Here is a 144,179-nt window from a genome sequence, read left to right on the forward strand (position 1 = left end):
ACTCACTGTGTCACTTTCATCCTATCCACCTCACATTCACTGCATCACTCTCACACTGAAACCCCCACGCTCATGCTGTTGCTGTCACTATGACTGTCTCACCCTCTCTCATCCACGGTCACGGTGACCCTCTCACTCCCACATCCCACCGTCACCTCTGACCCCCTCACATTCTCTCTGTCATCACCCTGACTACCTCCCACTCACTGCGTCACTATTACCTTGACCCCTTCACATTCACTCCATCATTGTCAGTCTGACCACCTTAAACGCAGACGCCCGCTGCCTCACTGCTACCATACTCTGACTTCATCAGTCTGTGTCAATACTTCCCAGTTCTCCCCAAACCCTCAATGCTCAAACACAAACTCCACTGTCAAGCGCACTCACCAACCATCACTCTACACTCCCGTATGGCCACCTGTCAAACTCATTCCCCCCTACTGTCCCCAACTGACACGCTCGCCCCAGAAGCTCCCTATTCTGAGCACTTGTCTGCGAAGCCCTCCCCACTGGATATCCTAGAAATGGCCTTTGACCCGATCCCCATCCTGTTTCCTGAGTAACAGACAATATTTCCATACTATATTTTCCGTATGCAACAGCGTGTTTTTCCAAACCCCACTCTTTAAACCTAGCCACAGCCTAAGGTATCATTACATTTGCCCCCGTAACCGTCAGTGTTCAAACATCCACTGCATCCCCCTGCAAGGGCATTTGTCCCAGGCCCCATACTGTTACCCGAGCAGTAGCTTGTTGCACCACACCCCAATCTCTCCCTCTGGCAACGGAAGATGAGTAAGGATTCGAGGAAGAGTTGTTTGGAAATATGTAGATTATGGTGTAGAGACTGCAAGAAGGACAGAAAGTGAATGAGAACGGAGAAAGGAGGAGCAGTGAAATAGAGTGTGCTAGTAGAAAGAGGAATGAGAGAGGGGTGGACCATGTTAGACTGTGGTGGAGATAAGGAGTGAGAGGGAAGAAGTGAGAGATATGAATTATTCCGAGGTCTGCTCAGAGTGGAGAACCCAGAGATGTAATCAAAAATTAAGGGACTTATATCCAATTCCTCATCTCCAGCCCCGGTCATCACTTTGCCCTGTCGACTGGGGCTTGGGACAGAAACTGTCTCTCATCAGCTCCATTTTTTCAACACAAAGACAAACAATAAAATAGATCACTTGGCTACTTGGCATTTTTAAATGAACACTTCCACTAATCACAAATTTTTGTTTCAGCTGCAGGAAGTGCGGGAGTGTCAACTGGGCGGCTACCTGGAAGGTGAATCACTGATTTAAAACATTCCTGATTTAAAGCATTGAAACCCTCGATTTTGGATTCGCCAGCAGAAGGAGATGGAGTATCGACGGGAAGGTTGACGCGAATGTGAATGACCGATTTAAAAAGTTACCTCGTGAAAAAGCAGAGCGCAGGTGTGAGCAGGTGCAGACACGGAATTTCTGACTAACTGAATTAATATAGTTGGGTTGTTGCAATACCCGAAATACTACTGATGCAGTGTGTCTTTCCCATCCTCCTCCTCTAACAAGAACACAAGTGGCTATGTGCGCCAGAATCCTATGGTAATTCATTTCTATTGTTTTATTTATTTGCGTACAATCGCTTTGTGGATATAAAATAGTGGCAACGGCGGTAAGGACAGTTAAATGTCCCTCCTTCAGAATGTGGGTGGTAAGTGTCTCCACTAGTGTCACACAGGAAGTGCACACAACCACAGCTCCTCGAAAATCGTGTAAGGGAGCTAGAGCTGAAGCTGGAGCTGGATGAACTTCAGATAATTCCGGAGGCAGATGGGGTAATTGAGAGGAGTTAGAGGGAGTTAGTCAGGGGACGGAAAGGGAACCGGCAGGCTGTGCAGGGAACCTCTCTGGCCGTTTGCCTCAATAACACGTATATTGTTTTGTACACCGTTGCAGGGGACGACTTACCAGGGGTAAGCCATGGAGTAATGGTCTCTGGGACTGAGTCTGTCCATGTTTTCAGAAAGGAAGGGCGAAGGTGAGCACAGCATTAATCATTGGGTACTCCATAGTTGGGGGGACACGGAAGAGGTTCTGTGGGAACGAGAGACTCATCGTTGTTCTGTTGCCTCACAGGTGAAAAGGGTCGTGATATCTCGGATCGTGCTTCGGGATAGTTGAGGGGTATGTGGAGCAGCTCAAAGTCGTGGTACACATTGACAATAACGACCTAGGTGGGAAAAGGGATCGGCCTTTAAGACAAAAAATCAAGTAACTAGTGTGGAAGATCAGTGCTAGAACAAACAGTTGTTATCTTTAGTTTGTTGCCCGTGCCACGTGCTATCAAGGCAAGGATATGTGGAAGAGAGGAGTTGGACACATGGTACCATGGATGGTGCTGAGGGAGGGTTTCGGATACCTGTATAATTCGGACTTATTCTGGGGTAGGTGGGACCTCCACAACTAGGATGGACTGTACTTGAACCAGTGGGGTACCAATATCCGGGGCGGGGGTTTGGTCAGTGAGGGGGGATTTGCTAATGATTTTCAGGTGGGTTCAAAAAAAATTCAGCATGGCGATGTAAATCTAAGTTGTCATGCCAGTATCAAGTATTTGGGAGTATTGGCGTCAGAAATGAGGCTTCAAGATTGCTCGAGTTCACCAGCAAGCAGGAAGGTGGTTTGTAGTGTTTCTAATTCAGCGCCAGGCGCGTCCAGAATTATGTGGGCAAACCTGCCGCTTGGGTTAGTACCTGGAACTTCGATGTTGTCGACAGTTTGGAGACATGGTTAGAGCAGAGACTGAAATACTTGTTGCAGTTTCCGTTATATAGATGTTTCAGTAAGAACAGAAAATATAGTAAAAGAAAAGGGGGAGGTGTGGCGTTGTTAGTCAAGGACAGATTTACGGTTGCAAAACATACATTTGCGGACACGTCTACAGAGGCAGTATGGGCTGAGGATAGAAAGAGGAAAACAGAGACCACTGTTTTGTGAGTTTTCTGCAGGCCTCCGAATACTTAGAGAGATGCAGAGGAAAGGATAGGAAAGATAATTCTGGATTGAAGCCAGCTTAACAGGATAGTTGTTATGGGGTCTTTAACGCACCGCAGAGCAAGGGTTATTGCTGGAGGAAGTCAATTATGAAACAATTATATAAGATTTAGGATGCATAGGATGGGGAGGGAAACTGCAGTGAATGAACAGAATTGAAATGTGGCGCTTATTCAAGGAACCGCTAGTGCCTGTCATTGATAAGTATGTATCTGTCAGGCAGGGAAGAAGAGGACCTGCAGATTGCTGAAGAAGTTGAATATCTTGTCAATAGGAAGAAGAGTAATATTTGGGTGAGATATGAATGCTCACATGGGGCGCTTGTGGGTTGCAAGTTAATCAGGGAAGGTCGAAAGAGACAGTGAAGAAGAGCGAGGAAGTGACATGTAAAATCATTGGCAAATAGGATCAAAGAAAACGCTAATGGTTTCAAAAGGAAAATCAGAGAAAATGAAGACCGATGAGAGACACATGAGGGCCAAACGGAGTAGTGTGAAGGTAGGCATGTAGACTGAGGAGATAGGAGAAGCGCTAAATTAATCTTTTTCGTCAGTATTCACAACTGGAAAAATATACAATGTTGTACAGAAGAAAACTGGGATTCAGGCTACTGGACTAGATGGGATTGACATTCACAAGGAGATGGTAGCAAATCTGGGAAGTGTGAAAATTGATTGATAAGTCCCCTGCATCAGATGGAATTTATCCTCAGATGGATTTTCTGGGAAGCTAGTGACGAAATGGCAAAGCCATTGGCTTTGTTCTTTATGTAGTCATTGTCTACAATAATATTGTCCCCTTGTTTAACCAGGGCAGTAGAGACAACTCTGGTAAATTATAGACTGGTGAGCCTTACTTCAGTTTGAGTAAAGTGTTGGAAAACGTTATAAGCCATAGGTCTTAAAATCATCTCGAGAGGAATAAGTTGATTCGGCTAGCCAACATGATTTTGTAAAGCGTAGGTCGTGCCTGACAAATCTTATTGAGTTGTTTGACATGGCGGCCAAACACGATTGAATAGGTTCCCCACAGTAGGTTATTGAACAAAATATAGAGGCATCGGATTGAGGTTGATTTGCAGTTTGAATCAGAAGTTGGCCAGCTAAAAGAAGACAGGGTGTAGTGGTTGATAGAAAATGTTTATCCTGGAGTTCAATCAGTAGTGGTGTACTGCAAGGATATGTTTTGGGTCCACTGCCTTTTGTTACTTTTATACAGGACTGCGATGATTGGGTCCACGATGGGTTAATAAATTTGTTGATGCAGTAAGGTCGATGCACGTTGCATAGTGCTGAATGCTGTTGAAGGTGACAGAGGAACAAAGATAAGCTGCAGAGATTGGCTGAGAGTTGGCAAATGCAGTTTATTTTGGAAAGGTGTGAGGTGATTCTCTTTGGAATGAGCAACAGGAGTAAAGATTACTGGGTTAATGGTAAGTTGTTTATTAGTGTGGACGAGTAGAGAGATCGCGATGCCTATGTGCATGGATTACTGAAGGTGCCACCCAGGTTCTTCGGGTTGTTAAGAAAACTTACTGTGTGATACCTTTTATTGGTAGAGGGATTGATTTGCGGAGCCACGAGATGTTACTTCAGTTATACAATACTCTGGTGCAGCGGCACTTTGAGAATTTTGTACAGGTCTGGTCACCACATTATTGGAAGGAAGTGGAAGCTTTGTGAAGGATTAGAGCAGATTTAGAAAGATATTGTCTGTTATGAAGGAACGGTCTTATGAGGAAAGGCTGAGGTACTTGTGGCTGTTTTCGTTCAAGAGAAGTAGGATGGGATGTGAGTTAATTGAGAAATGTAAGTTTAGCAGAGCGTTAGATATGGTGAACAGCGAGTGTCTTTTTCCTCGAATGGTGATGACTAGCTTGTGGGTTCATAGCCCCAAATTCAGTAGTGATACATATAGGACAAATGTCAGAAGGAGATTCTTTACTTACAGCGTATTGGGTGCACGGAAGGTACTGCCTCCAACAGTAGTACACTCGCCAACTTTAAGGGCATTAAAATGGTCATTGGATAAACATTTGGAGGAAAATGTGTGAAACATACAGGCTTGAGATTGGAGTGGTGCATTTTTCTTCTCACTAGCTCCTGAATTGATCAAAACAATGAAATGTGTTCGTGTCATCCCCTGTGGAATAAGGTTGCACAAACCAGCACTACCCTCAATTTGTTACTAAAGTGACAGGCTACTTCATGGCTGAAAGTTTGAATTGAAAGGAGAAAATCCAGGATGGATGAATTAATGAGTGAATTTGATTGATTGATGAATTTGGATAAAGGGATATTTATGCACATTCTTCAACTGCTGTCTGAAATTAGTCTGGGTAGCAACATAAATCACGCAGTTTGTGCAGCAACTGAGGAGGTGCAACATAAGCCCAACTCCAGCGCAAAGTTATACAGAGACTCGGGTATAGACAATTCAGTCAATCTGGTACCACATTGAAGACACCATTAATGGTGACCATAACAGGAAGAAATTGGGCGGGATCACAAACAACAAAATGATGTTTTGTTTTCGTTTCTGCATTTCGAGTCATTGCATAATAGAGATGTATAGCACTGAAACAGACCTTATGGGCCAACTCGTCCATGCCAACCAGATATACCAACCCTGTCTAGTCTCACCTGCCAGTACCCGGCCCATATCTCTCCAAACCCTTCCTATTCATATACCCATCCAGAAGACGTTTAAATATTACAATTGTACTAGTCATAACCTGTTCCGCTGGCAGCCCATTCGAGACACGCACCAGACTTTTCGTGAAAATGTTGCCAGTTAAATCTCTCTAATATCTTTCTGCATCACACTAAACCTATGCCGTCCAATTCTGGACGCCCCACCCCAGGGAAAGTATCCATGTCCCTTATGATTTTATGCATCTCTAAATGGTCACCACTTAGCCTCCAATGCTCCAGGGAATACAATCCTAGCCAATTCAATCTCTCCCTATAGCTCAAATACTCCAACCCTGGCAAAATTCTTGTAAACCTTTTCTGAACCACTTCACTGTTTGCAAAATCCTTCGGAAAGGAAGCAGAACAGAACTGCATGCAATATTACAAAAGTGACCTAACCAATGTTCTGAACAGTCGGAACTTGTCCCCCTAACTAATGTACTAAATACTCTGACGAACAGAGGAAAGCGTACCAGGCGCCTGCTTCTCTATGTCATTTACCTGCGACTCTACTTTCAAGGAGCTATGAACCTACACTCCAAGGTCTGTTTGTTCAGCAATGCTCCCTCGGACGTTAACAGTAACGTGTATATGTCTTGCTAAGATTTGCTTTGCCGAAATGCAGCACCAAACATTTGTCTAAATTAAACTGGATCTGCCATTCCTCAGTCCATTGGCTCTTTTGATCAAGATCCAGTTGTAATCCGAAGTAGCCTACTTCGCTCTCCACTTTCCTCAAACTTTAGTATCATCTGCATAGGTTCTACCTTTAACTCTTAAGCTCACAGTCAAATCATTTATATAAATAACGAACAAAGGATGCAGAACTGACCCTTGGTGCGCTCCACTGGACACAGGCCTCCAAGGTCAAAGGCAACTCTACATCACTATCCTCTGTCCTCTCCACCTGACCAAGTTTTGTATCCAGATGGCTAGTTCTCTTTGTATTCTTTTGTAACCTTGCTAACCAGTCTCCTACGTGGAACCTTGTCGAACGCCTAAGTGATGTCCATATAGATCACATCTACCACTCTGCCTTCATGTATCATCTTTTTTTGTGACTTCAAACAAGAAATCTTGATCAAGTTTGTGAGACATGATTATCCCTAATCAGTCCTTGTCTTTCCAAATACATGCACATCCTGTCCCTCAGTATTCCCTCCACCACCGACGTCAGGATCACTGGCCTATAGTTCCCTGGATTGCCCTTACCAATTTTATTACGTAGTGGTACCACATTAGCCAACCTCCAGTTTTCCGGCATCTCACCTGCGACTATCGATTATACAAATAACTCAACAAGCGGCCGAGCAATCACGTCCCTAGCCTCACATCGAGTTCTAGGGTACAGCTGATTGGCTTCTGGAGATTTATCCACTTCTATGCCTTTCAAGACGTTCAGCACTTCCTCCACTGTAATATGGACATTTTTCAAGATGTCACCATCTATTTCCCTACACTCTATATCTTCCATATCCTTTTCCACAGTAAATAAAGGTGTAGAATGTTCGTTTAGTATCTCCACCATCTCCTGCGGCTCCACACGAAGGCTACTTTTTTGATACCTGTGAGACTCTATTCTGTCCCGAGTTACCATTTTGTCCTTAATGTGTTTATAAAAAAAGAAACATTTCGTTTCTCCATAACTTCATTTCCCAAAACTCTCTTATGTCCACTATTTGCACTTTTGACTTCCCCCTTAAGAGTAGTCCAACGGCCTTTAGACTCTTCTGAGGATTCACTCGATCTATGCTCTCTACACCTGACAAATGCTGCCTTCTTTTTCTTATCAAAACCACATTTTTGTTTAGTCATCGACATTCTGTATCCCTACCAGCCTTTCCTTTCACCCTATCAGAAATATAGTGTTTCTGAACTCTCATTATATTATTTCTGAAGGTTTCCCATTTTCCAACCGGCCCTTTACCTGCAAACATCGTCTCGAATCAGCTGTTCAAAGTTATTGCCTAAAATCGTCAAAATTGGCCTTTATCCAATGTAGAAATTTAACTGGTTGATATGGTGCATCCTTTTCCATCACTATTTTAAAACTAATAGAATTATGGTCTCTGTTCCCCCATTGATACTTCAGTCACCTACCATTGCCATGCCTTATTTCCGAAAAGACGATCACGTTTTACACATTCACTTGTCGGTATATTCACATACTGAATCAGAAAAAAGAATATTGTACAAACGTAAAACGTTCCTTCCCATCTAAACCCTTAACACTATGGCAGTCCCAGTCTATGTTTGGAAAGTTAAAAACGCCTACCATTTCTGCCCTATCATTCTGACAGATAACATAAAGCTCCTTCCAAATTTGTTTCTCAATTTCCCTCTGATTATGAGGGGGTCGACAATTCACTCCCAATAAGGTGATCATCCATTTCTTATTTGTCAGTTCCACCCAAATAACTTCCATGTATGTATTTCCAGGAATCTCCAAGTTCAGTACAGCAGTAATGCTGTCTCTTTTAAAAATTCGCCATACTCCCTCCTCTCTTCCCTCGCTTTCTGTCCTTCCTGTAGCATTTGACTCCTGATAAAATAAGTTGCCATAAGTTGTCCATCCCTGAGCCGTGTTTCTGTAATTGCTTTGATATCCCAGTTCCATGTTGCTAACTATGACCGCATTTCATCTGCATTCCCTGTTAGGCCACTTGCACTGGAGGAAATGCAGTTTAATTTATCAATCATCCCTTGTTCTCTGCTTTGTCCCTATTTGCCTGGACTGTTTGATTTTCTTTCTCAACTATCCGAGTCGCAGATTCATCTCTTTCCTCGTATCTCCCTGGATTCCATGCGCCTCTCCACCTTATTCGTTGTAATCCTCCCGAGCTCCTCCAGCAAATCTCCCTGTCAGTATATTATTCCCCTTCCAATTTAGATGCAATCCGTCCTTCTTGCACAGGTCACTTCTTCGCCCGAAGAGAGTACAATGATTCCAAACAGTGAATTCTTCTCCCATACACCAGCTCCTCACCCGTGCATTTATCTGCTCTATCCTTTTATTCCTGCCCTAATCAGCTCGTAGCACCTGGAGTAATCCCATCTTCCTACTCTTGAAGACCTCTTTTTTGAATTCCTGCCTAACTCTCCGTAATCTCCCTTCAGAATCTCAAATTTTTCCCTTCCTGCGTCGTGCGATTCCATGTGTATAATAACCTCCTGCTGACCCCACTCTCCTTTGAGAATATTCTGCACCGTCTCTGACACATTCTTGATCCTGACTTTTCGCTGCTAGCCGCAAAAACGTCGATCTGTAGCTCGGACTAGAAAGTCCTCTCCCACAATTGATCTCTTGGAATCCGGCGTATCCCTCATTGCATTAGAGCCAGTCTCAGTACCACAACCTTGGTTGCTCGTGCTATGTTCCCCTGAGAATCCATCACCCCATACATTTTCCAAAATTGCATACACTATTAAAATGTATGTAACCACAGAAGACTCCTGCACCAGCTGCCTGCTTCTCTTACTTTTCCTAGAGTTCACCAGTCTATGTGACTATACCTGAGATTGTTCTTCTTTCGTACTACTGCCATTCATCAATTCCCTTGCTCTTGTAGATTTCTCATTGCCTGTGATAGTCAGTAGAAGCGTTCCATTCGATCTGATAGAATTCGCAACCAACAGCACTTATTACAGATATATTCCTCAGTAACACGTAAACGCCCCCTAAATTTCCACATCCGACAGGAAGTGCATGTCACGATAAGAAAAACCATAGTTGCTTCTTCGAATGTGCAGACCCATAAAAAGCATCATCTTATTCGCCTGCAAAACGCTGTTCCAGGCTAACGTAATGCTTATGGCTTATATTTTTAAGTCAGCAGATGTATCACAATAAAACAGATCATCAAGAAACAAAAACCACTCTAATGACGATTGCAGACTTGGAGCAAGGCCACACCTCAACAGATAAAGTATTGTCTTCTCTGTCTCTGTGTTGTGACCTCTCCCAAACAGGTTCCTCCAAGATCAGTTGTGAATTTAACTGTTTGTTAATTTCCCAGGTGCACTCTGATGGCCAGCTATGCATGAATTCAACAGCAAAGTCTCTCTTTCTCTCTCTCTCTCTGTCTCTCTCTCTCTGTCTCTCTCTGTCTCTCTCTCTCTCTCTCTGTCTCTCAGTCTCTCTCTGTCTGTCTGTCTCTCTCTCTCTCTTCTGCACTGATCTCACCATGTGCTACCTTTATCCGTGCCTCTCCCTTTTTATAGTGCTGTTGTTTTGGCTGTTTCTATCTCCGACATTCCAAAGCAATGCAACAGCATATAAAACAGTAGTTTCTGCTCGTGGAATTCGATGAAATCATCTCCAACATCTAAATTACCTCAAAAAATGAGCAGCTTGTTAAAGTAAGAATTTTTCCCGTCCTCCATCTATGTCATACTGAGCTTCTCCATTGGTGTGAGCCCGGAGTCTCTGTGGGCTCTGCTCGTCACTAAATTGGACCCGACGGTGAAAATTTCGAGCAGCAGAATCGGGAGAAATTAGACAGCCGGGGTTAGAATGCATTGGAGGGACTTGATTGTTACTCAGACACCAATCTGGTGGAAATCGAAAAACGAATGTTACCTCACAAAACCCATGTGCGATACCCAGGAAGTATTCTTAAAACAGCTCAGCGCAGTCATTGTTCCATTATCTCACTGCAGTATTTACCATTCAGCTACTGCCAGCAAATGGCCACAATTCGATCAAAGTTGGAATTGACGGTGAAAAATTTGCATGGCTTTCACTGCACTAATTAGACTGCAAATGACAATGAAGTTAATTAAATTCAATTGTGAGTCTTTGATGTCTTTTCGAAATAATGCTGCTGAATGTGAAGTGGTGTGGAGTGGCCAGGAGAGGCTGGTATTAAATCACTTCAAACACAAAAGGAATAGACAGATGGAGAGGCACAGAACGAGAGAGTGAGTAGAAATATTATGATCCCCATATCAATGGATTCATTCTCAAAACAACAGAAACCCAAATGTGTAGAGGCACAGATGCAAAGGTACAAAAATTTTTGCACATAAAGCACGCATACAAAGAAAGAGGGAAACACATGTATTCATACAATACACACAATAGTAAACATACAGATATATGCAGACATTTGGCCACTCAAGCCTGCCTTGTCATTCAATAAGGCTAAAATGAGGATAGCAGATACTGGAGATTCTGATGAAGAAGTTTTGCCTGAAACGTCGATTTTTCTGCTCCGCAGATGTGCCTACCTGCACCACACTTTAGTCTTTTCATTCAGTCAGATTATGGCTGATCCGATCAAGACCTTAATTTTATTTCCCTTTGGGAATTCAGGCAATGCAATTGACTGAGCTGTTGGTTTGGGAATACTTTGGGACAAGTGACAGTATTTCTACCAGTATGAAACACTTTTGGTAAAGGGTAACGCTAGTCCACAATTTAACGTTATAAATAATGTTTTTGTTTACAGGATTTGACAGTCTCTTCCAAAAGATTATTGTGGGATGCTGGTCGCAGGTAAAGGGACATGTTGCAAGTGAGAGTCTTTCAATCGCTACATAAAATGTGGAAACCAGTATAAAAGTAAAATCACAGAGGAAAATGGAGACCTAGCTGATTTTAGATGCAAAATTGGTATGACAGCAGGACACAGAGGATGGTTGTAGAGAATTATTGTTCCAAATGTAGGCCTGTGACCAACGTTGTGCCACACGGTCCAGTACTAAGGACACCGTTCTCTCTTATATTTATAAATGATTTGAATGATAAATTAGAAAGTATGCTGGTTAAGTTTGTCAATGGCAGATAAATAGGTGGTATAGTATACACTGAAGAAAGGTATCGAAGAGGACAATGAGATCTTGATCAATCATGCCAGCGGGCAGAGGAATGGTATCTGGAACATCATGCAGATACATGTGAGGTGTTGCATGGTTTTTACACAAATCAGATACACCTAGGAGACACTCAGTTAACGGAAGGGCCTTGGAGAATATTGTCAAGGAGAGAGACCCAGAGGTGCAGGTAAAAGTCACAGGGTGGTCAAGAAGGCCAGAGTGTTGAATGCAGGAGTTGGGGAATCATATTGCGGCTGTACAAGATAACGTAAGGTCACATTTCGAGTATTGATTGCAATTCCTGTCTGTGGGCTTTGGAAAGTATGTAATAACTGGAAAGGCAATAAAAATTTTAAAATAATGTGACAGAGACTGGAGGTTTTCACGTTTATGGATACACACCTACTATTTTGCATTTTGCGTTGGATACTAAGGGGTAACATTGTATCGTTTTATAAAATCATGAGGGGCACAGATATGATGCATAGCCAAGGCCCTTTGCCGACATGGAGGATGATCAAAACTAGGGAGCATTAGTTTAAGGTTAGAGGGGAAAGCTTTAAAGGAGAATTGAGAGGCAGATGATTTTTACATAGTGTAGTGTGTATATGTAACGAGATGCATGAGGACTGGCACTGGCGAGACCAATTACAACATTTAAAAGATAATTGGATAATACATGAGTCGGAAATGTATCGAGGGGTATGTGCCAAACACAGGAGCATAGGACTAGTTCTGATCAGGAAATCTGGTAAGCAGGCAGGAATTGAGCAGAAAGGTCTGTTTACATGTTGTATGATCCTCACAGTCTATGACTCTAAAACCTCTCTTTCATTGCCAATTCCTTGTTGCACTGAAACTATTTCCAAGTGAAAAACCCTCTGCAAATACTTTAAATGATCTATCTCTCACAACTTTCTTAAAAAGACAATTTCTAACATTGACGTTGTGCTGTAGACCGCAGCAGCAGCAGAAACCGACGCAGAATTTTTTTCAGCCACTATTTGTAACTTTTTTGTCATCGATCTATGGTTCATTGACGAGTGTAGGTGAATATTCCAGGGACAGAAGCTAAACCTGATGACAACGCGTTAAAACTACTGCACTTGACTACTTACATCCCAAACAACAGCACTAACATCTGATTAAGAGGGTAAGATGATCCAATGACCAGCATATCAGATCTAACCTCTGGAAGCCTAACAATTTTTTATATTAGATTAGATTCCCTACAGTGCAGAAACAGACACTTCGACTCAACAAGTCCACACCGAACCTCCAAAGGGCAAGCTACTCCCCTACATTTACCACTGACTAATCCACCTAACACTTAGCGTCAGAGTTCTGGATGGTGTAGAATTTCTAAGAAGCGTCCAGGAGAGTCTTCCAGTGCAGTATGTCAATAGTCCATGGAGGGAAGGGGCTATATTGCCCTGGGGAATGAGCCCAGGGCAGTTGGTAAAAGTTGCGGTGGGGGATTTCTTTGGGAACAGTGACCACAATTCTGTAATTATTTGAATAATCGTGGAGAGTGATCCTAAGGGAAGAGTACAAAACTGGGCCAAGACCAATTATGTCAAAATTAGGCAGGAGCTGGTAAATGTGGATTTGACACAGCTACTTGAAGGGACGTCCACATTTGATATTTGGGAGGTTTTCAAAGATAAATTAAAGATAGTGCAGGATAGGCATGTCCCGTTGAAGGCAAACGATAGGAAAGGCAAGATTCGTGAACTGTGGATGACAGGAGAAATAGTACGTCTAGCCAAGAGGAAAAGTTAAATGTAAATAAGGTTCAGGAAGCGAAGAACATAATGGGCCCTGGAGGAATATTAGAAGAGTAGGACAAGTCTTAAACGAGGAATCAAGAAGCTAAAAGTGGTCATGAAGTAGCGTTAGTGAACAGAATTAATGAGAATCCCAAAGCGTTTTATTCTTAAATAAGAAGCAAGCGGGTAACTAGAAAAATGGTTTGTCCATGAAAGAATAATGAACGAAGGCTGCGTGTTGAACTTGAGAGAATGGTGGAGATTCTGAATGATGACTTTGCATCAGTGTTTATTGAGGGGAGGAATATGATGAATGTTGACATTAGAATTAGAAGTTTAATTAGTCTGATCACGTTGACATAATTAGGGAAGATGTGTTGGATAGTCTAGTGGTTATTAAGATGGACAAATCCCAAAGACCAAATGGGATCTATTACAGGTTGCTGAAGGAGGAGAGAGAGGAAATAGCTTGGACCCTCACAGTTATGTTTGTGGCATCATTAAATGCAGGTGAGGTGCCAGAGGACTGCAATGTTGCTCATGTTGTTCCCCTGTACAAGAAAAGTACTAGGGATATGCCGGTTAACTACTGACCAGTGAGCCTGATGTCAGTGTGGGTAAGTTGCTGGAGAAGGTACTGAGGGATAGGATCTATTTACATTTAGGAAAGAATTGGCTTATCAATGACAGGCAAGATGGTTTTGTGCGGGGTCAATCATGCCTTACCAATTTAATAAAGTTATTTGAGGAAGTGACCAAGTTGATAGATGAAGGAAGGGCTGCTGATGTCAAATACTTTAGTGAGGCGTTTGATATGTTTGTCCATAGTAAACTAACAGAGGAAGTGAAGTCACATGGTGTTCAGTGCCTTCCAGCTAGGTGTAAAAGTAACTCGTAGAGTGACAGGAGACAGACTAGTAATTGAATGGAGTTTCTCGAAATGGAGAAAGGTGATCAGTGATGCTCCGCACGGATCTGTTTAGAGATCACTGTTGTTTGTGATATATGTAAATGAATTGGAGGGGGGCAATATTGATATGACCAGCAAATTTGCAGATGAAACGAAGATTGGTGGAGTAGCAGAAAGCATAATGGACTTTCAAAGAATACAGGAGAATGTAGATAGACTGGAGGTGGACTTCTACCCAGGCTAATGTGAGGTGATATATTTAGGCAAGTCTAATTCGAGAGCGAATTATACAACGAACATTGGGAAGCTTGATGAGAAGAGATATCTGGGAGTGCAGGTCCATTATGCCCTGACGGTTTCTGCACAGGTGGATAGAGTAGTCCAGAAGCCGTATGGTATGCTTGCCTTCATTGGACGGGTTCTTGTTAAAATTGTACGCGAACATTAGTTCAGCCGCATTTAGAATAGTGTGCCTAGTTCTGGTCGCCACATTACCAAAATAATGTGAATACTTTGGAGAGGGCGCAGAGAAAGTCTATAATGATATTGCCTGATATGAAATGTGTGAGCTGTGAAGAGACGTTAAGTTAGTTTTCATTAGAAAAAATGAGATTGAGGGGGAAGCTGATTAAGGTGTATAAAATCATGAATGGGATGGACAGGGTAGATGGAAATAAGCTCTTTCCCGGGATGAAGGTTTCAATAATGAGAGGTTACGCTTTCAAGTTGAGATATGAAACGTTTAAGGGGGATACACGCAGCACAGAGGTTGGTGGGTGTCTGGAACACGTTGCCAGCAGAAGTGATAGAGGCAGGCATGATAGATTCATTTTTGGTGCATCAGAACAGATGCATGAGTAGGTGGGGAGCAGACAGATACAGTTGCTCAGGATTTGGACGACAGTTGTAGGCAATAGATTTGGATCGGCTCAGACGTGGCAGGCCAAGGTGACTGTTCCTGGGCTGCAAATTTTCTTTATTCTTTGTCTACAGGAAAACAAAACAATCGCACCGAATGTTGAATTACAGAAGGAATCATGCCACCATCCACAAAAGAAGCTGCATCTTAAACCCATTTCAATGAGCCACCACACGCTGCAGCACAGAGGAACTAAGCAGCGCCGAGGAAAAGCACCTACACAGTCTTTTCGAAAAGAATGAGTGCCCAATGAAGTCAGTCCGACGATTTCTCAGCGACACAAAGTTGAAAGCTGTGGTGCTAGAAAAACACAGCAGGACAGGCAGCATCCGAGGAGCAGGGGTATCGACGTTTCGGGCATACGCCTTTCTTCAACAATGAGGCTGGTGTGCCAAGCTGGCTGAGATAAAAGGTAGAGCGAAGGAATTTGGGGGAGGGGCGCTGGGAATACGACAGATGGAAGGAGGTGAGGGTGAGGGTGATAGGCCGGAGAGGGCGTGGGGGTGGAGATGTTTGGAAGAAGATTGCAGGTCAAGAGGGCGGTGCTGTATCCGGGAATTGGGACTGAGATAATGGAGGGGAGTTGAAATGAGGAAGCTAGAGAAATCCACATTCATCCTGTGTGGTCGGAGGTTTCCTAGGCGGAAGATGAGGCGCTCTTCCTCCAGGCGTCGAGTGGCCAGGGTCTGGCGTTGGAGGAGACCAAGGGCCTGCATGACCTTGCTGGAGTGGGAGGGGGAGTAAATGTGTTCTGCCACGGGGCGGTTGGGTTGGTAGGTGCGGGTGTCCCAGAGGTGTTCCCTGAAACCTTCTGCAATTAGGCAGCTTGCCTCCCCAATGTAGAGGAGACCACATTGGGTGCAACAAATATAGAACAATAATATGTGTGGAGGTGCAGGTGAATTTGTGACGGATGTGGAAGGATCCATTGGGGCCTTGGAGGGAGGTCAGGCGAGAGGTGTGGGCGCAAGATTTGCACTTATTGCGGTTGCAGGGGAAGGTGCCTGGAGTGGAGATTGGGTTGGTGGGTGGTGTGGACGTGACGAGGGAGTCGGGGAGGGAGTGGTCTCTCCAGGACGCTGATAGGGGTGTGGAGGGAAATATATACCAGGTGATGGGGTCGTTTAGGAGTTGGCGGAAATGATGGAGGATGATACGATATATCCGGCGGTTGATGGGGTGGAAGGTGAGGACCAATGGGGTTGTGTCCTGGTGGCGATTGGAGGGGCGAGTCTCAAGGGCGGAGGTCCAGGAAGAGGAGGAGATGTGGTGGAGGGCATCATCGACCACGTCGGAGGGGAAATTGCGGTCTTTGAAGAAGGAGGCCATTTGGGTTGTTCGGTAGTGGAATTGGTCCTCTTGAGAGCAGATACGGCGGAGGCAAAGGAATTAGGCATATGGGATGGCGTTTTTATAGGGCGCAGGGTATGAGGAGGTGTAATCTAGGTAGCTGTGGGAGTAGGTCGGTTTGTAGTATATGTCTGTGTTGAGTCAGTCGCCCGAAGTAGAAATGGAGAGGTCTAGGAACGGGAGGGAGAAGTCTGAGTCGGTCCAGGTATATTTGAGGTCGGAGTGCAAGTTGTTAGTAAAGCGGATGAACTGTCCAACCTCCTCATGGGAGCACGAGGTAGCGCGAATACAATCATCGATGTAGCGGAAGAAAAGTGTGGGGTGGCTCCAGTGTAGCTGCGGAAGATGGACTGTTCCACATATCCGACGAAGAGGCAGGCATAGCCAGGTCGCATGCGGGTGCCCATGGCTACTCCTTAGGTTTGGAGGAAGTGGGAGGATTGGAAGGTGATGTTGCAAAGAGTGACGACCAGTTCGAAGGAGGATGTCAGTGGAAGAGTACTGGGTCAATGGGAGAGGAACAAGCGGAGGGCTTGGAGGCCCTCGTAGTGGTGGAGGGAAGTGTATAGGGACTGAATGTCCATCGTGAAGATAAGGCATTGGGGGCCGGTGAAGCGAAAATCATGGAGGAGGTGGAGGGCATGGGTGGTGTCCCGAACGTCAGTGGGGAGTTCTTGAACTAAGGTGAACAGGGCAGTGTCGAGGTATGCAGCGATGAGTTCGATGGGGCAGGAGCAGGCCGAGACAATGGGTCGGCCGATGCAGTCGGGTTTGTGGATTTGGGCAGGACGTAGAAACGGGTGGTGCAGAGTTGTCCGACTATGAGGTTGGAGGCGGTGGATGGGAGAGGTTCTGAGGTGATGAGGTTATGGATCGTCTGGGAGATGATGGTTTGGTGGTAGGAGGTGGGGTCATGGTCAAGGAGGCAGTAGGAGGAGGTGTCTGCGAGTTGATGCCTCCCTTCAGTTGTGCAATGATTGGTGCGCCAAACTACCACTGCACCTCCCTTGTCTGCCGCTTTGATGGTGAGGTTGTGGTTGGAGCGAAGGGAGTGTAGCACTGCGCGTTGTGAGGGTGAGAATTTGGAGTCAGTGAGAGGGGTGGAAAGATTGAGGCTGTCAGTTGGATATGACGAGTTCGGGGGTGGGGATAGTGTCCACCACGGGGTTTCCAGGTGGATGTGGAATAACTTTCCCCGCTCTGCCAGGATAGGTGCCCCGTATTTTCTCTGTTCCCAAACGCTCTTTGTCTATCTGTTCTCGCAACTACTCAAAAACAAGACTCATGCTCCACCACTGTCACTGCTGCCTGAATTGTCTTCCTCTCTGCCTCTCTCTCTTAAATAGTCGTGGTTTGGATATAGAGAGCGAGGGAGAAACTGAGAAAAATGGAAGGAGGTGTTCACAGGTTTCAGAATACAGAAATTAAGACATTTTGATAGCTTGTTGCAATACTAACTAGCATTTCCTGGAAAGACAGGTGAATGGGATGTGAATTCATAATATGGAAAGCTTTATAGAAGCATTTATTCAGCAGCTTTGTAACTGAGATTGTGATCAGCACTGTCTTCGAGTCAATGTGCTGAATCTTGCAATAATTTGTCCCAGTGTCATCTTCATTGAGTGTGACAGGGTTATTATCCACATGAGGCCGAGCCAGTTTCCTGTTACTATCTTATCGAACTCACCTCATTAATTCGGTTACCTCACCCCATGGTGCCCCTTTCATTCAATGCAAGTCTGAATCTCCCACCCATCATGACTGGAAGTTATCACCAACGCCGGGAATCCATGGCACCGGTGCCACCTTGAAAAGGCAAAGGAGCACATGGTCAAGCTTTCTGAATTCGGAGCTACCCTGCATGGATTACATTGACCATAGCAAATTCGTAGCACTATCACCACGATTTTTCGACAGGAGCACAGAGGGCATGGTGGATGAACTAGTACAGAGGAGGATCATTTTCTCACCAGAGGAGGCCAAACCACCAAAACCAATAAGTCTGAGCACGCCACCTAGACTTGTGCAGTATTTCTTTCTGAACAAATGCCTAGCACTACAGGGCAAGAATGAATAACTTTCCCCGCCCTGCCAGGATAAGTGCCCCGTATTTTCTCTGTTCCCAAATGCTCTTTGTCTATCTGTTCTCGCAACTACTCTGAAACAACACTCATGCTCCACCACTCTCACTGCTTCCTGAATTGCCTTCCTCTCTGCCTCTGTCTCCATCCCTCCACTATAACCCCACACGGCATGAATGCAACACTGTGGGACTGAATTACTCCGGCAAAGTCACCATTTCCCCTTACATGAAAGAGCACCAATACCGGAGCCACCCCATTCCCACGGTCATACCCTCCCTCATTTCTTCTCATTCCCGCAGAAACAGACTGTTATAGGACATTATAGGCCAAGTTTGGTGATGCGGTGCACGATATCCACTCCCTCACCACTGCTCCCGCTGTCTGTGGATGACCCTAGCACAAGCCTGGTAGAAGTGACAGTACATGTTGGAGATTCCAAAACGCCCACAACATGTCGTCCCCATCGGTTTCCAGGAAGACAACGCTGAGTGAGCCTCATACGCGTCCTCTTTCAAGGAAAAACTGAAACTAACCTGCAATATTCACTGCTCTCCCGACTTCTTAAATCTTCAGTGATCTGTGCTCATATACAACGAAGGCCATCTGCCCGGGTGTCCCCTTTATAACAGTTGACCATGTTATATAGTATCTTTCAATTTCTGTCCCAACAATGTGCAGCACCTCAAACAACTCCACGTCTCCATATTCATCTTCATATACCTGAATACGGCACCAACTTGTCCATACCCTGTTGGAGTTCTACACTGTCTTCCACTTATTTAACAAGTCTTCCCGATTTCCTATTTGCAAGCATCGAGATCACACCGGCGTCAAATTCCACGTGGAACCATTCATATAAGCGAGGAAAATAATGACACAATCCCTACGGAGAACAGAAGTACTGACATACTCCCCACAGAGCGAGGCAATATTTTTTAAAAATCACACTGGACTGAAATAAATACGGGATTCCCTATGTCTGTGGAAATGTCATCGTATTTGTGCGTGTTTCTGTGTGTGTGTATGTTTTTGTCTCTGTGTGTATCCACGCACTTGGCGTATCTGACAGAATCTGCATGTTTAAAATTATCCATGTACACAGTTCTCTGAAAGTTGCCACCCTCATTGACAGGGTTCTTAAGAAGGCACACAATGTTATGGCCTTTATTAATCGAGGGATTGAGTTCCGGAACCAGGAGGTTATGCTGCAACTGTACAAATCTCTGGTACGGCCAGCCTTGGACTTTGTGTACAGCTCAGGTCACCGCATTCTAAGAAGGATGTGGAAGTTTTGGAAAGGGTGCAGAGGAGGTTTACTAGGATGTTGCCTGGTATGGAAGGAATGTCTTACGAGGAAAGGCTGAGTGCCTTGAGGCTGCTCTCGTTAGAGAGAAGAAGATTGAGAGTTGAATTAATTAAGACATACAAAATAATCAGAGGGTAAGACAGGGTGGACAGGGAGAGCGTTTTTCCAAGTATGGTGACGGCAAACACGAGGAGGCACAACTTTAAAGTGAGGGCAGATAGGTACACGACAGATGTCAGAGGTAGTTTCTTTACTCAGAGAGTAGTAAGGGTATGGAATTCTTTATCTGCAATGGTAGTAGATTCGCCAAGTTTAAGTGAATTTAAGTCGTCATTGGACAGGTATATGGACGTGCATGGAATAGTGTAGGTTGGATGGACTTCAGATTAGTATGACGGGGGGGTACAACATCGAGGGCCGAAGGGCCTGTCCTGCGCTGTAATGGTCGATGTTCTATGTTCTATATAATGTATCACCCAGTTGAACTACACACTGTATCGCATAAATGGTGAAAGAAGATGGGAAACATTAATGATTGAGTGTTGGAGGAAGGGTGGGAGGAAAGCAGCTCACTGCATAATCCAAACTGACAGCACCATCAACACAGCCAAACACACAGACAGAAAGTTGTTCTGGGAGGATTTAATTTCGACCGAGGCGCCTCAGAGTGCCGAGAAATCGCTGTGTTCTCTGGCCAATTGTACACAAGCAACTCCGACTGAACCATGTTGTAAGGAGATGTGACGAATATTTAATATTTAACTTGCAATATTTTGTAATACATTCTCACAAAGTATAAATGAGAAGGGATTGAAAATACCTGAATCAAACACCATAGTTGTGTCAATATCTCAGGCACAATCCAAAGACATTGTTTGAAGAACATCAAAGTGTAAGGCCCGTAAAACCATCAAGCATCTCACCACTTGTGGAAGATTCCAGTTGATAATTCATTGTAATATCTTCACTATCTAAAGCAATGGAAATTCAGCAAAATGCAACTGTTCCACGAAGAAACCATATTGTCACCCACTTGTGTGAGCAGCATAAATTCAGAGGCTGAATAACATTTGATGTAATTGCATTTTTCCTTTAGTCATGAGGTTAAGTAATGTTTGTATAAAACTCTTGTAAGCTGACATTCCGCAGAGGTCTGTTTTCTTCTCTATCTTCTGATATGTGTGTTTATCAGAATATCAGCGTGCTTGTAAGTGTCACAGTATTTGTAGGAAGATAGATATTGTATTCAAATTCGACCTTCTAAATAGAATCACTTCACACTCAATCTGCCACTTCTGACAATGTCCCGTTGCAAACTAAAACAGCACTCCACACTCTCCACAACTCCACCAATCTTCGTGCCATCGACAAATCTACTAATCCTCCCTTACATTTCCTCATACAAGTCATTTATTAAAAAAATAACGAAGAGTAGTGGTCCCAAAACAGATTCCTGTGTAACACCACGGGTCACTGTGATCCAGGCTAAATACTCACAAACCTATCTCTTCTATAGTCCAGCTAATTCAGTATCCAGACAACACACCTCCCTGTATCCCATGCCTCCTTACCTTCTGAATGATCCTACTATGGCTTATCTTGCTAAAATCCATCCGCTCTGCCTTCATCATTGTCTTTGTTCATATTCTCAAGACATTCAACATCTCTGTGAGGTTTGACTTCCAGAAAGATGTTGACTTTATACAATCATACCATTGTTTTCCAAATAATCATGAATCCTATAATTCAGAATCCTTTCCAAAAACTTCTTCATCAACGACATAATACAGACTATTCTCTAATTCCCAAGTATTTCGCTAATCCCATTCTTTAACAGCCGACTAACGTTTGACACCCATCTGATACAAACCCAGTGGACACTGCGAACGCAAAGCTTATCGCGAAAAATACTGAAAAACTGACATATTTCATTGACAAGGTCCAAACTCAATATTCTGGATTAGTGCGGCTGGAAGAGCAGTTCAGGCAGCATCCGAGGAGCAGTAAAATCGACGTTTCGGGCAAAAACCCTTCACCCGGAATACAGGCGGAGAACCTGAAGGATGGAGAGATAAGTGAGAGGAGGGTGGAGGTGGGAAGAAAGAAGCATAGAGTACAATAGGTGAGAGGGGGAGGATATGAAGGCGATAGGTCGGGGATGGTGGAGTGGATAGGTGGAAAAGAAGATAGGCAGGTAGGACAAGTCATGGGGACAGTGCTGAGCTGGAAGCTTGGAACTGGGGTGAGGTGGAGAAGGGGAAATGAGGAAACTGTTGAAGTCCACATTGATGCCCTGGGGTTCAAGTGTTCCGATGCAGATGAGGCGTTCTTCCTCCAGGCGTCTGGTGGTGAGGGTGCGGCGGTGAAGGAGCCCTGGACCACCATGTCCTCGGCAGAGTGAGAGGGAGAGTTGAAATGTTGGGCCACAGTGCGGTGTGGTTGATTGGTGCGGGTGTCCAGGAGATGTTCCAGAAAGAGCTCTACTATGAGGCGTCCAGACTCCCCAACGTAGAGGAGACCGCCTCGGGAGCAATGGATACAATAAATGATATTAGTGGATGTGCAGGTAAAACATTGATGGACGCGGAAGGCTCATTTAGAGGCTTGGATGGAGATGAGGGAGGAGGTGTGCGCGCAAGCTTTTCAATTCCTGCGATTGGCAGGCAAAGCTGCCAGGATGGGGTGGTGCGTTGTGGACTGACCAGGTTGTCACGTAGGGAACAGTCTTTGCGGAAGGCGGAAAAGGGTGGGGAGGAAAATATATCCCTGGTGGTGGGGTCTGTTTGAATGTGTCAGAAATGTCGGCGGATCATTTGGTTTATGTGAAGTGTCGTAGGGTGGAAGGTGGTAACCAGTGGCGTTCTGTCCTTGTTACATTTGGAGGGGTCGGGTCTGAGGGCGGTGGTGCGGGTTGTGGATGAGATGCGTTGGAGGACATCTTTAACTACGTGGGAAGGGAAATGCAAAGTGCATAGTGGGGAAACCAACAGCAGCTTGAAAGCTCACTGTTGACTTCTCTTAGATAGTGAAGGCCGAACAATAAATGCTACCCTGCCAGAGATTCCTACATTCTACTAACAGTACTGGAATAAAATAAACCATACTTTTGCACACAGGCGGGCACATTTGCCCTACAGATGTGTTTGCATCAAAGACACACACATCTGAAGACATGCAGAAACATAAGAGTTCTGCAGTGAAACAAGCTGAGAAAAACGTTGTCACAATAATATTTAAAGTTATGGAAATGTATGACATGAGAGACTATTCCAAATATTCGTCTGCTCTTGAAGTTATTCTGCCCAAGCAATCTACTCGCAATTGGGCTTCTTTCTGGAACAGTTGGATTTGGCTGAAATCCCTTTATTGCAAGCAGTGGGTAAATTCCGATCAATCCGCGACAGGAACCCCCCACGGATAGTAAACATGACTTCGAGGTTTTCTATTATCTGACTTTGTGGGAAGCAGTGAGAAGGAAAGCAAAAGGGCGAATTACACACCTCCTTCTCAGCCATTATACATTTAGTCCCTTTGAGTTATTTAAGTTATGTTGTGTCATGTTATCTGGCTCCCACACTGGACCATGTGAGGTCTCCTTGAGCATTTTTTTTTGAAAACTGCATGATTCATTCAAGATTTGTGTTCGATCAAGGTGCATAATTGCTGTTTCTTTATCCTTTTGTCTCTTCGACAAAGTAACATCCCACGTTCAATTTGAAGATAAATGTCTATGTGTCCTCATTTTTTTTATACGCTGCTGTCTTCACAGTGTTTGTGTTGCAATAAATACATCTTACGATTAAAATTGATTCCCTCGAATTAGGCACCTATACAAGAGGACACATCCATCAGGTATTGAGCTGACAGACTTTTCTCTTGGTTTAATATGGTTCACTGTGAACATCTCTCATTCTTCTGTCTAAATTGTTAAACTTTGATGCAATAAAGTCTACAGTTCCTGAAAAAGAAAAGTGAAACATCTTTGAAAAGCTTCTGATAAACCTGCATTTAGTTTTTACATTAAGAAATCAAAACATCAATTTATTGGAGTCGGCAATGCTTGTTCAAATACAGAAAATAACTTCTACGATTTTTCCCTTCAAATGTTGCAATAAAGAACAATATAACATTCAGCTCCCCAATCACTTGCCACAACTGAAGATTAATATTGGATTATTTGTGGTCCAGGACATGCAAATCCCTCAATGTTATTGAGTATAACTATATCTTTTCCAATCAATACGTTACTGTTATTTTATCCATTCTGCCAGAATACCAACTTCCCACGCCCGACATTACACTGTTTCTTCTGAACATTCGGTAGTGGAGATACCACAAGGATATCGCAGTGCAGACTTTATTCCTTCACTTGCCAACGTATAAGATATTATCTTGGTTTATTGCCAAATAGATTTTCGAACAGTTAAGTGTTTCTAACCAAATCATTGATTTTGATTGTAGATGGTTCGTGACGACATACTGCAGCAGACTATTTCCTCCAGCCTTCCAACCAAAAAAATGATTCTCGACACTGTATTTCCTGTGAGCCAAGCAACAAACCTCCGTTCCTCCGTTAGCAGTGTAGCGGGGGTAATTGGTCCCATTCCGTGGCTGTGCAATAAACTTAAAGGACTTTCCATTCGTGTGCAAGTACTGAGATAGGAACAATGTTCTCATCTTGACTTATTGTGACTCTCCTAAACTGCCTAAATTGGGTTTTCAACTCCCTCTGTACCTGTCTTGAGGGGTTGAGAAAGAACAGCATATGAATTCTGTCCCTCGAGCCTGCTCCACCACCCAAAATTCTCATGGTTAAACTGATAGTGGCCAAACACTAAATGACTGCAAAAGAACTGATGGCCTGAAGTGCATCTACTTTAGTGCAAGGATGATAGTGGGTAAGGCAGATGAACTTAGGGCTTGGATTGGTGTCTGGCTATTGCAATCACAGAGACTTGATTGTAGGAAGGGTATGACCGGCAACAACGTGCTCCAGGATATAGAACTTCCGACAAGACAGGGAGGGCAGTAAAAGATGGGGTGGAGATGCATTGCAGTTCAGGGATGATATCACATTTGTGCAAAAGGAGGACACTATGGTGGGATGGGTAGTGAGGCACTGCAGGTGGAGCTGAGAAATAAGGGAGGTGCATTTACATAGTTGGGGATCTATCACAAGCCTCACAACAGTGAGCGTGAGGTAGAAGAACAAACAGATAAACAGATAATGGCAAGATGTAGAGACAACAGGGTACTGGAGATGGGAGATTTTACTTTTCGAATAATGCCTGGGATACACTTCGTGTCAGACGTCTGGGTTCGACAGAATTTGTAAGAACCATCATAGAGAGTTTTCTCGAGCAATATGTCAATAGTCCAACGAGAGAAGGGGAAGAGAGAAGGATTAGTATTGGGGAGTGAGCAAGGCCAGGTGGTAAAATGTGCACTGGGTATTTCTTTGGGAACAGTGACCACAACTCTGTAAGTTTTAGAATACTGGGAGACAAAGATGAGAGTGGTCCTAAGGAAAGAGTACTAAACTGGGCCAAGGCCAATTATACCAAATTTAGGCAAGAGCTCGGAAATGTGAATTTGATTCAGTGACTTGAAGGTTGTCCACAATTAATGTGTGGAAGGCTTTCGAAGATAGGTTAAAGATAGTGCAGGATAGGCATGTCCCATTGAAGGCAAAGGATAGGAAAGGCAAACTTCGTGAGCCGTGCATGATAAATGAAGTTGTCCGAGTTGCCAAGTGGAAGTGGGAAGTGTACGTAAAGTCCAGGCAGCTAAGAACAGAATGGGCCCTAGAGGAATAACGGAAGAGTAGGGTCACTTTTAAACGATGAATCAAGCGGAATAAAAGAGCCATGAAATAGCTTTAGCGAACAAAATTAATGAGAAGCCCAAATCTTTACATTCTCACATCAAAAGCAAGAGGATAACGAGAGAAAGGATTGTTCCACTAAAGGATGATGAAGAAAAGCTGTGTGTTGAATCTGAGAATGTTTGAGATTCTGAATGATTACTTTGCATCACTGCTCACTAAGTAGAGGGACACGATGGATGTTGAGATTAGAGATCGAAACTCGGTTAGTCTAAATCACGTTGACATAAGTAGGGAAAACCCCCAGGCCCAGATGGGATCTCTCCTATGTTGCTGAGACAGGTGAGACAGAAAATAGCTGGGGCTCTGACACATATCCTTGTGGAGTCCTTAAATACAGGTGAGTTGCCAGAAGACTGGAGGGTTCCTCATGTCCCCCTGCACAAGAACGGCATTAGGGATATTCCGAGTAACTAAGACCAGTGAGCACGACGGAAGTGGTGGGAAAGTTGCTGGGGAAGGTACAGATGGGATAGGATCTATTTATAATTTGAAAAGAATGAGCTAATCACTGATATACAACATGGTTTCGTGCGGGAACGATCTGCCTTACCAACTTGATAGAGTTAATTGAGGAAGTCACCAAGTTGATAGATGAAGGAAGGGCTGTAGATGTCATATACATGGACACTAGTAAGGTATTTGATAAGGTTCCCCATGGTAAACTAATAGAGAAAGTGAAGTCACATGGTGTGCAGAATGTTCCAGTTAGGTGGATAAAGAACTTGTTGAGCAACAGGAACCAGAGAGTAATAGCTGAAGGGAATTCCCCCGAAATGGAGAAAGGTGACCAGTGCTGTACCACAGGAGTCAGTGAGGGGGCCATTGTTGTTTGTCATTTACATAAATGATCTGGAAGAGGGCACTGTTGATATGATCAGCAAGTTTGCAGATGGCACGAACTTTGGTGGAGTAGCAGAAAGCATAACTGACTGTCAAAGAATGCAGGGGAATACAGATAGACTGGAGAGTTGAGCAGAGAAGTGGCAGTTGGAGTTCAATCCAGGCAAATGTGAGGTTATCCATTTTGGGAAGTCTAATTCTAGAAGGAATTATATTATAAACGGAAGGGCCTTGGGAAAACTTGATGAGCAGAGTAATCTGGGAGTGCAGGTCCGTTGTATCCTGAAGGTTGCTGCACAGGTAGAGAGAGTGGTCAAAAAGGCATACGGTATCCTTGCCTTCATCAGACGGGGTACGAAGTACTAGAGCAGGCACATCATGCTAAAATAGTTCACGACGTTGGCTTGGCCTCATTTAGAATACAGTGTACAGTTCTGATTGCCACATTTCCAAAAGGATGTGTACGCTTTAGAGAGGGGGCAGAGAATGTTTACGAGGATGTTGCCTGATGTGGAAGGTGCTTGCTATGATGAAATGTTTAGTAGGTTTGATTTGTTTTTATTCGGAAAAAATGAGGTGGGGGAACCTGATTGAGGTCTACCAAATCTTAAAGGTAACTCACAGGCTCGATACAGATAAGTTTTTTTTCCCAAAGGTGAAGGATTCAACAACGAACGGTTACACTTTCAATGTGAAAGATTAAAAGATTAAGAGGGATACACGCAGCAGGTTCTTTATGCAGAGGGTGGTAAGTGTCTGGAACGCGCTGCAAGCAGAGGTAGTTGAGGCAGGCACGGTAGATTCATTTACGATGTATCTTGTCAGATTCATGAGTAGTAGCAGAGGAATACAGATGCTTAGGAATTAGGCGACAGGTTTAGAGAATTGATTTGGATCAGTTCAGGCTTGGAGGGCCGAAAACCGTGTTCCTGAGCTGTAAATTTTCTTTGCTTCTTTGTTTTTTTCTTTACTTCTTTCCTTTACCTCTAAATAAACATTATTTCCCCTGTCCATAAATGATCAGTTTAGTTCAGCCTTGTATACCTTCAATTACCAGTTTACGCTGCTTCCAACTGTCAAGAGCACCACAGATATAAAAACTATTAAGAGAAAAGTGCATACTTATCTCAAACTTAAATGGGAAAGCCCTTATTTAAACTTGTGTTAACGTTTCACCAAATCTCCATGTCATCTTTTTGGTGTAACGATACAACAATTAGGAATACGCCGAAGTACCTTTCCTAGTAAAATCCATTTCCATGCAATGGTGCACCCTCATTGATTCATTGAGTATTTAACAGTCTAATCTCCTCTGCTCTCTCTGGGAGGCATTTCTAGGCTCAAAGGAATAGGTGACCACTTGTTCCTGTTTAGCAATCTGGAGAGGCTGAACGGCCTTATTTTGTCCTTGTGTAAAAGATTCGATGAGCTAAATGATTGCTTCCAATGTGTATGTAAAAGACTCGAGAGGCTGCATGATCTCCTTCTGTTCCCTGTCACAGTAGAGATAGGTCGCATGACCTGCTCGTGAACATCTGTAATAAGGTTGAGTGCCTTCCTAATAAAGGGTGACCAGAACTGCACGCATGTAGTCCAGAAGATGCCTGACCAACGTCATCGACGATAACAGCATAACGCCCCAACATCAATGTTCAAAAGTCTTTGCAATGAAAGGCAGCATAACAAAACGTATTCTTAAGCAATCTGTCAATCTTGTATCACCAATTTCAAGGAGTTAAATATCTGTATATATAGTTCAGTCTGTTCGACAAAGCTACTCCAGGCCCTACCACTAATTACATTCGATCTGTTTGTTTTACTAAATTTCAATGCTTGGCATTTGCTCAAATTAACTTCAACCGACCATACCTAACCCCATTCAACAATCAATAAGACCACCTTTTACATTATACGATATTGTTTACTGTCCACTAATTTTTGTATCATCCAAAAGCTGTCTATCCATGTGTCATTAATGTCATACATGTAAATGACAAGCAAAAGTGGCACAGTACTGATCCTTGTTATAAATCCTCTGGTTAAGTACGATAAACAACACTCTGTCTGCATCCTCTATCTTCTGTCATGAAGACAATTTTGTATTCAATTCGTAAAGTCACTCTTAATCCATTGTGAACAATCATTAATAGTCTATCACGCAGAACCCTGTCAAAGCCTTTAAAACGTTTAGCACTCTGCCCTCTTTAATTTGTTTGGTTACTTAATCAAAATACTCAAACAAGTTTGTGAGGCACAATTTTGCACTTAGAAACATGTGACTATACTAATTCTGCCTTGCCTGCAAATACATGTATATCCTTTTTGTCGGAAGCTCCTTTAAGAACCTATCCAGCACAAAAGTGAGACTGACAGGTCTATAATTCCCAAGTTTCCACTTAGAGACTTTCTTAAATAAAGGTACAACATTTTCTCGTCTCCATTTCACCAGCACATTACCCTTCATTATTGATGAGACAAATATTTCTGCTAGGGACCCCACAATTTCCTTCTTAACTATCCACGATATTCTGATAGGATTGGTCAGCTCCTGGAGCTTGATCGATCTTTGTATTTCCTAAAACATCCAGCACTTCTTTTCCTGAATGTGAACACTTTCCACATGATTAATATTGAATTCCCTTAGCCCCCATGTTTCCCTTTTTTTCTGCACAAGATAAATGTTCATTTGACAGCTCTCCCATCTCCTGAGATTCAAAAGTAAGACCATCTTAGTGATATCTAAGGAACCCTATTTTCTCCGTATTTGCTCTTTTTATTTTAACGTCCTTGAGAAATCTCTTTGCATTATGCTTAATCTAATATTCCAAGGCTATCTCATATCTACAATTGTTGCCTTTTGATTTTGCTCTTGCAATGCTGCTCCACTCTTTATGCTATTCAAAAAAATAGTTTTATTTCTGATATCCATGACGAATGTATGATTTTTAAAAAGTATTTGTCGGTATCACAACTATATTCTTCTATTTCTTCCCAATCTTATCAGCTTAATCATTCATTCTAACAGGACCAAAGTGCCTCTGAAATCGAGTCAATACACTTCTGAAGGCCTCTGCTCGTCAGTCGTCCCTTTCCATTTGAAGAATTTCATTCATTCAACTGTTGAAAATACTTTTGTTTCTGATTTGCCTTACTTTAGTTAAGAGCGTTAACTTTGATGAAATGTTTATCACTTTCAATGCCGATTCTAAATTCTCTTATTCATCTGCGGACTCCCCAGCAGCATAGTTGGCAGAGTCCTCATCGGGTCTGACAGAGCCCCGGACCTTCGGCACTCATGTCTTCTCTTCCCTCCCAAAACAGCGATCGTGATCACGAACTATAACAATATCTATTCCCTTTCATTCTCTTGTCAACATTCTCTCGTGGATGCTCCCTCTAGGAAGTGCTGGGCTACGCATTCTCCACTCCAAACAAAAACAAAAAGGGTACTTCACGGCAATCGCAAAAGATATAATACCTTCGAATTTACTCCTTCCTTCATCCTCAGAATCTAAGGTCCAGTATACACTGTCCAGGGGAAACGGAGCTTTACCAGCACTTTATTCATTCTAGTCTACTATATATGCAGCTCAGAATGTCTCGCTGCAAAATGAGCCGACTAATCGCAAACTGGTTTTCTGTTTTGCAGAACACCTGTAACATGTCCCCAAAAGAAGTCCCAGTGTTTCCATTTGTTTGTAACTTCAACACCCTACCGCTTTCTTTGGGAAAGAAAAACCTCTATCTTAGGCTTCCCACAATGTTCCAGTAAAGCTCAGCACAAACTCGAAAATTGACATCACAATTTCCTGGAGAACTCTTTAGCCTATAGACTCGATGTCAAGAATAACAGTTCTAGGTCGTGACCAGCTTTCTGTATCCATTATTGAACGTTCCATCGCCACATTGCGTGGTCTGTTATTACACACAATATATTGTCAGCCACTATTACTCTCCATTAGCATCTTTTCATTCTGCTAGTCAAATTTTAGCCATATAACATAGAATATTACAGCGAAGTGCAAACCTTTCAGCCTTTGATGTTACACCAACCTCTGAAACCAATCCAAAGCTCATCTAGTCGATGCTCCTCCACGTGTTAATCCAACGACCATTTAAATGCACATAAAGTTGGCGAGTCTATTACTGTTGCAGGCAGGATATTCCACACCCCAATTGCTCTGACTAAAACACTTTTCTTTGACTTTTGACATCTAAACCTACATCTATCACTCCTCAACATAAAGCTATGTCACCTCCTCCCAGCCATCGCCATCCGAAGAAAAAGGTATTCACTGTCCACTCTATCCTCCCCTCTGATTATCAATTATGTCACCTCTCAATCTACTTCTCAGTGACGAAAACACCATCAAGTCCCTCAGACGTTCCTCATATTACCTGTGTTCCAGAGAACATACAACATAGAACAATACAGCACAGAACTCGTAAGTTTCACCGACCTGTTAACCTAAGCCCAAACACCTACACTGTCCCATCAATATCCAAGTGCTTATCCAAGGATTCTTTACACCTCCTTAATGTGACTGAGTTAACTACATTTGCTGGCAGGGCATTCCACGCCCTTACCACTCTGAGTAAAGAAACTGCCTCAGACACTTGCCTTAATTATATCACCCCTTAATTTGTAACTGTGCCTCCTCGTAAAATCTGACGTCGTTTTCCGACAGAAAAACACTTTCACTGTCTACTGTGTATAATCGTCTGATCATCTTATAAGTCTCTATCAATCCTCTCTTAGCCTCCTTCTTTCCAATGAAACCTGATCCAAGTCCCTCAGGCACACCTGATAAGACCATCCCTCGGGACCAGGCAACATCCCGGTAATTCTCCTCTGCATCTTTTCCAATGTTTCCACATTCTTCCTGTAACGGGACGACCAGACCTGTACACAACATTCCAAGTGTGGTCGCACTCGCATTTTATATCATTTATATCATACATTACGTCTCCGGAACTCCATGCCTCTCAATGCCAATGAAACGTAACACAATGTCTGCCTTATTAACGAAACTATCAGCCTGGATGGAAACTTTCAGTGATCTATATGCATGGACTTCAAGATCCCTCAGCACATCCACACTGCCAAGAACCTTTCCATCGACCAAAAAATCTGTTTTTTTTCCTTTTCTTCTCAAAGTGAATCATCTTGTATTAATCAGCATTGAACTCTATTCACCACCTCTCATCCCAAATCTGCACTTTACCCAAGTTTTCCTGCAACCTGCAATATTCTTCACAGTCTGCACTACTCAACCAACGTTAGCGTCATCTGCAAACTTACCATCTATGCCTGCATCTAAGTCATTTGAAATAATCACAAATGACAATGGTCCAAAATAGATCCTTATGGCACACCCCTCAAGGCTAAATATTTTCCATCAACCACCACTCGCTGCCTTTAAACAGAAAGCCAGTTTCTAATCCAAACTGCTGAATCACTCTCAATCCCATGCCTTTGTATTTTCTCCAACAGCCTACAATGCAGAGCATTATCAATGGCTTCATTGACGCCATGTACGACCCGTCAATTGCCCTACCTCATCTACATGCTTGGCCAATTTTTTCAATTTTTTCGTGAGACATGACCTGCCCTTGAGGAAACCACATTGACTATCTGCAGTCAAACTGTTTCTTCCTGGATGATTGTAATTCTGATCTTTTACTATACTTTCCAAAGGTTTTCCTGCAACAGACGTAAACCTCACCCAGTCATCCCTCCTGCCCTTCTTGAGCAAGCGCACAATTTCAATCCTTCAGTCCTGTGGTACTAAGCTTGTAGACAATAACGACTCAAATATCAAAGCCAAAGACTCCAACATCTCCCTCGCTTCCCAGAGAATCCTCGGATAATGCCCATCCAGCCCAGGAGACAGGTCCACTTTCACTCATTCTAGAATTATTAACATGTATCCCTTACCATCCTCGAAGCTTTCTCGTCTAATACCTCGTATCTCACTCTTCTCCTCTATTATATACCCCTTCTCCTGAGTGAAAAACAGTGATAAATTTTCGTTCAGCACCTCTCCGATCTCCAGACTAGGCAACGTTCTAGTATATCTGTTCGGAATTCTTTTCAAAGTTTCAACATGCTTCCTGTATTGTGGTGACCAGAACTGTATGCGATACTCCAAGTACAGCTGCTCTAGAGATTTGTACAGCTCTAGCATGACCACATGTTTCCGAAACTAAATCGGTTTATCAATAGAGGATATTACACTGGATGCCTTCTTAAACACCCATTCAACATGGGTGGCAACTTTCAATGATCTATGTAAATGGACACCGAAATCTGCTGCTCATCTACACTCCCAAGAACCTAATCATTCGGCTGGTACTCTGCATTCCTGACCCTCCTTCCAAAGTGATAGACAGCACACTTTTCCACATTAAACTCCATTTCGACCTCACAATCCTGCTGTGCAACTTATATATGTCCCTTTGTAACGTGCAACATCCTTCATAACTACAGATAACTCCACGAGCTTAGTCCCATCCTCACGTTTACTAACACATTGTTCTATGCCCTCATCGAAGTCATTTCCACAAATGACAAACTGCAGTGAACCCACAACAGATTCGTATTGTAGTAACTGCACTCCAGAGTGAACATTTCCCACCAACCACGACCGTCTGTCTTCTTTCAGCCCGCCAATTTTTTATCCAAACTACTAAGTCAACCTCAATCCCATGCCACCGTTTTTTTTGTGCAATAGACACAGTGGGGACGCTTATCAAATGCCCTACTGAAATCCATATTCAGCACATCAACGCTTGTACCCTCATCCACTTCTTTAGTCAATCTCTCAATGAACTCAGTAAGGTTTGTGCGGCATGATCTACCCTTCATTTTACCGTGTTGACTATCCCTAATCATCTTATTCCTTTCTACATGATTAAAAATGTTCTCTCATAACTGTTTCCAACACATTAACCACAACCAAAGTAAGGCTCACTGGTCTGCAATTACTAGGTTTTCCTCTCCTCCCCTTATTGATCAAAAGAATAACATTTGCTCTCCTCCAGTCTTTTGGCACTATTTTTGTAGAAAATGACGAAGCCAACATCAAAAACAAATGCTCAGCATTCTCTTCCCTGGCTTCACAGGAAATCCTAAGATAAATCTCATCCGACAACAACTAAACCCTCCCCCTTGTGAACCTCAATCTGTATCTCAGTATTCCCCTCGACAATATTGTCTTTTTTTCTGGTGTGGATACTGACGAAAAATATTCATTTCGCTCTCTCCTCTGACTCCCCGCGAAACCTCCCACTGCTATCCTTGATAGGCCCTAACCCTACTGCAGGCATTCTTTTATTTGGGTGGAATTTGATGTTATCCAGCAACGACTTCTCGTGTCCCTTCCTGGCTCTTCTTAGCTCTCTCTTTACGGCTTTCACGACAAACGTGTTACTCTCACTCCTTTCTCAGCACTATTGCTCGTCTCTGCCTTTGAGTTCTGATTCTTCCCACCAACTTCCTACTTCCCCTCCACCTCGCTCGCACCATTGCCACCTCACCCCCCGCTACCCTGTTATCTACAATGTTTTTTATCTAAATACCATGCAACTTTCCTTTGCGACCTGTCATCCATATTGGAGAAGGATCGCGGAAATTGACTGATTTCTCTCCATAGATGCGCCAGATTGGCTGAATCTTTGCTCGCAGCAATTTGTGTTTTCTTTCGACATATCGTTCTGCTTCAACTAGGTCTTCTATGACATTTGTAATTAAACTGAACTTGGAGCAGGTGTTTTGTCACAATCACTGTAATATTCAGCGCTGAAGCATTTTGTTTTCATCTGCGGACTGAATACACTCATTTCTTTCGTTTGGATCAATGAAGGTGTGTAAGGAAAATAAATACTCAATGAAATTCTGCGTTATGGAAACACTGGAAGGACAAAATCTGACTCTAATATCTACTTGGAATTAGAAAAGCAATAACAGAAAAAAAAAAGCAGGCTCTTTATCATCTGTTTAAAAAATGAAAAATGTAAGAGATGGCATTCTGGGAGAGAGAATAAACTGTGAGGCGTATGCACTTGTTGAAGACATGGAGATGCAGAATAAAAGTCCAATGTGACCAAAAATGCAGGATGAGAACAAAAAATAGTCTTATGTTGCAAGGTAATCCACATCCTTATTTACCTGAACAGTGCAGTTTGGCTGCCCATCAATCTGTCTCCTCTAAATACACACGTTTCCCGGTCACGAATATTTCATTGCCACGCCTATACTTCCTCCAGTTTCCTTGCATTCTTATTTTCCTTGCTCGGCCACTTGTGCTGCTTCAAACCATTCTAATGACCATCACCATTTTTTCTTGACCACTCCTACTCCCAATATGTCACACCACTTCCCCTTTTACTCCCACTTTTACTGACCCTCCCTTTCCTTTTTGCCCCTGACGAGGATGATGAAAGCTGCTCTTTTCTGTGGTCATCTGATGTGGTCATCAGTGAATGATGAGATGAAAATATTCAGCTTCAAATAGAAATAGTCTAGTGTGTGGGTTTGCCTCTGTCTGATGCACCAGAAGCCAGATGGCTAGCTCCTGATCCAATAGAATGGAGCTTCTTTCTGTCCCTCTAATACATCGCCACACAAATCAAGGTGCACAATAGGTCAAATGTCCCTTGAAAGAACCAAGTGTCCATGCATCAAAGTTTTTACTGAAATGCTGTGAGCACAGTGAACATTTTTTTTCTGGTTAACACTGCAGTCCATTTTTTTCTCTTTATTGTTCCAACTGACGGTCCAATGACATTTGATAATCGGGGTTCGTTTCACATGAAAGTAGTACGTGACTGAGAGATTAATCATTAAAACTGAGAAAAAGTGTCGTTAATGTGAATTGGAGAAAACTCTTCATTGATGATTTTCACGAGTAAACAATGGAGAAACCAAATCTACAAATTGTCATCCAAGTTACATAGCAACCTGACTCAGGACTAATTGGCTGTTTTTCCTGTCATGTGTTGAAAATGTAATCACTTACAAACAGCTCTGTCTCTATATCTGCACTTGATAGAAGAGGTTCGAAAAGACAGTTTCCTTATCCATAGCTACTGACAATGACAAATAATCTCTGCACTGGCTGAAGCCTTCCAAAGGATGACTTGATCCTGATAAAAAATAGAAAGCATTTTATTTTCACATATTAGATTAAAGTCTCTGAAAGGTAAGATCTTGCTGCGTGGGCCTGATCCCACTGATATTAGGAACACGACAGGACATTGAGATTTTGACCTAATTCATTTTCAGACAGTTGTCTTCAGCAGTTTGATCCAGCGACGACAATTCCACTGAGTGTGACATTTTCATGGCAATATACGACATTGGAACAAGTATCAATTTTCGGATCCTATAATGCAGAAAGTTTATCATTTCACATTCAATTTCCAAAGCGAAATTTTAGATTACTTATTTACAGTGTGGAAACAGGCTCTTCGGCCCAATAAGTCCACGATGAACCGTAAGTCACCCCGACCCATTCCACTACACCTACGGGCAGTTTAGCAACGCCAATTCACCTAATCTGCAGGTTTCTGGACTGTGGGAGGAAACCGGAGCACCCGGAGGAAACCACGCCAACACGAGAAGAATGTGTTTGAGGTAGGAATTGAACCCTGGTCTCTTGTGTTGTGAGGAAGCAGTGCTAACCACTGTGACACCCACAAATATTCGAGAAGTAACTGAAATGGAGACTTTCCTGCTCCGGTTCAGATGAGGCGATTTTTCACAGTTCAGAAATAATGGATCTTCCAAAGTGCAGAAGAGAAATTCAGCAAGTTTGGCAGCATCTGAGCTGAGAGGAAGGGAATAAACTTTGAAGGTCAAACTGACGATTTCAGAATACTTTCATATCAAACTCGATACGTTAACGCCGTTTCTCGATGCAGACTTTGCCTTTTCTGCTTCGTTTCTTCACTATTTTCTGTTTATCTTTCAAATTTTCAATCTCCTTTGCATTCTGTTTTTTCTGACAGGTCTAGATTTTGAACTTGTTTATATTTAGATGACCTGGTTCATTCCCTTTTCCAATAAAGCTGTTGTGGCTTTGACACTTTTATTACATTATCGTCTGTTTCACCTTAAAGTTCACACAACAGACAAAAAAAAATACTTTTTGCTCATATCCTCCCAAAGGCACGAATCTTGAGAATTCAATTCTGTTTGAAAATGTAGTTTAGAGGCACCTGCACATCAAAAAGCACCAGGAATAGATTATTGCATCCTTCACTGAATAAGTGTGTCTCTTCAGGCTGCGAAAGTATTTCATACAAATCACAATAGTTTCAATGGTTAGCTCTGCTACCTTGCAATGCCAGGTACAATGATTCCATTCTACGCTGTGTGGAGTTTGCATATTGTCCCTTTGATAGCGAGTGTTACTTTTTTTATGTTCTCCAGTTTTCTCCACAGCCCAATGATGTGTGGGTTATGTGGATTACCCATGCTTAATTGAGCAGAGCAGGTAAGTTAGCCATGGGAAATGTAGGGACATGACTGAGGGTTTATGAGTATAGGATACTCTTTGGAAAGTTGTTGTAGATGCAAGTGACCAAAAAACCTGCTTCCAAATGTTAAGGAAGTGCTATGATCACAGCAAAAGTCATGGTCATTAAGCCCATCCTCTCTGCAGTGGCTTCGCATGAGTTGTATTTCGAATCTGATTATGATGCAGTCTCGCCATAGACAGGCACATTTTTTTAAATATCTGTCTCTGTTTTTATTTCTAAGTACCAAGTTTAGATATGGACAATCTTGTCAACCTGTATACCCAAAAATAAAATTTTATTAATGTTATTCCCTCTAGTTTAAACTTTACTGCTGCGTTCATATTGTCGGTTGACAATTTCTCTCTCACATGTAATCGGTGTCCTTGCTTCTTCATTGCATTCCTGAACCGTTTTCAGTCTCAACAGACATTGACTTCACTCTTACTGCCACCTAGCCAATTTCATATTCTTTCTGTTCCTGACTCAGTGGCCCATTGATTTGATGAGTGAAGGTGAGGGTGGTGCTGGAAAAACAAGCAGGTCAGCCAGCATCCGAGGAGCAGGTAACTCGACATTTCGGGCAAACGTCCTTTATCAGGAATGTGCAGTTCATTCCTGATGAATGGCTTCTGCCTGAAACAACAATTTTCCTGCTCCTCGGATGCGGACTGACCTACTGTGCTCTTCCAGCACCATTATAATCTTGACTTGATGTCAAGCATCTGGAGAACTGACTTTCGCCATGGATTCGATGAACAACGTCATTGGACATTCTATAACGTTTGGCTTTGGGCTGAAGTAAAAAAAATGCAATAATTTATTGCCATAAAATGAATAAACTGCAATATGATGTTTGTCAATTCATTAAAAAAAATTAAGCTCATTGTGTATTGATGATACAAAATTGCCTTATTCGAAAAGTGAGATGCATGCTCAGACAAATTCATACTTCCTGTGTATGGTTGGGGCAAGTATGCTCAATGAAAATATTTTGTTTGACGTTTGTTCTAGCCGAGGAGAGATCAGCATAGGGGCAATCTGTTGATTGTATTCTTATTTTTGTTGGGGATTTTACAACAGACTGTTACAACATTGAACATGGAGATCAGAGCAGAATCATCTGCCATGTGAAAAGAAAATGTCCATCATTCTCCCTTAGACTGACTTCACTGGAGCAACTGGCGATGGGAGAGAAGATCAACAACAAGCGATGCCGTCATGCAACCCCGTCCAGTTACTGCAACTTCAGTATTCGAAGGGGTTAACTGGAAAACATTGTGCAGTGACTGTGATTGATGTCAGTCTCCATGGATTCTAATTGTGTTCCTGGAGGTTTTCCCTCCTCTCTTAATATGTGGTTTCTGTCAATGAGTTATCACATTACAGCAGCAGATGCATCATCACCGACAGCTGGATCAATAGCTGAATTAAAAGGGGGAGGGAAGCTCAGAATCTGGGAACAATGGACTGCAATGTTCCAACAATGAACAAGGGTTTATCCGTCGGTCTTTACTATCTTTCCAGGCCTTGGGCAACATTACCAGATTGGATTTACGGTATACTAATGATCATTCAGGTGGGTTACTATCCCATCCTCGCGATTGCTGGTGTTCCTGGTAAGTCTGTCTACCTGAGTCCAATTATTAATTTCTTGAAAAATGTTGAACCTCATTGCTATTTCCATAATCAGTGTTTGTTATCTACGGCAACTGTTGTCTTCACTTTCAACGACAAATTCCATTCATTAACGACGAATTTCTCTCATCCCCCTCACAAGCATCGCAGATGAAGACTGTTCACAAACTCAAAGGACACCTTGTCCTGAACTTATTTATGTATCGGCATTCAGTCCATTACTAAACCTGCCGAATAGCAGCTCAGTAGTATCCCCGGTTTCAACCTCAACCTTTTCGTAATTAAACCATTGCTTACACCTTGGTAAAGTTCAGACTTATCGGTTCCAGCTCTCTGTCGGTCACTTTTCCAAACGTAAATATTTCGATCACAATCATGGTTTTGGTTCTAATATCACTACAAAACAGGGACATCAAGTCAGAGTGACAAAGTTGATGCAAAGATACTTCATCTTTCCACAGTGTGGAAACAGACCGTTTGGCCTAGCAAGTCCACACTGACCCTTTGAACAATATCCAATCTGACCCATTTTCGCTAATACTCGACATTTACCCTTGACTAATGCACCTAACCTACACATCCCTGAACAGTCTAGGCAATTTGAAATGACAAATTCACCTAACCTGCATATTGTTGCAATGTGGAAGAAAACCGTAGCACCAGGAGAAAACCTAAACAGACACGGGGGAGAATAGACAGTCGCCCGAGGCTGGAATCCATTCCCAGTGCGAACCACTGAGCCACTGCGCCACCCCGAGTCATCAATATTTACACGAAAGACATTGCTTTAAATTGTACCATAGCTGATGGCAAAGCTTATATTTAAATGAGGAAAAATTGCAATTAATACGAATTTCATTTGATTTAACCATGAAATCACCAATATTTCGTTTAAAAAATGATATTATTTCATTGATTTCCTTATGCTCGAAACGTCGAATTCTCTATTCCTGAGATGCTGCCTAACCTGCTGTGCTTTGACCAGCAACACATTTGCAGTTGTGATCTCCAGCATCTGCAGACCTCATTTTTTACTCTTTGGAAAGGAATCCACAATTTTGGGGATGTATTAAGTTTGACATCAGTGTGACCACATCAATGTGCTTTGCTTCACACATTCATGTTGACTGGTCAAGGAGAATTAGCAATGGTCAACAGAATCTGACCTTGCCCAAAATGCCAACATTCCACGAATGAACAAAATTACAGGTTAAATCAAACAAAGAAAGAAGATCCGAATCAGAAAAGAGGGTGTACCGTGAAAACTGAGATCCCGTGAAAACGAGGGATCGTGTGATCTATTTTGGTGATTGAGAAATTTGTATTTAAGGGAAGGTCAAATGAATTGAATAGATGTGAAAGAGAGACAGAGGAAAAAGAAGCCAAAAAAAAGTCTTGTTCATGTTCAGCTGGAATGGAAATAAAATGTGATATTAATCTCATGTTTAAATTAAATTGTAATGTTTTTATTATTTTGCGCATTTCCAAATATTCCCGAGAGTCATTGCCATGTTGATAGCTATTCAAGTCCTTGTTTAAACTGAGTTAGCTATGTTCTCATTGTATTGCTTCCCTGAGTGAATTCATCTTTATTGATTCATCAAAGGGATGTCAGGGTCAAGGGCTAGGGCAGCATTTATTTCCCTGTTCTGCTTGATCTTTGGATTATAGTAGTCGCCTGAATGCAGTCACGTGGTATAAATAGCCGGTGAATCTGTCCGATTTCATTTTAGCAGTCTTTGTAGTGATTGATATAACTGAGTGGCTGTTTTAGTCGTTTCAAATGGCAGGTACGAATCAACCTTGATGTGTGTCTGACTTAACATGGAGACCACAGCAGGTGAAGGTGGCCAATTTCCTTCACTGAAATATTTTACAGAATCAGTTGGGCATTTCTGACGGTCTGTACTTGTGTCATAGGTTCGTTAGATTCTTAGTTGCAGATCTTTTAAATTAAAATTTAAATGGACTTGAGTCTCGGTTCAGAATTCATATGTCGACCAGAAAACGTGAAGATGGCCGATTTCCTTCTTCGAAGGACATTTGTGAGCCAGTTCATTTTTCCTGAACACTCGATGATGGTTTCATAGTTTGAATAATTAATTCCACATATTTAATTGAATTTAAATTCAAATGTATTCGAGTCTGTGGTCTGCGTCATTGCCTGCGATCCTGGATGAGTATTCTCGAGAGAGTGCAGCGAGGGCATCACTTCCACAGCTTCGACGATAATCTCACTGGCCACAGTGGTGTTGCTGCTAACGTGACTGAGAGAGAAAATTGTGCAGTTACATTGCCAACTACTTCCATGGAGAGTGGAAATGTTAACGCATCAGGTGTCTGGCGTTTGGAAAGATGGAACGGTATATCAGCTAGGAAGAAATAAGACTGAGCAGAGGAAGGTACTTTTAACATTGTGTGGGGACCCATGTATACTCGGATTTGACTTGATTCTGCCAATGGAAAGTTCGTGGAGGTTTTTGGATGTTTTTCTCGAATTTGGTTTGTCAGTTTCTGCACTCGGTAAAGGGAAACTGAGGGCCCAGCGACACCATTTCGGACACCATAACTTGAATGAATTTAGAATATACCTGGGTATACAACATGAGCTAACAAAGCGATCAGAGACTGCATGGAACAGAAGTTTTGTAAACAGGAAAGAACAGGGCAATGCACCAATGTTTCTGGATTTTCAAAAATATTTTCCCATGTTGTTCCGTTTCCAGTGCAAAGTGAGAAACCAGTTCGATTCACGAATGAGGAGGTCACAGAGCTGTGTCACCTCCTTCAGTACAATTTTCACATCAGAGAGACGACTGCGCTGTTGTGACCATGAGGTAAACTAAATTGATCATGGATAGATGCAAGAGTGTGCCAGAGTGCCATCCTTTCAAGTGTTCATGAGGTGACAGAGACTGACTCTGCACGGTGAGGTAAATAAACAGTTCAGACTTCACTGAGAAAGGAACAGAAAACCTTCCAGAAATGTTACATAACAGATTGAAAAACTGCAGAAAACTGGAATTTTTTGAAGTGGAGGTACTCGGAAAAACCATTGTATTGAATGTTGGTAAGTTGCTGTGCCAGGTCAGTGATGACTTTGAAAGAGTACAGAGATCGGGCTGGATTATTGATCTTGCTGCGTAGTTCTTTTTTCGGGTGCAAGTACAGGCATGAAATTAAATGGCGTACTTCTCTAAGGAACATTCCTGGAATCCATGAACCATTACCCTGAGTATTGAGGAAGATTAAAGTTTTTCAAAGGTATTTAGACTCTGGAAATGATCTTGCAGACATGGGAAATAGCTACGGTGACTACATGCATTTAAAACAGGATGGAGAAAGGGAAAATAAAACAAAATAGTGGGTACGTTCATGCCTGTTATGAGGAAAATATTAGCTTTTTCTTCGAATGTATGTGATAACTAGAAACTTGGAAAATGATTATATGATTTGGCCGAGCAGACCTGATTCAGGAAAGGATTTTGATAAAGCTGCTGGAGATTGTATAGAATGATTGCTATGCTATGGACAAATGAAAATCAGTGGAAGCGGTGCATTGGAACTTTCAGGAGAATTTCGGCACGGTGGCACAGTGATTAGCACTGCTGCCTCACAGCGCCTGAGACCTGGGTTCAATTCCTGACTCAGGCAACTGACTGTGTGGAGTTTGCACGTTCTCCCCGTGTCTGCGTGGGTTTCCTCCGGGTGCTCCGGTTTCCTCCCACTGTCCAAAGATGTGCGGGTCAGGTGAATTGGCCATGCTAAATTGTCCGTAGTGTTAGGTAAGGGGTAAATATAGGGGTATGGGTGGGTTGTGCTTCGGCGGGTCGGTGCGGACTTGTTGGGCCGAAGGGCCTGTTTCCACACTGTAAGTAATCTAATCTAATTGCACACAGGTGAGTGAAGAAAGTTAGAGACGTTTGGTAAGAGACGAATGAATCCCATGATTTGAGAATTGTGTTCTGGAAAAGAAGTTCGGAGAGCAGTGTCCTGGACTAGCCGGAAGGTGAGGTATAGCATGTATCATTGTTGTGGTTCTGTTCGCCGAGCTGGGAGTTTTTCTTGTAAACGTTTCGTCCCCTTTCTAGGTGACATCTTCAGTGCTTGGGAGGCTCCTGTGAAGCGCTTCTGTGCTGATTCCTTCGGCATTTATGCTGGTTTGAATCTGCCGCTTCCGGTTGTCAGTAGCTGTCCGCTGCAGTGGCCGGTATATAGGGTCTAGGTCGATGTGTCTGTTGATCGAATTCGTGGATGAGTGCCATGCTTCTAGGACAACAGAACCATTCCACTCACTTTGTCTCGCCGAAAGCACCTGCACCCTGTTGTATTAAACTTGTCCTGTCCCACCCGTAGCCAGGTTTCTGTCATGGAACAATATACTTGTCCCATATCACTATTCACGCCATGACTTTATTGAACTTACCTACGAGCCGTCTTGCTTTGAAAGAAAAAGCACTTTAATCCAACAGGGATTCCTTGCTCCTTGTCAAAGCCCTGCATGACCTATCTATTCAACTTACTTTCTCAGATTACTTCATCACCTTCCACCCTCGCATGTACCGCCCTGCTGTTGAGCACCAGCCCCCCTCCCCATCCACCAGTGTAGTTAAACACTCCCTTGCAGAATTAGCAAAGCGAGCCATTGTGATATTGCTCTCCCTCCAGTTCAGCTCTAACCCATCCGTCTGGAATAGGTCACCTCTGCACCAGAAAACAAAAATCCCAATGATCGAAGAATATGTAACCTTGCGCCTGCAGCAATTCTTTAGCCACGCATTCATCTGCCATATTCACCTGTTTGTCCCCTCCCTAGCATGTATAACTGGAAATAATCGGGAAATTTTCAACAACGAGTTTATATTTTTTCACTTTTATTGTAATTCTCTAGAAGCACTCTGCAGAATGTCATCTCTATTTCTCCCTATATCATTTGGAATAATATGCGTAATGACGTCTGATTATTCATCTTCCCACTTGAGAACATTCTGTAACCTCTCTGTGACATGCTGAACTCTTGCATCTGGGAGGCAAGACATCACCCTGGATTCCAGTTTGCGATTACAGAATCTCACGTCTGTCCTCCTCAACATCAAGTCTCCATACACTAAAGTCCAGGTTACCATTATACTTTCCCACTGTCCTGCAGCCAATTATAATGCCTGAGAGAAAGTGAGGGCTGTAGATGTAGGAGATCAGAGTCGAAAACTTTGGCGCTGGAAAGGCACAACAGATCAGGCAGCATCCGAGGACCAGGGGCTTCGAAATTTCTAGCATGCAGCATGTGTAATTTTCAAAATATTTCCTCCCCAGTCGTAATTCCACCAGCCTGACGAGTGCTGATTTTCCCTGAACGATCGTCCCCGCAACAGTACCTTGAGTGGTATTTTACTTCTCAACGAGAATAACCACTGGTGACTCTTGCCCTTCGCCTTTGTTTGTGGTAACACAGAACTTAGCATCAAGCGTAACTCATTAGATAGTTCGACTCTAGGGTGTAGCTTTGCTCGCTGAGCTGTAGGTTTGATATCCAGACATTTCATTACCCGGCTAGGCTAACATCATCAATGGCGACCTCCAAGTGAAGCGAAGCTGTTGTCTCCTGTTTTCTATTTATATGTTTGTCCTGGATGAGGTTCCTGGGTTTGTGGTGATGTCATTTCCGGTTCTTTTTCTGATGGGTTGATACATGGTATCTAGATTTATGTGTTTGTTTATGGCGTTGTGGTTGGAGTGCCTCTGGCATGTCTTTGCTTAGTCTGACCCAGGATAGATGTGTTGGCCCAGTCGAATTGGTGTTTTTTTCATCCGTGTGTAGGGCTACGAGGGAGAGAGGGTCGTGCCTTGTTCTGGCTAGCTGGTGTTCGTGTATCCTGGTGGCTAACATTCTTCCTGTTTGTCCTATGTAGTGTTTGTGGCAGTTCTTGCATGACATTTGGTAGATGGCGTTAGTTTTGTCCATGGGTTGTACTGGGTCTTTTAAGTTTGTTAGTTTTTGTTTGTAGGTTTATGTGCTACTAGGATTCCGAGGGGTCTTAATAGTTTGGCTGTCATTTCTGAAACTTCTTTGATGTATGGTAAGGTGGTTAGGGTTTCTGGCTGTGTTTGGTCTGCTTGTCGTGGTTTGTTCCTCAGGAATCTGCGGACTGTATTTTCTGTATATCCGTTCTTCTTGAATACATTGTATACGTGGTTCTCTGTTTTCCGAAGTTCGTTTGTGCTGCAGTGTGTGGTGGCTCGTTGGAATCGTGTGCTGATACAGCTTTGTTTGTGTGTGTTGGGATGGCTGCTGGTGTAGTTAAATATTTGGTCAGTGTTTGTCGGTTTTCTGCATACAGAAGTTTGTAGTTCTCCGTTGTCCTTTCTTTCGATTGTGACGTCCAGAAATGCGAGTTTGTTGTCGATTTCTTCCTCCTTGGTGAACTTTATGCCTGTGAGGGTGTTGTTGACGATGTTAAATGCCTCTTCTATCTTGTTTCGTTTTTATGATGACAAAGGTGTCATCTCCTTAGAGGATCCAGACTTTTGGTTTGTTGGTTGGTAGGGCTCTTTGTTCTATTCTTTGCATTACCGCTTCTGCTATGAATCCTGATAGTGGAGTTCCCATGCGTGTGCCTTAGGTTTGTTTGTAGATTATGTTGTTGAAGGTGAAGTGGGTGGTGAGGCACATGTCCACTGGCTTCATGATATTTTCGTTGTTAATGTGATTGATGGTGGTTGGGGTATGTGTGATTGTCTTCTAAAAGTGTGGTAAGTGTTTCCTTTGCCAGGTCGATGTTGATGGATGTGAACAGTGCTGTTACATCGAATGACATCCTTGCTTCATCTTCCTCTATCTTTGTGTTGTTGATGATTCTTAGGAATCCAGGGTGGAGTGGCTATAGTGCTGTGACTCTTCTACTAGTTATTTCAATCTTGCATGTAGTTCTTTGGCCAGTCTGTAAGTTGGGGTTCCAGGTAGTGAGTCTATGGATCTGAGGAGGGTAGGGGGAGGGGGTACTTCTAGTTTATGGATTTTTAGTAGTCAATAGAATCGTGGGATGTTGGTCCCGTATGGGAGCATTTTCTTTGGAATTCCATCTTTTTAATTGTCCGGAATTATGTAGTTTTCTGAGGACATAAGTAATTTTGTTTCCTCGTTACGGGGTCGGGTCTACCGCCACCTGTCGGTAGGTGTTGGTGATTGCGAGCAGTGCATTAGCTTTCTCTATGTAGTCCCTTCTGTTCAGGATGACTGTGAGCCAACCTTGTCCAGGAAATAGAACGATAGTTTTGTCTTTTTTGAGGTTTTCTACGGCTTTCTTTTCTTGTGTGTTCAGTTTGTTTCCTTCCCTCTTTTGGCTCAGAGTAGGTGCAACTGTTTGTCTGATCGTTTGTTGTGTTTATTCCGTGAGTCTGTTGTCCTTCAATGTGGTTTCAAATGCCGCTAGGAAATCCTTCTTGTCAGCATCTCGGTAATTGAAATTTAGTCCTTTTCGTAGTACCACCTTTTTCTGTGTCTGCTAGGGTTCGATCTGATAAGTTCTTCATCCATGCCGCGGTGTGATCAGTTTTGTCTTTGTTTGTGAGTTTGCCAAGTTTTTTCTTCAGGTCCCGATTTTTATTTATCTGTGTTTCTCGTTGTATGTTGTTTGTGGCTCGTTCTACACATCTGTCCATTCTTGATTTGTTGTTTGTTTGATTAACGGTTTTTGGCGCGCAATTTTCCAGGTGTATTTTCGGAGTCTGTGGTGGGCGTCATCGATTAGTTCACGGAGCATTCTGCGTCCGTTTCGTTCTGTTAAACTGCTGACTTGAGGTGTTTTTATCGGCAGTTTGTATCGAAGACAATTTGGCAGTACCTGTTTTCACAAACATTCATGCAGAAAGTACAGCTGTTCGCGGATGGAACTCTCTCGGGTAGAATTCCTTTCCCATCTTCGGGCAAGTTGTAGCGTGTCACGCCCATAGATTTTTACAAGGTTTGTGACGGTTGTAGCTCAGGTTGAGGTTTAGGGTGTAGCTCCACTCTGCTGCACAAGGCACTAAGATACAGGCTGGTCTGGTTGTGGTCTGTGCCATACTTTGAAATCTTTTTGCATAATTTTTCATTCACTTTCTCTGTCGGACATAGAACATGCATGCAGCACAGACTTGTGGGAAGTGATTTCCCAGTCAAATGATTTTTTTTAAAGAATGTCTCCTCATTTCTATTCAGACAGGATTTGAACTAATTGTTTCTTTTTCTTGTTACACTCTGACTTAGGTTAAGACAAATTTCAAATGTTGGATAGCATTTTAAAAGTTTTGTGATATGGCCATTATATTAGTTTCACAATAGATTAGTTCAGTGCTCATAGAATCCTGGAAGTATGGATACAGGACTTTTGTCCTAGTGACTCCACACTTTCTCTCTCGCCATTTATCCCTGGCCAATGCAACTGACCAACATATCCCTGAAAACCACGAGCAATTCAACATGGTCAACTCACCTGATCTGCACATTTTCATTGTGTGCAAAAGCCAGAGGACCGGAGTAAACGCGGAAAAATGTGTAAACTACGCATAGACCATCACGCAAAGCTGGAATGGAACCCGGGTGCCTGGTGCTCTAAGACAGCAGAACATCCCAATGTCAGTGCAAACTCGGGCAGATGCTTCAAAATTACAGAAATACCTGATCGATAATCAAAGCAAAGATACGCAGGCTATGATTGAAAGATAAATTGAACCCTGAAAATATATACTTCAACATTTGTCTTCGTATACATGCCAAGATATACAGAAACAAACACATGCACGCACGCACACACACGCACACAACACAGATGCACATATACACAGATTCAGGTACACAGGCACACACATATGCACATGCCTGAAAACAAACGTTTAAAATGAAAATTTCTGCAGCATATCAGATTGACAAAAAGATTGCCAAAACATATCTAACACACCATGGCGAAAAGAATACATGTTTGTCCCAAAAGTGTTTTCTTCTTCTGAGTTTATTCAGCTCACTCAAGCTGCTGTTCATGGGGTTATTTCTTGGAACAGTTCGAATTGGCTAAATTCCCCTTGCTTTATGTCTTGGGAAAATCCTCAACAGTAGTCCTCCACATGTAGTAAAGAAAACTAGTAAAGAAGCTCTCATACGTTGTTGTGTGGAGGAACAAAGAAAGCGAGGGAGACATAGGCCATCGTAGGCAGATTTATTTTTCGGTCCTTCACGGAGCTTGGAAAGAAATGTTATCTGAATACCAAACTTGGCCCTGTCAGTTGTCCATGTCCGGACTGTACGATTCCATCCCTCTTCACTGTTCCATATAGGAGGTACTTGTAATTTATAAATTGAAAGCATGTTCATCTGAGTCCACAGAGTTTGACAATAAATTCATGTCGTCACAATATGTGTTAAATGAATGCGTGGTTTTCATAAAATTGAGTTACTCGTTTTAGTTTCCCTACGAAGGAAATATCCATCAACAGCACAAGTGATACTGTAATTTCAAAATCTTATCTTGTTTGACATGACCATCTGATGTTTTCAGGTCTGAAGTGCAATGACTATTTAAACGTTTATAAAATCATGAGAGGATTCGATATGATGAACAGCCAACGGAATTTTTCTGTGGAGCGGGAGTCCAAACTCGAGGGCATAGATTCGAGATGAGGGGAAAAGACTTAAAGAAAGATCTGAAGGGCGGGTACCTTTCTCACGCGAAATCAATGGTATTAGCTGCCAGAGGGAAATACGATTACACAATTTAAAAAACATCTGGATGGTGACGTGTATGAGAATGATTTAAAGGTATATGGGTTTAATGCTGACGATGAGGTTCCATCACATGGATGAGTTGGACGAAGGATCTGCTTCTATCGTGTAAGACTCTGTAAGTCCTTCATTCTTGGGACAAATAGAATGATATTTTTGAGAAGCTTCCAAAACAAGTATGCATTTTTTTTTCAGTTTAGGCAATACATCAGCTGTGGTCGCATCAAAGATGCAGTGAAGTATTCCGACGGTTATACCCAATGTCCTGTGAAAGAAAACCATAATTCCATGTCCTCTCGTAATCACTTGTGTGAATTATTTACCAAAAAAATCCGCATCTCTCTGTACTACCAATATTTCCGAGCTCGCTCTACTAAGTAGTTTACTGTTGCTTTCCCAACTTCCTACGACCCCGGCGTAGTATTTCTTCCTAAATTCCCCTGTCGATATACGATTTCCGACTCTCCACCTCCACTTGTCATTTTGAGCTGCAAACCAATCAATCCCTTCATCCAAATCATTGGTATAGATTGTAAATTGTTAACGACCTCACGCTGACCCCTGAGGCATTCCAGCAAGTCACAGTTTTATAGGCGGAAAATGAATATTTATAACCGCTGTCTATTTGTTGATAGTTAACCAGGGCTCCCTTGTTTCTGTGTAGCAATTCAGAACAGTCGCATGCTCTCGTCCTGCACTGTGTAATTTAATCAAAGTTTGAATAGCTTATTGGTATTTCTATATCAATTCTTAGAGGGGCAGAATGGGCTCCTGCTGGCTCACTGTTATATTCGTGAATAAGGTATTCCACTATTTCTGTAACACTATCAAGGGGTTGAGTAAAACATCAAAACGTGGACTAAAAGTAGCACCTGGCTGTTCGAACTCTCGAGCCTGCTGTATCATTCAGAAAACAAATTGTTGATCGTAACTGAACACTACTTTTCTGTTCGCTCCCAGCAAAACATTGATTCGTTCGTTCATTAAAGATATGTCAAACTTCATCTTGTTTTCACTCAATCATTATTCACTGCATTTGGGGATAAGAAGACTACAGATCACGCAACCTAGTTACAAATTAACATTCCTTTCACAGTCTTAAATGGGAAGACCGTATTTCTCAAAGTGTATTACTCTCATGCCTATTAATGTTTTGAGGCGCAACAATTACCAAGCAGACGTAGACCAATTCTCCCCTGAAAGATTTGATTAATGCTGTTCAATTAAATGTTTATTAAATTCAACATCCACTGAATTCACTGAAGACAATCTCACATACCGCAAAATCGGAAGATAATGAACAATTTCAGCAGGATTAAGCTATTTTGCCCGTTGATTCTATTTGCTACATAATCATAGCTGCAATTTCCTCCTGTTTTTTCCAACTGTCCAATGAACTCTTTATTAATGAAAAACCTATCTAACTCTATTTTAAAGGTATTACCGTGTCTGTTTGTGCAAGTGTGTGTATGTTTTTGAGTGGGTGTCCATATCACTGTGTTTGTTGCTGTGTTTTGAGTATGAGTTGATGTCTATTCGTTTTGTGTGTATCCCAGCCTGTATCTCTGTGCGATAAAGTCTCTGTGTTTATCGAGTAAATTTAATGGATATGGGACAAATAATCCCTCAACTCCCCTCCCCACCGTTAAATGTTGTGTGTAGAGTGATACAATGCCACTCTCTGCTGGCCCTCTCCATGCCACTGCAAATGTCGCAGAAATTTTTGAAATGATACAAAATACTGTGAATCTCTGACATTTCACGACTGTAACCAAAAATCAAAGTTCACTTCGAGCTGCTGACATACCTTTGAGTAGAGATGATCCTTATTATGTACACTCTGCGACATGTATGAGATTCAGAAACAACCCCAACGTAGGGAGAGCAGACATTTCTCCAATTCTGAGAGGATTTCAGTACATTTGCCATCTCCTGCCATCAGCTAGTGTATGTTTGGCTGCACTGCTGGCTCTGTCAGTTTGGCTGATGTTGTGAACTGTTGCTTGCCCAATCTGCTTCAGTGAATCAAGTCCGATCGATTTTCACCCTCAGTCGCCGTCGATGCAGCAGGGTGCAAAGACCAGCAGAGGGTAGCCATCCATTTCGTTAAACACCACATAGACTGTGAGACTCACGAGGCACACAGATACACACACGCGAAGGCAGACACACAGCCATACAGAGAGACGAATGCAGACATACTTAGAGATAGTTCAATATACACACACAGGTATTCATGCACAGATGCACAGACATATACTGTATCACACTGACAGTTACGGAGACATGGGAAGTCTGTCTGTACTTCTGTAGCTCCATGAGAAGTGTGTTATTTTTCCGTTGGTCTCTGTGTCTGTCTCTTAAATAATGGCAATGCCTGCCGATATTACACCTGGAAGAATTGTCAAGTGTGTAGAGGACAGTGTAAATCTTGGTATGACAGCGACAAGTTGGTGTGGTGTTCAAGTATTGAGAAGGTGAGCATCAATGTAGAGCAGTGGTACATTTTGGTACGAACAGAATTGAAAGAAAATATCGAAAAAGCTGTACACTTATGAAGTGGGCACAGGAGCAAAAGGTGTTCAGTGTACATCAGCAAATATTACAGTTTGGTTTCAAGAATTCTTCTTTTGGGGAGGAGATGCAGGAGGAAGCTCGATGTTCACTACTGGGAGGTGGTGGAGTTGATATGTTGTGAGCATACCCTCCTGCCCGCGGAGACCATAAACATTACAGTGCCATAGCTTCTGAGTTGTGTTGGGTGAAATGGAACTGACAGTGGGGTTAAAGTGAGAATTGCAATTCACTGAACATTGCTCTTTACTCGGTTGGTGGGGTGGGAAGTTTCAGAATCTCCAAACAAGTCATCAACGATCTCTTTGGATCGTTCAAGCGTTCGCCGCACATGGTGAGAGAACTGTTGTCTGGCACTGCAGCATCTGGTTTGGTCCTATCTGCACCATTACAGGCTTTTATACTGGAATGGAAAAAACTGGATAAAAGGAGGGAGGCTGCGTGTGGGTCGTCCTTCTGTTAGTGCTGGTGCGGATGAGGGGGAAATGGCAAGATTTCTGCAGTGAGAGAGTTGTCAGCATGAGCTCATGTGGTTTAATTCATGTGAGGGTACAGCGAATCTGAAAGAGACTGAGATAAAGAGAGAGAGAGACAGAGAGAGAGAGAGAGAGAGAGAGAGAGAGAAGGTGCTTTATGGAGTAGTGAGATTCGTGGACCTTGAACATTTTTCAGTTTAGATGCGATAACAGACATGCAAATACCGGGAAGGAGCAGACAGCATAAAATGATACTTATCCTGGCAGAGCGGGTATGTTACTGATGCTTGTCCTTTCTTGCTGGACATTTTTCAGATAGCAGATGTTGCATTGAGATGGTGGTGAGCTGAAACCCTGTTCGGTGGGTCTAATGGTGTGGCTCTATCTGGGAGGAGAATGGTCCTTATTTGTACTTGTTCATCCAGCAGGACCTCCGTGCCCCTGTCGACAAAGCGTCATGCAGTTGACCACTATTTGCTATGCTCGGGGTAAACTGTGCAGGTCAACACCAAACTGAAAAAGCGTTCCCATTGGCCTTTTAAGCATGTGGTCATGGGATATCTAAGTGTACTCCGGCGATAGTGAGTGCCTCCAACTCAGAAGTAGGAGAATTTGTCTGTCATTCAGTGAAGGCATGCCATGAGCATGATGCAGGTAGTTAATGACATACGTTCCCGAAGGTAACAACAGAAATCAAGGTCAATCTCATGCAGATGAAATCTCTGTCATTCTCAATGATGAAAATTGACTTGAAGGCAATTTATTGTTTAAGTCCAATGACTGAGCAGCGATAAGACAAAGTGGGGTGAAGCGAGGCTGCCAGGAAGGGTAAGTTTTCCCACTTTAAAAGGGACTTACCTCGGGAATTGGGCCTCCATTGTGACAGAGCGACGAGGAGAGAAGGTGAAGTGAGGTGAGAGTGCCGGGAAGGTGAGGGCTTAATTTATATTTGGACAGTGGCTAAACCCGAGATACCAAACGTGTAGCATCTCCCTCCCGACCCCACTCCCCCTCCTCTAACCGGAAGAAAAGAACACTGTAAGGTATGGCTATTATTTTCTCTTTATCATTCTTTTTCATACATTGAAGTGCATTGTTTGGGTTTAGTTAATTCATATAAAGCTAAGCTTACAACGGCAGGGGACGTCAGACACGTGGCATGTGCCTCTTGCTTGGAATGGGAGCTTAGGAACGTGTCTGACATTCCTGGCTCGTTCACTTTCAAGACGTTTGTCAGGCGGCAGCTCTTGTTGGACGACAAGACCGCTCTGGAGCTGCGGATGTACTCACTGTGGAGCATCTGCGATGCTGAGGAATTGGTGGATACCGTATTTAGTGAACTGGTCACACCGCAGATCAGAGTTGCTGAGGGAGACAGTGAATGGGTGACCAAAACACAGAAACAGAGTAGAAAGGCAGTGCAGTTGTCCACTGCTGTCATCTCCCTTCAAAACAGATATACCGTTTTGAGACTGTTGGGGGAGATACCTCACCGGGGATGGAAGCAGTTGCCAGGGTCATGGCACCATGGCGGGTACTACTGTTCAGAAGAGCGGGAAAAGGACTCGTAGAGCTATTATTATACGGAATATTATTGTGAGGGGATTAGATCGGCGGGTTCTGTGGCCTTAAAACGGGAGTCCAGGATGGTATGTTGCCCAGGTAAAACCAATGACTGTAGATGCTGGAAACCAGATTCTGGATTAGTGGTGCTAGAACAGCACAGCAGTTCAGGCAGCATGCGAGGAACAGTAAAATCGACGTTTCGGGCAAAAACCCTTCGTCAGGAATACAGGCACAGTGCCTGATGGATGGAGAGATAAATGAGAGGAAGGTGTGGGTGGGGAGACAGTAGCATGGAGTAGAATAGGTGAGTGGGGGGGTGGATTAAGGTGATAGGTGAGGGAGGAGGGTGGAGTGCAGAGTTGGGAAACAAGATAGGCAAGTAGGACAAGTCATGGAGACAGCTGACCTGGAATTTGGAACGGTGGTGAGTTGGGGAAGAAGAAATGAGGAAACTGTTGAAGTCCACATTGATTTTCTGGGGTTGAAGTGTTTTTTCCAGCACCACTAATTCAGAATCTGGTATGTTGCCTCCCAGGTGTTCGGTTCAGGGATGTCACCAATCGGCTGAAGAACGTTCTAAAAGGTGTACAGCCAGTCGTCTTGGTGTACACAGGCACCAATGACGTAAGTAGAAAACGGGTTGAGGTCCTGAAAGAATAATTCGGGGAGGTAGGAGAGAAGTTAAAGAGAAGGACCGCAGAGGTAATGATCTCGGGATTACTACCAATGCCACGTGCTAGCCAGCATGGAAGTGACAAAATGGCAGGATGAACACGTGGTTTATGACATAGTGTAGGAGAGAGCGATTCAGATTTGATGGATTTTGGGACCGGATCTGGGGAAGGTGGGACGATTACAAAATGGACGGTCTACGTCTGAACCAGACAGGGATCAATGTCCTTGGGGACTTTTTGCAACTACTGTGCGGAGGTTTTAAACTAATGTTGCAGGGGGCTGGGAACCAGAAGAGAAAACAAGTAGGCAGTGAGGTGGAGACTGTAAGTATAATGACGATAGCAATAATAAAGGGAAGAGTAGGCAGAGAACAGATGAGCATACAAAAACTGGTGGCATGAAATACATCTGCTTTATTGCAAGGAATATAGTGTGTAAGGCGGCTGAACTTAGGGTTTGGATTTGTGCCTGCGAGTATGATGTTCTTCCAATCACAGAGACTTGGTTGAAGGAAGGGAATGATGATTGGCAATTAAATTTTGCAGGATGTAGACGCTTCAGAGAGGACAGGGAGGGAAGTAAGGGGGGTGGAGTTGCATTGCTGCTCAAGCATAATATCACGGCTGTGCTGAAGCAGCACACTATGGAGGTCCTGTAGTGAGGCATTATGGGTGGAGCTGAGAAGTAAGAAGGGTGCAGTCACACTGTTGGGGTGGTATTACAGGCATCCCAGCGGGACATAGAAGAACAAATAGGTAAACAGATTATGGAAAGATGTAGAAGCAATAGGGTAGTGGTGAAGAGAGATTTTAATTTTCCCAACATTGACTGGGATATACTTAAGGTCAGAGGTGTGGAGTTTTCGATAGCAATATGTCAATAATCCGACGCGGGAAGGGGCTGTATTGGACCTGGTACTGGGGAACGAGCCAGGATAGGTAGTAGAAGTTTCCATGGGGGATTTCTTTGGGAACAGCGACCACAATTCTCTAAATTTCAGAATTCCCGTAGATAAAGAAGAGAGTGGTTCTAAGGGAAGAGTAGTAAACCGGGCCAAGGCCATTTATATCAAAATTGAGCAGAAGCTCAGAAATGTGGATTGGACACAACTATTTGAAGGGAAGTCCACATTTAAGACGTGTGAGTCTTTCAAAGATAGGTTATAATTAGTGCAGGATAGGCATGTACCGTTGAAGGCAAAGAATAGGAAGGGTAAGATTCGTGAACTGTGGATAACAGGAGAAATTGTACGACAAGCCAAGAAGAGAAGGGAAGCATACATAAGGTATAGGCAGCTAAGAAGCGGCACGGTGGCGCAGTGGTTAGCACTGCTGCCTCACAGCGCCTGTAGACCCGGGTTCAATTCCCGACTCAGGTGACTGACTGTGTGGAGTTTGCACGTTCTCCCCGTGTCTGCGTGGGTTTCCTCCGGGTGCTCCGGTTTCCTCCCACAGTCCAAAGATGTGCGGGTCAGGTGAATTGGCCAAGCTAAATTGCCCGTAGTGTTAGGTAAGGGGTATGGGTGCGTTGCGCTTCGGCGGGTCGGTGTGGACTTGTTGGGCCGAAGGGCCTGTTTCCACACTGTAAGTCTAAGTCTAAGTCTAAGAACAGAACGGGCCCTGGAAGAATATCAGAAGAGTAGCACAAGTCTTAAACGAGGAATCAAGCGTGCTAAAAGGGGTCATGCAATAGCTTTAGCGAGCAGAACTAAGGAGAATCCCAAAGCATTTTATGCTTATATAAGAAGCAAGTGGGTAACTAGAAAAATGATTGGTCCACTAAAGGATAACAACGGAAGGATGTGTGTCAATCCTGAGAGAATGGGTGAGGTTCTGAATGATTGCATCTGTGTTCGGTGAGGAGAGGAACATGTTGAGTGTTGAGATGAGAAATGGAAGCTTGGATAGTTTGGATCACGTGGACATAAGTAGGGAATATGTGTTGGCTCGGCTGGAGGTTATTAAGGTGGACAAATACCAGGACCGGATGGTATGCATCACAGGTTGCTGAGGGAGGCGAGAGAGGAAATAGCTAACGCTCTGACAGATATCTTTGTGGCATCCTTAAATACAGGTGATATGCCGGAATTCTGCAGGGTTGCTCATGTTGTCCCCCTGTACAAGAAGGGTAGTAGGGATATTCCGGGTAACCTGACTTCGGTGGTGGTAAAGTTGCTGGAGAACGTACTGAGGGATAGGATCTATTTACATTGAGAAAAGAATGGTCTTATCATGATAGGCAACATGGATTTGTGCAGGAGAGATCGTGCCTTGAAAACTTAGTAGAGTTCTTCGAGGAAGTGACAAGTTTGATAGATTAAGGAAGGGCTGTTGATTTCATTTTCATGGACTTTAGTAAGGCGTTTGATAATGTTCCCTATGGTAGACTCGTGGAGGAAGTGAAGTCATATGGTGTGCAGGGTGTTCTAGCTGCGTGGACAAAGAACTGTTTGAGGAACAGGAAAGAGAGAGTAGTAGTTGAAGGGAGTTTCTCGAAATAGAGAAACGTGACCAGTGGTGTTCCGCAAGGGTGAGTGTTGGAGTCACTGTTGTTTGTAATATAGATAAATGAGCTGGAAGACGGCACTGTTGGTATGATCAGGAAGTTTGCTGATGACACGAAGATTGGTAGAGTAGCAGAAAGCATAAGGGACTGTCAGAGAAAATAGAAAGATATATATAGTCTGGAGCGTTTGGCGGAAAAGTGGCAGATGAATTTCAATCCAGACAAATGTGAGTCATGCATTTAGTCAAGACTAATTCTAGAGTGAATTATACAATGAACGGAAGAGCCTTGGGAAAAGTTGATAGGCAGAGAGATCTGGGAATGCAGGTCCAGTGTACCCTGAAGTTGCTGCACTGGGGGATACAGTAATCAAGAAGGCAGATAGTATATATGCCTTCATTGGACTGGATATTGAGTATAACAGCTGGCAAGTCATGTTAACATTGTACAAGACAAGCCAGGGAACTATAGACCTCAGTGGTGGGCAAGCTGTTGGAGGGAATCCTGAGGGACACGATGTGCACCTATTTCGAAAGGCAAGGACTGATTAGGGATAGTCAACATGACTTTGTACGCTGGAAATCACGTCTCACAAACTTGACTGGGTTTCTTAAAGAAGTAACTAAGAAGATTGATGAGGACAGAACAGTAGAAGTGATCTATATGTACATCAGTAAAGCGTTCAACAAGGTTCCCCAAGCGAGACTGATTAGCAAGATTAGATCTCATGGAATCCAGGGAGAATTAGCCATTTGGATACAGAACTGGCTAGAAGACAGAGGGTGGTGGAGGAGGGTTATTTTTCAGACTGGAGGCCTGTGAACAGTGGAGTGCCACAAGGATCGGTGCTGGGTCCTCTACTTTTTCATTTACATAAATGATTTGGATGTGATCATAAGGGGTAGTTAGTAAGTTTGCAGATGACACCAAAAATTGGAGGTGTAGTGGTCAGGGAAGAGGGCTATCTCAGATTACAACAGGGTCTGGCCCAGATGGCCCAATGGGCTGAGACGTGGCAGATGGAGTTTAATTCAGATAAACGTGAGGTGCTGCATTTTGGGAAAGCAAATCTTAGCAGGACTTATACACTTAATGGTAAGGTCCTAGGGAGTGTTGTGAACAAAGAGACTTTGGAGTGCAGGTTCATAGCTCCTTGAAAGTGGAGTCGCAGGTAGATAGGATAGTGAAGAAGGCGTTTGGTATTCTTTCCTTTATTGGTCAGAGTATTGAGTGCAGAAATTGGGAGGTCAGGACATTGGTTAGGCCACTGTTGGAATATTGCGTGCAATTCTGGTGTCCTTCCTATCGGAAAGATATTGTGAAACTTGAAAGGGTTCAGAAACGATTTACCAAAATGTTGCCAGGGTTGGAGTATTTGAGCTATGGGGAGACACTGAACAGGCTGGGGCTGTTTTCCATGGAGTGTCGAAGGATGAGGGATGACCTCATAGCGGTGTACAAAATTATGAGGGGCATTGATAGGATAAATAGACAAAGCATTTTCCCTGGGGTCGGAAAGAACAGAACTAGAGGACATGGGTTTAGGTTGATAGGGGAAAGATATTAAAGAGACCTAAGGGGCAAGTTTTTCACGCAGAGGGTTTTACATGTATGGAATGAACTGCCAGAGGATGTGGTGGAGACTGATACAATTTCATCATTTAAGATGCATTTGGATGGGTATATGAATAAGAAGGGTGTGGACGGATATGGGTCGAGTGCTGGCAGATGGGAGTAGATTTGGCTGGGATACCTGTTCGGCATGAACAGGTTGGACCGAAGAGTCTATTTCCATGCTGTACATCTTTATGACTCTATGACTCTAAGACATTGGTTTGCCCGCATTAAGAATACTGTGTACAGTTCTGGTCGCCATATTACCAAAAGGCTGTTGCCGCTTTGTAATGGGTGTCAAGACGTTTACAAGAATATTGCCTGGTATGGAAGGTGCCCGCTATGAAGAAAGGTTAGGTTTATCTTCATTAGAAAAAAGATATTGAGGGGGGACCTGAGGTTAATAAAATCATTAGGTGTATAGACAAGGTGGATAGAGACAAGGTTCTTCACAGGGTGAATGATTCAATAACGCTTTCAAGGTGAGAGGTGGAAAGATTAAGGGGGATACACGCAGTAAGTACTTCACACAGAGTGTGGTGGATATTTGGAACGCGTTGCCAGCAGAGGTGGTTGAGGCAAGAACGGTAGATTCATCTAAGATGTGTCTGAATAAATGCATGAGTAGGAGAGGAGTAGAGGGATATCGATGCTTAGGAATTGACTGACAGGTTTAGACAATACATTTCGATCGGCCGAAGGGCCTGTTCCTGGGCGGTAAATTTTCTTTGTTCTTTATTATGAGACGAAGACTCTGTTGACCTTACCCCTTGTAAAATGGTAAAGAGGAAATATTCATCCAATACTCTCCATCTTCTGAACTTATCAAAATCTCATTCAACCATCTTTCCCAGAATTACTGGCCCGTGTTGCAAGATGCGATCGAACTGACTTTATTTCAATATTCTGAAACATGTGAACATGGCATTCTCTCTCAGTCTCTCTATGTCTATTTCCCAACCCATCTTGTTTATTGGTATTTCAACTCATTATCCCGATATCTTTCTCTGGCAATGATTTTCACACACAGTACATCAGTTCGTAACACAAGGGAGATATGGCGCCTATCAATAGATGGGTGGCACCGATCATAGCACTTTCAGCATGGTCTGCAAATTTCCTCTGGGGAAAAATCTAACACAGCATTGCTGAGAAATGTCGTGGTGCGTTGTATACACCTTTATATATTGGCAGGAAAGCTGCACCAGGTTTACATTTGAGTTCACTGTTTTTCACTGCTCTATTCTCGTGCTGGACAGATTTTGGTTGAAATAACAATGCACTGCTATGGTTTGCAACACTATGCTTATTGAACAGATAGCCAGTATATTTGCGTGGTTTGAACAACGTTCCGCTCTGAACAGATTATGGGTTGTAGTGAGCAGTACATTAGCGTGGTTTGTACAGTGATCCAAGTTGATCAGTTATCTAATCTGTCTTTAAAGTCCCTGTGGTGGTTCATTGGGATGAATTGAAAACTTGATCACACTAAACACTTCAGCTCCGCTGTCAGCACATTTATTTTATGTTCTCATTCTTATTAATGGACACTCTGAAGCCTCACTCGTCCTGCTTGACCATTCCTCTGACAAACAGCATAATTCTGCAACTTCTTGTCCTTTTTGCAACTATCCAATAATAACGCGATTATCTCCTGTGTCTTAGCCGACCATTTGATATTGATCTCCCTGAATTATCGGGTTCCGTCTTTATGAAGCTCAGAAACTGTGAAATGTACGGTTTGCACTCTCTTCACTTCCTCAAGTGTTGATTCATTTTGGACAGAAGATGTTATCAGCTTTGACTCACATCTTTGAAACTTGTTCTGTGGCTATCCACTGAACGACTGTGTTTGTCGCTGTCAGCTGATCGGACTCTCAGTAATAGCAGGAGGCACATTGAGTAGTATTCAAAAAGTGCAGCCAAATAAATTGTTGGTCAGAATCTTCTGACTGACTCCTGGTAATGAAATTTTAGTGGAGGTGCTAGGGATGGTTCGTTCGAGGTTCTGATGTGAGTTGCCTCAGACTATGAGAAAGACTTGAGTATTTGGTGATACAACTTGGACTGAACACTTGTCGCATGTGGATCTGCAACATGCACAACAAATGAAGCAAAGGCTGCAGAGCGGGGTTGCTCTGAAACCAGGGAGTGAGTATGTTGGGAGAAAGGAAACTGCCATTTACACCTCGCGTTTTCGAAGGACAGCTTCCCAAACTACGCTAAAACCAGCGACAGAGGTGACCGTGAATATAGAAGAAAATGGTCCCGAGGTTTTGTTACCTCCTTCAACATGGAATGCAGCTTCACACCAGGGGAAGGACGTTGCTGCCAGTGACTGTTAAGATGACAGCTTCCAGACGATTTTATGATCAGAAACTTTCCAGGCAGGAGTGGGTGACATATCCATCATTTCCTAGGATGTCGGCATCAATGTCATCACAACAAAACGGATAATATATTTGATGGATGAGATTGATACAGTAATTCCTCCGTCAGCAAGGAGAGGCCTGGTATATCCTTGTTTTACAAATATAGCCAAAGTTCCGATGGTGTACATGGCTCTGCAGGGATCTGTTGTCGACGTGGAGAGGAAAAGGAAGTCAAAGAACTCTCACAATATTAATATTGCGATGTCACCATGCTCAGAACATCGTGTTGGTGAAATACGCGCTGTCCTGGTACAAGTCAATGCCTGTTGATTCAGAAGCAGTGACTGTTTCCAATCGCCTTCGGGGGTCTACGTAGAAAGAAATGATGGCGTCTCGGAAACATGCCGTGCATTTGATGTATGTCTCCTCCTGTGATATATTACAGCTCCAGGATCCGTTTTCTCCACCTTGCTTGTGAGATTTTGAAAGAATGTAAGCAAACAACTAAAAATGATATATCTTTCACAAAACCAAACTGACTCTGACGGGTTATGGTTTCAGGTTGCAAATCTTCCCTTATGAATTTCTTGATAATTGTTTCTCATAATTTGTCATCAGATCCAATAATTTTCTAATTACTTTTATTCCTTGAGTGGGTTTCCTCCAGTGCTCCAGTTTCCTCCCACAGTCCAAAGATGTGCAGATTAGGTGAAATGGCGATGCTAAATTGCCCATAGTGTGACATGGATTAGTCAGGGTTAAAGGTAAGGGAATGGGTCTGGGTGGGTTGCTCTTCGGAGGGTCGATGTGGACTTGTTGGTTTGAAGGGCCTGTTTTCACACTGGACGTAATCTAATCTAATCTAGTAAAGACAGTCATTCTGAACTCTTCCATTAATTTAAACTCCACGTTCAATGTCAATTCCTGTGTAATAGTCACACAATTTTAAATGTCTTGTTTGGATTGCTTTCTAAGAGGCATGAATGGCTGAACAGCCTCAGCCTGTTCATGGTTTACACATCCTCCATTTCTGTATCCTGTACAGAAGCAGCTGTACTCGCTGGGCTTAATGACCTCCTGATTATTATTTCACATTATTGACTGGATGGCAAGAATATATTGCTCTGGTTCCAGAATATGTAGCTCAAGCACTGATCGTCCTCCTACTATCATGTGTGAGAAGCTTTCGGGCTTCTGGAAACTTCCTGTTTCTACATAACATTATATTGCAAAATGAGACGCTCGAGATACTGAAAGGTCGCCTCTTGCATCCCAAAAATGGGGTCAAAGGTGTGACTGGTCTACTTCTATTCAGATACAAGAGTCAGAATTACCTCCACCTTTCTTATGGATGTTTTGAAATAGTTTTGCATACTTCTCCAATTTCTATGTGACGTGATTCATGAGCTGAATGGCCTCCACTTTTTGCAGTTTTACAACCTCCAGTCACTTTAGCATCTTCCATTTTCTGCTTGATAGACTTGAGCAGACTGAAAAGAACATTCCTTTTGCTGCATGAAAAGATACTGTTGATGCACGATAAATTTTGAGTCAATGTGATAGGGTCTGTGCTGTTTGTCCTTGTTCTGTAACTGTATAATGGCTCCAGCGGCTGAGTAACTGTTCTCGTGCAACATGGTCGAGAATCTGAGAATAGCTCTGCTGTTCCTGCTTCACAGGCTGTTGTTTCAGAATGGATTCCCGCAATTGCTGCGTAACTGACCTGTTCTGGCAACTTCGATTCTTTTACATAAAAACTCATCTCTCGTTATTGCATATTTCAATGAATATTGGATCAGACTGATCATCCATTCCTGAGAGGTTCAAACGTTCATGGCAGAAATCAGTTGAATGAACCACCTAATAGCTGCATCCAATGCAACAATCTCCTTTCGCCTTTGAGGTGAGGAAATCTGTTATCACAACTCCAGATGTGATTGCACTATGCTCCTGTACAATAGCAGCAACACATTGCCAGCCTGCTGTAAAGTTTCCCAATCAGGTTAGCGTAGCTTCAGCTATCTGGAAGAAAGCACACCATTGTTGACAATCATTGTCGTTCTCAAATCCAAAAGCATTACGGTATATATGATGTAAATTTCACTATGACGCTTCAGAAGAAACTAAGAAAGGAGGCGGGATGTTCTTAATGTCGAGATAGACTTTCCAAATACTTCGCATTCACCTACCGTTAATCTGAACAGTACTCAGATTCCACAGAACCCCGGAAGGGGGGCATGAAAGACAACAAAGTCAGAGCTGCAATATCAATGTTGGACATGTCAAAAAACAGGAAATCAGATTTGCAAATTTGTGGGTATTGCAATAATAACGTCAAATTCAAGTTGCATGTAAACTATGTTAAGACGTAAATGTTAATGTTGGGAAACATTGCTTTCATGTGCATGTATTAAATGGATTGCTTTTTTCAGTATTTTGAGCATCAAAGTAGAGATCAGGCTAGTTTGGAATTGATGTTGTTAGATCAGATTTGCAAACTGAAAATCTTGTTCCCAAGGAACTTTTGGTATTACGGATCATGATATATTCAACTTTGCATCAATCCTTAATGCAAATCGGTGTGGAAGACTTCTGGAAAGGTTTGACCAATATTTGAATGGAAAATATAAGCTAGGTAAAACGCACCACACTGAATGTGTGGACAGGACAATTTAATGTAGAGCAAGAATAAATGAAAGCGGAACTAAACAGTTTATTTGTATCTGCCTGCATGCAGGGAGGTCGAGAAAATCTCTCAGAATCCCAAATGACCATGGGATTTATTCAACAGAAAACTAAAAGTATTCATACATATTCATATACATTTGTATACATGTCTGGAATGAGCTATGATAATTCTAATGGGCCAGATTTTTTTTATCAGATCAGAATTTTGAAGAAAGTAACAGCAGCCAGACTGATTACGTTGGGACCACTGTGCTATTCCCTTGCTCATTTTGTAAAGTCATGATGTCATTGTGCATAACTCGAAAGTAATAAATATAATCAGAAGTTTAAAAGGGAAGAAGAGGGAGAGTGAGTGGTGAACTGCAGAACTGATAACCTGTCATCCACAACAGGGAATTTGTTGGAACTTAGTATAAAGAATGCCGTATTTGATAATTAGGAAGTAGCAGTGCCATTGGAGAGAATTATAGCACATTTATGAAAGGAAAATCATAACTGACGCACTTATTTGATATTGTTTGAAAATGTTTATGGTAGAGAGGGATAATAGAGAATCAACGAATGTGGTATAGTTAGATATACAGAAGAACTTTCGAAAAACTCACACAGAAATTAAGGCAATAGAATTAAAGCGAAGTCTATTGGCAGGAACATATGCAAATTTCAGGTAAAGTTTATGTTTACCGTTATATAAAGGCTTTCTGAATTAAGAAGTTAAATACGTCCAGCACGAACTGCATTGTGTGTTGGTGAGACCAATCCTGGAGCATTGTGTAAAGGTCGAGGGTCCCAGTTCAAGCTGAAGAAATAAACCGATCACACAGGAAGCGCAACAGACATTCCCCAGATTCGTTCCTCAGATGGCAAGATTGTCTAATCAGGAAACTTGTTCAGCGTTCTCTGGAGTTCGAAAAGAAAAGAGAGGTGATTGCAGCAGAACTTAGAAATTCAAATATAGTGAACTGAATAAGAAAGTGACATGGTTAAGTGCGAGCAGGCAAAAAAAGGGAGTATCCCCATATATTTCGCATGCATGGAAAGAGGAACATGACAATCAAGGAACACCATGGTGCCCAAACAAACCAAAAGGGTCGTATTTGCGTGAAGCTGGAGACCATCGGTAGATTTTTGAATGCCTGTTCACAACTTTTTACTTTGGAGAAGAAAGGTGCAAGTCCAGAATTCGAAAAAGGTGTACTGGGAAGCTCTTGAGCTGATTGATATAATATGTCAGCAGGTATTAATGGCTTTAACTTGTCTAAAATTGGAACAATTCTGATATGTAGCTGTGACAGAGGAAAGGCCTTGAGCATATTCTCAAAATTAAAATCCGGCCACAGGTGATGTTCTGAGGACTGGAGAATAATTAATATGGTTCCACTTTACAGAAAAGATGGAGAATATCGAGACCGATAGACCATTGAGTGTCAGATCAGTATTAGGGAAAGTATTGGAGAAAATACGGAAGGCAAAAAATTGTTATCTTTATTCGTAGAGGAAAATGTTTTTTAGGGATGGTCAGCATGATTTATCTGAGTGAAACCATAGCTAACGAACTTGATTGTTTTTCTTCGAGGTGGCCATTAATTTGTTTTTTTTTAATTCCAGGAGGTCCTTTGTGAAAGTATCTCATTGGAAACCGAAATTCAGAGTAAAATTTCAAAGTACAAGTGTAAGTTCGCAAGTTGTATCGACAATTGTCTGAGCAGCAGGGGTCAGAGGGTTTGGGTAAAAGGCTATTTGCGTCACCAGATAACAGTGCCCGCTGGCATACCACAATGATCAGTTATTATTTGTTGTAGGCGTAAATGGTACCCAGGCTAATGTGGCGAGTGCTGGGAGTATGTAAAGGAAGTTTGCATTTGATGCAAAGACTGGCAGAGTCGTTGTCACTGAGGAACGTATTATATTATAGAAAGATAAATATGGAATGGTCAGTTTGTCAGATGGATGGCAGATGAAATTTAACCCTTAATACTATGAGGGAGTCCACTCTGGAAGAAGTAACGTGACAAGGGAGAACTCAATGAATGGCAGAGAAAAGGGAAGCTTTGAGAGTGCTTCTGTTCAGAGCTCTGAAGTGTCTGAACTGGTTAGTAGCGTAGTTAAGAAGGCAAAACGATACATTCGTCATAACTTTCATTCGTCAGGCCATAGATTATTAGAGCTTTAAAGAACTTTGATTTGACCGCAAATGGAATACTGTGTGCAGTTCCAAATACCGCACTGCAGGAAGGACGACATTGCACTATATTGGGTTCTAACGTGGTTCATGAGTATGTTCCCTTGGGGCATATCGACGATGAAGAGAGTCTGGACAAATTCAGGCTGTTTGATTTGGAGCTGAGAAGGCTGAGGGTAACGCCATTGTGATATATATGATTACGAGGGGAATTGGCAGGATGGCTAGAACGTCAATTCATTCAAATTACCAAGAACAAGTGAGCGCACTTTTAAAGTGAAGCATTTGGGATTTAGAGAAGATCTGAGGATTATTTACCCCAAAGAGGTTGTTTGATATCTGGACTGCACATCCTGAGAGAGTGCCTGTTGCTTGTAATCTAATGGATGAACAGTTGAAGAGTCATAACATTCACAGCAATGGGCGTCGTGTTCGAAATATGGTAGAAAGTAGATCGTGCTGATTGTAGGAATGTGGAAAGTCAATCATTGATCAGCTTGAAATGGGAATTAATATGTTCCTAGAGTTTATATGAACAAGTGGTATAAAATTGAGCTGTAACAACTTCTAAAAGTATGCGGATGGGAAAATGTAAACAAAACAACTGTCACTTTCTTACTGTCGGAAATAAGCAATGGCAAATAAAGAACAGAGAAATGGCATAAATATGAAGAAACTACTTCAGTTCTGTCTTCACTGAATGAAAGAAAGCAAATAAACAAAAACATGATTTGTCAGCAATCCTGGGAAATGTTAGTCTGCTGAGATCAAGGGAATATAATGAATTTAGCAAATACGTAACTTTGGGAAAACATATTCGGACTGAAAGTAATGGACATAGACAGTCAATATAGGTTCTCAAATATTTCTCATTTCATGCATCTGACTGTTAGATAAAGTATGATAAAACACTAAATACAATGCAATTGAAGACCAGACAGCTTTTTGATTAAACACCAAGGCATTAATTAAATTTAAGGCCTTTGGAATTTGGACTAACATATGGACATGGTTTTAGAGTGAGAGTTGACAGGGAAAGTGTGTAGGAGCGAAGAATTTTTTATTGAGTGGAAGGCGCAACGCATGTTGCAGAGATCGGTGATTGATACCCAGCTAATCACTATATATATATATATATATATATATAAATATAACTTGGTCGAGGGAATAAAATGCAGTTTTATAAAATCCGTCCTGTTTCCTCACCCTCCTCAGTGCGGCAGCGATCAGAACGGCCTAACCAATCTTTGGCTTCTTGACTTCTCTTCGGCAAGCTCCTGCCAACTCTGGGACAGTACTTCTTGGAATGAAAGCACGGAGGATGGTCTACTTGCCTTCTGTCTGACCCAACATGCCATCTGACTGACGCCCACCCTGACGTGCCACACGGCCTGTGGACTGCCCTGACAAACGTCTGTGCCACTTGAAGATAAGCAGATGCCTCTCCGGGGACAACTTCTTGCAGGTCAGCCGAGAAGTCTTCTGGAACTCAGCCTGCCCCTACTCACGTTCTGTCTCTTGGCTGCCCCAATACACTTTGTGTCAACCTTTAGGATAGCCTACCCAGCCTTTCACTCTCAGGGCAGCACACACCACGTCCGACACTCAGACTGGCCTACTCACTTTCAGCTATCAGGCTGAAAGGTATTGGGCGGCTTAAGAGCCTCCCAGCTCACAGTATGACCTACCAGACCAAGGGACACACAAGTCAGTGAAAGTGATAAACACAACATGAAAAAAGGCAGAGTCAAGTACCAAAAACAGAGTCAACTCTGATACACACTACCTTTTAAAATAAACAGGTTTTTTTCAGTATGCAGAGTCCACTCCTGAAGGCAATAAATACACAGTCAACAAGATACACATGTGTGTTCCGTCTCCATAGAAGCCTGGTCCATGCGTAGATAGCCAAGCCCACTCACAGAAACACAGTACATCGTTAAGATGCAGTTAACTCACACGGGCTTGGTTCACTCAGGGTTATTTCCTGAAGACAAACTCCACTCCTGAATGTTGAGTCAGCCCAATATGCAGGGACCACTCCAACTGACAGATTCCACTCCATAATGCAGCAGATGCTCACTTCCCAGTACTTATAGGTGTTCAGTATAGAGAGGCATAGTCCACCCACAGAGGGCCAGGCCAATCTACAGGCGAACAGATTATCTGGAAAGGTGCAGTATTGCACATAGACTCAGACCAAACATCAAAAAAGTGAAAACACATGCACAACTAAAGAAAACCAGAGTGTAAGAGCTTAGACCGACCACAAAATCAACATTATCATTTTCTAGTCGTCAAAGAAAGAGTAAAATACAGGCTTAGCTATCCATTCAATAGAAGTTTCCTAATGAGAACTGAAACATACCTGTAACAGAATGATGGTGTAGAGCAGCCAGTATAGCATCCAAGCCTCTCCGGAATGAAAAACAGACACCAACAGCAGCAGTACACACTGCATGTGGTCGGCCAGCTCAGGGTAAGTCCCCTAAACTGAGGATGTTTCAAATTTCTGATTTTTGTTTTTTTGCTTTATTCACCTTGTAATGAAAACAGTTAACGTGTCTTATTGTGGCTATTTGATGTCCATGGAGCCTGGTGGCTATTTTTCTGTCTGTTTGTCTACTCTAATACGTGTTACAGTTCTTGCAAGGTATTTTGTAAATGACACTAGTTTTGTTTGTTGTCTGTATATAGACTTTGAATTATATTAGCTGCTGTTTTAGTGTGTTGGTGGGCTTGTGGACTACCGTGATGCGAAACCTAGCTACCAGGATACATGAACATCAAGTTTTCCCAAAAAGACATGACCCATCTCACTAGTACCGTCTCATACAGGTGAGGAAGGACACTACTTTGACCGGTACAATCTATCCATACCAGGACATGAGCAGCAGTGGCACACCCGAGAATTACCAGAAGCATGCATTCCAACCGGAATCCTATTAACAAATACATTGACTTGGATGCCATTTGACATCCCGAAGATAAAGAACAGGAAATGCACTACCACAGTAAATGACATCAACACAAGACATGACAAGCAAATCGAAATACATAAATGTCAATCAGGCCATACCAATAGTGCTTGATCCGTAGGCTCCATGCTGATGTTAGCTGGTTTGGTAAGAAAACGTCTGAAAATGATCCTTCCAGTCCAACGAACAAACCTGCAGTCAGAAACTCAACCTGAGCTACAAATCTTCTGAAAACTGACGAACATCTCAAATTACTTATTGGATTTAATGCTAACTGGGCTAAAAATTGATGAGAAAAAATGTATACCTAATATTTTGAATGACCTGATCTTGTTAAGAAGAAAGAAGGATTTTATCTACACAGAATGCAAGCGATATTGAAATTGGCAATAATTATCTCTATTATGTATCCCTACAACAATATAATAGGAAGATGAGTCTTTGCATTTTTACCTAATTAGTAAAGTATTGTAAACATCTGTTTAGTGCTTACAGTGAGGATACGACAAGGCATAATACAGAATTAGGATTCATTCCTATCGGATTTGAATTGAATTTTTTGTCACGAGTACCGAGGCACCGTGAAAAGAAATGTCTTGCGAGCAACACAGGCAGATCATAGAGTTAAGTAGCATAAATTAGTAAATAAAAGATAATAACGGCAGAAAAAAAGAAAAAAAAACACAGGGACAGGCGAATGTTAAGAGTTTGTGAGTCCATTCAGTATTCTAACTACATTAGGGGAGAAACTGTTTCGATACTGGCTGGAGAATATTTTAGGTTTCTGTACCTTTTCCACGATGCTGGAGTATGTAGAAAAACTTTACCAAGGTAAGATGGATCTTTGAAAATGCTGGCAGTCTTTCCCTAACAGCGGGCCTGGTAGCTGAATTCTACAGATGGGAGGTTGTCCTTTGTGATTGTCCGGGCCGAGTGCAACCATCTCAGATCGTGCATAGTACAATTACCATACGAGATACTGATGCATCCAGACGGATTGCTCTGGACAGCGCACCTCCGAACGTTGACAAGAGTATTCACTGCCATCCCCAAATTTCCACAGTTGCCTGAAGAGGAAGAGACGACCTGTCGAGTTGAAGAGGCCAAGAAGACCGGTTGTGGATGACCACTGCCAGGAGCTTGACACTCTCCACTCTTTCCACCTCTGTGCTGTTAATTGTAGAGGGGCATGAGTAACAACCCGCCAAAAGTCAATTATAAGTTCCTTGGTTTTGCTGGTATTGAGAGCGAAGTTGTTCTCAGTGCACCATTTTTTCCAGATCTTCCACCTCCTATCTGTCGTCTATTTTGTTGCCATCAGATTCGACCGGCTATGGTGTTGCCATTAGCGAAATTTCCAATGGCATTAGTCTGGCATTTGGTGACACATTCATGGATATGCAGTGAGTACATTAGAAGCTGTCTACACACCCTGGGGGACAGCCGTGCTGAATGTTCGTGAGGGTGAAATTGTGTCCCCAATGTTCACTGATTGTGGCTGTGGGTGTGGAAACTGAAGATCCAGTTGCAGAGAATGGGGCTTAGACGGATATAAATAAGTTGAGTAATCAGTCTCTAGGGGATAGCACTGTTTAGCGCCTGTTTTACTCCCTTATTCGATGGTGCTTCATTTTGTTGATTTAAAAGTTTCACCACGGTATTTGCTGTATAATTCATGAAATATAATTTATGGACAGCAAGTTGGTTTGCACTGCTGCTTCACAGCACCAGAGATCCGGGTTCAATTCCCGCCTCAGGCAACTGTCTGTGTGGAGTTTGCACATTTTCTCCGTGACTTCGGGGGTTTCCTCCAGGTGTTCCGGTTTCCTCCCACAGTCTAAACATGTGCAGGTTAGGTGAATTGGCCATGCTAAATTGCTGTAGTGGGAGGTGAAGTGGTAAATGGAGGGGAGTGGGTCTGGTTGGGTTACTCTTCGGAGGGTCAGTGTGCACTTGTTGGGCCGGAGGGCCAATTTGCACACTGTAGGTAATCTAATCTAATCTAAATAATGTGGGGAATGTTGTTAAATCAGTCATGAAAGTTCTAAGTGCTAACACACACAACGTAAACAACGACTCTTTGATACATTTGGTAAGTCTTCCGGTCTATCCATTGAACTGAAAGTGGCTATTTAAAAGTACTCTGTCTCGACTTGGAAAGTTGTAAACTAAAATATTATATGAAGACTCGAAGTTTATTGTTTTGTGAGCATTTGTTTTTTTTCTAGTGCTCCCATGATATATAATTACTAAGAAAGTTGGTCAGCACTGAACTTCTGTTTATGAACTTTTCCTCAACACAGTACAAACATTATGACGGATCAAACAATAAAACAATGCATACATCACAGACAGCCCTGGCATCACCTGCAAACCACTTGTCCATCCCACCGTCTCGCCATACAATGGCTGCCCTTCCCAACACCTCTGCTGACTCTTGGTCCCCCCCACCCCTCCCCCACTCCGCCACCCCTTGTCCATTTCAGTTCTCGGTTTGCTCTGACACACCTTTTTAGCCACCTCTTGGACAGGCCGCGCTGTATCCCCACCCAGCCCCAGCACGACAGAGATCAAAATAGCATACCCGCCTTGCAGCTTTGCTAACTACCCTACTGGGCTTTCCAAACACCTCTGGGACAGCACTGCTACTTTCCTCAGTGACAGCACTAAGGATGGCCCCCTTCCATCCAGTTCTAGGTCTGCCTCGAGATACAATCTGGCTATCGCCCGCCCTGATGCGCTCTCCTGCCTGTGCACTGTTCTGACAGAAGTCCAGGCCACACCTTAAACTGCTCGCCCCCTTCCCCCCCCTTCCCGGGATGACGGTGCACAGGACAGTCCACAAACATTATGGTTCTCAGCTGCTCCGACACACTTTACGGTCATCTCTCCAACAGCCTGTCCATATTACCCCTTCTTTGAATGACAGCAATCAGAAGAGTGTACTCAACCTCCAGCAATCAGGCTGACCAACATCGTGTGGCGGGGACAGCCTAGGCACTTTTTTGTTCTCAGTGTGGGTTATCCACTCTCCGGCTCTTCGGCTAACAGCTTTTCTGGATGACCTATTCATCTCCTAGCTCACAGTAATGACTTCCAGATACAGGGACACACAAGACAGTACAAATAATAAAACCACAAAGCATCGAGACAGAGGCAATGACCAACAAAGTTATTTCTGGTATACAGAGTCCATTACCTACATAGTTTTCTTCAAAATGCGAAATTCCCAGGAGCAAGCTCCACTCCAGAGTCCGTTTCCAGAAACAGAGTCCACAATGTAAGGCAGAGAACACACCAGTGGAATGTCCACTCCTGAAGGCAGAAAACGCCCACCCCACAGCATACACCAGGTGTTCAGTCTCCACAGAGCCCTGGTCTATCTACAAAAAAACCTAGGCAAACTCACAGGAGAACAGAACATTGTAAAAGTTGCGGTTAACTCAGAGTGGATGTTCAACTCCAACAGGCAGGGTCCATTTCAGCATGCAGCAAATGATCACCGACCAGCAGAACGCACAGTTGTTCTTTCTTAACAGGGGCCTTCTGCATCCACAGAGGACCGGGCCGAGCCTCAGAGAAACGACTTACCTGAAAATGTGTATGGGCTTATCTAAAAACCCATGAGTGACAACGCATGCAATAAGAAAAGAAAACCAGAATGCAAGGGAGATGCCCCGCTGCAACGTCAACATTTTTCTTTTCTCAACTTAAAAGAAAAGAGTAACACAGGGTGTATTAAGCCAGTGAAGCAACAGTTCCCTAATGAAAACTGAAACACACCTGTAACACATTGACTGCGTAGATCCGCCAGTTGAAGAACCAGGCCTCTCCCAAGCAAAGAAATAGAAACCAACAGCAGCAGTCGACACTGAATGTGGCCAGCCAGATCAAAGACAGTTCCGTAAACTGAGGTGATTCGAAATCTACATATTATGTTCTTTTTTTGTTTTAATCACCAGTACAATTTGCAAACACTTAACATTCATAGCCGTACGCAAGAAACATTAATTAAATAGCGAAAGAGGTGGCAAAGCCTGATCTTAAACCCCAATATACAACTAGGTTATAAAGACATCAGGTGACCTCGACTCACACTTTACAATATCAAGATGGAAACGATAAATGCAACCACAAAGGGACAGTTTGATAAAGTAAAAAATAAAACTCTGCATATAAGAGAAACACCATTGATAACCCAGCAAGCGACCTGTATCTCCCTCCTTCCTGTCACAGAGCGGCAGTCAACCCAACACCCCTTCCTGCTCTCGGTACCCCGCGCCTGTTCTGGCTCCCAGTCCACCCTGACACACAATTCGACCACTTCTAAGAGATCCCATCGTGTTTCGCCAAACTCCAGGACAACATTGTTCAGCATGGAATACCCGCCTTCCAACTTCCCTAACCACCCTTTAACGTTAGTCTTACTTCGGTGGTAGGCAAAGTAATGGAAAGGGTACTGAGGAATGGGATTTATGAGTATCTGGAAAGACACTGTTGATTAGGGACAGCCAACACGGATTTGTGAGGGGTAGGTCTTGCCTTACAAGTCTTATTGAATTCTTTGAGGAGGTGACCACGCATGTGGATGAGGGTAGAGCAGTGGATGTAGTTTACGTGGATTTGAGTAAGGAAATTGATAGGGTTCCCCATGGTAGGCTTATGCAGAAAGTCAGGCATGGAAAAGTGGGAAATTTGGCCAATTGGATAGAGAACTGGCTAACTAGTCAAAGTCAGAGAGTGGTGGTAGATGGTAAATATTCAGCCTGGAGCCCAGTTACAAGTGGAGTTCCGCAGGGATCAGTTCTGGGTCCTCTGCTGTTTGTAATTTTTATTAATGACTTGGAAGAGGAAGTCGAAGGGTGAGTCAGTAAATTTGCAGACGATACAAAGATAGGTGGAGTTGTGGATAGTGAGGAGGGCTGTTGTCAGCTGCAAAGAGATTTAGATATGATGCAGAGCTGGGCTGAGGAGTAGCAGATGGAATTCAACCCTGTCAAGTGTGAGGTTGTCCATTTTGGAAGGACAAATAAGAATGCGGAATACAGGGTTAATGGTAAGGTTCTTAGTAAGGTCAAAGGGCAATGCGGCGTGATCAGAAAGTGAAGGGGAGTTCAGGGAATAAATCAAAATAGAGTCAAAGTGTGAATTAGAACACTCCACAACCCATGGTGCCCATATCTCGAAAAAACCCATGGCATTGGTAGACCGCTCATTTTCATCCTCCAAGGAAAATCCAGGAACGGACGTAACAACAGAAGAGCGGTAGGCAATTGGTTATAATGTCCACTTCCACTGCCCGCCGCCTGGACCTGTTAATGGTCAGTTTGACCAAGCCCTGGAGCAGGCCCAGGAGGATGTCCTCATAACTACCCTCTCATGATTCAATATTTTGCTAACTCTTTAGTTTTGGGAAAGGCCTAGGGTGCAGCAGCGGAGGTAGGCCACTTGAAGCCAGAACATTCCTTAAATGTGGGCGGATCCCGGTTGCAGTAGTTGAGGTCGATCCCAGGCAGCAGCGTGGACATAGGCCCAAGTCCTCAGCAGCGGAGGAAAGCCCCATTAACAGCGCTGGAGGCAGGCTCCAGGCGGCAAGGGTGGATACACGCTCGAGAAAGTCGTGGTGGAGGAGAGCCCCCAGACATAAACAGCATTCCATGTGCCTGAATGGGGTACCATGCAGCAGCGGTTGAGTCAAGGTCAAGCACTAGCAACAGTGTTGATCTAAAGGCGAGGCCGAGACTGCAGCAATAGAAACAGACCCAGGCTGCAACAGCACTAACGGTGGAGGTAGCGCTTCTGCACCTGGAGACAGGTCAAAATAAAAGCAAAGAGAAAGAGAGAAATCCTGAAACACAAATGCAAAACAACAGCAAACAAAAACTAATTTCTTCCCGAGACAAAGGGAAAGAAAAAGAGGCTGTCCGCCTCAGAAGAAACCAATAGCAGCAGTTCGCACTGGCTGTGTGACCTTCCAACTCAGAGACAGTTACCTAAGTTCCCTGGGGGTTAATGTGCTGGTATGAGAATGGACAAAAAAAAGAAACAGCATGTTTGTAAATCTATCTCTCTCCTATTCGTATTTTTTTTTCTCATTATAGTCACCCTTTCATGATTAGCGCCGAGTGTACAAGCTGCAACCAGCCAGCTCAGAGTCAGTCTCTGAACCGAGTGGATTTGAAACCTCTTGGTAATATTGTTTCTTGAGTCTGAAGAGATTATAAATATTCTGTTTATATATATATATATATATATATAATATATAGTTACTCAGTCGCCTCAACTGAGGACATTCTAAATTTACAAGTTATATATTTCTTCTTTTTTTATTTTCACCCACATGACCACCTAACACTGGTCGTGCTCATATTTTCTCCAGCTTCCAAGTCGTGTGTGTGCAGTTGCAGGATATAATGAAGAATAATATTTGTGTCAATCTTTATTGCATTGCATCACCAGGAAGAAAGGAAGCATCGGATTGGCCAGTCACAAGTCGTGCACTTCTCATTAAAGGGCAATGCTTCATGATCAAAAAAGTGAAGGGGTGGCAGGGATTAAGTAAAAATTGAGGAGGAGGGCAACATAACATACCCCCTTAAGTTCCCACTTCTCTCTAAACAGCTCAAGTGTGTTGGTGGACACGGCATACTCCTTCTGCTGGGACACCCGGGCTCAAACGTAACCACAGAAGTGGAGCAGGCGGTCCGCCTTCAGTGTACCCTCCCCGGGCTGCTGCCTGGACATGTTCATGGCAAGTTTCACCAGGCCCAGGAGCAGACCATCAGGTGGTCCTCAGAAATAACGTCCACTCTGCACACTGGGTGCCTCCAAAATTAGGACAGTGGGACGGAAATGCAAGGAAAAGGAGGGGAGGTTTTCCAGCAAACGAAAAAGGGAGTGATAACGCACAAACGTCATACATACATGGGCCACGAAGTCCACACGACAACAAAACAAGCAGTTGCACTAGGAGTGTATGAACAACCACTATCCACTCCAAATTCCCAAGACAAATGGGGAGGACTATCGCGTGAGGAGCTATCCACTGGGGATCCCCACCACTGCGTGACCAATGGGCAAGTAAAGGCGTGTCTGGGCGCTGGATGAGGGAAAATAGTTCAATGGTATGCAGCAGTCGTCTGTCCAGTGTCCCTGAGAGGAAAAGAAAACGATAATTTCGATGCGGCTCAGGTTGTGAGGCAGAGGTTCCTGTGTGAAGTATGGGAACTTAGAGCCAATGTGAAATTCTTTCCGGACAGGGATAATGACAGAACGGATTCCACTACACACATAAACATCCTCCAACTGGTTCACTATGCCAGGTCCGAGTGCTGCTGTGTTAAGGCAACGAATGGCAGAGGCCATGAACCAGATGTCTACCGCTGCCCTGCTCGCTATATCTGCCGGCAGTATCCAGCCCAGACCATGGCCACACAGCACATCCTTGACTCTCATCTCCCTTGCCGTCATGGCCCTTCCATCTGAGAGTCTCTCGAACGCACGAGTACACAGTTGCAGATTATCTCCTGGTTATATCTTTTCCTGTTTTCTTTTTCTATTTCACTTCTTTTTTTTTCTCACCCCATTACCGACTAACAGATGTTGTGGTTATAATTTCCCCAACCAACATGATGTCTGTGTGCAAGTGTTAGACACAGTGAAATACAGCAGGTTTATATGTCAATATTCTCTTCCACCACCAGGAAGAAAGGAAAGAGCATAGTGGCCGCTGTCATGCAGTGCCCTTCTCATCAAAGGGCAATGCTGCATGATCAAAAGGTGAATGGAATAAATCAAAATAGAGTAGTACGGGAATTAAAGCCTTTTTGAAGTGCCCACCTCTCCCTGTAGAGCTCGAGGGTGTTGAAAGACACCGTCTGGTCCTTCTCCAGAGACACCCGGACAAGAATGTGGCCATGGATGATGGACAGGGAATTGACCATCACGACACCCGTTGCCTGCATGTGTTACTGGGCAACTTGGCCAGGGCAAGGAGCAGAACCAGTCACCTAAACTACACGTTCCCCTTCGCACGGGTGCCCAAAGTTCAAGCGCGTGGAATTGAAGTGCAGCCAAAAACAGAGGATACGGTTCACTAGAAAAGTAAAAAGAAAGAGTGCAAGCGCCCACACACAACATATACATGGGCTATGAACTCACAGCACCGCAGAACAAGCAGTTGGGCTGAGAGTCTGTGAACCACCGCAATCTGTGGTGCAGGGGACTGATATATGCATCATCATCCTCCCCAGATCTCCGTGAGAAAGAGCGAGGGTTCCCGCACAGAGATCCCGACACGAAAGATCCCCACATTCCAGTGGCAAATGGGCACTCTGATGCGCGTCTGGGCAGTAGATGTGGTAAAACAGGTGGACAATGTACAGCAGAATTCAGTGGAGAGGGCGCCTTGTCACTTCCCTGCATGGGACAAACATGAAATTGTGGAGGCTACTCAGGTTGTGGACCATCGATTCCTGTGGAAGTACAGGGCCTTGGAGCCAATGTAAAATTCCGTCTAAACTGAGGTGATTTTTCTTTTACTTCTCCTTTAGCCCTACACTACTGCCGAACTGCGGTAGTGCTTGTATTTTCCCCAGCATAAAAATTTTGTGTGTACAGGTGTGAGACACAGAGAAAGAAAACAGGTGCACAAATCTTTATTCATTTTCCAAGACCAGGAAGAAACGATACACCCGAGTAGCAAGTGACAAGCAATGCACTTCTCATAAAACGACTACGCTGCGTGATCGAAGAGTGAAGGGGAGGGCAGGGATTAAATCAAAGCAGTGTAGGGAGGGGAAACATGAAACTTCACTCGCTGCGGTGCACACCTCTCCCTGAACAGCTCGAGGGTGTTGGTAGACACTGTGTGCTCCCTCTCCAGGGAGACCTGGGCTCGAAAGTAGCCGCAGAAGAGAATAGGCAAATAGCCATAACGACATCCTCCATCGGCCGCTGCCTGGACCTGTTCATGGCCAGTTTTGCCATCACAGGAGCAGCCCCACGAAAAAAATCCACTGACCTATCCGTCCCTTCTCCGTACCGGGTACCTGAGATCAGGAGTGCACGACTGAAATGCAAGCAAAAGCAGAGGAGAAGGTTCTCCAAAAAGGTAAAAATTGAGAGCAAGCGACCACACTCAAAATATACAAGGGCCACAGACTCCACAGATCCACAGAAAAGTAGTTGGACTTGGAGTCCCTGAACCACTGCCATTTGCAGCTGCAGGGGACTGTTGCGTGGAGCACCCTCCCCCAAGATCTCCCAAAGAAAGCTGGAGGTCCCCACGGAGAGACCCATACTGGGGACACCCACTGCTCGTTGGCAAATGGGCACGCCAATGCGTGTCCGAACGGGGGATGAGGGAAAAGAGGAGAATCGTTTGGAGCAGCACTCTGTGCATGTCCCACCATGTCATCAACCTGAGAGAGTCAAAAATGAAATTATGGTGGCGGCAATGGTTGTGGGGCACAGTTTCCCTCGGGAAGAACAGGAATTTGGCGCTAATGTGAAATTCTATCCGAACAGTGGTGATTTGTCAGCCTGGCCTTTCCTGATTGGTCCAGATAAACGCCACTAATCATCTCGTACTCAACGTCTTCAACTTATTTCCAACCATTAAGTTCCCAATGGTAAAGTTATCGGACTGAATCAGTTTGAGTCACAGGAACAAGTCACTAAATTTCCTTCGTCAGCCAAAAAAAAATGAACTGGTTTACCTCTGAAAAGTCTAATATCAACATATTTAGTCTGCAAAAACATCAATCGAGTAATGATCTGAGCCGTTCGCCTCAAGAAATTGCATGAATAAATAAAATCGCCTTTCTTTCCAATGATAACCCGAAGAACGTTCTTAGTATATGTCCTTCACCCTAAATAAGTGAAACATCTTTAAATGGGTTCCACTGAAGAACCGACAACAGAAAAAGTAGTATACACGCACTCCTCTGGATGTGTTCTCAGTAAGATTTGTGATTGCTTCAGCAACACGTCCTTTTTACAAAGTTGATTAACAGCTACTGGGCACAGTTTATTTCTTTTTTAACGTCTAAGAATTCCTTCCCCAATTTATCATAGTGCTGAGCGTATTTATTTTATTTTCTCCAAGTATTGTGAGTCCTTTGAACTCTCTTAACGAAAGAAAAATTGAGGCATAGAGAGTGAATATTTTTCAACCGCAGAGCGATAATTAGCACAGCCAATTCACCTGACCGGCACATCTTTGGACTGTGGGAGGAAACCTATCCACCCAGCGGAAACCCACGCAGACACGGGGAGAATGTGCAAACTCCACACAGACAGTTTCCCGAGGCTGGAATCGAACCTGGAACCGTGCCGACATGATCGTGGAATAGCCAGTTATGTGTAGTGTTATCTTCCCAAACTCACCAAATTAACTACCTACCCAACTACATGGGCATGTAGTTTCAATGCCAGCCTGTTTCTGCCATTCTCCACGTTTGAAGGATTCATCACTCGAATGCCACTGCATATTCCATTGGACCTGGCACTAGTGCGATTTTAAAAGACCTTTGTGCTCACGGTAGAGATTTATCAGTTAGTACCGCTCGTTGTATACTTTCTTCAGCCTCTCCACTATCCACAACTCCATGCTGTTTTATTGGTTGCAAACTTAAGGACCCACCTATGTACATTTTCACCTATATCATTGACATATATAAAACAATAGAGTTCCCTGTACGGATCGCTGGAGAACACCACTCGTCACAATCGTCACACCTGAAAATCATCCTTTAATCTCTACCCTCTGTCTTCTATAGGCAAACCTGTTCGGTATCCATTCAGCTAAGTCACCATAGATCCCCTAAATCTTAATTTTCTGACTGAGCCTACCAGGACGGAACTTGTCGAAAGCATTTATAAAATGATTGGAATCTGCAAACACTGCTCTACTCTCAGCGATCATTTCAGTCACCTCATCGAAAAAATCAATTAACTGAGTAAGAAATCACCTGACCTGTACAAATCTATGCCAACAAGCGAGTCAAGATCCACAGCTATGTGGTATACTCTGGGCAATTAGGGATCAGAAATGACTGCTGGCCTAGCTATTGATGATCATATCATGCGAGTGAATTTTAAAGAGGTATGAGCTGGTTCTGCGAGGTGAATTCCGAATGTGGTCGAAGTAAAGGTTACAGCTGATCTTTCAACGTCTTGTTTTATTTTCTTAAAGCGAGTTTTGAGAAGATTTGGCACTGAGGTTGAGGCTCTGAATGTCGGTTTTCACTGAGCTGGAGGGTTCATTTACAGACATTTCGTCCCCCTACTACGTCACTGCTTCAGTGGGCCTCAGGCGAGCAGTGCTGTTACTTCCTGCTTTCTAGTTAAAGGTTTAGGTTTCTTTGGGTTTGTGATGTCATTTTCTGTGGTGATGTCATTTCCTGTGATGAGGTCACTTCTTTTTTTCAGGGCGGAGGAGATGCGGTCTAACTCGATGTGTTTGTTGACATTTTCTTATTTTCTTATTCCTGTCATTGGAGCCTGCAAAATCGCACTCCATTATAGTCGGAGAGGGACAAATGTCAGATGTCGCTTGGCACCACATTGTAGCCTAACAGGTTAATTCGAAATCACAATCTTTGAGAGTGCAGCACCTTCCTCAGGTGACCATACTCAGTACCTCATCTTACTTAATACTAACAGGCTTGGCAGGAGGCACAGACTCTTCATTCAGAAGCAATCAGCCATTCATATCGTCTTCGGCTCTCCACGTAAAAGAGAATGGTTGCATCTCAGATAAAGTCCGCCCACATGACAGATGGTTCGAGATACTGTCCCTCTGACCACCGTACCGCTAAACAAACACATAAAAATGCACGGTGCGCACTGACAGAAATGGGGTTTCTGGTAGCATCAAGAAGCAGGCCATCAGGGAGCTGGAGCAACGTGTGTGCACGTTGATGATCTACCTTCTCTTGATAACTTGGTTTCCCGTCTATGTTAGAGTCATTGACAAACATAGTTTTAATGCATTTGTCCAATTTATCTGAAGTTGTAAATAATTGAGAAACCAGCACAGATCACTGTATGAACGCAGTCGTTAATTTACGTTAAACTGATAAAGGCCATTTACCCTGCTTCTGCTGCATTAACCTGTACTCCCCCGACTCCTATGTAGCAGCTATGAAAGATTGGATGTTTCCTGATATTACCTGCGTATCAGGCATGGCATAACAAAAGATCTGTTCCAGTTGCTGAGAACAGCCTAGAATGACTAAAAGGCCTCATTCTGTTCCTGACTGAACGCTTGATTGCCTTAATAGATTGTTTCAAAGGAGGAATGTTCCTGACTGATGGTGAATATGTTGGAATCATCAGTGAACAGCCCACTTCTGACCTTGTTTTGGAGGGAACGGCATTATTGCTGCAGATCCTGTTGCTCACAGTGTCTCATGGAGACCCAGTTTCGATATGGTCCGCTTTGGAAGAATGCCTTACCGTCGCAGTAGTTAGTGCCTTATAACACAGTGCATGGTACCTTCGATGTGACGCTGAGACTGTACTTCTGCCAGTATTGCGTGCTCGCACTGCCATAGGTACTGTGAGGGACTGTTACGTATAGATGAAGTAGCTTGGTTATGATGTCTCCTTCTTTTGTTTGACTGAACACTTCCCACAGTCTGGGCCTGCGATGTATGCTGAGCCTCGCGCTGCTCAGTCACTGATGGGCCTGCACTCCACCAAGAATACGCTCTGTGTCCTTGTCCCCCGAATGCTTTTCCGATTTGATTCGAAAATCGAGGAGAACTGATTTGTCACCCAGGACTGGTGTGCAAGGCCGTAGAGGTCAGTCATCAGGATGTTATTTTGAACTATGAAACCATCTTAGATTTGGAATCAACATTGTGGAATTCCAATGCAACTCTTTCCTGACATTATACCACTGTACCACCATCACTGATGGGAGAGGCGATACCAAATGATGACTGTGTTTAATGAGATTTTGCCCTTCAAGTCTTATTCTGAATGTGACAATGTCGGACTGTTTCTTGATCGTTGGAAATAATTAATTATAAAGTTGTTTGTAAGTCATCCTATGTTTGCAACCTCAAGGAAGATTGAGGAATTAACTAGATATATTGAGGTACCTGGATACGATTTAATAAGATTGTAGATATATGGTTTTAGGGTGGCTCAGATTGGGAACTTAATATCCAGAACTTTTTACAGCTACGAGTGTTATAAACAACTGCAAAAGAAGTGAGAGAGAACCCCAAATAAGGGGTGAAATCTATATAAGCATGAAAAGGAGATCATTTATCAAATGGTCAATGCAATGTTTTAATTGGCGAGGCTGAGGCGATCTCATCAGATTTAATGGCCTTTGTGATGTGGGTCTTCATGACTACGTCGCATTATACAAGAGACATCCTCGAGAACATTCAGGCACCGATTTTCCCGAGGGCATTCACTAGAACATTTAAATTGATATTCTCCAGAACATTCCATCACAAAAACTCTCTGGACAATTCAATAACCGGCATTCCCCCGGAAGTTCTATAACTAAAATTCCACAAAATCTTCCAAAAACGACAATTTCCAAAACATTCCACAACTGACAGTATTTGTTGATGGCCAGACGTCAATTAATTGAGCTAAAAATCAGATCCCACTGGAAGAGATCCCATTCTAGGTAGAAGGAGACAATGTTTTGAAGTCAGCTCATACAGTCAAAGAAAGAAATGCATTTTCCCTGCGTCTACATATCTTCTCTAACTGGGATCGACCAAAATTTAGACGAATAGACAGAAATTTCCAACATTGGTCTGACTGCAAGAAACAGAGAAAGAATCATTCAGCATAGCAACGTTTTCGCCCTCAGTATTAGGAACTGGAAGTAAATGGCCTATTTCTGTTGCTGAGTGATCGTGTGGGTGTGGGAATATCCTAGGAACCATCTGTTCTTAAAGGTGTGAGTCTGAATATTGGAGAATGGGGGAATCATTGCGCTTTTCATCGCATATTTGTAAGTAATTCAGAACTTAGCATTCGTTATTTCAGTCACAATTACATCATTAATACTGTGAAATAGAGACACATTTGAAAATGTCATTGGGTACCCAATCAAGCTGATAACGTTTCCTCCAGACTGATGTATAATTTGTTTGTTTTTCTCCTTCACAGTTAACGTAGTAACGTTCTACGTCCTGCTTTGTAAAGATTGCGGATTGACTCCATGTGTCAGTCGTTACCTGGCGGCGATGTCTGTGGCGGATCTACTGGTTATAATCCTAGACCTGATATTGAGGCACATTCCCATTGTTTTTATGGAGCAGTTTAATTTCCTGAGGTCTGTCCCCGTGTGTAATATCCACGCCGTCCTCCTTTATGCAGCCACTGACTGTTCTGTCTGGTTCACCGTCACTTTCACCTTTGATCGATTTGTGGCCATTTGTTCGCAGAAGATGAAAAGTAAATATTGCTGTGAGAAAACGGCAGCTGTGGTTCTGGGAACAGTGACAGTGCTGAGCTGTTTAAAGAACATTTTCTGGTATTTCATGCTTACAGGTCGGTATTGGCTCGTGAATATCCCCTGGTTTTGTGAGGGAGCAATATATGTTCGTTACTCTCGGGTCTGGGTCGTAATCGAGTTCCTCCACCACATTCTCACCCCGGTTCTCCCATTTCTCCTGATTCTGCTGCTCAATGTTTTCACCATCAGACATATTTTAGTGAGAAGCAGAGCACGGAGGAGACTCCGGGTTCACACCAATAGGGACGCTCAGTGTGATACAGAAATGAGAAATCGAAAAAAATCCATCTCATTACTGTTTGCGATCTCGGGAAATTTCATCCTTTTATGGTCAACGTTTGTAGTGTATTCTGTTTGGTATCGGTTGGATGATTTGCGGTATGTGTCTGTGTATCTCGATTACTTTGTGCGGGAATTGGGCTTCATGCTACAGCTCCTCAGTTGCTGCACAAACACTGCAATTTATGTCGTGACCCAGACTAAGTTCAGACAGCAGCTGAAGAATGTGCTGAAATATCCGTTTATCCAAATTCAGCAATGCATTAAATTCACTCATTAATCAATCCATCTGGAATTTCTTAATTTTATTTCAATGTTTCACAATGAAGCAGTCCTTGGTAAGATAACAGAGTGAGGGCATTGTTAGTTTGTCCAAACGTATGCGATAGGGGATTACAGGGGTATATTTCAGTGTTTCTCTGACGCAGCGGCACTGAGAAAAGGCACCATTCAACTGATTGACTCTTCATTCAATTTGTAAATAATAAAGATGTTCTTTAAAAATGACAAACAGCGGAGTGAACTGTATATTTTTGTCCTTTTGTTGAAGGAGGGAAGCTAAAGAAAGGCAGTGCCGGCCCTTAATCCTTGTCCTCACAGAAAAGGAGGGATGACTAACCGAGATCAGGAGTTTTTTTTCAGATTTCTTACAAATTGCAAACAGGCCCTTCAGCCCACTAAGTCCACACTGACCCGCCGAAGCGCTACCCACCCAGACTCATTCCCCAGCATTTTCCCCTTCCCCAATTCACGTAACCTGCACACTTTGTTTTGTACTGTGGGAGGAAACTGAAGCAGCCAAAGGAAACCCACGCAGATACGGAGAGAATGCGCAAACTCCACGCAGTCAGTTGCCTGAGGTGGGAATTGAACCCGGGTCATTGAAGCTGTGAGTGAGTAGTGATCACGACTGTGCGACCGTGGATGGGCTCAAGTGCAAGGATAATAGAGTGGGTATAGTCTCATGGACTGTTGCTGGGAGAGCAGAGTTGGATTGAAGTCACTACGTCCTTGCTTCACCTCTGGTGTCACGCACCCTCCTCCATTCAATTACACTCTGTCTCCATCTTGCATTATATTCACCTCCAAATCTCGCTCGCTCCGATTTGTTTACCCTCGCCATGCCCACCGTGGTCATCGGTTTATTGGCCAGTGATGAAGAGCAGATTGGTGAAGGGTTAACAAGGTGTTGATAGGACACCAGCGTGAGATATTTTATTATAGAACATAGAAGGATACAGCGCAGTACAGGCCCTTCGGCCCTCGATGTTGCGCCGACCGAATCCTACCTAACCTATACTAGCCCAATAACTTCCAAATGCCTATCCAATGCCCGCTTAAATGACCATAAAGAAGGAGAGTTCACCACTGATACGGGCATGAACTCACAACCCGCTGTGTGAAGAATCTACCCCTAACATCTGTCCTATACCTACCACCCCTTAATTTAAAGCTATGTCCCCTAGTAACACCTGACTCCATTAGCGGTAAAAGGTTCTTAGTATCTACCCTATCTAAACCCCTAATCATCTTATACACTTCTATCAGATCTCCCCTAAACCTTCTCTTCTCCAATGAGAACAGCCCCAAGTGCCTCAGCCTTTCCTCATAAGATTTTCCTACCATTCCAGGCAACATCCTGGTAAACCTCCTCTGCACTCGTTCTAAAGCTTCCACATCCTTCCTATAGTATGGCGACCAAAACTGCACACAATACTCCAGATGAGGCCTCACCAGAGTCTTATACAACTGCAACATGACCTCAGGACTCCGGAACTCAATTCCTCTGCCAATAAAGCCCAGTACACCATATGCCTTCCTCACAGCACTATTTACCTGGGTGGCAACTTTCAGAGATCTGTTTACATGGACACCAAGATCCCTCTGCTCATCCACACTACCAAGTAGCCTACCATTAGCCCAGTAATCCATCATCTTGTTATTCCTACCAAAGTGAACGACTTCGCACTTAGCTACATTGAATTCCATTTGCCACATTTCCGCCCAGCTCTGCAACTTATCTATATCCCGCTGTAACCTACCACTTCCTTCCTCACTATCCACAACTCCACCGACTTTTGTGTCATCCGCAAACTTGCTTACCCAGCTTTCAAGTCCTTCCTCTAGATCATTTATAAAGATAACAAAAAGCAATGGTCCCAAAACAGATCCTTGTGGTACACCGCTAGTAACTGCGCTCCAAGATGAACATAATCCATCAACTACTACCCTCTGTCTCCTTCCAGCCAGCCAATTACTAATCCAAACCTCTAATGTATCCTCAATGCCATACCTCCGAAGTTTTAGCATTAGCCTACCATGGGGAACCTTATCGAACGCCTTACTAAAATCCATATACACAACATCTACTGCTTTACCCTCGTCCACTTCCTTAGTCACCTTCTCAAAGAACTCAATAAGGTTTGTGAGGCACGACCTGCCCTTCACAAAACCATGCTGGCTATCCCTGATCACGTTATTCCTACCCAGATGTTCATAAATCTTATCCCTTACCATTCTCTCTAAGACTTTGCCCACCACTGAAGTCAGACTCACTGGCCTATAGTTACTAGGGCTATCCCTACTCCCTTTCTTGAACAATGGGACCACATTCGCTATCCTCCAGTCCTCTGGTACTATTCCCGTTGACAATGACGACATAAAAATCCAGGCCAATGGCTCTGCTATCTCCTCCCTAGCTTCCCATAGGATCCTGGGGTAAATGCCATCAGGCCCAGGAGACTTATCTATATTCATCCTTTCCAATATTCCCAAAACCTCTTCCCTGCATATTTCCAGGGCATCCATTCTAATTATTTGTGATTCCATATTCACATCAGCAACAGTGTCCTGTTCCTGAGTGAATACTGATGAAAAGTACTGATTTAATGTCTCTCCAATCTCCTCCGCCTCCACACACAACTTCCCACTACTATCCTTGACTGGACCGATACCTACACTAGTTATCCTTTTATTCTTGACATACCTATAGAAAGCCTTTGGGTTTTCCATAATCCTACCAGCTAAAGACTTTTCATGTCCCCTTCTCGCTTCTCTTAGCTCCCTCTTTAGCTCCTTCCTGGCTACCTTATAACTCTCAATCGCCCCTACTGAACCTTCACGCCTCATCTTTACATATGCCGCCTTCTTCCCTTTCACAAGGGACTCCAATTCCTTACTAAACCACGGCTGCCTCACAAGGCCCTTTACACCATGCCTGACTGGTACATACCTATCGAGGACACGCAGTAGCTGCTCCTTGAACAATCCCCACATCTCATTAGTGTTCTTCTCTTGAAGCCTGTTTTTCCAATCCACACATCCTAAGTCATGCCTCACTGCATCATAATTTCCCTGCCCCCAGCTATAGCTCTTGCCCTGCGGCGCACGATTATCCCTCTCCATCACTAAAGTAAAAGTCACCGAGTTGTGGTCACTGTCCCCGAAGTGCTCACCTACCTCCAAGTCTAACACCTGGCCTGGTTCATTACCTAGAACCAAATCCAATATAGCCTCCCCTCTTGTTGGCCTGTCGACATATTGTGTCAGGAAACCCTCCTGCACACATTGTACAAACACCGACCCATCTAATGAACTCGAGCTATAGCTCTCCCAGTCAATATCTGGGAAGTTAAAGTCCCCCATAACAACCACCCTGCTACCTTCACTCTTTTCCTGAATCATCCTCGCAATATTATCCTCTACTTCTCTAGGACTATTAGGAGGCCTGTAGAAAACACCTAACAGGGTGACCTCACCTTTCCTATTTCTAACCTCAGCCCAAACTACCTCAGATGGCAAGTCCTCTTCCATCGTCCATTCCACTGCTGTGATACTATCTTTGACAAGTAATGCCACGCCTCCCCCTTTTTTACCCCCACGTCTGATCCTACTAAAACATTTGAACCCTGGAACGTGCAACAGCCATTCTTGTCCCTGTTCTACCCACGTCTCTGTAATGGCCACAACATCGAAGTCCCAGGTACCAACCCACGCTGCAAGTTCACCTACCTTATTCCTTATACTTCTGGCATTGAAGTATACACACTTCAATCCACCCTTCTGGTTACAGGCACCCTCCTTAGAGATTATGCTTGGGAACATGGTGCTGATGATTCCACAGGATGTTTCTAGTGGAACAGAGTGGCGACGGTGAAGAGGCTGGGGATGGGTTCAAGGGCCATGATAGGATAACAGAATAGGGATTGATTTGCAGGCCGCGTTTTGGTAAACACAGTTGCTTTTAGGAGAAAAAGTGAGGACGGTTCTGTGACCCGTTGCTACCAGAAAGAGCGGGAACTGTATCACAAGCCACACCGAGAGCAACTGAGTGGGAATATGTTCACAAGCTAGGGAAAATTTGTGAAGATGGGTTCAGTGTTGTTGCTTTTTGAAGAGAATGGAGATATGTCCACATACCTTTGCTAGGTATACAGGGTGCAAATGGGCTCACAGACGGTTGCTGGGAGAGAGGAGCAAGAATAACTTCACAGACCATAGCTTGTAAACAGAATGGGAATTGGTTCATAGGTTGTTGCGAGGCGAAAAGAGTTAGTGAATGTTCACAGACTATTGCAAGAAAAACACAGTACGGATGGTTTCCCAGGCTTTTCAATGAGAACAGAATGGGGACGGATTCACTGGCGGTTTGCAAGAGGTTAGGCTGGTGTTGGGTTCACAGGCCGTTCCGAAATAATACCAGTGGGGATTAGTTCCCAGGCCCTGTTCGGAAAGCAGAATGGTGATGAGTTCACAGTCTGTACTTGCGAGAACAGATCGGAAATGGGATCATAGCCCAGTGGTGGAGCTCAGAGTGTGCATGAGTTCACATGCCATTGGTAGAATTGAAAAAAAATGCCATATGTTTATAGGCAAGGGGAAAATGATACGAGGGGAAAGGGATGCTGATAGGTTCCCACTGGGTCTCCAGGGAAGCAGAGTGGCTATTCGTTCTCATGGCAGTTCTTGGGAAACAGGATGGAATCAATACTCAGCCTCTTGCTACGAGATGTGAATGGGATAGTTTTCACACACCGTTGATGGGAGAACAAAGTGGGGAAAGTTCCACAGGCCGTTTCTAGGGAACTAGTTTGGGTTTGGGTTCAGAAGCCACTGATAAGCATTAGAGTTGGAAGATGTTCACAAACCATTGCGAACAGACCAGAGTTGGAATGGATTCGCAGGCCTTTGCTGAGCGATTGATGGGGATGCCTTTAGACACCATTGTTCGAGGAACTGAGTGAGAATTAGTTCGCAAGTCATTACTAGAGTAACACAGCGGCAGTGGGTGCACAGACGATTGCTGGGAAAACAGAGTGAGAATCAGTTCCCAGGCTGTAGATAGGAAACAAAATGGAAATTATTTCACAGGCTGTTGCTTGAGTAAGAGATTGCGGATGTGTTCATAAGCTTTTGGTAGGTGAACAAAGTGGGAATATGTGTCCAGGTCATTGCAAAGCGAACACAGTTGGAATGGGGTCGCAGGCATTTGCTGGGAGACCAGAGTTGGGATGAGTTCATAGGCCATTGCTTGCGGAATAGATCTAGAATGGGCTCAGAGGCGATTGCTCGGAAACAGAATTGCACACATTCACAGGCCGCTGCGAGGAGAACATACCTTTGGATGTGATTATAGGCCTCATTTCAGGAGCAGAGCTGAGCGGTAGTGAGCCGTAAGGAATCCTGGGAACTTAACTGATATAAATGCTTTCCTCCGGGATTTGCGGGTCTTCACTCCAGGAGCAGAACTGAGTAACTGGGAGCCAGAGAGTGGTTCGGCCTAGTAAGTGACATCAAACATTACCTCGGGGATTTGCAGACCGCATTTCTTAAATGGAGCTGAGCAGCAGCGAGCCGCAGAGCAGCGTGGCAAGGTAAATGATGTAAATCTTAACCCGAGGATATATGTACTTAACTTCAGGAGTGGAGCTTCATGGGAGGAAACCAATGGGAAGCTTGGGTAGAGAAGTGATCTACAAAACGTACCTCGTGGCTTTATGGCTTTCACTTCGGAAGCAGAGCTGAATGATAGAGAGACAGAGAGCAGCCTGGGAAGATACAAGAAATAAATGCCTACCTCGGGCATTTGCAGCCTTCACTTCACGAGCAGAGCTGAGCAGGAATGAGCCGGACTGCATTCTGGGAAGATAAGAGTATCTGATTGCGTGATGTTACGGCAAGTTCGTGATTTGACTGGAAATGACGGTATCTGCGTTAAATTTGAGGTTGTGTTAAATTGAAACTTTGTTAAACTTTTGATCATAGCTTGATTTCAGATTTAGATAGTAAGCAGAGATATCAAAACAGATTTTAAAATTGTCAAAAGTAGGTAAATAATATTAGGCTGCAGGATCAAGTGATGTGTTGTTTTTGCATGATCTGGGAGCTGCTGGAACGCATTGCGGTTCCCACTGACCACATTGGTTTTTGATGTTGGTTGACTGAGGAACCCGTGCTCTGATTTGATGAGCTTCAGTCTGAGCTTTGGACTTTGCAACGCAATGGAGTGAGGGACAGGTACCTGGATAATGTATTTCAGTCAACAGTCACATCGCTTGCACTAACTAAGTCCAATATGACCAGTGGTCAGCGACTTAAATGCACGGCTTTGCCTCAGGATCCCTAGAAGGATCCAGGAGGGAGAGTTGCAGGAGCCTGCAAACTTGTCCTTGTCCAAGTCCAATAGCAACAAGACACTTTCTCCCGGTATGGATAGCAATGGGGACTGACCAAAACAACGTAGCTCAAGGAGCCATTGAAGTTGGGGAGAGAAGAGAAACGTTGTTGTATTGTGCCAGTATTGTTAGGGGCATAGAAACTCTGATTTATGATCAGGCGTGAGAGTCCGAATAGTTGTATTGCCTACATTGTGCTCAGTTTCGGATTATTTCATCTGAGCTGCTGAGGAATCTGGCGTCGGAGGGTCAAAATCTAGTTTTCATAGTCCACATAGGCATTATTGGCATAAATAGATATAAGGCAGAGGTTCGGCTAAGGGAATAAGAACAGCCAGGAGATAAATTAAGAAGCAGAACAAAGAAGGTAGTAATCTCTAGTTATTACCTGAGCCTTAAACCTATTGGCCCTGTCTTCTCCTGTTTATATTTCCTATACACAGCATATTGAGTTGCTCATGCTGACCTTTCTCAACCAAGTCTCATCCAGGGTCTGGTCCACGATGCAGTTGGATGGAGTCTTGGAGGCATGCCTAATATCATCAACATCAGTGACTTGAGCGACGTGATTCTGCACCCCATGTCCAAACATCTGTTCCACGTTCCAGGCATTAACTGGAGATGAGTTTGTAAGAAGTGGTTGTTGGTCAGGTATTGGAATCCAATTTGGACAGCATATGTATCTACTTTGATAACAGTGGTAATCTTTTGCTCCTTTCCCGAATGTAAAGGTAGAGCCAAAATTATTTGTTGTGAGGAAATGGTTGAATGATTATCCTGACCCAGATTGGAAGATCTTTGGACAGATGCAGGCATGGGGCGATGTGTCACGCAGAAATATATACAGTTGTGAGTCGATTAACTCTCTCTGAATTCAAGTCTTTTAGAATCCACATTCAGTGTGCACCACAAGTATTCTACGAATTGTATTTCCATTATCTCTAAAAACAATAACATTGTGAACGTATATATGGAATTAAAACGTAAACACATGTCAATGCTGTAGAACATAGAACGTAGAACATAGACCAATACAGCACAGAACAGGCCCTTCGGCTCACGATGTTGTGCCAAACACATGTCCTAGCTTAAGGTACAAAAAAAATTGTCCTAACTGTATGGTACAAAAACAAAGAAAGTTAAATTAATCTTGTATTGAACAAAGAACATGTTGTCTGATTATTGTTGTGATCAACATTTCATGTTTAATGTCTGTATTAAATTGATGGTGTAATATTTCTGAAGTGGTAGAGCACTTCACTATTACATATTCACACTGGGCAAATGATTCAACAAGCTACGAGACGTTTCATTCGTGAAATATAATTAATACATGTAATTTCTGAATAAAACATTCGCGCTTCAGGTAGTTGCCAACAATTAAGCATGACAATAATTCTACATGAGCTTTAAATACTAAGTAAATAAATGATAAGTGATATTGAATTGCAGTCAAGAATAAATTGAAAGCAAAAATGTTTAAAATAAATTATGCTTACTGTGAATTATGATTAGTGGAAAACGATAAACATATGTTTATTTGAGTGAAACGTTAAACCTTTTCAAAGGTTTTCGTGCCAAAAACAATTCAGTATATGTTTGAATCATTGTATAGAAAATTTAAAGTAATAATGTGGGAACCAGCCACATGGAATCCCCATACTCTCTGGAGGTTCTGTATCCGTTTTTCTCTGTAAACCATTTGCTTTCTTTTTTAGTACCTCAGATGTGACTGTCTCACTGTAACTCCTTTCAAGCCTGTCTTCCTCCCAAATGATCGAAAGTTCATCCAGCTCCAGCTACAGTTCCCAAATGTGTTTTTCGAGGAATTGGGATTAGATGAACTTCGTGCAGATGAGCTCAACAGGAATACTTGTGGTGACCCTTCCCTCCCACATTCTGTGGTTGGTAACCAATCCTCTACCCATGCTGATACCTTATCCTAATGATGTATATCTTTTTTTCTTCTTATACAGCAGCGTCTTGTTCGGCACCTTGCCAAGGGCCTTTTGGAAATCATGCGTACACGATATCCACAGGGACCCCAGAGCCCACCTTGTTCGTAATGTCTTCAGAGAATTCCAAAATATTTGACAAGCATGCCCTGCTCTTCATGAACCCATGCTGCGTCTGCCCAAGTGGACAATTTCTATCGAGATTCCTTGCTATTTCTTCGATGAGAACACAGTCAACCATCTTCCACACTACATAAATTAAGCGAAATCTACAACCAAGGAGCTCATTATTGACTTTCGGCTGATTATTACTTACGCTCACATGCACGTTAACAACACAGAGGTAGAACGAGCGGAGAGAGTCATGCTCCTGGCAGTGTTCATCCACAACAAGCTTTCTTGCACCCTTCATGTGGACACACTCAAGCAGCTGAGCAAATTTGTCATGGAGGAGAATGCCTTTGCCAATCTTTATAAGTGCACCATCGAGAGCATTCTATCTGGATGTATCGCTGCCTGGCATGTCAACTGCACCATTCAAGATCGGAGACAGTTGCAGAGCATGGTGAATTGCCCCGGATAATCACAAAGGGCCAACATCCCAAGAATCGAATTAGGCCGACTAGGCTGACTGTCAAGGAAAGGCAGAACTGTACTGCAGACGGTGAAAATTGGAGTTTAGATTAAAGTGGTACTGGAAATGAAGCATTCCTGATGAATGGCTTTTGCCCGAAACGTCGATTTTCCTATCCTCGGCTGCTGCCTGACCTGCTGTGTTTTTCCAGGACCACCCTTATCTAGACCACTGACAAGGAAGGGCCGCAAGCATTCTGAAAGTCCCATCCAACCCTGGCAATATTTTACTACAAACTTCACCATCGGGAGGAAGTTACAGAATTCTAAACACAGGCACAAGCCGGCTTCACAACAGTTTCTATACTTAAATTGTCTGAATACGGAGTGGACTCTCAAAAAGTTGACTTTTGCCTCTTCCTCCGTTTTAGTTTTTGCTGTTGTTTACCTATTATTTACTCTCTATGCTACCTTACTATCTTAATTGCCTATATTCCTCTCAAGACAAAGCTTCTCGCTTGCCTGTGAAACGCGACAATAGAACAATTCAATTCAGTTCAGTTCAGTTCAATGCAATCTATTGTCTACCTCTCATTTAAAACAGTGGTGTCACGTTTGCTGTTTCCCAACCTGTTTGGACTGCCTCAGTGTCCAAAGAATTTTGGAAAATTGCCCCATGTCACCCGCTATTTCTCCCGCCATCTGTTTTTGTACCCTGGGATGCATTGCTGAATACTGTCTGTGCTGTTTGTGACCGGTGTGGGTATTGACCAACATGATGTGTTGTGCATGGTCTCACTGAAAATTTAATAGAGTGAGAGACTGAAGGTGCAATCACAATATGACATCATGAAATGAAGGCATTGCCAGAAGAGCCAAAATCATTAGTTATCTCGCATTCTCAATTCACCTCACAGAACCAGCCCAGGCAGCTTTAACCCACAGGAGATCGCCGGTCAGCATGGATCACTGTGCAGAAGAAACTCTGGTCTGCCAAATCTGGCGATCTGCCCGGAGTAGAACAGTGTGGCGATCACACCAGAGCATTGATCGATAAACCCGGAACAGACATATGTCCAGCACGGGCAGTGATGCAGACCACGACAGTATTGTACCACATTGGATGAGATATTTGTACCGAATCCAGAGCTATGCAGACTACAGCAATACAACTGTAGCCAGGCCACTCTAAGTGAACCACTTTGAAGGAGATTGAGATGAATTCTATTACACTTTCTCCAACTTCCACTTTTTTATGTACTTTTCTCAATTATAGTGAGAATAGGTACAAAAGGTCTGAAACAAACTGAATGGTAGCATACAGCCAACAATGGACATGTTCATCTCCTTCTGTCAACAACACAGTGATAGCGTTGCAATGAATTGGACATTAATAATCACAAGAAGGGTTTTGTCATTTACACATAAAAGAATTGAAACTATCACTGTATTCTAACAGATGAAAGGCTTAGCAGACAATCAATTTTTCAATGTGTAATTTCAGTTACATCTCACTGCAAAGTTTTGCTATGAATTCTGTGTTCCGGCTGAGCCCGCCACAATCACCCGATGAAGGACCATCGCTCCGAAAGCTAGTGTGTTTCCAATTAAACCTGTTGGACTATAGGCTGGTGTTGTGTGCTTATTAACTGTGGAGATGAGTGGTGTGTGTTGCCCCGCAGGGTTCTGTTTTTGGGCCTCTGCTCTTTAGAGTTTTTATAAATAACTTGGATGAGGAGGTTGAGGAGTGGGTTCGTCAACTTGCCGATGACACAAAGGTTGGAGGAGTCATTGATAGTATCGATGACTATTTCAGACTGCAGCGTGACATAGACAGGATGCAGACCTAGGCTGAAAAAATGGCATTTGGAGGTCAAGCTGAAAAAATACGAGGTCGAACTTGAATGCTGAACATAGGATTAAAGACAGGATTCTTGGCAGTGTGGAGGAACAGTGGAATCTTGGTGTTCAAGTGCATAGATCCCTCAATATTTCAGGAGTGGATCAAATAGTCAAACCGTTTGTTTTTAAACCAAACAGAAATTATGTAAGCATTACTGATGAAACACGAAAAAAAACATAATTCAGAATTAATTCGTTCATTCTATGGTAGTCAGCAAGACTCACAGTTGGTATGTTGCCTCCCGGGTGTCAGGGTCAGGGATGCCTCAGATCTAGTCTACAGGATTCTTAAAGGGGAGGCAACAGCAAGAAGTCCTGCTACACTTTGGTACAAATGACATTGGTAGGGATAAGGAGGAGGACTTGAAACGATAATATCGGGAGTTAAGGTGGTAGCTCGAAGGCTAAATTAAGAGAGTAGTAATCCTAGAATTTCAACCGCTGGCACGGTCTCGTGAGGATGGAAAAGTGAGCGAGTGCAGATGAACAATGGCTGGCAGGGCTGATGTAGAAGGGAGGGCTTCAGATATGCAGATTATTGGGATAGCTTCTGGGGGAGGAGGGATCTGTATGCAAGAAGGATGGGTTGCAAATGAAAAGTCATGTCAGGACTTCCATTTTGAGTCATGTCAGGAAATCCATTTCACCATAGTCAACATCAACCACAAATCCCACATTGTTTAAAATTCCTAATTCATTGGGATCAAGGAGAAGGTGAACCTCATCCTAAAAGTAATGATTAGGAAGACAATGTAGCGGAACAATAAAACTATAATTCCTTTTATAGTACTTCTGATACAATGCGTTTATTTGTTCTCATGATGGTATACAACAGTATCACCCTACCTACAGGGTATATCCTCCATATTCTATGAAATGAGTCAACTCCCTGTTCAGGCTTGAATGAACAGAACTTACGCACACTCACGAGAAAGCTGTGCTGTAACTTACTAAGGTGTGGGATGGTGGATCCGTGGTTAGTGCAGCTGCCTCCAGGACTCGAGGCCTGGGTTCAAATCCAGTCTCTGGCGACTGTTTGTGTGGGATTTCCACATTCTTCCTGCATCTGTGTAGGTTTTATCCCCCACTGCAAAGATGTGCAGGTCAGATGAATTGGCTGATGTTAAGTTGCCCATTGAGTTCAGAGATGTGTTGGGTAAGTGCATTCATCATGGAAAAAGCTAAAACTTAATCAGGTAGGGGATTAGGTCGGATTTGGATGCTATTTGGAGGGTTCGTGTGGACTTGTTGGCCTAAATAGCCTGATTCCACACTGTCAGCATTTTGTGATTTTCTTTGCTGCACAGTTAATAGTGCTGAAAGAAACAGCGAAGTAAGGCTTCCTTTGACAGTAAGGTTATTCATGTTGGCTGTCCCATAAGACAGCATGTAATGCTACACATCTGTAAGCCTACCTCCTTAATTTCCCCAGAATGTTTGCCAAACATTATGGTGGACAAAACAGCCACCTTGGTCAACAGCATTCTACTAGGCACAGGGAAAATTGGCTGATACCATGCAAACCAGTCTTTTAAAGTCTTTGGTAAACAACACAACCACTTTCACCGCCTTAACATATATATGGTGGGAAGCATTGTGCTCGAGCAAATTATAAGACCAAGAACACGCTGCGACACATTCTCAGTCTGTCTCCCTGAAGAAAATGATGCACTTTCATCACTGCCATTATCAACGGCTTCAATGTCCAAGGAACCCTCAGGTCATTTTATATCAGCCAATAGGAGACTATCTGACAGATTAGAAGCACTCACTACTCAATAATCAAATGTACATGACACGAATCTTTGAGAACCCCTGTACAAACAAGCAAACCGGGATTACCACGTCAGGCCCTGAATAGCATCTTCACATATTGGTCACATAACACCACTTTAATTCGAGAATAGGCTGAACAGACGTGCTGAAACTTCTACACAGTAATTCCAGATATCTCCAACGGGGGCACGACTGTACACGAAAATGGGAACTCGAGTGACTCAATATGGCCACGCCCACAGAAACAGTTTCTTGGCCATGGCTTCCTTGCCAGTTGCCAACTATTTGTTGAACTGTCGCTCGCCCAGCAGAACAATGACAATTGGCATGTTAGCTGTAAGAGACTGTCACACAGCCTTCCGCACATAGCTCTCTCACGAGGAGGTAATGCTTAAGTGTAGCCTATTTGTTCAAGATGCCACAATTTGTCTGCTCAATGTTTCCCCACTATGATGTATCGCTGGAGCTTAGTTGTTAAAGGCGCTTGGCCCGTCAATTTGTTTGTGATGTCTTGCTGCTCTTATGTGGCTGCTTATGTATGTGGCTGCTTTATGGGCATCTTTCCTACCTTTGTTAAATATCTCTGTAAACACAATGTTAGTTGAAATTTGTAATCTTGTCCACCTGTGGAATGTGTAGCATCAATTAAACCTGACCCCATGAGCTAACCCTTGATTCGTTACCTCCTGGGATCGTTCTGACACATTGTAATTAACTGTCAGTCTGCATCTCAGATCAGGAATTGTTTCCTAAATGATCTTGCAAATTTCCTGCTGTACTTTGAGTCCTAACCGAATCATGATTAAGACAGACGGTCTCCCTATGACGCATCATGTAATAAACTGCTTAATGCACAACGTCTGCCTCCAGAGGTTTTCTTCAACAGTTACCTACCTGCCAATGTGGAAAATTGCCACATTGTCTTGTACATAAAAAGCAGGTCAAATCCAACACAACCAATTGCTGCCCCATTGGCCTATTCTCGATCATGAGTAAATTGATGGAAGAAGTCCGCAAGAGTGCTATCAAGAAGCCGCTGCTTAGCAATAACCTGCTCCGTGACGCCCAGTTACACTTCTGCCATGGCCACTGATCTGCTGAACCCATTCCGTCAGTAATCCAAAAATGAAAACAAAGAGCTAAATTTCTGAGGTGAGGTGAGAGTCACAGCCGTTGGCATCAAGGCTGCATGCGACCGATTGTGGAATGAAGGAGTCTACACAAATTTGCAATCAATGAGTACCATAAGGTTTGCAATCTTCAGGAAATGATTGCAAACAGACTTACTCTGAAAATTCTGTGGATGGTGTTCCTTACTGCCTGGAATAATCTGTGATTGAATTTTACTTTTTACTAACGGGAGCTTTTATTGAATTTGTATTGGAGAAGTTAATTAAATGAGTTGCTGTCTCCAGAATTCGGTTACGTTTTCCAATAGCCAAGTTACTCTAAGTTCAACTTTACTTAGTTAATATTTCAACTTAGTGTTTTATATATTGTTTTGCTTGAAGCTGAGTGATTTCACCAGTTGCATCACACAGGGAACACCACGTTATATCTGCTTTTCAGTAAATAAAATGTTCGGGTCGAGGCAACGATCTTGAAATAGTTTGAGGAAATCTGGTCAGCTTCACAACGTACAACCAATATGAGCACTGTAGCCTCCAGTACTCGATACTGTGCACAATAAACCTAGGACCTCTGCACCATGTCCTTACCCTATGCCTGACACATTAGGCCTTGGTATCATATGAGCTGCTGCCAGAACTGACCATTGTTAGCTACGAGCTATCTACACACGCAACCATTGGTTCTCAGAAGTTTACTTTTACCCATTGTTTTATCTGCCCAACTACTGTTATTTTTTTCCTCTCATACTCTCTCTGTCTCTCTGGATCTTTGGGATTGTCCTCAACCCACCGTTTACTCCTCTACATCTCCATTCTCGCTCAATTCGGCGGGCAGGTCACTAAATAGGAAACATGCAATCAGCAGGTCTGGCAAAATCTGGAGATAGAGCAGCATATTTCTGTTCCTGAATTCCAACACCCACATATGCATAGTTTCGTTTTGTTTGGATGTACAACCATCCTGGACAGGATACAGGAGGAGGGCATGTTGTTGTTTGGCTTGCGGACGTACAGGGTGGTTTCAATGTGCTGCGCCAGGGTATGAGAATGGCAGGATTTATTTACACCAAACTGCAACCTAAAGAAATGTTTGTCCCATCAGCTCATTTCTACACGTTGCCTCAACCTTTATTCTTCAATTTCTGTTTTTTTTTAATTTTCTAGATCTTGCCCAAAATTTAAATCTGCGTCTTTGGAATGACAAATTGTGAAATTAACACTTGGGTTTAAACAGAGAGAGAGAGAGAGAGAGAGAGAAAGAGAGAGAGAGAGAGAGAGAGAGAGAGAGAGACGGAGAAGAAAGCAGGAAATAACCAGTTGGCTGTAAGTCATTGAGAGGCAGTTGGTGGCCATGTTCTCCATCACACCGATTCAGAGTTATGAACTGAATTAAAATCAAACCATGATTTTTTGCCCCTACGCCATTACTTTGGGCAGTTGGATTACTACCCTGTTTCCTGATAACCCGTGTGCATTTAATACGTAGGGGGATAGTCACTTGACAGGGGGAACAGGTAACGCAATCGGCTAATTAGATGTTTTGGCAGCAACAGAAACATCAATGGGACAGACGTTTGCTCTCATAGACAACGTAAACATTGAGAGAAGCTGATGTGCGATAAGAGACTAGAGAGGTGCAATTTGAGATGGAGACAAGGAGGAAAGTGTAGGCAGTAGTGCCTCAGTTGGCTAGAAAAAGGCAGAAAAGCACAGAGGCAGTTGATTGGATGGTTAATATCACCGTGATAAGATGACCACAAGCTCACACTTGGTGTTTGGAGGAGACAGATTAGCGAGACCCCTTCAAAAGCAAGTAAATTGTGTTTGAGTTTTGAATGAAAGAATTAAAATTAACTTAACACAGATTTCAATGTTTCGTACTTATGCAGAACCTTATCTCCAAAAGCTGGGCTGGGTATTTTAATATCAGTAAAAATAGATGTCAGTGAAGACATTCGGTACTATTCCTGGTAAACTTCAGAATCCAACCGGTGCAGTTCCTTGTGAACTTGCTTGTGTGTCAACAGAATTTTTGACAGAGTAAATAATCTTCCACATTCTGACCAGTGGGAGTTCGCTTGTGTACCGTGAATTTCGAGCCCAGTCCAGCAGTAGGAGCATCTTAATGGTGTCTCCTCTTGGTAATCATGTTGATGCGATCCCAGTTCGCCAGGACATTTCTAGCATTTTCCAAAGTCCAGGTACTCAAAGGTCTCTTATCAGCGTGAACTTGCTAGTGTTCCAGCTGATGGGACAACTGAATAAACCCCTTCCCATACACAGAAGGGATGAATGGCGTCTTTCCAGAATGAAATCACTGCTGACGGTCCAGATTGGATAACTGAATGGATCCCATTCCACACACACGGCAGGCAAATGGCCTCTCTCGACAGCGTGCCTGCTGGTGTGGCAGTCCTTTGGATGAGAAAGTGAATCCATTTCCACAGAGAGATGCGGAAAGAGGCCTCTCATGGGAATGACTGAACTGATGAGTTTCCAAGTCAGATGGGTAACTGAATTCCTTTCTACAGTCCTCACATTTTCATGCTTTTATACAAGTGTGACTGCACTTCTGGTCTAACAGGATATCTGATCCACACACAATGCACATGTACAGCTTGTGCCCACTCTGGACAGTGCTGTATTCCTCTATGTATATCCGTCCAATGGCCTAGTAGTTTCATCTCTGGACAGTTAATGCAGAGACCGAGGAAATTGCCTGGGGACGTGGGTTCGATTCGCTCAAAGGCACATAGTTGATTTTGAATCCGATAAAAGTATTGAATTAAGAGTCCAAACATGACCTTTCCTGATTGTTAAAAAAAAATCTAGTTCTTTAAGGAAGGAAATGCCATCTTTCCCTGATTTGTCCTCCGACTGAATCTAGACCGTCAGCAATGTGGTTGACTCATCACTGCGCACTGGTGTGTTAGGGATGATCAATAATTGCTGTCCCAGTCGGTGAGACATTCATCCCGTGAAAACATAAGTGTTCAAATCCCAATGCCATTTAGTGTTACAATTCAGTGACTGTCAGACTGGCATGATGATGGGATCAAATTATGCACAGTAAATACGCCCTTTCAAAAACCGAAAAACTGATTGAAAATAGGTTGAAACTGTAACAGTGAACAATCAGAAATACAAAGAAATCAGAAATTTTGACATTAAGCGGAGTGACTTTGATAGATTGTAGGGCTGGTCAGAGGAAAGTGTGAGCAGCAAATCGTTCGGAATTAACTGCAATATCTTATCATGATCATGATCACGTGCTCGCAAATATGTTAACAATATATAAGTCAGCCTAATCTCAGTTTTCATCTGCTGCTGAAACTGTTATCACAAGACGTAACTTTGACACGACAAATACTCACATGGCACTATATACACCCACACTCACTCACAGACACACACACACACACACACACACACACATATAAAGCTAAATTCTGAAATATATGTCTTAAATTAATGTAAACAAAAATGGTTTCCAAGACTCCTGAAATGTCTTTGCCAAATATGAAGAATCAACTATTGAACAGGCTCATTCGAATCTAGTATTATTTAATAGGGGGGTGAGAATAAATAATGATAAGTTGCGGAAGAACCTTGTCGGTAACACATACCAGAGTATTATAGAATATTCAATGAAGTTTCAAAAAAGCGTAGTTCAAGATATAGATGCCGACAGTGGGGGATGAATGGCATGTAGAAAAGGATGGTAATTTTGGTCAAGCAAACAATTGCAGTTCTGACTAAAGATGATTCGAAAAGCGGAACGTCAAATAAGACGATAAGAATTGCGCAAATGAGTAAAATAGGGCAGTGACGCTGCTTGGCAAGTGGTGTAGCGCCCCAAATAGCAGAAGGAATGAAAGGGACAGATATGTTGCACCTCTCTGAATAATAATAAAACAACAGGTTAATAACAGCAGGAAATTTTCATTAACACAGTGTTAGTTGAATCATTTTCGTGGGAAATTAATTAATCAAGCAGAATTCTTCAGGTGCATGTAGGAGAATCTTTTTTTGTTCGTTCTGCAGTAAAACCAACAGGGACGAACTTGCATAAAGTCTGGCAAACATTTTGTAATCTGCACAGGATTAAGGTGCAACGTTAGACAATTGGAGCCCAGCTAATATTGGAACTGGTTTAAAAACGAACACGGGATAAACAGAACACGTGCAGGCCAGTCGGTATAAAATTGATCATGGGCAAATCATTCAAATCAGTTGAGAGAACGAATAAACTGCTGGCTCGAAAAAGCATGGGGAGTCAATACAGATTGATTCAGTGGAAATTGTGTCTGTCTAACATGATTTAAATTCTCAAAGAAGTGCCAAGACAGATTGCCGTGCAGTTCGCATGTTGTACATGGATTTTCGCAAGGCTTTGATGAAGTGGCACATCACAATCAGGTTTTCACATCTTCCAAACTTGCACTATAATTCTTAAAGATCATAGAGTCACAAGCCATGGTAGAATGAGGGAAGGTGTAGGAGTCAGCAGTGCCCTCACCAACATGGAAATGACACATGCGTTGTGATTTCCTGAATCTCAGCTGGACTTTAATCTGTGTCCCCTTTACCGGGTTGCCTCCTGTTTGAGTCAAATGTTCAAATGTGAGGTTCAAGAGGTTGTTGTATGTCTGAAAATTCAATTCCAGCTCAAACTGGAGGATCAAAAGTTCATCTTCAGACTATAGACTTTACAGCATTCTGAATTGAATACTGACTTTAACACCTTTAAATTGTGAACCATTTCTTTCTTTTCTTTTAGCTTGTAATCAAATCCACCCCTCTCCATCCAATTCCTTAGCATTTCCAATCTGGCGCAAGACACAACATTGTTGTGCCATTCTCACATTCCAATCACTTCAGGTGAACCGTCAACATCTTTTCTCCGCCAGCACCTTACCCTGACGACCCCAATTCTGAACGCCCCACCCCCACCCCACCCAAGTGCAGAATAATTGCTTTTTCCGCGTCAGCTCTGATGAAAAATCATCTCGGTTTGAAGTTTTAGATTGCTGTCTCTCTATGGATCCTGCCTGGCACGTTGTGATCTCCAGAATTTATTTGTTCACAGTTTCCAGCATCTGCAGTAATTTGTTCCAGCGACTTCAAACCGACAGTGTGCATGAAAATGAGTGTCTGCTGTACTCAAGTAATAGAAATCCAGAGATCCAGCTGTCCCTCCAACAAATCGGAATGAACACTGGGCGATTCTGCGTTCTGATGATACAGCCATTGATTATTTTTGCAAAATGCAATATATTGAATCTATCCAAATCATTCCTCCTCTGCCACTCCTTACCCCATTTAACTAACTGATCAAGCTCTCTTTGTAATATTATATAACCTTCATCACTATCCACTGCGCTACTTGTGATGACATCGGCAAACTTCTCAAATGTGCCTTCTATATTTTCATCTACATCATGAATGTAACTGTCAGCACACGTAAACAAAATATGATAGGACTGCCAGCCTGTTCTCATGTCCCCTCCCTACATTTCTTAGCTCTTTCTTGGTCCTTCCTGGGGAACCTAATCTCTGAAGGTTCTAACTGAAGGTTCACGTCTTATCTTTACATACGTCTCTCTCATCGTTTTGACAAGAGATTCAACTTCTTTAGTAGAACATGTATCCCTTGCTCAATCACATCCAGCCTGCCTGACAAGTCAGTACTTATCAAGTACACACAGTAGTTGATCCTTGAACATGTTCCACATATCAGTTTTGACCTTCCACTGCAGTTTCCTTCCCCATCCTATGTATTGCCTAATCACATCATAATTGCTTTTCCCCCAGCAATAATTTGTGCCTTGCAGTGCATACCTGTCGCTTACGATCGCTTCAGTAAATGTAACTGAATTATTGTCATTATCACCAAATTGCTCGCCTACCTCCAAATATCATATCTGGTCGGTTGCATTACGTAGTAACAAATCGAATATGGTCTTGCCTCTTGTTGACATATCTGTGCACTCTGTCTGGAAACCATCCTGCATACATTGAACAAAAACCGAATCATCTAATGAACTCGAACTGTAACGTTACCAGTCAATATTTTAAGGTTAATGTCCGCAGTGATAACAACTCGTTTTACTTTCGCTACTCACCAGAATCATCTTAAAATTCATTTCCTCTACATCAAGTTCCAGGAGTCCAATAGAAAACTCTCAAACAGGGTGTCATCTCCTTTCTTGTTTCTCACCTCAACCCATACACTCTCAGTTCATTAGTCTTCACCAAATGTCCTTTCTGCCACTGTAATAGTGTCCTTGTCTAACAATACAACACCCCTCCCTCCTTTACCACGTTCGCTAACATTACTGAAACATCTAAACTTCGGAACCTGCAACAACCATTCCTGTCCCAGCTCTATCCATGTCTCTGAAATCGCGCCAACATCGAAGTCATAGGTATCAACCCATGCTGCAAGTTCAAAAACCTTATTCCAGATGTTCCTTGCATTGAAGCAGAGACTCTTGAAATCACGTTCTGCCTGCTGTTTCACAACTGTGAAATTAAAAACTTGTTTATGACATAACTATTCTCAACACTCTGTGCACTGGAGTTGCAATTCGTTTTCCCAATCCCCTTCTGAATTAATGCTGCCTTTCATTTCTGGGGATTTGAGTGCCGGAGTAAGGGTATCTTACTGCAACTTTATAGGTCCATGGTAAGACTTCATCTCGACATGGTTCTCCTTATCTTCTAAAGGGAAACCCTGAACTGAGGGCGTGCAGAGAAGGATGACAAGATTGATCTCTGGCATGAGAGGATTGTTATGGGAACAAAACTTTGGACGACTGGGCATGTAGTCCATGGGGTCCAGAAAAATGAGTGGAGATCTCCGTGAAATATGCACATAACTCTGACAGGGTGAGACAAATTGGAAGCAAGGATGATAATTGCCCTGGCAGGAACGTCGAAAACAGGGGTTCACATTACTCGGTACAGTCAGGCCACTCTGCTTTGAGATGAGAATAAATGTCTGAACTCAGAAACAGGTGAATGTGGGGTATTCTCGACTGCATATGGCTGTGCAAGTCAAAGCATATAATATGGCTAAGGATTTCTAAGTACTAAGGGGAGAGAACTGGGGTATGTTGTGTTACAACACGTGGTAAACGCCTCTGCTAGTTTTAATCCATCACACAGAAAGCTCACCTCGTGTTATAATCTGTTGAATTTCGAAAGGGTAAAAGAGTATCCCTGATGTTACTGCTTAAAGAAAATAATAAAAGTTTTGTTATTTAAGAACAACAGAGAGTGTTAAAACCAACAACTATTTGCAACTCCTTTCTCTTCAACCTATCTTTTACATCACACTCTGCAATTCTGGTCCGATAAATAAATAAAATCCCGAATTAGTTTTACAAAAAGAATCACGTTTCAAAACAAGTCAACTTTGTTGATTATCCTTCATAGATTTGCCTCTGTAGAATTCCCTCCGTGAGTCTGGAGTCACGTTTAGGCGAGACCGGGAAAGCACGGCATGTTTGCTTCCTGAGAGTATATTGGTGAAGCAAATTGTTTTTTTTTTCAAGCGACAAGGGCTTCAGGATCACTTTTACTCATGCTAAATTTTCGATCTTGATATTTTGTTAATTGTGTTTAACTTCAACTAGCTGTCAGAGAATTAGATTAGATTACTTACAGTGTGGAAACAGGCCCTTCAGCCCAACAAGTCCACACCGACCCACTGAAGCGCAACCCACCCATACCCCTACATTTACCCCTTACCTAACACTACAGGCAATTTAGCATGGCCAATTCACCTGACCCGCACATCTTTGGACTGTGGGAGGAAACCGGAGCACCCGGAGGAAACCCACGCAGACACGGGGAGAACGTGCAAACTCCACACAGTCAGTCGCCTGAGTCGGGAATTGAACCCAGGTCTCTGGCGCTGTGAGGCAGCAGTGCTAACCACTGTACCACCGTGCCGCCCAAATTAGTCTCATCTGGATTAATAATCCAGTGACATTTCCACAACAGCTCCAACTCCGCATGGCAACATATCGGAATCTTATTGAGCTGATAATTTCTATGCTGCTTATTTCTGTGCTGCTTGATAGTTGGTCATAAAGGACGCCCACTAACTTGACTATCATGATGAACTTGAGGGGGTGGTGATTGGCCCGATTGTAATTACTCTCGTTTAAGGGGATTGGACAAGATTGTGTCATTTTTCACATTGTCAGGTAGACGTCAGACATGGAGTAGCTTCTGAAATGAAATGAAATGAAATGGCTTCTCCAGGGACATGACTTGTTGTGCAGCACAAGTATTCATTTCTAGTGCAGGAATTGTATCAGGGTTCATTGCCATTGTCGGATCAACTGTGTTCAGTTGTTTCTTCATGTCACATGCAGCGAATCGAATTCATTGAAGACTGGCATCTGTGATTCTGTGGGCATCTGTGATTCTGTGGGCATCATGACGAGATGAGTTGGATTATCGAATCAACACTTTGTCTGAGATTGTCACAGAGATTGCATCGTTATCTTTTACACTGATGTGCAGGGTTGTTCCATTCATTAGGATGGGACTTTTATGGGCCGTCTCCACTAGTTAGTTGTTTAATAGTCCATCATCATTTAGGACTCGATGTGACACCACTGCACATCTTATATCTGATCTGTTGGCGTTGGGATCATTTCGAACTCTCTGTCCGCTCAGCTGTTTGCAATATAAACAGCCAGATCAGGTAGATTTAATGGGTTGTCATCAGCTTCATGGACATATCGTTCCGACCCTGTCATGTTCACACATAGTCGGCTTGTTAGTCATTTTAGACCGAGAATTTCTCCCGGGAGAGAAGTTCCAGATTGTCGTTAAAAACAATTCTGCTTCTCCTCCTGCTTTGGTCTACAGCACCAATGCTCAGTTTAAACTGCATTATCTGCAATATAATTCTGCTGCCTGTCTCCCAGTTCACACCGATTCTCATTTGCCCACCAGCACTGTTGACTGTAATCTTCTCTAGTTTCTGACGTGCTAAAATTTTCATTTTATTGTTCTCATTCTGCTGAGGGTCTCTCTATGGTCAATCCTCTGATTTGTCGCATTCTTCGAAACCTTTCACATCTTCATCTGACTCTTTCCCTTCCAATAATGCGACCATCTATGCTTGATTTGAATGTGTTTCCCTGTGTTTCTCTTTCCGACCATAATTAAGAGCTATGTAGAGTCATTCATGCCAGCTTTATGTAATTTAAGAACCAAAGAATTTGTGCATTTTGCTTTATCATTCATTTCCCAGTGTAAGGCGCTCCATATTTGACACTGTGTTTGAGCAGCTTTGATACACATCTTCGAAATTCTTCGGAAAACAGAAACTTTCGGAGAAACTAAACTGTTCTGCCAACATCGATGGAGTGGAAGCAGAGTTTTTTTGGGGGGGTCCAATGCTCTTTCTTCAAAGCTCCCCGTTTCTACAGCATTTTTCGTGTTTGTTTCTAATTTGCAGTATCCACAGTTATTTGCTTTATTGAAAATGTTTTTTTTGCCTGTTCATTCCTGGAGAAACACAGGAGATCTGGCATCATCTGCGGAGACAGGAAAACAGAGGTAATATTGAAAAGCCAGCATGTCTCATCTTCAGAATTGCAATGGATTGGAAAATGGGCATTTTAATCCTTTGACAGAGGTGGCGGAAGCGTGATAGGAAACAGAGTTTATGGAGACTCATTGCAAAAGATAAATGGCTTTCAGTTGTTGTAAAAGAGAACCAATGTCAAATGAATGTGAATTAAGATGTGACTGTTGGAAATGGGTTCTCTCCCTTGATTGAAATATAAAAAAGAAACAAACAGGATTTGTTCATAGGGAGACCGGAGGGGAAAATGTGCGAAAAATGGAGAACAGCCGAAACGGTGTCAGGCTATGAGGTATATAATTGAATATTAACTCCTACAGGCTGTAAAATACCAAGTATAATGCGAGGTGCTACTCAGGCTGAGGTTGTTCTTCATGGGAACATTGTATCAGCCCAGGACCGAAATGTTTGCATGAGAACAAAGTGGGCTATTGAAATAAGGCACAATGAGAAGGCCAATGTTGCTCCGGCAGGCAGAATGTGTTGTTCCCCAACACAGTCTCTGTTTGGTCTCCCTAATGCAAATGAGACTGCATTGTGTGCAGCAATAACAGGATACTGGATGGAAAGACTGTAAGTGAAATGCTGCCTGACCTGGAAAGTGTCTTTGAGGCCTTGGTGCATGAGGAGTCAAGAGGTGAATGGACAAGCATTGCAGCTTCAGCAAACGCATTGGAAGGTGCCATGGACGACATGTTTGACATGTTGCAGGGTCTCAACAACGGAACAGTCACTTTGAAATTTTGCTTCTGCTGGACGATAGCGTCAGCAATTCCGATAGCATGGAGACAGGCTCTTCGGCCCAAACTTGCCCATGCGACTAAAATTTTCGTCCACGCTAACCTCGTTTCCCTGCACTCCGCCCATAAGCTTCAAATCCTTTCCGCGAAATGTATTTTTTTTTCCAAATATCGCCAAAGCGCCTTCCTCAACCAACTTCCCTGGCAGCTCATTTCATATTTGTAGCACACTCTGTGCAAACATGTTGCCCTTATGTTCCCTTTTACTCATTTGCCTCTAATTTTAAACGATGCCCTCTCGTCCTCGCTTCCCCAACCATAGGGAGGAAGACTGCATTCACCCTATGCACACCTCTCGTGATGTTATAGTGTTCTAAAAGATTCCCATCTCTTTCTTACACTCCAAATGAAAATAAACATCTAGTTTGTCCAATCTGTCCCGAAATCTCAGACCTTTGAGTCCAAGCAACATTTTTGTAAATTTCTTCTGCACTCTTTCCAGTTTAATAATGTTGTTCCAACAACATTGTGAAGAAAACTTAACACAATACTCCAAGAGCGGCCTCACCAATGTCATGTACAAATGCAATTTAACTTCTCAACCTCTGTACACAGTGCTCCGATTGATGAAGTTCAGGCAACCTGTGACTTCACTTTCAGAGAACTGTGAGCCTGACCTGCAAGGCCCCTCTGTTCCATTACACTTTTTAAGGCCCTACCATTCTCCATGATTCTCTGACATCGATTTGACTTTCTAAAATGCTATCTATATTAAATTCCATTTGTCATTTCTCAGCCCATATCCCCACTTTATCAAGGACCTGTTGCAATGCTTGATAACCTTTTTGAACGTCCATGATACCAAATAATTTCGTGTCATCACCAACATTACTAGTGAAATCTTGTACATTCTCAACCAAATCATTCATATTGATAACAAACAACAATGGGCCATCACCGAAACCTGAGGCACTCCATCAGTCATAGTTATCCAGCCCAACAAACGTCTGTCAATTATAACTCTCTGCTTCTTACCTTTGAGCCAATTGTATATCCAATTTGCCACCTTCCCTGGAATTCCATGTGTTCTATCTTTTCTTTACCCTCCGTGTACAGCAGTTGCCCCTCAACTTCCGCTTCATTCTGTCGCCTCTAAGATAAAACCAATGCCTACTCGTGCTCGATTCCCTTACCCTAAAAAAAACTGAGTGCATTCATCCTATCAATGCCTCTCCTGATCTTATAAACTTCTATAAGATCCACGCTGTTTCCTATGGTCTAAAGAACAAAGTCCTCGTTTGGCCAACCTGACGTTATATCTCAGATCATTGAGCTCAAGCGATAACCTTGCACATTTTTTTCTGCAATGATATGTGGAGGTTTATTAAATGTCTTACCGAAATCCAGAGAGACTACTTCAACTACTCTGCCCTCGATAATCCTCATGGTAGACAAATGATGTGTTGTATTGCTGAGATTTAAGGAATGAGTTCATGATGTTTTCAAGTAGCACATGAAACATAAAACTGTATAGCACAGTATGGAACATTAGCCTCACGATGTTCTTCCATGATTTTATCTTTATTTACTACAAAACGTACCTCCACGCCCCTTCACTGCGCCATACGTTCTATGTCTCTTCTTATTTGGAATGAATTGAAGATGTGCTGCTGAATTATCCCCAGAAACTCCTGCCGTTGGCGATTCACCATCTTCCACGCGTGGGATACAGAGAACGATTGGAGATTTCTCAGCAATATATAAACTATGAGAGAGTGAGAAAATATGGATAACAAAAGAAATAAATACACGACCATATTTGTTTTTAATCTCCTATATGCTGTTCACCTTCGTAGAGCATATGTACAGCAGGGTAAAATGTTCACATTCTTAGTCTGATGATGGAACGTTTGTCTCCAATAATATGACAGACACTAACTGTTGACAGAACCCAGCAGGACAATGCATTTATTTCCTTGCAGAAAGTAGATTAACTTAAATAATGCTGTACACCAGAAGCAGGAATTTCGATCATACACCCTGGTAAGAATGATAGACTAGCTCAGGGAAACCCAATAAATGGTGATGGGGATGCTGTGTGCGACAGTGGGTCGCGGTTAAAGAAGGGTGATGTAACACCTCAGCTGAGGATCAAAGAATGTTTGACAGTTTGGACTTCACTTTCGGTGTTTTACTAACTTTATCTCCGTTGCTAATACTTGTTCCTTGTGCATAAATGGGCAAACTTAAAAAAAATCACAGAACTGATTAACCTGTGCATATGAAGAAGTTTGTCTATATCCCATTAGGATGATCCGGTCAGTTGACATTGTAACCCTTTGCTCCTTCCTCCAAATATATTTCGCTTCTTTCACTGTGTTTTACCTTATTCTGTCCGTCAAAACAAATGGTGAATGCGAGTTTCCACAGTCACTGTCATCTAATCCATTGATTTTAATCAGTGAAACATACATTCCATCACTGAACCTTCAATCGATGATTTCAACAGAGAAGATGATTGTAAATGAACAATATATTTTTGAACTAAGTCCAACCATTCAGTAAAGTTTTGGCTTCATGGAATATAAACTGCGCAAGAATATGTTTACAGCTTTTTAAGCGAATGGTTGAAGTGTTTGATGTTCAAGGTAAAACGTGGCCTTATTAGAACAGTGAGAAGAAAGTCCGGCGAAATCCGCACTTCCTGTACCTGTTCAAAGCAGTTATGTCCAGAGACAATGTTTATATCGCGAGTCGCTGTGGTAGATGATACTTCAGTGCAGTAACAATCTGTCGTTTGGCTTTTAGTAATGTGGTTGTATGTAGCATTGTATGAGGATAACACAGCAGATTCATAGAACCTGTGAAAAGAAATCATACCGTTTGTTCTTCACTTCTAACGTTGCTAGAGTACCTGGAGTTGGATGATGAGAACAAGAGCAGGCAACGTCAACATCCCACTGAGACCAGGTATCTTTGTTAAATTAAAAATGTTGTTATCAAGCCGGTTAATGGAGCTGTTTGTTCAGTGATTGTGATTGATGTCAGTCTCCATGGATTTTAATTGTGTCAGGGTAGTGATACTCTCCTCTGTTAATAAAGGCCTCCTTTCAATTTGTAACCCATAGTTATCAGTGGCAGCAGCATCCTCAACACGATTGGAGAGAGATCAGGATCAGAATCTATGGACAGCAGACTGGCATGTTCAAACAATTCATCAGAATCTGAGAACATCAGACTGGAATCTTTCGCCAATGGATCAGAATCTGAATACATTCGACTGGAACTTTACAAAAATGGACAGGAGTTTATCCTGGCACCTTCAGTATATCTCTCAGGATTGGATAAGTTTACAATTACGGATAAAATGCGTAATGATAATTATTCAGGCGGGTTACTATCCTTTTCTCGCTATTTTTGGTGTTGTCGGTAAGTTTCGTGATCTACTTGTTAATTCTGTAAACCATTGCGAACACTATGGCTATTTTTGTTATTTATATTTGGCAAAGATGAAAATTATTTTATTCCCTTGCAATTACAAACTCCAATCCTATTCGATCGAATTCATTCCGATCACTTACAAACACTTGAGGAAGAATAATATTGTTCATAACCATGGTAGCTCCATTTTGTCCTGAACTGATTTATATCTCAATATTGTCTCTACCATCAAATCTGTCGACTATCTCCTCCGCAACATCCGTAATTTCACGTCTGCGTCACTACTGTTAAGCACTGCCGCCACACAGTTGCAGAGACCCGAGTTGAATTCCCACCACAGTGAACTGTCTGTGTGGAGTTTGCATATTCTCCCCGCGTATGCGTGGGTTTCCTCCGGGTGACCCGGTTTCCTCCTACAGTCCAAAAATGTGCGGATTAGGTGAATTGACCATGCTAAATTGCCCATCGTGTTAGGTGAAGAGGTGAGTTTCGGGGAATGGGTCTGGGTGGGTTGGTCTTCGGAGGTTCAGTGTGGACTTGTTGGGCCAAAGTGTCTGTTCCACACTTTACGTAATCTAATCTAAACTGAAGAAAATTAGATTAGATTGCCCAATTGTAGTTGTCGTCTCGCCTCTCCTCTGGTTCAAATTCTTTGATCACAAACCTGTTTCTGTCTCTACCTGGACGTATGCCATGTGCAAACTGTGAAGCCAGTTTTATTCTCCAAAGGAGGTGTCACAGCCTTGTTGTCACCTGTTTCAGCATAACGTGCAACGTCGCATTAGGAAAACAACTGCATTGTCAGGGAACGTTACGATTTTGATTCTGGAACTTTCCAAGTAACAGTGGGTACTATTCCATCATCAGCCGAGTGCAGTGCTCCGATGTATTCATTCATTGACAAAGAACATCTCTGCTTCCCGCTTAGGGTATTGCATTACAGAGGAAGCTGCAGAAAATCTTCAAGAACTACGAATGCACAGAGTAACTGGTGAAACTTAGAAACTGTGGGAGATTAAAATTACTCCGCAACTAATTAAATTGAAGCGTGCTAATTTCCTGCATCAGATGAGTTCCTTCCCAGACTATTCAGGGAGATGGGAAGAGAGCTAGTGAAGAATCACATACAGCATAGGATCGGACCCTTCGGTTCCTACAGTCCACATCGAACCGAAATCCGAAACTAACCTAGACCACCTGCCTTCTCTAAGTCCACATCCCTCTTTACCTTTGCTGTTCATGTCTTTTGATTGATGTAACTACAAAAATATTATTGAATTTCTGGAACATCTGATTCCTGCCGCCGGGGAAGCAACTTCTGAAAACCTAAATATTAAAAACAAGAGGGGAAGCCATAACAAAGAAAATAAAATATTGATCAACTTGATGTCAGTGCTGAGGAAAATCTTAGAATCTTTCAAGCCTGTTGTGCTGCATCCATACTTGGACAATCATGATGTGACATGGCAGAGTCATCTTAGCTGAAAATGTGTTGCTGGTCAAAGCACAGCAGGTCAGGCAGCATCCAAGGAACAGGAAATACGACGTTTCGGGCCAGAACCCTTCATCAGGAATGAAGAGAGCGTGCCAGGCAGGCTCTCCTCATTCCTGATGAAGGGCTCTGGCCCGAAACGTCGAATTTCCTGTTCCTTGGATGCTGCCTGACCTGCTGTGCTTTGACCAGCAACACATTTTCAGCTGTGGTCTCCAGCATCTGCAGACCTCACTTTTTACTCGTAGAGTCATCTTAGCTTCAGGAAAAGCAAATCATATTTGACAAACCTATGGTGTTCATGTTAATTGAGGCAGCCAAACATAAGAATAGTGGGAGCAGTGAACTTGAATTTGAGAGTGTTGTTGATGTGGTTGACTGGTGACAGATAGTCAATGGGTAATTTGACAATATGGTATATGGATTGATAATTCATTAATAGAAACAATGCAGTGGGTAACACCTTTTATGCGCCCATGACCTTTACTCATGAGGTCGCACGGGGCGTCAATGTTTGAATGTGCGATACAACAATACATCGGTTTTGTTTTGATGAAATGGTGGAAGGGTGGGAACGGCTGTTGTTCAAAAGGATTGAAGAGTCTTGATCATGTCTCACGAGAAATAGCAGACACAGTGTTGTAAGTAATGAGGGCAGTAAATGCTATGTTGTCCTTCATTGCAAGTTGATTCAATTACTTCAGTTAAGCTGACTTACTGAAATTGTAGACCATTGCTGAGAGAGTATTTCGGCACTCTGTACTGATTTAATCTCCTCTGCAAGCAATGATCTCCTTTGCACAGACGCAGATTGCGGTGCCATGAGCAAACACTGAAGAAACTGAATGTTTCATCTGTACCGCTGTGCGAAAAAAAGAGGTAAGTGTGTTAAAACGTGAGGAATGACGTCATTTACTTGCTCCAAAAGAGACATGGATGGGGTGAGAAATTCCTCACTTGACCCAGAATTTGGTTTATTGTCACGTGTACCTAAGTACAGTGAATAGATTCATTTGTGAGTAGTACAGGAAGATCATACAGAAGGATATACAGATCCCAGGATGAAATAAAATAAATATAGTGAGATGTTCAGATTACGTGACCAGAAAAGGTCAACATAAGCGCGATAAGCATTATTCAAAGTTAGAGAGTCCATTCGTCAGACTAACAGGGCGTTCCTAATGGTTTATTTGCCACTGAAAAACCCCAAGGGGAATGGGAAAGAAGTGCAGGCTCTGAATGAGCTATTTCCACATTAACGTCAGCTCGCTGAGTGTGACCATGCACTGAACACCATGTTATATAAAATTGTCGACAGCAGCCATAATGTCATCATTCTGAAATACTTATCCACTCCGACTGGCTTCTGAACTCCATATAGAAAACAAATTATTTTTGTCAGAGATGGAACATGCCTGATGAGACTTCACAGAAAGTATTTGGCTTCACTTCTCATTGCTATAAAACCACGTTAATGTCCCACTTGAGTACCGTGAGAAATGGAGCTACGAGGAACAACGTGGATCAGTCAGCTTGTGAAGGCTCTGCTCCGTTTAGGTGTTATGTTGGAGCATCAGTTACATCATTCTGTCCTCTGTAAGAGTGACTCGACGGGGTGAATGGCCAACTGCTGTCCTGTGTAAGTTACTCGACGGGTGGAATGGCCTCCACGTGTCCAATGTAAGTGAATCAAGGGGCTGCATGACTTCTTACTCGTCCAAGTGGACAGGGCCAAGGGCCTGATTTGGTTAGCCCAAGTTCCTGTTTAACAGCTCGATGCGCTGAATAATGTGACAATGCTTAAACTTTTAAGGTATTTTGTCCTGTTTGCTTTCTTAAGACAGGGATTGAATGAGACAGAATGAGCTGGCTAGTTAAGACCAGCTGAGTAAACAGCATGGGATGTCTTTGGTTGATTTTAATACGACCTGAATGGCGATGACCAGCTCTGACAGGTTGGGACATCGGAGTTTCGGGTTCTCAGTAACATCAGAAGCTATTAGCGTCTCAGCACAGGATGACCAGCTCCTGCTTCTGATGTTCACCCATCCTGTTATTGGAACGTTTGTAGGTGTTATTTTCCTGAAGTTTCCTGGAATATTGAATGTTGCAGTCAGGGAGACCAGAGGATTTTGTGAGCTTTCACTGAGTAATTTTGTGGTGGTGTGGGAGTGGCGGGGTACTGTATTCACAGTGAACCTGGGTTTACAACGTAACCAACAATACAAAATCACAAGTTACAGAGAAGGAAAATTCTGTAAAGGGAGATGAGGGGCCTCAGTATTCAATTATATTTTCCAAACCACCTGAAAATCATGTGTGACAGTATTGAGAGGCTAAATGGTCTCCTCTGCTTCAGTGCACCAGCTTATGGGAGTAAATTGCCTTTAACTCCTCCTGTCTAGCAAACTTGAGGTGCTGAATGGAATACAGGAACATAGTACTGCAGAGCATAAGTGAATCATTACACAGTTTGTCGCTGCTCCTTCAGACACGAAGATTTGTTGATCAGGATCTGGTCTTGAACTCACTTTCCTGTCTATATCCCATTATTTATAACACACCTCTCCAGCAATGTTTAACTTATGCAACTTTGCATAAATCTGAACAGAGAGGCACCAAATACTTCTTGGGAAGAGAACGAACTCTTGAAAGGGCGTTTTGATTTTTTCTTCATCCCTTTTACAGAATGAGAATGTGGTACAGCATAGAAACAGACCTTTCAGTCCATCCTGTCCATGCAGACCAACTATCCCAATCTGATCTGGCCCCATTAGCCAGCATGTAACTCATATCCTTCTAATCTATTCCTATTTATGTACCCATCCAGACATATTTAAAACGTGTACCTGCTTTTACCACATCTTTTGACACACTTTCCATATACACACGATCCTCTGAATAATAAGTGAGCCTGAACTTCACTTCTAAATCTTACCACCTCAACTACGACCTATGCCTTCCAGTTCTGTACTCCCCTTCCCGGGGGAAAATATATTGGCTATTCAGAATACCTGTGCTCCTCGTGATTTTGTAAACATTTTCCCTGTCACCACTCTGCCTCCAATACTCCATGGGCAAAAGCCTCAAGCTGCTTAGGCTTTTCCGAAAGCTCAAACTCGCCAGTTCTAGAAAAGCTTGCCAATATTTTTCGGCACTTTCTCAATTTTATCACCATCCTTCCTTTAAAAGAACCAACCGAAATGTGCACAGCATTTCTAAAGTCCCACAACTATGTATTGTAAAGGGACAACACGTCACTCCAACTCTGGCACTCAGTGCTCTGACCAATTAAGGCAAACATGGCAACTGTGATTTTCGCTACTGTGTTTGCCTGTGATTCCACTTTGAAGAAAGTGTGCACCTGCACTCCACGTCTCCTTGTTCTGCAACCTTCCCACGAGCCATACCTTGCCTGGAATTAACAGACTTGAAATCCTTACAAATATCTCCATTAAAATGTATCTGAAACTCTTTGACAAATTAGGGATCAAGCGTCCCGTTGTACTACGCGATAATTTTATTTACTGTGCACTGCATCAATTTTTTGATGTTATCTGCAAACTTACTAATCATTGCTTTTATGCTCGCACCTGAATTGTTTATATGAGTTTTCAAAAGCAGTGAACGCAGCAGTAATTCTTTCAGTAAACCTCTGGTAACAAACGTCTAGTTGGGAAAACAATCATTGCCCTTCATGGCAATTTTGCATCCAATTAGTTATCTTCCCACGGAACCAAGTGACCTATCTATAATAATCTATCTCCAATGTGGTACATTATCAAATGCTTTGCTGATGTACATATAGACTTTGTAAACCACACTGCCTTCGTCAATCTGCTTTTCCACCTCTTCACGTCACTCAATCATTTTTGGGACGATATCCGCCACTTAAAGCCATGTTGACTGTCCCTTATCAGTCCTTGCCTTTCCAGTTACATGTGGAACCTATCCCTCAGAATACTCTTCAACAACCTAACCACCACTAATGTAAGGCTGATTGGTCTCTAGATGCCAGGGTGTTCGGGTAACTGTTTCCTTTTCTCGTTCCATCCCTGCACAGTCATATAAAATTTTAAAGTTAACCAATTTGATGATATGGCCAATAATCCCCGTCTCAGATTGGCTCAGGGTCAGTGCCAGGAACAAGTCAGGTCGGTGACCTTAATCTGCGAAATTAAGAAGTTTATCGCCAAACCATGATATGAATATGAATGATAAACAGTCTGGATATTACAAATAAGTACATCTATATTTCCTTTCCTAAATTTATTGAGAAGCGCGCATGCACGTGTATGCTCACACCCCGACCCACGCCGCCTCCCCCTACACACACACAGACACGTAACAACAAACTGAAAAAGAAATCAAAATCTCTGAAAATTTAGGAGAGATGTACTGCACGGAAGCACACCCTTTGTTCTGATGCATCCAAGCAGACGACATATCCTATCATAATCGAATCCCATTTGCCAGCATTTGCTCCATATCCCCCTTAAACCCTATTCATGTGCTCATCCAGTTGACTTCTCAAATTCTACGAAATTCCTCTGGCAGTCTATCCCACACATGCACCATCATCTGCATGAGAAACCTTGCTCCTGAGGGAACTTTTAAAACGTTCGCCTCTCATCCTGGAACTATGCCATCCAGCTTTGGAATCCCATAACTATGGAAAATCGACTTGACTACTTACCCTATCCATGCTCCTCGTGATTTCATAAACCTAAATAACTTCACCCCCTCAGCCTCCGACGCTCCTGGGAAAACACACCCAACCTATTCAACCTCTCCCTCTAGCCTTGCAAAATCTTTGAAGCCTTGCAAAACTTTTGTTATTTTTTTCTGAATCTTTTCATTTTTCACAGTATCCACCCGATAAGAGGAAAATCAGAGTGGAATAAAAAAGTCCAAAAGTAGTACAGACGCAACATGACCTCCCTACTCCTATCCTCAATATTCCGATCAATAAAGTAAAGCATACCAATACGCTTCTTCACTATACTGCGACTGCACGTTCAAGGAACTGAGAACGGGCACTCCAAGATCTCATTGTTCAGCAACATCCCACAGGAAGTATCTGTTAAGTATGTAAGTCCTGCTGTGAGTTTTTCTTTTTGTTTTCAACATGCAACCGATTCAACATCAAATTAAACTGCGTCTGTGACGACTCAGCCCTTTGGTCCATCTGATCAAAATCCTGTGGGACTTTGAGATAACCTTCTACGTTTTCCACCACACCAACAATCTTGGTGTCATCTGCAAACTTACTAACCAACCTCCTATCACCGCATCAAAATCACTTAAATAATTGAAGAAAAGAAATGTGCTCATTCCCGATCATTGTGTCATACCAATGGTCACAGGCTTCCAGTGTAAAAAGGACCCGTCCCCTATGACCCTCTGTCTTCTATCTTCGGATCAGTTCTGAATCCAAATGACTACTTCTGCCTGTATTCCATGTGATCGAACTTTGCTAAACCGTCTCCCTTACTGAAAGCCTGACTGTAATCTGTATAGATCGCGTCACTGCGCTACTCTCATTAATCTACTGCATCATGCTTCACCAGTCTCAGTCAACTTTGTGAGACATGATTTCACTTCAAATACTTTTGTCCAAATATTAGCTTGCGCTCATGAAAAAAAGAAAACGCAGAGTTTGTCACCTTCTAAGTTTTTTCTGTTTACACAAGCTGCTGGCAATGGGAATACTCCCTGGAATAACTGGGTTTGCCTAAATTCCTTTTGCTTCAGATGCATGCTCATCAGGAATCCTCCAGAGCAGCATGGATGTCTTCCGATTTTTCTGTTTGATTTAGCTCTCACACATTGCTGTTATGAGGAGAAGACAAGAGTGAAGGCTATTCCTTCTCAGGTAGGTTCATTTACTTCCTCTCAGAATTCAATCAGTAATGTTATCAGACACTAAACTATACCACGTGAGATCTCACTAAATATTATCGAAACGGCTTGAATCCATCACGTTTCCTGCTCCGTGTGGACGCATCAAAGCTGCTATCGTACACCGAGCCATTTCCTCAACAGAATATGGCCCCATTTGGGTTGTGATTATGTTTACATGTGCCTGTGTAATTAAAAAATAAACAATTTACTGTCAGAACAAAATCTCTGCTAAAGTGGATGCGTCTTATTCTTGAAAAAGCACAGAACGTTTTGGAAATGATTAGTCGGTCTGCTAGCAGCTATGAAGATAAATCAGAGCAAAGGTTTCAGGTCCAGTGATCATTCCACGGAATCTGTCGGATTCTTAATTTACTTCCCCAGTTTCTCTCTACCATTTAAGAGAAAATATACGCCAGGTATTTTCCAACAACTCTCCAATATCTTATTACTCAAAAAGAGCACCTCTCCTTCTCAGACCTGAAGTGACAACCATTCATCACAGAATAACATCCTCCTAAGGCAGAATAAAGGGAAACCTGTTTGAAAAGTTCCAAAATCACTGTTGCTTTCTTTTTCTCGTTTTAGGGAATCATAACTACATATCTGAGATCTGATCTCAGAACTTCACTGTACAAATGCAGAAATAACACTGCTACGATCATACCAGATGTCTAATGCAAGGAACAGCTGCATTATATTTAAGTTCCAAATCACTTGCTGTATCTTCAGTCTAACTTGATTTCCACTGCTATGATGAAGGTGTGGATGTACTGTACTTTTACGAGAGTTGAAAATCTAGCATGAAAACAGCACAGGGAGTCCAAAATAAGGTAGCAATATTGCATTGTTCGAAGCAGCTCGCAGCGGCAGCATTGCTATCATACAAACATTCAACTTCAGCCAAAAAGTTTAAATTATGCACCAAGATACCTGGATCCACTCAAATTTGAATTTAGTATGTTGCTAATATTAAAACCAACGAAATTATCCGTTTTTTTGTGGTATAAAACTGGAATTTTTGAACAAGGAGAGATGGAACTGCGAAAAGACCAGCCAATGTAATCTTCAAGTTGTGGAGCTTCCATAAAGACATCTGTCTGTGGAAAAGGTTTGCACAGTAGAACATCAAACTCGACCTGGGGAGAAACTACAAGGGAAATCGAAAGAGGAGATTTCAAAACGCTGACTAGATTTGAAACGTGAATTTATTCTTTTTTTGTCAATCTTAATCGATATCTTTTCATCGGTCTACTGTTGTACAGTGGGAGGAAAATGACAGATTTAAGCCAAAGGAGTTACAAGTTGTTCTTGGTTTCTGTGTGGTCTGTTTGACTTAAAGAGTAAAGTTGTTAATTTTAACGTTTAATGGTGACATTTGGGCGAGATAGTTGCTTTTCGAATGTTAACAAAATGCAGCAAGACGTAATTTTTTTTTCTGTGTTACTAGTTTTAATTAGCAGAGAGGTTTATCACGTATTGCAACTGTTCAGGAGCTTATATCCACGATTTGAACAGATTTGGAAAGACACAGTCCGCGATTTGGACAGATCTGAATAAATTTGGAATGCTACATATCCCACTGGACTGAAACACTTGCCTGTTCGTGTTCTCGGTCGTTAAGTAAAACGCAGGTGAGACAATTTGTTTAATTTTTGTGACTTCGAGTCGTGGAGTCACAGAGATGTACAGCACAGAAACAGACCATTTGGTCCACCTTCTCCATGCCGACCAGATATCCCAGCCTAATCTAGTCCCATCTGCCAGTACACTACCCAAATTCCTTCAAACTCTTCCTATTCATACACCCATCCAGATGCCTTTTAAATGTTGTAATTGTACGAGCCTCCACCACTTCCTCTCGCGGCTCATTCCATACGGGTACCACCCTCTGAGTGAAAAGGTTGTTCCTTATGTCTCTATCATATCTTTCCTCTCTCATTGTACACTTATGCCTTCTAGATCTGGACTCCCCCACCCCAGGGAAAGCACATTGTCTATTTACCCTATTCATGCTCTTCATGATATTATTAACCTCTATAAGGTCACCCAACATCCTCCGAATCTCCGGGGAAACATCCCCAGCCTGTTCAATGTCTGCCTACAGCTCAACCACCCCCAATCTTCACCGCACCCTTGTATTTTTTTCTCAACCCTTTCAAGTTTCACAACATCTTTCCGATAGGAAGGAGACCAAAATTGCACGTAATATTCCAGCAGTGGCCTAAACAATATCTTGTACAATGGCAACATGAAATCCCAACTACTGTATTCAATACTCTGATTAATATAGGGAAGCATACCAAATGCTTTCTTCACTATCCTATCTATCTGCAACTCCACTTTCAATTAGCTATGAGCCTGTACTCCAAGGTATCTTTGTTCATCAACATTCCATTGGTCCTTACCACTATGTGTATAAGTCCTGCAAGGATTTGCTTTCCGAAAATGCGGCACCTCACATTTATCTGAATTGAACTCCATCTGCCATTTCTAAGCCATTGTCCCATCTGATCAAGATCCTGTTTTAACCTGAGGTAACCTTTTTCGTCGTTCCCTACACCTTCAATTTGGTGTAATCTGCAAACTTATTAAGTGTACCTCTTATGCTCACATCTAAATCATTTACATAAATGATGAAACGTTATGGAACCAGTACTGATCCTTGTGGCACACCACTGTTTACAGTTCTCTAGTCTGGAAAACAACCCTCCACCATCAACTTCTGTGTACTTCCTTTGAGCCAGTTCTGCATCCAAATGGCTAGTTCTCCATGTATTCCATGAGATCTCACCTTGATAATCAGTCTCCCATGGGAAGCTTGTCGAACGCCTTATTGAAGTCCATTTACATCACAATGACCGCTCTGCCCTCATCAATCCTCTTTGCTACTTTTTCAAAGATAACCTCAGGTTTACGTCTCATGATTTCCCAAACACAAAGCCATGTTGACTATCTCGAATCAGTCCTTGCTTTCCCAAATACATATACGTCCGGTCCGTCAAAATTCCCTCCAACATCTTGCCCACCAGAGACATCAGGCTCAATGATATATATTTCCCTGGCTTGTCCTTATCACAATTCTTAAACAGTGGCAGAACGTTAGCCAACCTGCAGTCACTCATCTGCGACTATCGATGATACCAAATATCTCAGTAAGAGGCCCAGCAATCGCTTCCTTCGCTTCCCACAGAATTCTTGCGCACACTTGATCAGGTCTTGATAATCTATCCACTTTTATGCGTTCCAAGACATCCAATACTTCCTCGTCTGTAATATGAGCATACTTCAAGATGTCAGCACATATTTCCCTACATTCTATGTCTTCCATGTCATTTTCCACAATAAACACCGATGCATAATGATCGTTTAGTATATCCCCCATTTCTTGCAGTGTCACGCAAAGTCAGCCTTACTGATCTTTGAGGAGCCATATTCTCTCTCTATTCATGCTATTGTCCTCAATGCATTTGTAGAAATCCTTTGGATTCTCCTTAAGTGTATTTGCCAAATTGATCTCATGACCACCTTTTGCCCTCCTGATTTCCCTCCTAAGTGTATTCCTACCGCTTTTATACTCTTCTCGGGATTCACTCCATCTATCTTTTTCATTAATCAAATCCTCAATTTCTTTAGTCATTCAGCATTTCCTGTTTCTACCAGCCTTTCATTTCACACGAACATACTGTCTCTGGTTTCTCGTTACCTCATTTGTGAAGGCTTCCAATTTTCCAGCCGTCCGTTTACCTGAAAACTTCTGCCCCAATCAGCTTTTGAAGTTTCTTGCCTAATGCCGTCAAAATTGGCTTTGGTCCAATTTCTAAATTCAACTGTTATATGTAGTCTATCCTTTTCCATAAATATTTTAAAACTGATTTAATTATGGTCTCTGAGAGCAATGTGCTTCTACACAGACACAACTCAGCCACATGACCTGCCCTATTTCCCAAGAGGAGGTCAGGTTTTGCGCCTTGGTTAGAATGTACATCCACATGCTCAATCAAAAATGTTTCTTGAAACTCCTTCCCCCTTCTCTTGCCTCCCTTTCTACCGTTCATGAGGCATCCCAGAAGCATTAATTGCCAGTCCAGCCCATTCCTGAGCCATGTTTCTGTAATTGCTATGATATCCCACTCCCACGTTCCTAACCATGCCTGAGTGAATCCGCCTTCCCTATTAGGCCCCTTGCACTGAAATAAGTGCGGTATAATTTATCAGACCAACATCGTTCTCTTCTTTCTGCCTGCCTCCCCTGACAGTTTGACTCGCTTATGTTCTCAACTGTACCAGGCTCAGATTGATCTCTTTCCTCACTATTGCCCTCGGTCCCAGCACCGCCCCATCTTAGTAGTTTAAATCCTCAAGAGAAGTTCCAGAAAATCTACCTGCCAATATAATAGTCCCCTTCCAATTTCGGTACAATCCGACCTTCTTCTGCAAGTCACTTCTTCTCCAAAAGAGCTTCCAGTGATCCAAACATGTCAATCTTTCTCATACACCAGTTCTTCAACCACGCATTCATCTGTTCTGTCCTTCCTTTCCTCCCTTCATGAGGTCGTAGCACAGGAAGCAATCCAAATATTACTATCTCAAGGGCCTAATTTTTAAACTTCCTTTCTAACTCTCTGTAATCATCATTCGGAATCTCAACCTTTTCGCTACCTGTGTCGTTGTTTCCAACGTGTACAATGACCACCTGCTGGCACCTCTCCCCCTTCAGAACCTTTACTGAGACATCATTGATTCTGGCACCAGGGACGCAACACTCCATTGTGAATATATTGCGGCAGGACGCAGAAACGTCTGTCTGTACTTCGGACTAGACAGTCCCCTAATAAAATCGATCTGTTGGAATCCAAAGTACCATTCATTTCATTAGAGGTAGTCTCAATATCAGAAACTTGGCTGTTCATGCTACTTTCCCCTGAGAAACCATCACCACCTTCATTTTCCAAAACAGCATAATTGTTTGCAATGGGGATAGCCACTGAAGACTCCTGCACTATCTGTCTATCTCTCTTACCTTTCATCTGTGACTGTATCTGCGACCTTTCATCCTTCCTACAATTGTCATCCAAAAAATCCGACAAGTAGAGCATATCACGGAAAGCCATTTTTTGCTACTTCACAATCTACAGACCCAGAAAATAACATTGTCTTAATCCTCTACTATACTCTACACGATTACGGGTTAAATTAATAGTTATGGTTTATATTTTAAGTTTAACCAAGAGACATATCGCAATAAATCATATAGTCAATAAGAACGAATCCACTCAACTCACTACTCTAGACTTAACATAAGGCCATGCTTAAAATATCCGCGTATCCCTTTCTGTGTTGTGACTTCTCTCAAGTAGGTTGCTCCAAGATTAGTTCTGAATTTTACTCTTAATTTTTCCAGATGCACTCTGATGGACAGCGATGCATGAATTCAAACAGCAAAGGCAGTAAATGCTTAGGTTCACTGCTGTGACAGTTTCTCTCTCTGTTTCTCTCTCTCTCTCTCTCTCCTGCACTGACCTCATCGTGTGCTGCCTTTGTCTGTCCTCTCCCTTTTGAAAGTGCTGATCATTTGACTTTTTTGTAGTTGCCTAAATTACTGGTGAGGGAAATGGGTCTTAATATTGTTAAAGCGTTTCTATGCTTTGACGGTGATTCTCAAATTTGGCAAGATAATTTAGAAGGAAAGAGTAATTTATAAAGCAAAGAAGTTATACTTGTGTAGAACCAAGGACTAAGGTAAAACTGAGTTTGTAAAGGAATTACTTAAACACTCAGGCATGTCAGAGAAACACATAAGTGCAGGAACCGTAGAAGAACATTACTTACAATTGACGAAAATCGATTTAAAAAATAAACAAAGTGGGAGAGCGGAAATAGAGAGAGAGAGAAGGTTCCTTTCTGAGCAAGGACAACGAGAGAAGAAACAGACAGAGAATTACACAGAGAAAGAATGAAATTGAAAGAAGGTTCCCGACTGAGCAAGAAGAGATAGAATTTGAACTTGAGAAGTTACAACTTAGTCAGTAAAGTCAAGTTAACAGGATTGATATTAAAAAAGAAGGTAGTGACATATACAGAAATGTCAAAACTGTGCAACATTTTGATGATAGAGATGTTGGAGCTTTCTTTATTTCAGTTGAAAAATTAGCGAGGCAAATGGAATAAATTGTTAATCAGTGCGAGTAAAGTATTTGCCGCATTGTCAGTCAAGAGGTCAAGAGATTATGAGCAGATTAATCAGGCTTTTTAAATTGCTTTTGGGTTGTTCAAAGAAGCGTATTGACAGCGGTTCAGAAGCGCAAAGGAGGAGTCAAGTCAGATTTATGTTGAGTTCCACAGAATTCAGCATATTAATTTTGATAGATGGAGGCGAGGTTTAAAGGTAGATAGGACGTTTGAGGGTCTAAGAGAGATTATTCTGAAGGACGGGTTCAAAAACTCACTTTCAGAGATGATTGAATGCACATGGATGAACAGAACATTTTGGACCTGAGAAAGGCAGCAGAGTCGGCAGGTGAATACATGGAGAAGCTTCTGGCCAGAATTTCGTCTGCTGAGGGTTAGAAGTTGGGCGAAGGGGAGATCCTACACTACGAATCAAAGAGTAGAGAACGTTAGTCAGAGTTTATCACAGGTTAAAGAAGCCCAATTGCCTGGAAACGAGTTGAAAGGCCTCAGTTTTTTTCAGTGTAATGGAGTGGCACCCCGAAAATTCCAGTGCCACTGGTTTGAGAAGGACTCTAGGAAAACATGTTTTAACTGCCTGAATGTTGGACACGCAAAGTCACAGTGTTGGTCATTTATAAAAAGACACTGAGAAATAACATACGGAAAAAGAAACTTAGCCAATGGCATTAGTGAAGATAGTAAAGAAAACCCCAAGAAGAGCCGAGAAACAGCAGGAAAGTGCACATTCTAGGCAGGGGCTAGGTATGGGATTAGTACCTGAACTCCATAAATAATTCGTTTCTGTGGGTAACGTTTACTTAGAAGTTACAGGGGAAGTGAACAAGAAGTGACATTTTGAGGAAAACAGGATCCAGCGATTCACTAATATTATGAGATGAGTGAATTTGCACTCTTAATGATCTGTTACCAGATAGTTGGCAATTTCCGAGACTGATGGACAAAAATTTATCGTTTCACACTTAAGATCAGGCTGGAGTGCCAACTCAAGACATTTGGGTTGGATTGTCTCACAGAGTCTCATCTGTAGGAGTCCAGAGTATTGTTGGGAATCAATTTGCTGGATCAAGGTTGGGAGTGACATCCATGCGGTGGAAAAGCCCAAGGAAGACCAAGAAACTGTGGATTTAGAACAGAAATGTCCTCGTATATTGCCAGCCTGATTACTAACCAAATCCCAATCATAAATCACAGTTCGGAGCGAAAAATAATGAGAGAGATGAAGGAGTTGAGTTTCAGTTAATGCACAAACCTGAACAGGCAGAGGGTCAGATAGACGTATTCAGTCCTAAAAGGCTAATGGACTTCAACGGCAAGAAAAGATGAAACATGACATTACACGTGAACGCATATCTGAACAATATGGCATAGAATATTCCTGAGGGTCATTATCCCAAACATAGATTCCTAAAACAGAAATTCACCCCACGACAGGTTAGTGGATAGAAGAAATGGCAGCGGCATACAGACAGGACGTCTTATGGGTAGCACAAACAGACGGGACTCAACGATTTTGTGTGGATTATCAGCGCAATTACAAAATCGGACTCATGTCCAATTCCTAGATTGGAAGACTGTATCGAGAAAGTTGGACAAGCCAGTTGCATCACCCAGTTGGACCTACTTCATGGTTACTGGCAGTTAAATTTGACAGACACGAGGAGAGAAATTTTCGAATTTGCAACCTCAAATGGGCTAAGTTGATTTAAAGTGATGCATTTGAAATCAAGAACGCACCTGCGATATTACAAAGATACATGAAAAAGTTGGAGCGCGGCTCACAAACTGTGCTGTCGACTAGAGCGATGTAGTGATTTTTAGTGCGCATTGGAAAGATAACGTGGTAATTTGGCAGAGCTCATTGAACAACTACAAGAAGCAAAACTGGTAATAAACTTAAAGACAACTTAATTCACAAAAGCAGAGATGACTTTCTGAGGCATAACGTCGGATCTGGACGGTTGAGCCGAATGAACGTAAAGATGAGGCCATCGAGAAATTTACACGACCAACCTCGAAGGAACAAGTGGTTTCATTCTTAGGACGAAGCCGATTGTATTGTAAGTTTGTTCCAAATGTCAGCAGTGTAGTGGCACCGATGTGTTGAAGGTGACCATAAGGTTTCAGTGGACAGAACAAATCGACCATTTCAAAGCAATACTAAAACACCACATCAGTTTTAGCTACACAACGTTCTAAAATTCTTTTAAAGTTGTCATCGATGCTAGTGACACGGAGTTGGAGCTGTACAGCGACAGGAAAATCATGTTGGGATTGAACTGCAAGTTGGTTACTTTTCAAAGAAACTCAACATCCACCCGAAGAAATATCCCACGACCAAAGAATTACTATTAGATTTGGTATTGTATTTATTACATTTTAAAATGTTTGTTATGAACAATATTTCTGAGACAGCTGCGTATAGGCATCACAATCATGTTACATCCTTAGAACACTTTAAATACAAGAATTCTCGAGGGGAAGGTAATGGTTAGGTTTAATGAAAAGGCGTTGTAAATAGCTAGTAGCCTCTGTTAGACTCAAAGAATAAAGTTGATTGTTATTTTAAATAGTGACTTTTTGGATAGTTCTTTGCAGCTCAAGTTTTAACAGATTAAAGTTGAAGCTTTCCTGTGTTGCTAGTTTAAACAAGTAGATGGGTTTCCTCCGTGTCGTCACAGTGGATCCTAAGTGCATTACTGCAAAACATAGCTCTTCTGTTCGTCAGGGATTCGGTTCATAAGGCCAAGCAGCTGGAGGGAGAAGGGGAGGAGAGTACAGAATCTGAGACATCAGAGTGAATGTTCCAACAGTGGTTCAGAATCTAAGAACAATGGACTGGAGTGTTCCAACAATGGATCAGCATCTGAGAAAATTTGACTGGAATGTTCCAAGCATGAATCAGAATCCGTGAATAATAGACTGGAGTACCATAAGAAGGGACATGTGCTTATGTCCGGGGTTTTTTTTATCGGATTTCCCGACCTTGGATATTATAAGCATAGCGGATTTGTGATGTACCGCTGGACATTCAAACTGGCTTCCTGTGTTTTATTTTTTTTTAACTAGGGACGTATGATTCTGGATATTTGGGTACCGCTGAGGATACCATCCTCAGTCAAAAAACCGCCTTGATATCAGTGTCAATCCCTCATATCTCAGCAGTTCTGTTCCCCTCTGTTTTTTTTAAATATTAACAGATGATGGTGTGCATGTAACGGAACGTTTTCTCCTCACAGAGGGAAGTGAATTTCAAGAATTTTCGATTCTGGAGAGTTTCTGGCTAGGTTACTGAAATTATTTTCTGATTAGGTCGATCAATTTTTGACCTCTGGAGAGATGAGGGTGGCGGACATTTGAATATTAAAGTGGAGTTGATGCCAAAAGTAGATCTTTTACAATGGCACAGCGGGCTTATCCATCTGAATTGCCTACGCCTGCTTCTTAAGTCCTCATATGCTGTCATTGGAAAGTCAATTATCATAATTTCCTTGGACGTTCTGTTATTGCATGTTGCAATCAAAGAGAGCAAAATATTTTGTGAACCATCTCTCATGGGATAGGAGCGTTGTTTCACCGTGAATCTGGGTCTACAACAAGACCAACAAGTCAAGCTTAAGTTGCAGAGTAGACACTCTGTCAAGAGACCAGACGCCTCTTTCGAACCCAAACTGGATTTCCCACTATCATTGTCCAATCCACAACGAACCGTGTGTGACAGTCTTGACGGACTGTATGACATTCAGCATTTCTGTGCACCAGGTATTTGGAATAAGTTGCCATCATCTGCTCCTTTGCAGGTAGTTTGAGGGGCTGAATGGAACACAGGAACATCGGACTGAGGAGCAGGAGTGGTCAGTCGATACCTCCTTAGTGCTCCACCAGGCGGGAATATCTTGTCTGATCTAATTACGAACTCAGCAGCAGTTTTATGTATGTGTACTATTTTCTTTTACTCACTTGTCGGTCAAATGCTTAACAAACTCATTTTTCAATGAATGCAAACATCCATGCATAACACTGGGAAACCGTGAAACCTAAATGGACTCAGGCAACACAATACTGGTAACCAGCAGACATTTATTTATCAGCCTTGTTCCAAACCAATTAATTCTGCTACTATTTATCACTTATAATTTGTTAATGAACAGCATTTTGAGAATTTCTCATTTGTGTTCCAAACAATGTTGGAGTGTCACTGTTTCCTTTTCCAAGCCCACTTTTCCAATGGCTATAACAAGGTTTACGTGTAATTTAGTTAAATTTTCAGAAACAAAGTGAGACACAGACAGACAGACAGACACACACACACACACACACACAGACACATACACACGGACACACACAAATGAATATGTCTTAAGAAAAATAGAAATAAATAAAGCTTTCCAGAGTATCATTATGGTTGAACTCATTTAACATGGAAAAGTGATAGTCTCCCAACTGTTATTCTGACTCTGAACAAATACTGCGGTAATAAAAAAGGACTGGTAAGCCAGTACGGTGGCTCAGTGGTTACCACTGCACCAGGGTCCCAGGTTCGTTTCCAGCCTCGAGCGATGTCAGTGTGGATTCTGCACATTCTCCCCGTGTCTGCGTGGTTATCCTCCGGGTGCTCCAGTTTTCTCCTACAGTCATGCTAAATTGCCCATGGTGTTAGGTGCATTAGTCAGAGAGAATTGGGTCTGGGTGGTTTACTCTTCAGAAGGTACTTGTTTAGCCGAAGGGCCTGTTTCCACACTGTAGGGAATGTAATCTAAATCATGATGGGCGTTTTTAGGGTGAACATTCAATGTCTTTTCCCAGGAAAGTAGCCCAAGGTTGGAGGGCGTAGGTTAAAATTGAGAAGGGGAATATTTAAAATGTACCTGAAGGGACTTTGTTAGACAGAGGGTTGTGCTTGTATGGAATGAGCTGCCACTGGTGGAGGCTGGTTCAATGATGACATTTTAAAAAAGGACTGGTGTCAGATAGCTTCTAGAACAGTTGGAGTTGACTGAATTTCCTTTGCTTCAGTCAGTGAAGAGATTCCCATGAGTCCTTACAGAAATCATTATAAAGATGACTCAGGGTCATTTTTGGCCCTCACACTTTGTTGTCAGGAAGGATAAAGTGAGGAATATGGAGCAATAATCTGTTGCTTTAAATCATTTGAGCATTAGACATTGAAGTAAAAATTAGGACGTTCAGCCCATCGAGTCTGCTCTTCCATTCAATCATGGCTGAAAATTCTCTCAACCACATTCTCCCATTACCTCCCGAAACGCTTGATCCCTTTCATACGCCAGAAACTATCTGTCTCAATCTTAAATATCATCAATAACCGGGCTTCCACCGCCTTCTGAGAAGTGTATTCATAGATTCTTTAGTTTCTGGCTGAAGACGTTTCTCTTATCTCCGTTCGAAAGTGTATTCTGTTTAGTGTTAGGCTGTGAATGCAGTTCCGAGCCTGACCGACCAATGAAAGCATCCCAAAATCTACGCTGTCCAGGCCTCCCCCCGATTCGTCTATTCTCCATTGACAACAGACTCAGTGTCCTGAAAACGTCCTCCTTGTTAAGCTTTCCATTCATGGGACCGTTCTCATGAACGACATCTGAACCCTCTCCAAGGCCAGTACATCCTTGCTGAGATATGGAGTTCAAAATCGTGCGCAATACTCCAAATATTATCTGCCGGAGTACTACAGAGCCTCAGAAGTACATCACTGCTTTTACCTTCAAGTCTTAAATTAAGTGGCATCATTGCATTTATCTTCTTACCTGCTGACTCAACCTACAAGTTTACCTCTGCACATTCCTCAATGAGAACTGCCACGTATCTTTGCTATTCAGACTTCTGAACTTTCTACCTATTTATAAAACGATCAATACTTCTATTCTTCGAAACTAAGTGCATGATCTCACATCTTTACACATTGTACTCCATCTACCACTTCTTTGCCTAATCTCCTAACCTGTCCAAATCCTTCTACACCCTCCCCATCCGCTAACTGCAAACTGTCTCTCTACATATCTTTGTGTCTTCTGCAAACCTAGCCAGAATGCCCACAGGCCTTTCATTCAGATCGCTAATATACAAAATAAAGAGTTGTGGTCCCAACACTGAGCCTTGTGGAACGCTACTTATCATTGACTGCAATCCTGAGAAGGACTCTCTGCTTCTTTCCAGAAAGCGAAGACTCTGGCCAAGCTATCACCTTTGCTCTAACACCGTGGGCCCTTATATTACTCAGTGGCCTCCTGTCGGCATATTGACAAAGACCTAATAGAAGACCAGATAGTTAAAATCCATTGGCTGCCCTTGTTCTATGCTGTTCGGTAATTCCTCAAAGAATTCGAATTGATTTTCCAAGCCCAATCTCCCCATGATGGAACCATGCTGACTATAACCCATTTTGCCAGACACTTCCAAGTATTTAGGAATCTCATCCTTCACGATGGATTCCAGGATCTTACGCACTGCCAAGTTTAGGTTCAACACTCTGCAATTGCACACCCTTCACCTTCCGCTCTTTTGAGACAGGATTGTGACGTTTGTGATTTTCCAGTCCTCGGGGACCATCCCTGATTCTGTCGATTAATGAAAGATCACTACTAACGCCTCCACCGTCTCTTCAGTTGTCTCCCTTAGAACCTGCCGTTGTAGTCCATCTGGTCCAGATGATTTCCCACGTTACACCCTTTCATTTTTTGCCAGCAGTTTCCCCTTTATGGTAGCCACCATACTCAGCTCTGTTCGCACATTTTATTGAATTTTTTTGGGATATTACTCGTATTTTCCACCATGAAGATTTCCGTGATGGATTTATTGAGTTCCTTACGTATTTTCTGGTTCTCCAGTACTATCTGTCTCGAGTCTATTTCCAACGATCCAATGCTTACTTTTGCCTCTTTTGCGGTTTATGTATCTCAAGAAATTCTTACAGACATCCTTTATAATACTAAATAGCTTATCCTCATATTTAATCTTCTCACTGGTTATGTATGTTTTTGTTGCTCTCTGGTTGTTTTTGAAAGTGTTACAACACCTCAGTTAACCCTTCTACTAATTAAAACAAACAAACAGAAAGGTCACCTCACCTCATAATGTGTTAAAAATGAGTATCAAATAACTCCCAAACTCCAATAGCTTAAAAAAATAATTTATTCTTTAAGTCGAAGATTGAATATTAAAGAACTATTCATAACTCTCAGTCCCCCTTTCTGAAAACTGTTGATTGTCTGCGTCCATCCTTATCACAATGCGCTGTTCCAATAAGCACATCAAATTTCCATCAATTTAATTGCAAGACGAAACAACCGCTGTTGTCTTCTGTAACTTCATTATTCGGCTCCTGAATTCCCTGTGCCATCTTCTTTCTGTTTACCTTTAATAGAGTCTGTTTCCTGTTTTCTTGGAGAGAAAGGTGTTACATCTCAGGTTTTTCTGTCTGTCTGGGACTTGCTCTCTCTGCAATTTTCAGAATGTTTGCATTTTTTTATTCCCAGCATCGGATCGTCTTACTGGTTTGATGTTAGCAAACAATAATTCCAATCTCGACAGGGTTTCATTGACAGAGAGAGTGAAATAAAGTAAGTGCTGCATGCAGTAGTGAGAGTGGTGGACGTGAGCCTTTTTCGGGGGTAGGTGATACAGATGGACAGTGAATGCGAGGTAGCAGAGAGAATACGGCGACACGTATCCTGGCAGAGCGGGGAAGGTTACTGATACATGTCCTTTACTGCTGGATGTTTCTTCAGATCACCTCAGTGTTCAGGCGGACTTCATTGAATGTCATGTCCAAGTCAATCACTAATAACACCACAGACCACACGACCTTTCGACTCCACAGCAACAATTTCGTGTGTTGCATTAAAATACTGACGAGAATCAAACATTTGTGTATTGTATATCTTAACCAAAACTGTTGTCCAAATTTTGTCGATCTTCATCTCAGCAAATCAGAAATGCAAATATTATGGGTGCTGCTTTTATACTGCATGATCTCATGTTGCATCCAAATTGTGTTAACGAAGGGAATGCTAATGGTATATCCTGTAAAATATATCCTGAAAACATGTATCAGATAGCTTGAAGAGTATGGTGTTAACCAAACTAGAGAGCAGATTATACGAGCCTTGGGGTGGACTACAGTCCTTGGTCCAATAGCTACATCTCCCTTTATTTCACTTTCAACACAGACAACAGCTCCAGCTGCAATTTTCATACTTTTCAGAGCTTGTTTTCCTGACAAAATCTCCATCTTGCCAGTCATCGTCTCAGTGCACCTGTGTGCCAACCAACATAGGGTCCGCCTGATGTGATTAGTGCGCACACTTCCTTCCGTGAAGCCTGCGGGAAGGAGGTAGTGCCCGCTCATTGTGAGTTCATTTCCAAACTTCCTTTATTGAATTGCTTGATTTTATAGTAGTTGAATTAAGCCTTCTTGTTTAGTATTGTGTGGGTGTTCAGAAGGTTGGTAATGAACTCACAGGAAGCTAGGGCATTTGCTTGCTCCTCCTGCAGAATGTGGCAGGAGAGAGACATGACACATGTCTCCGCAGGCTACATCTGTGGGAAGTGCACCCAACTCCAGCTCCTTGAAAACCGTGTTAGGCAATTGGAGCTGGAGTTGGATGAACTACGGATCATTCGGGAGGATGAAGGGGTAATTGAGAGGCGTTACCGGCAGTTGGTCACTCCTAAGGCTCAGGATAATGATAGATGGGTTACAGTCAATGGGAGGAAAGATGGCAGACAGACAGTGTAGAGATCCACTGTGGACATTCTCCTCAGCAATAAGTAAATCATTTTTGACACTGCTGGGGAGAATGACCTACCAGAGGAAAGCCATAGTGTTCAATTCTCTGGCACTAACCCTGACAATGTGGCCCAGCAGTGAAGTGGGCAGAAGAGAAAAGCGCTAGTGGTAGGAGACTCGATTTTTCGGAGTATTGACAGGAGATTTTATTGTCAGGATCGGGATTCCGGAAGGTATGTTGCCTCCCTGATGCAAGGATTCGGCACGTCCCCGATCGGGTGTATATGATTCTGAAAGGGTAGGGCGAACAGCCAGAAATCGTGTTACATATTGGCACCAATGATATAGCCTGGAAAAGGGTTGAGGATATAAACAGCTTAGTGTGGAAGCTGCAGAGCAGGACGAACAGAGTACTGTTCTCAGGTTTATTACCGGTGCCACGAGATAGCGAGGCGAGGGACAGGGAGTGGGTGCAGCTTAACACGTGGCTGCGCAGCTGGTACAGGAGGGCGGGATTCAGATATGTAGATAATTGGGATGTCTTCTGGCGAAGGTGGACCGTGTGCATGAAGGACAGGTTGCACCTGAACTGGAAGCGGACTAATGTTCAGGGTGGAAGGTTTGCTCGAGTGGTTCAGGAGGGTTTAATCGAGTATGCCGGGGCGGGGGGCGCGGGGACCTGAGCTATATACCGGTTGTGAGAGTTGATAGAGATAAGGTAATAGCAAGAGGTAGCGCAGCCAATGGGAAGAAATTTCCTGGGAAACATCCAAGCGATCTGTTAAACTGTGTTTGCTTTGATTGAAGGAGTATCAGGAATAAAAGTGATGAGCTAAAAGTATAGTGATATGATATTGTGGCCATAATAGAGACGTGGGTTTCTCAGCGACAGGAATAGTTGCTAGAATTTCCAGGATTGAGAACATTTAAAAGGAAATGGGGATGGGGGTGGGGGGGAAGAGGAGGGGGTGAAGCACTGCTAATCATAAAGGATACAGCTACAAACGTAACCATTTCGGGGAAAGTCTGCCTACAGAGTCAGAATGGGTGCAAATTAGGAACAGTAAGAGAGCAGTCACCTCATTAGCAGCAGGGAGATTGAAAAAAAGCATAGGTCGGAAGATTTTAGAAAACTGTGAATGTGCTAGGGTTGTTGTAATAGGTGAGTTTAATTTCCCCAATAATAATTGGAACCTGCTTCGAGCAGATGGTTTGGAAGGAGCTGTTTTTGTAAGGTGTGTTTAGGAGGGCTTCCTAGCTCAGTACGTTGACAGGCCGACGAGGGGAGAGACCATTTTGGACTTGGTGCTTGGCAATGAACCTGGGCAGGTGTCAGATCTTGCGGTGGGAGAGCATTTTGGTGATAGTGACCACAACTGCCTCACATTCTAAATAGCTACGGAGAAGGAGAGAAGCAGGCACAATGAGAGGATATTTAATTGGGGAAAAGGAAACAATGATACTATCAGTCGTGAGTAGGGATGTATGGACTGGGAGCAATTGTTCCAGGGAAAGGACACGACAGACATGTGTAGACTGTTTAAGGAACAGTTGTCGCGAGTGATGCATTATTATGTTCCTCTGAGACAGGCAAGAAGGGGTAAGATAGAGGAACCTTGGATGACGAGAGTGGAGGAGCTTCTCGTCAAAAGAAAGAAGGCAGCTTACGGAAGGTGGAGGAAGCAAGGTTCTTGCTCAGCTCTAGAGGATGACAGGCAGTCGAGGAAGGAGCATAAAATGGCCTGAGGAGAGCCAGGAGGGGGCACGAAAAAGGATTGGCAGGAAGGATTGTCAGAATCCAAAGGCATTAAACACGTATGTGAGGAAGAACAGAATGATCAAAGAAAGAGTAGTTCCGATCAGGGATAGCTTGGCAACTTGTCTATCCAGTCTGAGGAGATAAGGGAAGCCCTAAGTGAATTATTTGCTTCTGTATTTACGAAAGGAAATGACATTGTAGTGAATGGAACCATTGAGGAGCAGTAAGCATGCTGGAACTAAGAAAGGTTGAGGCAGCTGATTTGTTGAAAAGTTTGAAAACATTAAGAAGGATCGTAAGGACTAACCAGGGAGCTAAAGACCAGTAGCCTGACCTCGGTGGTGGGCAAGTTGTTGGAGGGAATCCTGAGGGACAGGATGTACATGTATTTGGAAAGACAAGGACTGATTCGGGGGAGCCAACATGGCTTTGTGGGTGGAAAATCATGTCTCACAAAATTCATTGAGTTTTTTGATGAAGTAACAAAGAAGATTGATGAGGGCAGAGCAGTAGATGTGATCAATATGGACTTCAGTAAAGCGTTCGACAAAAATTCCCATGGGAGACTGATTAGCAAGGTTAGATCTCATTGAATACAGGGAAAACTAGCCATTTGGATACAGAACTGGCTCAAAGGTTGAAGACGGTGGTGGAGGGTTGTTTTTCAGTCTGGAGGCGTGTGACCAGTAGAGTGCCACAAGGATCGGTTCTGGGTCCTCTGCTTTTTGTCATTGTCTGATTTGGCAGATGGAATTTAATTCAGATAAATGTGAGGTGCTGCATTTTGAAAAAGCAAATCGTAGCAGGACTTATACACTTAATAGTAAGGTCCTAGGGAGTGTTGCTGAACAGAGAGACCTTGGAGTGCAGTTTCATAGCTCCTTGAAAGTGGAGTCCCAGGTAGATAGAATAGTGAAGAAGGCGTTTGGTATGCTTTCCTTTACTGGTCAAATTATTGAGTACAGGAGTTGGGAGGTCATGTTGCAGCTGTACAGGACATTGGTTAGGCCACCGTTGAAATATTGCGTACAATTCTGATCTCCTTCCTAACGGAAAGATGTTGTGAATCTTGAAAGGGTACAGAAAAGATTTTCAAGGATGTTCCCAGGGTTGGGGGATCTGAGCTACTGGGAGAGGCTGAACAGGCTGGGGCTGTTTTCCCTGGAGCTTCGGAGGTTGAGGGGTGACCTTCTAGAGGTGTGCAAAATTTAGAGGTGTGGAACATTTAAGAGGCATTTGGATGGGTATGTGAATAGGAAGAGTTTGAAGGGATATGGGCTGGGTGCTGGCAGCTGGGAGTAGATTAGGTTGGGATATCTGCTCGGCATGGACGGGTTGGAACGGAGGGTCTGTACATCTGTACATGTCTATCACTCTATGACTCTATGACAAGTTGCCAGGGCCCGACCAGATTTGTCCTCGGCTGCTTTGGGAAGAGAGAAATGTGATTGCTTCGCTACTTGCGAAGATCTTTGCATCCTCGCTCTCCACCGGCGTCGTACCTGAGGACTGGAGGGAAGCAAATATAATTCCTCTCTTCAAGAAAGGAAATAGGGAAATCCCCGTCAATTACAGACCAGTCAGTCTCACGTCTGTCGTCTGCAATGTGTTAGAAAGGATTCTGCGGGATAGGATATACGACCAACTGCAAGAGCATGGTTTGATTAAATGTAGTCAGCACGGCTTTGTGAGTGACAGGTCATGCCTCACGAATCTTATTGCGTTCTTTGAGGTTGTTACTAGACATGTTGATGAGGGTCGAGCGGTGGAGGTGGTGTATGTGGACATCAGCAATGTATCTGATAAGGTTCCCCATTGTAGGCTCGTTCAGAAGGTCAAGTGGAATGGGATACAGGGAAATTTGGCTGTCTGGATACAGAATTGGGTGATCCACAGAAGACAGTGAGTGGTAGTGGAAGGAAAGTATTCTTCTTGGAAGTCAGTTTTGAGTGGTGTTCCACAGGGCTCTGTTCTTGGGACTCTACGCTTTTTAATTTTTATTCATGACTTGGGTGAGGTGACTGAAGGATGGGTTAGCAAGTTTGCAGACGACACAAAAGTTGGAGGTGTCATTGACAGTATAGAGGACTGTTGTAGGCTGCAGCGTGACATTGACACAATGCAGAGATAGGCTAAGAGGTGGCAGATGGAGATCAAATTGGATAAATGTGAAGTGATGCATTTTGTAAGGTTGAACTTGAAAGTTGAGTACTGGATTAAAGACAGGCTTCTTGGCAGTGTGGAGGAACAGCGTGATCTTGGTGTGCAGTTACAAAGGTCCCTTAAAATTGCCAACAAGTGGACAGGGTTGTTAAGAAAGCATATGGTGTTTTGGATTTCGTTTACAGGGTGATTTAGTTCAAGGGTCGTGAGATCTTGTTGCAAAACTTGCGCCCACACCTCCTCCTTTACTTCTCTCCAAGGCCCCAAGGGATCCTTCCATATCCGCCACAAATTCACCTGCACCTCCACACACTTCATCTATTGCATCTGCTGCATACGATATGGCCTCCTCTATATTGGGGAGACGGGCCGCCTACTTGCAGAACGTTTCAGGGAACACCTCTGGGACGCCCGGACCAACCAACCCAACCACCCCGTGGCTAAACACTTTAAATCTCCCTCCCACTCCACCGAAGACATGCAGGTCCTTGGACTCCTCCATCGCCAGAACATAACAACACGACAGCTGGAGGAAGAGCGCCTCATCTTCCGCCTGGGAACCCTCCAACCACAAGGGATGAACTCAGATTTTTCCAGTTTCCTCATTTCCCCTCCCCCCACCTTGTCTCAGTCGATTCCCTTGAACTCAGCACCGCCCTCCTAACCTGCAATCCTCTTCCTGACCACTCCGCCCCCACCCGACTCCGGCCTATCACCCTCACCTTGACCTCCTTCCACCTATCCCATCTCCATCGCCCCTCCCCCAAGTTCCTCCTCCCTACCTTTTATCTTAGCCTGCCTGGCACCCTCTCCTCATTCCTGATGAAGGGCTCTGGCCCGAAACGTCGAATTTCCTTTTCCTTGGATGCTGCCTGACCGGCTGTGCTTTAGCCAGCAGCACATTTTCAGCTCTGATCTCCAGCATCTGCAGACTTCACTTTTTACTCAACTTCATGGCAGTAGACAGAGGGTAGTGGTCAATGGATATTTTTGTGACTGCAAGCCACTATTCAATGGAGAATCATCGGGATTACTGCTATGTCCCTTATTATTTGTAGTATTCATAACTGATACAGATAAAAATGAATATGCAAGAGGGCGGGGGTGTAATAAATAATTTTATATTTGAGACAATATTTCCTGGTTGTTTGGCAACGAACAGGTAATTCTTATTTTCTACAAATATACAGTTGGAATGAATAGATAGGCAGTTAAATGGCAGGTGGAATGTAATCCTGTGAAATATGAAGCGATGTGCTTTGTAAGAAGGAACCTGACTCAGATTTACTCACTGAATGGACGTATACTAGAAAGCTCAGAGGTTGCTGCTCCACAGATTGCAGGTTGTGACTTCTCACGGCAATAGATGAGTTAGGAAAGACTGCGGACATCGCCTTTACTCGTTAAGCCATAGATTTTAAGAGCTGTATTGCACTTTTGTTAGACCAGTATGGAATATTGTGTGCAATTCTGTATGTGATAGTATTGGAAGGATGCTACTCCACTGAAGGGTGTGCAGAGGAGATTTACGAGGAGGTTCCCTGGGTTGGCAGAAAAACACACTCACGCAGACTCTGTCTCATACGCTCACACATTCACTCCCATACTCACCCCCTCGCAGATTTATACTCCATTACACTCACACTCACGCAATCTGTCAAAGGCACTGTCATTCTCTCACAGTCAATCCACACCCCCCACACCCACCACACCCCCCCACACACACACACAAACATCCAGAAACATACATACACAAGCAAATTTACTTTGTTCAAAGACTGCATGAATCCATGTAAGATTCTGTAAGTCTGTTTTTTTCTTTGCATTCGAATCAGTCTGGCCATTGTGGCACTGTCTCACACAGGGAAGCTCGCACCTTCAATGCATTATCTGGGTCAACATGATATCAACTGTTAAAGTTCACTTGAGAATGTAATTTAAAAAAACAAAGTTTGTGATTTACGTATGAAAGAACTTAAACCAACGTGGTCAATCAAACAGATGGGAGACTTAACAAATGTTCCTGTTCTTTTTCAATGTATAATGTAAGTTACTTCTCACTGTAAACTTTTGCGATAAATTCTGGGTCTTATAATGTTATTCTCTACAACAACCTGATAAAGGAGCAGCGCTTGGAAAGCGAGTGCTTCCAATTCAACCTGTTGGGCTATAATCTGGTTTTGTGCGATTTTTAAGCCTGTGTGGAACATTTTAGCTGTGGAGAGAGGCTGGATGAGCTCGGCTTTTTACATTGGAGCAGTGAAAGTTGAGTTTGTATGATATAAGCTTCCAAAGGGCATGGACAGGGTTAATAGAAAGCAACTGTTCTGTTTAGTCAAAGGGTCAACTTCCTTACAGTCTCAAACCAGAGAATAGAGGATGGAGAACAGGAAAATGGCAGAACTATAAGGCAACTACGTAATTTCTGACATATAATCAAAGCCTTCCCAGCAAGAGGCGAAAACAGAAGTGTGATGACAAAATGAGATAGAATGAAATTTGTAAATAAAATAAGTTACAGAAATGATTGGAACTGGAAGTAATTGGCATGGAAAACGTCGGCATACGTTTATTGTATGGAAACATATTTGAGAAGCTGACTGGTAGATAACCGACTGAGAAGAGTTGGAGACAACGAATTTGAATTCTGGGAAAGATTTTTAATAGTGTCCAAAGAGTAGTGTGCAAACTAAAAGCACATGGCATTAGCGGTAATATATGGACATGGTATTGCAATGAGAGCTGACAGGAACCAATCGGTCAAGATAACTGAATGATGTTGATTTGCAAGGGTCGTGGAGTATTGCTACGAACTTTTATTGAGCTCCACGTATTCACTATACGTTTCAAGCATTTGATTGACCGAATCAAATGCAATGTTATCAAGTCTGCTGATGGCACGAGGATTATAGGTGGGTGAGGAAAATGATTTTAAAAAACTCTCAGATGATAGAGACAAGTGGAGTTTAGGCAAATATGTGGCAGATGAAGAGCCATGCGGGTTGATGTGACGTTGTCTACTGTATTAGGGACAACAAAACAGTAGCCTTCCATTTGAAAACTGATTAGTAGAGAAATGTTGATCTATAAAGGCACCTGCATTCGTTTTTTTTGTGTGTGGACAAACCTCGAAGTCCTTGCGGAGCACTGAGTTCTGAAGCCAGAAAGCAATACTGTGAATACTATTGTCACACTGACCAGTGTGCATTTAGCAACCAAGTGGGTAGCTGTAACATTGAAAATGATTTCCTTGTACATCAAAGATTGGAAATAATATTGCAGGAGCAGAAAACAGTTAGGAAGATACATGGTGTGGTGCATCTCATTTCTGGGTGTTTGATTGCAGGAGTAAGAATACCTTGCTGCAGTTGTGCAGGGCCTTGTTGAGACATCATTTCGATCGTTGTGCAGTTTTTGTAACCTCAGCTAATAAAGGACAAAGCTGTCATTGAGGGTGTGTAGTAAAAGATGACCAGACTGATCTGTCTGTTCACAGACTTGGTGTATGAGCAGAGTTTCGATCGACAATGGGGTTTACTAAACAGGCCTGACTGAAATGTATCAATCTCTGGCAGGGCGAGACAAATTGGAAGCAGGGATCATAATTTCACTGACTGGAACTTAAAAAAAATAGTGGCCACAGTATGAGGCATAGGCAGGCCACTCTGAATTGACGTGAGATTAAACGTCTGCATTCAGAGATTGGCAAATCTGTGGATTCTCTACCATACGAGTCTGTGGAGACCAAGGCAGTGATTTTTCTATGAACGACTTCTAGACTCAATAATTATGGGGAGACATCAGGAATATGGTGGAGAATGAGGTTCAGTCATCATTGTGTTGAATGGGGATCAAAACCGATCGACTGAAGGGGCTACTGCAGTTATTATTATGCATTTTGTAATTATAATGACATTACAGAGTACGCACGTTGTTCGGAAAATTGCACTGAAGAAAGTTTCGGCCATGAGTTAGAATGGGAACTCTCGATGTGCTGAATGGCCTACTCCTTTCCCAATGTTTCTGTACAAGTGTGGGAACGCCCTGTAAATGTTGTTACAAGCTCTCAATGATTGGAAAGAGGCCTCTGCAGGATGGACAGGACTGTGCTTCACATACCATTTTGCAACAATGAGGCTCGTGCTGACTGTTCTGGATGGTTTTGTTCTTTAACATCTCAGTGCAATTTAATACAATTGCTTCGCCATTTCAGGGATCACTGAAGTATTTTTCACATGTCTGTGATTCAAAAAATGTACATTGAACATAGAACACAGAGCATTGAAAATTGCAATGCAGTACAAGCTTTTTGGCTCTCAATGTTGCGCCAACCTGTGGAACCAATCTGATACCCATCTGACCGACAATGTTCCATTCTGGTCTGAATGCCCATCCAAAGATCATTTAAATGTCCTTAAAGTTGGCAAGTTAACTATCGATTCAGGCTGTAACAACAAGACTCCCACAGCCACCTGGATTGCACCTCCTCCAATCCTGCAAAAATGCTATCCCATATTCACAATTCCTCTGCCTCCACCACATCTGCTCCCAGGAGGACCAGTTCCACGACAAAACACAACAGATGGTTTCCTTCTCTCTAGACCACAACTTCCCCTCACATGTGGTTGAAGACGCCCTCCACCGCATCTCAGCTATAATGCACATCCACCTTCGAACCTAACCCCTCCAACTGCAACAAGGCCAGGATCCCTGATCCTTACCTTCCACCCCACCAACCTCCACACAAAGCACATTATCTGTCGACATCTCTGCCACCTCTAAATCGACTTCATCACCAGGGATACGTTTCCATCTTCTCCCGAATCTGCTCCCAACAAAGTCGGGTCCCTCTGTGACAGCCTGCTAAAGTCCAAGCTCCCCATCAACCAACTGTCCACACCTGGCACCTTCCACTGCCACCGAAGGAATTGTAAAACCTGCATACACACCTCCCCTCTTACATCTGCCCAAGGCCCTAAAGGAGCATTCTACACCCATTAAAGCTTCACCTGTACTTCCACACATGACATTTATTGTCTCCACTGCACCCTCCTCTACATTGGGGAGACTGGATTCCTTCCCGCAGAACGCTTCAGAAAACATATCCGGGACACCCAACTAATCCATCCCACCGCACTGTGGCCAAACATTTCAACTCCCCCTCCCATTCTACCGAGGACATGCAGGTCCTGGGTCTCTCCATCGCCACTCCCTCACCACTCGACGCCAGAAGTAAGAACACCTCAGCTTCCACCTCGGGTCCTTGCGATGCCATGACATCGAGGTGGGCTTCAACATTTTCCTCATTTCCCCCCCCATTGACCGTAGCCCAGTTTGAACCTTCCAGCCAGCACCTTCCTCTGACCCGTCCCACCTGTCAATCTGACTTCCCACATATCCTCTCCACCCTCCTCTCTAATTTATAACTTTCACCCGCACCTCCATCCCTATTGCACTCTGAGCTACCTTCTCCCCAGCACCAAACCCTCCCATTTATCTCTCCACCCCTGACGTTCCAGCCTCATTCCTGATAAAAGTGTTTTGCTCGAAACGTTAGTTTTCGTTCTCCTCGGATGCTGTCTGAACTCCTGTTCTTTTCCAGCGTCACTTAAACTTGTCCATGATCAACATTTCCCATCAATCAGCACCTTCTGTATTCTTTCATCTTACCATTATCTGATCCAAGCAGCAAAATCACCCTCAATCCGTTGCGTCCTTATGGTGTACATTAGCCTAAAATAGGGAACCTTATCAAACGCATAACTGAAATACCTGCCTTAGCCTCATATACCTGTTTGTTCCCGTTTTCAAAAAAAACTCAACAATGTTTGTGATGCACAAATTACGTTTCATAAAACCGGGTTGACTATCCCTAAACTACTTATCCTTTCTAAATTATTTTCATTGTATTTCTTATAACCCTTTCAAACACTTAACCTGCAACTGAACACAGGCTCAGCAGTCTACGATTTCCAGGGTTTTCTCTAACCCCCTTCTTGAATATTGGAGAAGCAAATTGATGTTTAACCTCCAACCACAAGGGATGAACTCAGATTTCTCCAGTTTCCTCACTTCCCCTCCCCCCACCTTGTTTCAGTCAAATCCCTCGAACTCAGCACCGCCTTCCGAACCTGCTATCTTCTTCCTGACATCTCCGCCCCCACCCCACTCCGGCCTATCACCCTCACCTTGACCTCCTTCCACCTATCGCATTTCCAACGCCCCTCCCCCAAGTCCCTCCTCCCTGCCTTTTATCTTAGCCTGCTGGACACACTTTCCTCATTCCTGAAGAAGGGGTCATGCCCGAAACGTCGATTCTCCTGCCCCTTGGATGCTGCCTGACCTGCTGCGCTTTTCCAGCAACACATTTTCAGCTCTGATCTCCAGCATCTGCAGTCCTCACTTCCTCCTCCATTGCAGGATCTGTGCAGAGAAATCAGGATTAATGCTTCGAATTTAGTGAACTTTCCTCAGGACTTTGTGGAATGAAACAAATATCTGAATTGGAGTTCCACATTGTCTTCCCTAGATCTCCACAATGTCCTGGGTGACACTTGAGCAGGTCCTGCGTATTAATCCATAATTACGCCTTTTAACACCTCCAGCTCGTCCAATTTTGCCAACTGTCCCTGTTTCCAAGCAGTTTTTGAAATTTTCCTCAGTTCCCTCAATTCAACTGTAAATAGTGATGCGCTATATTCATGTGGGATCTCGGCCATTGAGCAGGAGAAGGCTGTAAAGCTTCGGAGTCAGGGAGTTCGAGTCCTTGTGGGGAGTGTGAATCCATCATGGCCAGGCGTTATGGATTGTGCTTTTGAACTGTTGTTGTATTTCTGTACATTTTCGTATGGAAAGTACCATAATGGTTTACATTATAACTTTTTTTATTTTACCGCATGGGACCAAACTTCTGTAGCTGGTGGGCTACCTTTTGATATCAGGTTGCAACACATTCGAAGACTTGTGAACCTTTCACTGTCCTCATATGAGTACATATGACAGCAAACCAAATAAACACAATTCAACTCCTGTGGTAGCACACATAGATGGCTCTTTTATTTTTTGGAGTCCCTAATCATTCCCTAGGCATTCTTCTGCCTATATTTACTTTCGATTTTCCTTAACATTGTTTGTGAAAGCTATCTCATGTCCCCTTAGTGCACTTCTGAAATCCCACGTGAGCGTACTCTTGTACC

The sequence above is a fragment of the Hemiscyllium ocellatum genome, chromosome 51 (genome assembly GCF_020745735.1).
Source record: "Hemiscyllium ocellatum isolate sHemOce1 chromosome 51, sHemOce1.pat.X.cur, whole genome shotgun sequence".
Lineage (NCBI taxonomy): Eukaryota > Metazoa > Chordata > Chondrichthyes > Orectolobiformes > Hemiscylliidae > Hemiscyllium > Hemiscyllium ocellatum.